The sequence below is a fragment of the Cryptomeria japonica genome, chromosome 11 (genome assembly GCF_030272615.1).
Source record: "Cryptomeria japonica chromosome 11, Sugi_1.0, whole genome shotgun sequence".
Lineage (NCBI taxonomy): Eukaryota > Viridiplantae > Streptophyta > Pinopsida > Cupressales > Cupressaceae > Cryptomeria > Cryptomeria japonica.
The window spans coordinates 672,461,189-672,605,367 of record NC_081415.1 but is presented as its reverse complement, the minus strand read 5'-3'; the positions used below and the strand labels follow the sequence as shown (position 1 = coordinate 672,605,367).

The 144,179-nt window shown below is 36.1% G+C and overlaps 1 protein-coding gene across 1 annotated transcript; it reads right to left on the bottom strand.

The window, feature by feature from the left end:
* Positions 1-30,651: 30,651 nt before the first annotated feature.
* LOC131070676 (monocopper oxidase-like protein SKU5) lies at positions 30,652-140,351 on the bottom strand. The gene is made up of 11 exons (XM_059214799.1): positions 140,049-140,351; positions 109,509-109,580; positions 109,307-109,403; positions 36,426-36,595; positions 35,493-35,602; positions 35,128-35,401; positions 34,704-34,830; positions 32,704-33,055; positions 32,092-32,460; positions 31,015-31,093; positions 30,652-30,900 (listed from the first exon to the last, which is right to left on the bottom strand). The coding sequence occupies exons 1-11, from the start codon at positions 140,349-140,351 to the stop codon at positions 30,652-30,654; spliced, it is 2,202 nt and encodes a 733-aa protein (XP_059070782.1).
* Between the last annotated feature and the right edge of the window lie 3,828 nt (positions 140,352-144,179).

The following is a 144,179-nucleotide window of genomic DNA, read 5'->3' as shown; positions in this document are numbered from 1 at the left end:
AAGGCTATAATGGATATGCCTCCGTCTTCTGATCTAAAACAACTAAGAAGACTTCAAGGCATGCAACAATTTATTAGGAGATTCATAATGCAATTGGTTGACAAATTCCACCCCTTCCAACATTTACTTCACAAAGGGGTAAATTTCATATGAAACAATCAGTGTCAGCAAGCCTTCCAACAATTGAAAGACTATCTGTTATCTCCACCAGTCTTGATGTCTCCCATTGAAGGTAATCATTCATCTTATACATATCAACAACAATAGAATTAGGGGCCATCTTAGCACAACACAATGAAGAAGGAAAATATAGAGCTATACACTACATTAGTTGAACTTTAGTTGATTATGAATTGAAACCAATGAGCATGTGTGCCTTGTTGTTGTCTTTTCTACTCAAAAGCTTAGACATTACATGTTGAGTAACAAAACATTGCTTGTAGCAAATATAGACCCACTAAAGTATCTACTCAACAAAGCAACACTCACAAGACACATTTATAAATAGGTTATGATATTGAGTGAGTTTGATATACAGTATGTGGACCGCAAGGCTATAAAAAGACAATTGATAGTAGATCAACTTCTAGAAGCTTCTATCCAAGACAATCACCCACTATTTGATTTTCTAGATGAGTCCATATTCAATATCACTCCTTCCACTGAATGTCAATTATAGTTTGATGTCTTACACACTAGCCACGAGTCAAGGGAAGTTATTTTGTTCCTGACTCTGCAAGGAGATGCAATTCCTAAATCATACATAATCACTTTTGAATGTCTAAATAATATTGCTGAATATGAAGCCTTAGTCATGGGGCTAATAATTGCAGTGCAGTGGGATATCAAGAATCTTCAGGTGCATGGTGATTCTCAATTGGTCATCCGACAAGCAAATGATGATTATGAAAATAAAGATGAGAAATTGGTCCCTTACAAGAAGTTAGTCGATTTCTACAAGATCGGGTTTGCTACAATCACATTTAGTTAAGTACCATGACTGCAAAACAAACCAACGGATGCTATGGATACTATTGCATCCATTCTTGATATCCCATAAAATGTTGCTAAATGCAAGTTCTTAGTGGAATAATTGCTCATCTCTGCTTTCAAGATTTCACAATCTAAGCTTGTGTCTGAAATTGATGGTCCCAATTCACCTTAATACCAATATATATAATTACTTAAAGTCCCAAACCTTACCTCCCAACCTGTAAAATAACCAATGTTGCTCCTTTGTTCACCAAGCCTCTAGATATGTTATCATCAATGACACTCTCTACTGTTGCTCTTTTGAGAAAACCCTCCTTAGGTGTCTTGATTTGAGAGAAGCACAAATTTCTTTACAAGTGGTTCATGATCTAGTATTTATGGGGGCCACTTCAATGGTCTAAGGCTTGCAAAAAAATTGACAAGAGCAGGATAATAATAGCCTACGATGGAACAAGATGCTCACACTTTTGCAAAGAAGTGTTGGAGATGTCAAGTTCATGGAGACCCACCAATGCAAGAGCTCCGACCTATCATATCTCCTTGGCCTTTTTCTCAATGGGGACTCAACCTCGTAGGTAAGATCCACCCTACCTCCACTAATGGCCATAAGTTCATTATCACTACCACAAAGTATTTCACCAAATGGATTAAAGCCATTCCTATGACCTACATTACTGGAATATAGATTTACAAGTTCATATTGAATTACATTATATGCTGATATGGAACTTCCCTTTGGCCATTGTCACTGATAATGGTCGTCCATTTAAAAACCAATACATTAGGGAACTCTATGAGAAGTTTCATATCCAACACCATTTTTCTACTCCCTATTATCCATAGAGTAATAGTCAAGCTAAGGCGTCAAATAAAACTATCATAAAAATACTCAAAAAGATTGTTAATGAAGTTGGGCGCAACTGGCATGTGCAACTTAATCCTTCTCTATCGACACATTGAACTAACATACACACACCTATAGGCACTACCCCTTATTCCCTACTCTATGGTACTTAATCGATACTTCCTATTGAGATCGAGATCCCCTCGTTGAGAGTCTCTTTGTGACATATCATTTTTGAAAAAGAATATAGAGTATCCAGGCTACATGAGCTAGACACATTGTATGAGTGACACCAGACCATCCTAGTCCATTTACAAGCATATCAAAATCATCTCTGAAGAAACTATAACAAGAAAGTTAAGGGTAGGCACTTTGATAACGAAGACTTGGTTGTCAAGATGAATCGAAAGAATCAACAAGATAGGGAGAAGCCAAGCAAATTTGAGCCCAATTAGCTAGGTCCCTATGTAGTTACTGTAGCCTACAGCTCTAGGGCATATCAACTTGCAACACCAGAGGGAAAATTGTTGTTCGATCTCCTTAATAGTATGCACCTCCACAAGTATTATACTTGATGAAATGTGAAAAACAAAAACAAAAAAAATACCAATTTTTATTTTGAAAATGATCCTAGAAAAAGAACAAAAAAATTGAAAAGGGACCCTAAAAAAATAAATCAAAAGAAATCAATTACCTACTAGTGAAAACCTGACAAACAAGCACTCTGGGTAATTATCGTGGTGAAAACCTGGCAAATAGTTGCGATGAGTAGTAGGTGCCCACTTGAATATCTATCATTACTCTATCCATATTCCATCTGTCTTCATGCTCCATCATCGTCAACCCCTTTTGTCCTTTATGGCCCAAGATTGGTCATGATTTAGTATCTTTCCTTTGCACAACCGATTTGTATATATGTTAGTTTTATCCCTCTTCACCCTTGTGTATAGTTTGACACAAATTAGGGACAATTCTCTTACCATGATCGATAGATGGAGTCCTTCTCACTATGAAATTGGAGCATGCACCATGTACATAGAAAAATGTCCAAAAAAAAGATAAAAAATCCAAATAACGTCTCGAAAAAAGACCCAAAACAGAAAAAAAATGTCCTAAAAAAAGATCCATCCAAATAAAATTATGAAAAAAGACCAAAAACATCTGTATAATGTCTTGAAAACCTTATCCCAAAAATATTCAGAAAATGATCCTAAAGAAATCACAAAAACATCGAATAACCACAAAACCATAAAAATACAAAACTCTGAAAAAAAGAAAAAAAAATCATAATTTTGTAGTCCATCAATAAACTGTCCCTTGCAATAGATAGACATTTAAGAAAACATAGAAAGAAAACTCATAAAACACTGTGCTTATCAAATCACGTGACACCAAACAAACTATTCAATCAAGTTTGCAATCAGGCAAATTAGTTTGTCCTATCAATCAATCAATCAATCAACACTATCCAAACTATCATCTATCTTATACAGGGTGTGGTATACTCGAAACCAGACTATGTCCATCTTAAACATGATACATCATTCCTAAAAATAGACATCATGATCAAACATAAATTATCAAACTCTGACAACAAGATTAGAATGGTTGTCGACTCGCTTGGTCTAGTGAGTCTTATCATTCATTGATTTATCTTTGATCATGTTCCTATGATGCTTGAGTATATCCACAAGTGATTAGTGTGGTCAACATGGTCCATGATCTTTTGTTTTTGTCTTCTATTTGTGGAATGTTTTCATGACAATTTGAAACAAGTATGTTAAGGTGTCTGTGTCGGTATATTCACTTTATGAATATCACACATACCTCAACCCTTAACATACAAATCAACATTTTAGAACAAATTGAAACATTCCTTGTCTACAATATGTCTATTTTTTTGCAATGGGATCCCATTATCATTTTGACCTCATATGTCATGATGCGATGTATCCACTTGCCATATTAAATAAAGCCCTCTTTTGCTAAAGGTGCACTTATGAAAGCAAGGTTTCATGATTACTAACTTTTATCCATCTAATTTTTGTCTCTTACTAACATTTCTTTAGTTAGTCCTTCTAGTCCTCCTGGTTTAGTCCTCTGGTACCCAAAAATAGGCATCTTACATTCACAACATGTTAGTAAACATCAATATCATAATCATTTGTATATCATCTCATCCTACACACATATGTTAGTACCCTCACATAGCATCATAGCATTGCATCATAATCCATACATTACATAGCAACAAATGCATACATCTCAATAATAACATCATGACATCACGAAAGCACCATCATCATCATCATCATGATCATCATCATATAAAAAACACAAATAAGCATTATCATAAAAAAACAAAGCATCTCATATAGTATAAACATAATGAAGTCTCGTATAGAATCTACATCTCATATACATATCATAAACAACATTAGAGTACAAAAATCTAATTCTCTATGTCAAATATAGCTCCCAGGTTTAGTACAACCTCAAAAAGTGTCCAAAAATGAATGTATATCACTCTCAATGAAAGTATCACAATGTGCTCCCTCAATCCTCTTGGCCCTAGTCTTGTCCTAAGGACGAATCTCCTCCTGTCCTCGATCCTGCCTATCTTGATGGCCTCGATGGCCCAATCACTCCTGCACTACTCTATGTCCTCTGAATGTCTCCTACTACATGATCTACTCTGAGCTTGAAATGTTGGATATCATGGTGCTCTCTGCTCTGCTAGCACTTATCCCTCATATAAATCCCTCCAATATCTAATATCATGTCCATATGACATCATCTTATCAAAGGAATCTTACATAGTAAGATCCTATACACTATCAAGGAACTCCCAGACTCTCTCATCTTCCCTCTATGCCTGAGATAATGTTGTATCTTGAGAATATTTCAATGAATCTCTCTCTACCACATACATATCTATCTCTATTACATACATGTCCCTCTCTACTAATAGTGCAGCTCTCTCTACACTCAAACAATCCCTCTCCACTGTCAGTCTCTCCATGCCTGCAATCAAAGATTCTCTCCCAACATCCCAAGTTGTCCTATCCTCTGTCTCTCTAGCAATGATATATTCTCTCTTTGATACCCCACCTCGCCCGTCACAGCCCCATCATCTGGAATATGCTCATCCTTGTTGCCTAGTACCACATCCTACATAGGCTCATCCTATGGAACTTGTATGCCATTAGCTTGATCCATTGGGATCGCATCATGATCCTCCCCCTCAACATCCTCACCTAATTTCACCTCATCACCCTCATCTGACTCCTCCTCATCCTCATCTGTCTCCTCCTCATCCTCCTCTAACTCCTTCGTCTCATCATCCTGTCCTCTTCTATGATCTCTATTAAATAGATTAGAATACTGAGAGGGGTGGGGGTGAATCAGTATTCCCCAAACATAACACTTTGATATTCTGAAACTTAATTTGATCTTAATTAACCTTAGCATGAAATGATATAATAAATTGAAATGAAATAAAAAAACATACACAACCATAACAAAGACCATATTTTTATATGTGGAAAACCCAAATGGGAATTACCATAGAGAGGGTTAACTATCGAGATAATATAACTAGTTATATAGGATTACAAAGGCTCACTTCCTAGAGGGCTCATTGCCCAGATTACAATGACTTATTGTTGGAAGGCTCACTACCAAGAAAAATAAGAATGAATTGATAAGATTGCATCTACATATGCATGGGATCATTTCCAATTAAGCTCAAACATCACATGAACTTCTTGCAATAGATCTGGTTAAGAAACTATGCAGCTCAAAACACTGTCACACTAAATCTATCCTTCTTCTTCATCCACAAATATCAACTCTCTCACTCTCTCACTCTATCACTCATCACTTTCTTTTCACTTATACTTCGCTATATCCAAACATAATATATATATGTGTGTGTGTGTGTGTGTGTGTGTGTGTACTAATAAGAATATACATCAAGTTGACCTCAAAGACACTTTCCCCAAATAAATTCCAACTATTAGATCACACGCTACAAGCACCAAAGAAAAACTATAATAACAACATTCAAGGTTAGCCTAACCCAGAATGACCATATCTTCGAATTTCCACAAGAAAACACTTTTGAAGCATAAAGAACGTGATCCAACTCATCATAGAAACAATTAAAGACATGAATAATGGACCATCAAAGGATTATCAATAGAAATAAAAGACTAGAGGAAACAGAGCTCACATAACTTTCAAACATTGCACAACCAAGAATAACATCTGAAGCATGACTTCTGGAGCACCAAAACATGAATACAACAATCTTAAGTAATGATAACCAACATATCAAAAATGTGTTATCATATCTGTAATGAGACAAAAATGCGGAGCACTGCAATCTTGAAAATTGTCCATTGAATACCACCATACTGCATATACATCCAGAGCCCAAACTTAATTGCCACAACCAACATCAAACCTCATACAACAAGGAACACATATCCACATACATTTCGCAAGCAACAAACATATCTGCAATACATCTGCAACAACTGGAATGTCCATCTTTATACATACATACGTATCTTCCACTATTCTGCATCATATCTGAACCAATCCCGATCACCTAGTTTGACATCAATGACAACTAAGACATATATTTCTCATCGTGGTGTCATCCTCAGAATTGGAATAATCTAATCTATCAAAGGGACTAGATTGTGCATTACAAACCACCTATCATATGCCACTATCATGCCTGCATCGATAACATCCGAACCTACACCCCACTATATAGGCTATAACTGCTCAAACTCTGTAAATACTAAATGAGGTCTAATGATTGGGCCCCACTCTCCAACCTCTCTATTGGACCACACACAGTGTGCCATGCCTGGAGGAACATCCAGTCGCTCACCAAAATATCATCATACCCTCTCTAGTAATTGCACCTCAATAATCCTCTATCTCATATTAGTCTTGCCTATCAAATATCTCTCTTGTTTGCAGGAAGGAAGATGATCAATATCATCCGACCACATGGGGCAATCTCTATATGGTCTCCATGTGAATTCTCTAAGGCAATCTAGCTCATGCCTCTTGTATAACGTATATCCCATAGGCCCTTTCGACAATACTCTGTCATAGCAATATACATAAGGTCATCCTGGTCGTACCTATTTGTCTGGTATAATTTTGCACACTACTATGTGCTCAAATGCCCAAACCTGTAACAATGTCAACCTGCAACTTATAGTCAATGTCCCCTTGTATACCACCTAGTGTAGATGAAAATAAAACTTTCCTAACATGCATGGCCCTCATGCAAACACTATCCCATGTAGAACCATCCACTCTAACACCCATCCCCATCCAATTAGGAACCCATATCTATGCCTATCTGGATCTACCAAGCCCGCTATAATTGTGTTGATAATGGTCACCAAACTCGACTATTGAGCCACCATAATCTCCCATATGATCTCATAATCAACAATGCATAGCTCAAATGTGTCCACCTCAAACATATGACTAAGAGCTTCCCTCTTTGTCTTAGGTTCCTACATAGCTAGATCACCATGGATAAGAATCCTTAGTGTATACGGTGAAAAGTGATGATGCTAAACTATTGTAAAACCATAAAGATCCAACCACAAACAATCTAGGTCCTACAATGAAACATTCACCAATACCAATGGAGATACCTAAGATCATGCAAACCAATAAAATAAAGCAATATTACCATTCACATGTCAAGTAGGGTTTCAATCTCCATTGTCTCATATCTCCATTGATCTTGTTTGATATATTTGCTCTCAAATTTTATGTGCACACAAGATCTCAATAAAGAACGGATTGTGGTTGATATCTTGATCGCAAGAAGGTTTGATTGCATAAGACACACTGATTAGGTAGCTGGAATGATTAGATGCATTGATCAGGGTTGCAAAGGAAGAGGGCATCCTCTTAGATAAAGAACACTATAGGAAATGGAGGGATAAGATTAAGAGGTGTAAAGATAAATGGTCGACTAGGATTAAAGTGTAGGTAGAGGAAATTGGAAAATAATGAGAGGGTAGGTGGTGTAGGAATTAAGAGATGAATGACATGTGTCATGGGTAGAAAAGGCTAAAGAATTAATTAATTAAATAAATATTCATTTAATTAATAGAGGAAGTGGGATCAATTAAATAAATAAAATATTTATTTAATTTAGGAGAAAGATTATTTATATAAATAAAAGTATTTATTTAAATTAGAAAAGGGATAGAAGAGGCTAAATGAATTAATTAAATAAATAAAGATTTATTTAATTAATAGAAGACTCAGGGTCAAATAATTAAATAAATTAAAATATTTATTTATTTAGATAGGACAATTTTAGGTGTCTACACTTAGTGTATGCCAGAAGTCCTCCAATGTGACTGTCGCCTCCCCTGTCGACAAATGAAATGAATTTGTATTTGAATGCCACTTCTTTGCCAACGTGGTTATAAGTCCTCCATTCACCCTAATCTTGGGCATGTATGTGATGTAATACAATCCTAAATGCAAGAGACAATCTCTCTCATGTCCCTTAAGACAATGCCATAGTGACATGCATGTAGGCCGCCTCTCTCGAGTATGTAATGTAGGCAAATCAACCTAAATGATAATGGGGCACACATCATGTTAACCCTAACCATATCAATATTATCTTATTAACCCAACAACTATGTTCATTTCTAAACCCTAATTGCAAAGTCTTAACTCCAAACCCTAACTGTGTACCCTAATTAGGTACTTGAGCATTTATCCTAGGTCAAACCCTAGCCAATCCAAGTCAAACCAATTCAAACCTTAGCCCTAAACCTAGTAAAGCTTGCCTTTTGACCTAGTCAAATACACACCTCAAGCTCCCAGTTGCACAATTCGAGCCATCAATTGCATAGTTCTGGCTTTCAACTACATAGTTTTAGGTCCCAATTACATAGTTCAAGTCTTCAACTGCACAAGACTTTTGCCAACTATGTGAAAATGCAATCAACTGTGCAACTTTGACTCCAAACCCCTCGGAAAGCAATGAAAATGAGGAAATCTACCCTAGAAAAGCATGCTCAAATAAAAAATTGACAAGTAGGCATCAAAGTACATACCTCTGGTCATGCGCCCTTCGGTCGCCTGTAGCTCTACACATGCCCACCATGATGATTTTCCCTCGAGATTCACACCATCCTTGCCAAGTCCTCCTTGCTCTAGAGCTCCAATTCTTCCAATTGAAAGAGTGAAAATGAACTCTTTTCACCCACCCACCCCCTTTTATAACCCACTTAGTTTCCTAAATGGACATGCACACACTTCAATTTGCATTGGTCATGATCTTTTTCATCTTCTCGAGCTTGTATCTTTTTTGTTTTAACTCCGATTTTACTTTCGTTCACAATTTTGGGATCTTGGTGTCATTGTCAACAAATTGACCTTTCTTTTTCAAAATTTTCGATCAATTTCTCAAGGGGGAACCCTTATAACCCATCATTCCCAGTGCATGTTTTAATGTATTTTTCTTGATTTTTCTTTGAAGCAATGCTCTAAATCACATTGTCTCAAAGAGGGGCGAAATGTAGACACTAAAAATTGGTCAACATCTGCATCTCCTATTTTTAACTCATTTGTATATATAATCTTTATTATTCATAGATTCTGTCTTGCTTCCTCTTTCTCATTTTCTATCCCATTGTGTTATCCCTAAGTTTAATTTTTAATAAAATTGGGGTAACTCTGTAAATTTTTGGCCTATTTGTGGCTTTCTAGCTCTATGCACACTTTTCTAGACAACTTCCTCATCTTTGTATGGTCATCACTTGGTTTTTTCCCTTATTTTCGTTCAACTGAGTTTAAGGTTCAAATAGGGTCTATAAACCCGATTTACACAAACTTTGAATTCAAGGTGCTAATCAGGTTTATAGGCCCGATTTGCACCTCTATAAGTTCCTTTTGCTTTTAAGTGCAAATCAGGTTTGTAAACTTGAAATGCACCTTGGCAAGTGCAAATCAAGTTTACAAACCCTATTTACACTTATTTATGACACTTGAATTTTATTTATTACTCTTCTTGTAATTCGAATAGGACTCTTTTTGCCATATTTTTATATGCATCTCATGCATTTTTCATTCTAGTTTGCTTGTTCTATCAGAGATAGCTTTGTGGGCCTGTTCCTCCCTCTTTTTATGCGATTACATTTCTCTCTGGGTAAGTTTTCGCTTTTTATTTTCTATTTTTGCTAGGGTTTTCATGAATACCCTATTTATGTGGCTTTCTCATTGTTTAAGATCTCCCAAATTTGGAGGTGTGCTTGGATTGATAAACCCAAACCACACCATTTTTTGTGGTGTTCGGGCTTATCAACCCAAGCACTCACCTCTTTCTCATCATTTTTCCAGTGGTTTGCATTGACATCAATCAGTGATGCTTGGGTTTGGAGGCCTAAACAACACCACATTTGTGTTGCTGCTTGGGTCTACAAACCTGAGCATCACCATTTTTAATTTATTTTGTGTTTTGCATTATAGCTTGTGGAGTGCAGGTTCATGAACCCAAACTACACCAGCCTTTGGTGGAGTTCAGGTCCATGAACCCACACTCCACCCCATTTACCATTGCTTTAAGTATACAAGTTGTGTGTGTTGAGGCCATAATCACACCATGCATTGTAAGATATTGCTTGGTGCATGGCGGGTTTACAGACCCAACTTGCATGTTGCATCCTTTGTGTATTGCCTTGGTGTATGGCGGGTTTGTAAACCCGCCTTACACAAATAATCTTGCCTTGGTGTATGGTGGGTTTGTAAAACTGCCTTACACTAATAATCTTTCCTTTGTGTATGACGAGTTTATAAACCCACCATACACCAAATTTTGAGATCTTCCCTTTTCAAGTGTATGTTGGGTTTATAAAATTGCCTTACACTTTGATCCACCTATTTTGGTGCATGGTGGACCTATAGGTCTGACCTACACCTGATTTTGATTTGCAATCATTAGGTGTAGTTCAGACCTATAGGTCTGAGCTACACCTAATCTTATCTTTTCCTATAAGTGCAGTTTGGGTCTATGAACCTAAAATACACCTATGAACCACACTTTTCCAAAAGCGTAATTCACACCTATGAACCTGAATTACGCCAATTGCACACACATAAATAGGTTTCCTAGGCCCAATTTAATTTTGAATTACCATGATACAAGAAGGGTTTTTGAAACCCTAGTAACATCAAATGCATCTCATTCAAGAGCCTATTTTGATTCAAAATGAACAACATGTTTGATTTTTGCACTTCTCCACTACTAATGATTTTTCCATGTTACAGTGTTATTACTGGATAAATGACAGAGGCTTCTCCAAGCAAGAAGGCCATGAAGTTCAAGAAGCAAGATCCACATCTGGTCTTCCCACCTTCATCAATTTCATCAAACATAAACCAGATAAGGGACTTTGAGATAGGTCATGTTGACCTAATTGAGTTTCTCAAAAATATTGAGAAGCCTCCTTCATACTACAAGATGGAGTTCATCATCAACAATGGTATCCATTTAGTTTTAGGTTTTCCTATGTCTTCTCAAGATCCAAAATTCATCATGGCATTTGCAAGTCACTTTGATCTTGTTAGTAAGAGTGTGAAGGACACCGGTGTTAAGAAGTTGATCAGACTGGATGAAGATTTCTTTGACACTATCTTCAAATTTCTAAATATTGAAAAATACTCAGATATAACTATGCAATCAACTCAAGCCTACTATGACATGAATTCTGACAAATGTAGGAGAAATATGAATGATAACTAGTTGAAGATCCTAAGGCCTACAATTGCTAGATGGTCGAAGACTTTTCGCAAAAGTGATCTCATTGAAGAGGTGAATGATTTGGTAAATCTTTTGAGTAGGGTAAAAGAGCTTCCTACCTCTACGTATTATGAATGGACGTATTAGTACATTCATGTCATCTGACAAAATAAAGAGAAGATATTCTAAGGTAAGAAAAATAGTGATGAAATATGTGAGAAGCTTACCAAAGTTCCCACCACTCTTAAGTTCTACATGACTTCCTACTTAGTATATGCAACAGTATGAATGAGGCATTTTCTAGGACTGTCCACAACAGGAGACAGGAGGCAAGTTCTTGTATATTAGTATTATTCCTAATTAGTGTTGAAGAACAATTTTGATCATTTTCAGAGAGTGAATGATGCATTCTTTGGATATCATATGTGCATGTTGAATAAGAACTTGTACAATAAAAGAGTATCGAATCATGCTTGGGAAGTAGTGAATGAATATGGGTGCATGTTCTTGCAATTCCCCACTTTTACATATCTCAAGGTAGGATGTTTGAATGGTGAGCCCTTCATGCTCTTGAGATACCCATCAGATAAAATTGTTTTGTTGGAGTTGGATCGTTAGATGGTGGTGGTTCATGAAACACAATTAGGTTCTCACAAAACGGGCCTAAAATTCTCTCTAACTATTGGTAGATATTCTATCAGCTCAATCTTCAAATCCAGGGCTATGGCGGAAGAGATGAGGAGAGTAACTATGAAGTTATTCAAAGCACAAAGAGGCTTTGACTATAGGGGTATGAGAAACAAATTGAAGAAGGCATATGTTCACGTTCATCGCATTGAAGACATCTGGATTGATTGCAGGATTGAACATGATGTTAGAAAACTTGATTACTGTTGACTCACAATAGATCAAATTTGGGAATTCGACCTTGCTAATATCCCAAATGACCTTGAAAAAGATGGTAATATTCTTGACCTTACATATGTTGAAAATAAAGTTTCATCAACCCCCTTGCCTCTCATTCAATGGTCACAAAAGGAGTCAACTTCAATCAGAGATAGATTCAGAGTATTCTTTCAGTTGAAGCCTTTCTCTTATGGATCCAATGATGATACAACTAGACATGTGGGAAGAAGATCAAAGATCAAAACAAATGGGACTCTGCTACTCCTTCAAAAGCTCCAAAGTTGAAATTCACAGTTGGGGCGAACAAAGGAAAAGTCTAAGGAGAATCATCCATTGCAAATGTTCTAAATACAAAAGAGTCCAAAATACAAGATGAACAATTGGATGATGAATATCCTGATCAGGAGCCCATTGGTGTTGATCAACTTTAACCTTTTTCATCCATTCTTTTGCCAATGTAATTCATTCTCTTCTTTCTTCCTCCCCTAATTTTCTTCTAATTTTTTGAGAACTTTCCCCAAAAACTCCTTTTCTGGTCAACTTATCAAGGGGGCATGACCCTTCCTTACTTTGCTACCACAATATCTAATGAAGATATACTTGTAAATAAATTAATGCCCGAAGGCACAAGTGTGACAATTAATAGATTTGATGCACAGGTATTTTTATTTCTTCAATGAGACATACTTTGTCTTTGATCTGATGTTATTTGACAATACCGTGTCAAAGAGGAGCAAAACATAGACATGTAAATTCAACTACTTGAATTTATTATTCATTCAGGTTCACTTTTAGCCTTTATTCTTGTTATTGTAATAATTAATTAAATTATATCTAATTAATTATTTTCTTTTTTATAATTAATTAAATCATATTTAATTAATTATTATAAAGAAAATAATTAATTAGATATAATTTAATTAATTATTACAATAAGAAGAATTATTACAATTATTTTCTTTTTTATAATTAATTAAATCATATTTAATTAATTATTATCTCCCTTCATAATTAATTTTATAATTAATTGTGTGTCTAACTATTCTTCTAAGGTTTGATTCATTTTAATTAATCAAACCCAACCTTAGCCTAAAATCCTAAATTCATCTAATCCTAATTAGTTAATTAATTTCTTAATTAATTAACTAATCCGTTGATTCCTAAACTCATTAACATTTTTCCTAATTTTTAATTCCTCCCAAGCTCCTAATTTTGTATTTGATAAGCTTTCAAAATGACTTGCATGTACATGTCACTTTTCGACCTCCAAGTCATCTTTTGACCAAATATTTTATTTGGTTCTCTCACATGTGTGAGAGTGTTCTTCCCAAAACACTTTCCCTTTTCTTCCATTTTTCTTCTGTCCCATCTTTTAATTCTTCCATTTTTTTTCTTTTGTTTATTCTTGTCATCCTCATGTTCTTCCCAGGATGTGCTCACACATGTGTGAGCACACCTTGCCCTCTTCCTCATGACAAGTGTTCCTCCCAACGCCTCCACCTTGTGACACTTGTCACAAGTCTAAGCCTTCAATCCAACTCAACCCCTTTGATGCAATTTCAACGCTTCATGCCACTTTGCATCCCAGCCCTCCATTCTTCCACCCAAAACTCTATAAATTGGAGCCTTCTCCCTTCACAAATCATCACTTGTTATCATACCATCCTTATGCCAAAATCATCATCCTAGAATCCATATTGTTATATTGTTTGAGAGCAATCCACATATCCCAAATCAAAAGAGATAATCAGGTGGAATAGGGCGCATCCACTTTGCCTCATCAAGAAGGAATAAAGGTATAAACAAATTCTTTTGTATTTGATTTTATGTTTAATGTATTAGTCAGCTTCATAATTTTACTGCTTTTAGGGGTAAGCTATGTTTTTCATCATCATTGTTGTTGTGGAGGTGGGAACACCAACACGGGGTTTCACTTGGGCGAATTTTTATACATCACATCCATTTTTTCCCTCTTTTGTCTCTATAGGTATAGATCCAATGACTATGAGTTGTAGAATTGTGTAGAGTAGACTGAGACAAACAACCTTAGACTTCAAACAGACAAAAACCCCTAGACTATGCCGATTTGTACACCTACTTGATATTTCTTAATTAATTCATCTAGTCCTAAATTCATCTAATCCTAATTCATCTAATCCTAATTAGTTAATTAATTTCTTAATTAATTAACTAATCCATTGATTCCTAAACTCATTAAAAATTTTCCTAATTTTTAATTCCTCCCAAGCTCCTAATTTTGTATTTGATAAGCTTTCATAAATGACTTGCATGTACATGTCACTTTTCGATCTCCAAGTCATCTTTTGACCAAATATTTTATTTGGTTCTCTCACATGTGTGAGAGTGTTCTTCCCAAAACACTTTCCCTTTTCTTCCATTTTTCATCTCTCCCATCTTTTAATTCTTCCACTTTTTTGCTTTTGTTTATTCTTGTCATCCTCATGTTCTTCCCAAGATGTGCTCACACATGTGTGAGCACACCTTGCCCTCTTCCTCATGACAAGTGTTCCTCCCAATGCCTCCACCTTGTGACACTCGTCACAAGTCTAAGCCTTCAATCCAACTCAACCCCTTTGATGCAATTTCAACGCTTCATGCCACTTTGCATCCCAGCCCTCCATTCTTCCACCCAAAACTCTATAAATTGGAGCCTTCTCCCTTCACAAATCATCACTTGTAATCATACCATCCTTATGCCAAAATAGTCATCCTAGAATCCATATTGTTATATTGTTTGAGAGTAATACACATATCCCAAATCAAAAGAGATAATCAGGTGGAATAGGGTGCATCGACTTTGCCTCATCAAGAAGGAATAAAGGTATAAACAAATTCTTTTGTATTTGATTTTATGTTTAATACATTAGTCAGCTTCATAATTTTACTGCTGTAGCGTCGTAAATTGTACGCATTTGCTGCGCATTTTGCATTTTGCATTGCATCTCTCCTTTAGCACTTTAATTAGGTCTAAAGGTCTATTTCATCATCTTCCACATCATAAAGTTGGGCCCTTTCATTAAAGCGTGCCCTTTTCATTTTATTCCTCCAATACATCATTCAATCAAAAACCCTAATTGAGTCCTATTTTGAACTTGGGGGCTTGATTTCGGGGGTCAAAACATCTCTAAATCACTTGTAACTTCGGGATTCTCTCTAAAATCATCATATCCGACGGCCTTGAAAATTTGGTGAAAAGTTGTCAGGACTGTGGCGCTCGGAGTGCACATGGTCCCGGACATTTTTCTCGAAATTTTAGGAGCGCGATCCAATCATAAAATAAAGCTTAACCCCAAGAAATTGGTGGGAGATTCAATCTCTAGGTCGGCCAAAAGTTGAAATTACGACCTAGGTTTTCATATATAAGAGCTCTCTTTCTTCATTTGAAGCGATCCAGATTTTTGATTTCAGGACCTTATATGCAGCGAAAGAGCAGATCTTTGAAGACTTCAACAACATTCAACATCCATCCATCAAGCATTCATCAATTTCATTCATCCATTTAGGGCTTTGAAGACATTGAAGAGCAATAGGAGATTACCGACTGAAGATTGGCTTGTACCTCTCCCTTGGGGTTGGGTATGATTTCATGTTGTTTTCATGTCTTTTGCATAAGCCTCATTATATCATTTGTATTCATGCTTTAGATCACTTTGCATCTTGATTTGGAGCATTTACATTATCATTTACAAGTAATTAGGGTTTACTTTCTAGGTTGCTCTAGTTCGCTTACTTGCATTTTTAGGATCTTGCACACACACAAGGTCTGCACACACATTACTTTTACAATACAACTTGGCTATTCGTGGAGGTGGAAATCACCGAAGCGGGGGTTTGACTAAGGAAAAACCCTATATAGCCGCCCACCATACCTTTTCAGATATAAGTGCAGGTTTCGGGATTCGGATGACGCCGCAAGTTGCAGATCCGACGGAAGCAGGCCGAGACAACACTCCACACCAAGTTTCAGAGCAGGAGATCAGGATAGAGGCATGGGGTGCCCTGGTCCCTGGGACAGAGGCGCTAGGCGCCTTGGTCCTTCTGTCAGACAACAATTTTCAACATTTCCGACAACTTTCCAGGTTGTAAAATAGTAGTTTCCGGAGCAGTTTCAGGGACAAAATCAGGACAGTGGTGCCCGCGCCCTCGTCCTGAACATTTTCACTCAGATTTTGACTTCGGGTACGCATCTGCATTCTTGTTTTGTCCTTGTGTTTACAGCTTTTCATTGTTTAATATCAATTCTGCAATCTTGTTATTAGTTCATACTTGCATTTTGGGGTTAGGACTTGAACTTGCATCATTTTATCTTTCAATTACAACAAAGGAATAGAAATCCTAATAGGTAGCCCGTGGCTCTCTCTTCCACAAAAAGAAGTAGCCAATTGTGTGATACCTCTAGGCTCTTTCGTATTCCATGATGTGTGTCAAAAGGTAGGATTAGGGCATGTTAACCTAGTCTCGCTTTTTCCCCTACAGATTTTGGTGAACCCGACGTGAACCTTGCATTACATTTGTTAGATCTAGATCTAGATTTGGTGCGTTTCATTGAAAAAAAAAGAGAAAAAGAAAAAAAAAATAGGGAAAAGAAATAGTGTGTTCTTTGTTTCTTTGCATTGTGTGTTCAAGTTTTATGCAATTTTTTTATTTCAAAATGTCAGATCTTTATTTACAAGATGTTCATGTTTATGATGATGTATGGAATTATGCTGATTATGAGTTTAGCCAAGATGAATTAGATGAAGCTTTAGATGAGTTTTTGAACCCTAAAGATACCAAACCTTCATTTTACCAAAAACTCATAAACCTTGTTACTATGCCATTTCGGTGTGATGAGAAAGATAAGTTGAATGATTCCTCTCAAGGGTACATTCCTATCAACTCTTCCACTAAATCTGGTAACATGGTTGTTTTCAATAATCCCCTCTATGAAGAGATGTCTCCTTTTGAATCAAAAGATAAACCTTTTAATAGCTATGATCATGCTTTGTTGGATGATGCTCTTGATGACTTTGTGGCTTTATCGAAATCTTTAAGCAAGAACAAGACTTCTAAATTAGTCAACATGATAAACCTGAATGAGCATAATAAGTCTCTCTTTGAAGTTCAAGGTGCTTATCCTTCTCCCACCTTTCAAGTTCCTAAATCACCTCTCCTTACTGTCCAAGGAGGGTATGGTCATGATTCCTTTCTTACTCTGAATAAACCTATCATCACTGTGCAAGGAAGAAAACCTATAAGTCCTTATAGTTATGCCAAGCAATTAACTAGAGAGAGTTATCATGCGGTTGCCCATACTTATCATACTAGGAATAATAGGCAGCCCAATCCTCCTCCTGTTATTTCTGTTTCTCTTCCTAATCCTCAACCAATTCTTCCGCAAGTTTCGCGTATTTCACAAGTTATGGGTAAGGAATATGATCTCATAGAACAACTTAAAATTACCCCTGTTAAGATATCCCTTTGGGATTTGATCCAAACTTCTTCCGCTCATCATGGAATGTTACAAGATGCCTTGAAAGATTTGAATGTTCCTCCACCTAATACATCTAGTAATATAGTGTCTTTGGTTAATTCTGTGATGAATCCTAAAGCTCAAATCGTGTTTACTCAAGATGAATTGCCTACTAGTGAAATTCAACATCAATATGATCCCTTGATGATTGTGGTTATCATAAAAGACACTGCTATAAGACGAACATTGGTAGATAATGGCTCTGGTCTTAATGTGTGTAGCATTAATCTATTGCATAAGATGAATGTGGATACATCCCTTATTGAGCCTGATTCTCGTCCCATTCGAGGCTTTGACAATGTGGCTAAGTCTTCATTAGGTACTATCACCTTACCCATCATAGTGGGACCTGTTATTTTGCCTACTCCTATCCATGTTATGTCGGGAAATCTAACATACAACTTGTTATTAGGGAGACCTTGGATTCATAGTATGCAAGCTGTCCCCTCTACATTGCATAGACAAGTTAAATTCATTTATAACAACAAGACATATACCTTGATAGGCGATACTAATTTTCGAGCTTGTATGCAAACATCTACTTCCAAAGGGAGTTCTTCTAAACCTTCCTCTTCTAGTGATGACTCTTTACCTATGGATGAGTCATCCCCCTCCGATGATCAAAATTCTTTGGATGAGTCTGAAGTTCTTGAAGAAGATTCTCCTCAACTTGAATCTACACATGAAAAGGCTTTTGATCCTGAGAAGGTTCTCGCAGAAGACGATTGGGGATCTCTTGACTTTAATCCCACCTTTGTAGGTGAGTATAGGGTTCCTCCTAGAGAGCTTAAAGTTAAGAGGAAGGAAGAAACTAAAGATCAATCAACCTTACCTGGACCTATGAACAACAATTTTGTGGCCGCATCTCAAATTTCTTCTCCTCACACCTCTAATTCTAAAGGATTTGATTCTTTGTCCTATGAAAAACCACCTTCTCTTTCTGAAATGGCTGATCGTTATGGTCGTGGTTTTCATATTTTAGCTAAGCATGGGTATAATGGAAATGGTTGTGGCACTCACGAACAAGGGATAAAAGTTCCTCTAGGGAATAATCTTTGCGATGAGTCCTTTGGACTTGGTTATAATCCCTACAAGCGCACTAAGGCTTCTAAGAGACCCTGTATTAGTGTAAATGTTATTTCTACATCTCTACCAATGAGACACCTTGAGTATATTGATGGGGATCCTTCGTGTGCCTATGCTTTGGATGTCTTCCCTACCGATGATGCTTTAGCTGAGTTCTTGGGAGCATATGATACTCTTCCTTACGTTATCATCACAATAGGGGATTTCCTTATTGTTTGAACATTGAAGCTTATTTTGGAAAAGAGATTGATAATGATAAGATTGTGGAAGAATTCCCTCAGTTAAAGGATACTCCTCAACAAAGTAATCTTCTCATAAGTGACACCACTGATGTTAAGATGGATCCTTGCAATGAAGAAAAAGTTATTAAAATTGGAAAGTGTTTGGATGAAGAAGAACAAAAACAATATGTGGATTTATTGCATGAATTCCCTGAGATCTTTGCTTGGACATACTCTGACATGCCTGGTATAGATCCTAAGATTGTTACTCATAATATTGTCTTAGTTCCCGATGCTAAGCCCGTGAAACAAAAGATTCGGAAGATGAACCTAAGGTAGCTCTGCTTGTTAAGGCTAAGATTGAAAAACTATTGGAGGCTGGATTTATCCGCCCTATTGATTATTCCCCGTGGATTTCAAATATTGTCGCTGTGGCTAAACCGGATAACAAAATAAGAATGTGTACCGACTTTCGAGATTTAAATAAGGCTTCTTTAAAAGATGATTTCCCTCTCCCAAACATTGACATGATAGTTGATTCTACAATAGGACATGCTTTGTTATCCTTCATGGATGGTTTTTCGGGATACAATCAAATTTTCATTAATCCTCAAGATCAATTAAAAACTTCACCACTCCTTGGGGTACGTTTTGTTGGGTGATGATGCCTTTTGGGCTTAAAAATGCCGGTGCAACTTATCAACGAGCGATGACCCTTATCTTTCATGATTATATGCATAAGATTTTAGAAGATTATGTTGATGATATTTTAGCCAAATCCATTCTTCGCATAGATCATATTAAAATTCTTCATCAAATTTTTGAAAGAATTCGTAAATATCACATGCGCTTGAATCCCTAGAAATGTGTTTTTGGTGTGGATAGTGGAAAACTATTAGGATTCATAGTTTCGCATCATGGGATTGAGGTGGACACTAAGAAAATAGATGCTATTGCCAACATTCCACCTCCTAGAAATGTGTCTCAACTTAAAAGCTTACAAGGAAAGATTCAAGCTATTCGTAGGTTCGTATCTCAACTTGCGGATTGTACCTTTCCTTTTACTCAACTTCTCAAAAAGAATATCACTTTTCAATGGAACGAAGATTGTCAGCAAGCATTCGAAGATTTAAAAGTATATTTGGCTAGTCCTCCTATCCTTCAACCTGCCGAACCTTCTAAACCCTTTCTTCTTTATACAGCTGCTTCCTCTCATGCTCTCGCAGCATTGTTGGCACAACATGATAAAGATGGTAAGAAATGTCCGGTTTATTATATAAGTCATACCTTACTCGATTATGAGACCCGATATTCTGCGATAGAAAGACAATGCTTGGCCTTGGTGTTTGCGACTCAGAAATTGAGACATTATCTTTTAAATTCAGAAGTCCACGTCATGGTAAAGTTTGATCCTTTGAAGCATCTTTTCTCTAAAACCGATTTGTCAGGATGCCTAGCTAAGTGGGTTATGATGTTAACTGAATTTGACCTTAAATTTGTTTCACAAAGAGCAATTAAAGGGCAAGCGTTGATCGATCACTTAGTTGAGGCCCCTTCACCTTTCTCCTTCCCTAACCCTGAGTCTTTTCCCGATGACTTCATTCTTTGTACAGAGAAAGATGAAGCTTGGGAATTATACTTTGATGGCTCTAAGTGTCGTATGGGATTGGGGGCAGGTGTTGTTCTAATTTCTCCTACAAAGAAATCCATTCCTTTATCTTATCATCTCAATTTCCTATGTACTAATAACTTTGCTGAGTATGAGGCCCTTATAGCAGGAATAAAAGCAGCCTTGGCTTTGAATATAAAGCACATACATATTTATGGAGATTCTCAATTGATTATAAGACAAGTAACAGGACTGTATCAAGCAAAACAAGACAAATTATCACAATATAAAGACCTTGCTATCTCTTTGTTACAAGAATTTGATTCTTATACCATGGAACCTGTTCCTCAAAAAGATAATCGACATGCGGATGCAATGGCATGTGTGGCTTCTCTTGTATCTTTAGAGGACCCTGTGGTTGATCTTAAATCTGTTATTCATAACCTTATTTCTCTAGCTATTGTAGATGATTCTAGCTTGGTGACATGTTGTGATTTTATAGACTCAGATGAATGGTATTCGCATATCGTAAGATACTTGACTGATGGTACCTTTCCTGATTCCGCCAATAGGAACACTAGGGCTAGAATTCGCAATATGTCTGCTAGATATATCATTCTTTCTAATGTTCTTTACCGAAGGGGCTATAATGGTCTTCTCCTTCGCTGTCTTAACAAATCAGAAATCCCTATTGCTCTTGAAGAGGCACATTCAGGTGCCTGTGGGGGGCATTTTGGAGGCAAAGCCTTGGTTCAAAGATTGCTTCGTATGGGATACTATTAGCAAACTATGCAGAAGGATTATTTTTCATTTGTTAAGAAATGTCATCAATGCCAACAACACAATAATCTGATTCATGCTCCTACCCAAGAACTTCGTTCTCACATAGCTTCTTGGCCTTTCTCTGCATGGGGGCTGGATCTCATCGGTAAAATCTCTCCTCCTTCATCTCAAGGACACACTTTCATTATAACCGCAACAAATTACTTTACAAAATGGGTAGAAGCTGTTCCCCTTCGCTCTACTACTGCTGAAGTGATTTGTCAATTTCTTCTAGAAAACATTATTTCTCGATTCGGGATACCTTCCACTGTAATCTCAGATAATGGGACATCATTTAAGAACAAGGACGTGAAGAAATTCCTTGAGAAATATCATATCAAACATCAATTTTCTACACCATACTATCCTCAATCAAATGGTCAAGCCGAATCATCCAATAAGATAATTGAACAAATTCTTCGCAAAACAGTGAATAAGCATGGTAAGGATTGGAGTACTCAGCTTATCTATGGTCTTTGGGCCTACCGAACGAGTGTATGAATTGCTACAGGAACTACCCCTTATAATCTTGTTTATGGTGCTGACGCTATTATGCCTTTAGAGTTAGAGATTCCATCACTTAGAGTTTCTCTCAAAGGTATAGTAGATGATGACTCTTATAGAGAACAAAGACTTCAACAACTTGAGATGCTTGATGAACAACGTATAAACACTCTTGAGCATATTCAAGCGTATCACAAAATGTAACAAAGAAGCTATAATGATAAGGTTATTCAACGTTCCTTCTCAGTAGGTGACTTAGTCCTCTATGAGAATCAGCGCAATGTGAATGCCTTACCTGAAGAAAAGGGAAAATTTAGTCCTAATTGGCTTGGACCATATATTGTTATCGAAGATTATGGATCCGATGCTTACAAAATAGCGGATGTAGATGGTATGCCTCTTAAAGAACCTATAAATGCTATGCACTTGCATAGATACTATGCTTGATTCCTCATTCCTTATCTTTCATTTCATCTATCTGCTTTTCAAAATCGGGTAATATGTTAGCATATCTTGGTTAGAGCAAATAGAATTAAATGATATTGTGTTTAATCTATATTGCTTTGTTCTTGACAAGCGTGTTCTTTAATCTATAGTTTGTCTTGAATTCATTTATGCAAATTGTAAAAGATTTACATTTCTATTATGCTAGCATATTATACAATGTCTTTATGTGTTAAGTAGAATCGTATCATGTTGTGTTTAAGTTTAAATTAAATCACATTAGTTATATGATTCTTAGACTTAACGCATATTTCTTCTCTATCATCAATGTAGTACTTGATTAAATATTTCATTTTAATTAAGTCACACATGTATCAATTTAATCATGGAGTATTGAGAAATCAATCACATGGAAATTAAATTCAGAACATACATGTACACCTACCAAATGTATTAACTTTAATCAAAGCAAAATATACATGGTTTTAGGCATTAAAGATAACACATTTGAGACAAAGAGAAGCATGTATATATATATATGTGGATCATGTTTTCATATACAAAGTGGGTCACTATACATCCAAAATGTGACCTATCCTACATCATGAGATCATCTCCTATCCCTAGGGCTAGTGGCTGGAGAGTGACGACTAGATGCTCCCTCCTGATCTGGCTGTGAAGGTGGACCCATAGGTGTATAGCGTGATATAGACCGTGAATGACTCCGAGAGGAACTCCTACGATCCCTATCCATAAGGATTGCGCGATAGGAGGTAGCCTCGGCCTGAGCTGCTACTAGATCACGCTGTGCCCGCTGAAGGTTCTCTGATAGAACTCTCTCTCTCTCCCTCCATATGTCCACTTGTACTCGAAATGGGGAAAACAAGTCCTCATGCTGACCCGCGTTCCCCTGAGGCCTATAAGCAATCTGTGAGGAACTAAGGATCTGTGCCATCATGGAAATATCTGTCACTGCTTGCTGAATCAGGGAACGCCACTCCTGCACATTAGTTGTAGCAGTAGAACATATTTTTGTCTAAGTACCATTCTATATCATCAAAACATTAATCAATCAATATAAAACCTACTATACCTGGATCTCCCTCGCGCCAGTAGGGATCATGATATGGTAGCATCTGTGACTGGGAACTACTAGGCTCCCCGCACTCAAATAATCTGTGCACGATGGGTGTAGGCTGGCCCGTACTAGAAATAGGTCTCCGTATCACCTTGGGTTCCCCCTTTTGGGGAATAAGAGGAGGATCCAAGGCTATGGTATCATCGCCTGAATGGTGGGGAGCTGCATCTGACTCCTCCTCATCATCTCTATCCTCCTCCTCCTCCTCTTCATCCTCATCTACATCCTCATCTGCATCCTCATCCTCGTTCTCCTCATCATCACCTCTATCTGTGTCATCCTCCTCTCCCTCCTCCTCCTCCTCGGCACTAGGCTGATCTCCTATGGGTGGATCAGGATCTCCTGCCTCCTCATGACCCTCTCCCTCTCCTGATCTAGATCCCTGATCCTCATCTCGGTCTCCATGTCTCCATGGACTTGGATGGCCTGTCGGGTAATCTGGTGGAAAGATAGGCCCTGGGTATGACCTCACAAACCATGAGAGATACCTGCGCTGTGCTCCAGGATCTGCAGAGTAATCAGTGAGCACATCCTGATCGGATCCCTCTATATCTGTAATCTCGATATCATCTATCGTAGGTCTCGCTACTGCTCTGGGTCTGGGAAGGACTCGCGAGTGTCGAGTATAGATGGGTACATCGGCTGGAACACACTGCTCTAGCCCAAACTGCTTCCGTACTCGATCAAAGTAGAATGGAACTATGATATGTGGGTATTGTCCTCTCAGTAGGCGGTTCCTTTGTAAGCATGCTAGCTGCCTCTCCATCCCATCCCATCTGTGCATCCGCAGATATGGTCTCCATATTGTCACCTCAGCTATCAATCTATCAAATGTCACTCTCCAATATAATAGATCCCCAAATCTCCACTCGCTGGTAAGTGGATAGGCAAACACCCTAGGTCGCTCGCTAGCCGTACTCATTGGATAGCCGATAGGCCTGGTGCATGTGAAGTGCTCAAATATCCACACCTGTAGAAGTGTGCATGTCATCAAACTACAACACTGTCCAAACGCATACTCCTCGAGGTCGTGATAGAGATGTGCAAGCATACTCTAACCCCAAGCATATACTCTCCCATGTCTCTCCATAGCTCTGATGCACCATGTGAGACCCCCATGCATGTGCGTACCTCACCCATTACGCCAGACAACTAGTGCAATGATGGCAATCATAAGACGTCTCACAAGGGGCACCTCTCCTATAGGATGTAAGAGCCAACTGACCATGATGCGACCTCTCGTCTCACTTGGCATGACTCTCCCTATGCAGTATACCTGCTCCCTCTGATGGTCCTCCGCTGACCGATCAGTCGTGTATGTCACAGTGGCTCCTCTGATAGGTAGGTGAAGTATGCGGTACACATCCTCTAGTGTAACCATCATCTCTCCTACTGGGAGATGGAATGTACATGTGTCAGGATCCCATCGCTCCATAAGTGCCATCAGCATCGCAGGATGGAATCGAATGGCTAGCATGAGGATTGCATACCATAAACCCACGATCGATAATGTATCCCTCTCTGCCTAAGTCAGCTAGGGAATCTGATCTCATAGACTACGAAGAATCTGCCCCGCGGTGTGCTCTCTCATGTATGGAAGACCCTGCAATACAAAAACATAAGTGTAATCAGTACTCAATCATCAAAATCATTTACGCAAATTTTCGAACATCGAATGCTAAACCTTGACATCCCTCGCCAAGTCCTGATTCGGACCATGGCGCCCTTCAGGGACCATGGCACCCTGAGAGGACCATGGCGCCCTACAGGGACCATGGCGCCCCACAGGGACCATGGCACCCTGATAGGACCATGGCACCTTGGGTGGGACCCAGGGTCAGATTCTAGGGCCCGCAATCGATCACAGAAACTCAAAGTCAATAGAAATGCAGAAAGTCAAAGTCAAAGTTCAGTCAACTCACCTCGTCCAGTGGCTCATCGTCGATCACGGCCTGTCGCATGATCTCAATCCTCGTGGGACGCTCTGGTCATCATGAAGGCATGATGATGGCTTTGTGGGCTCCGCTGCAATGAACAATGCTCAGAAATCAACAAAGTGACAAATGCAATTGTCACTTTCAAGGTATATATTTTTATTCCTTTATTTTCAAAACCCTAACTTTCCTCTATCACTCATTTCATCATAACTGGAGTTTGGGAGATGCAATTTTTGAACTGTTTGTTGCATAGGAATCGTATTCTCGTTCCCTTACTCCCGGGATGTTCCAAAATGTGCTCTGATGAAGCCTCTTCAGTGAACATCTCTCATCAATAATCTCTCACACAATTTGTCGTAAGTAAACATGCTATCCTGTTTCACCTCCCTAATAAGCAAGCCGAAATAGGGGTGGCATATAGCTACTCACAAATTTCATCACTTTCCTTAGTAAGCATTAGGTGATTTTGTGATCTAACGTGTGTTTTGTAGGGTGCCGTTCCTAACTGTGTACTGCAGATACCGCTGGGGGCTTCGTCTGACGACTTATGGATATATCCTTTTTCAAATAATGTTTACTTTCCTGTACTTTAGCTTGCATATGCACGTAGTACTCATATGACCGCTAAAGTGGGGGCTAAATGTAGTGTCGTAAATTGTACGCATTTGCTAGGGTGGTACAATTTCACACCTAGTTTAGCACCCGCCTTGGCGCATTTTGCATTTTGCATTGCATCTCTCCTTTAGCACTTTAATTAGGTCTAAGGGTCTATTTCATCATCTTCCACATCATAAAGTTGGGCCCTTTCATTAAAGCGTGCCCTTTTCATTTTATTCCTCCAATACATCATTCAATCAAAAACCCTAATTAAGTCCTATTTTGAACTTGGGGGCTTGATTTCGGGGGTCAAAACATCTCTAAATCACTTGTAACTTTAGGATTCTCTCTAAAATCATCATATCCGACGGCCTTGAAAATTTGGTGAAAAGTTGTCGAGACCATGGCACCCGGAGTGCACATGGTCCCAGACATTTTAATCGAAATTTTAGGAGCGCGATCCAATCATAAAATAAAGCTTAACCCCAAGAAATTGGTGGGAGATTCAATCTCTAGGTCGGCCAAAAGTTGAAATTACGACCTAGGGTATCATATATAAGAGCTCTCTTTCTTCATTTGAAGCGATCCGGATTTTTGATTTCAGGACCTTATATGCAGCGAAAGAGCAGATCTTTGAAGACTTCAACAACATTCAACATCCATCCATCAAGCATTCATCAATTTCATTCATCCATTTAGGGCTTTGAAGACATTGAAGAGCAATAGGAGATTACCGACTGAAGATTGGCTTGTACCTCTCCCTTGGGGTTGGGTATGATTTCATGTTGTTTTCATGTCTTTTGCATAAGCCTCATTATATCATTTGTATTCATGCTTTAGATCACTTTGCATCTTGATTTGGAGCATTTACATTATCATTTACAAGCAATTAATGTTTACTTTCTAGGTTGCTCTAGTTCGCTTACTTGCATTTTTAGGATCTTGCACACACACAAGGTCTGCACACACATTACTTTTACAATACAACTTGGCTATTCGTGGAGGTGGAAATCACCGAAGCGGGGGTTTGACTAAGGCAAAACCCTATATAGCCGCCCACCATACCTTTTCAGATATAAGTGCAGGTTTCGGGATTCGGACGACGCCGCAAGTTGCAGATCCAACGGAAGCAGGCCGAGACAGCACTCCACACCAAGTTTCAGAGTAGGAGATCAGGACAGAGGCATGGGGTGCCCTGGTCCCTGGGACAGAGGCGCTGGGCACCCTGGTCCTTCTGTCAGACAACAATTTTCAACATTTCCGACAGCTTTCCAGGTTGTAAAACAACAGTTTCTAGAGCAGTTTTAGGGACAGAATCAGGACAGTGGCACCTGCGCCCTCGTCCCAAACATTTTCACCTAGATTTTGACTCTGGGTACGCATCTGCATTCTTGTTTTGTCCTTGTGTTTACAGCTTTTCATTGTTTAATCTCAATTCTACAATCTTGTTATTAGTTCATACTTGCATTTTGGGGTTAGGACTTGAACTTGCATCATTTTATCTTTCAATTACAACAAAGGAATAGAAATCCTAATAGGTATCCCGTGGCTCTTTCTTCCACAAAAAGAAGTAGCCAATTGTGTGATACCTCTAGGCTCTTTCGTATTCCATGATGTGTGTCAAAAGGTAGGATTAGGGCATGTTAACCTAGTCTTGCTTTTTCCCCTACACAACTGCTTTTAGGGGTAAGCTATGTTTTTCATCATCATTGTTGTTGTGGAGGTGGGAACACCAACACGGGGTTTCACTTAGGCAAATTTTTATACATCACATCCATTTTTTCCCTCTTTTGTCTCTATAGGTATAGATCCAATGACTAGGACTTGTAGAATTATGTAGAGAAGACTGAGACAAACAACCTTAGACTTCAAACAAACAAAAACCCCTAGACTATGCCGATTTGTACACCTACTTGATATTTTTACGCTAATTTTTGGAGGGACATATCTACAAAGCCTCCTAATCTAGAATCCAAAGATTTCTATTGATGAAGGTCACACCTTCAAACTAAGGTTCCTAACACACTATTCCAACACTTTCAACTCCAAATTTCTACCATAGGTTCTTCTTTGTCTCCTAATTCCATATATGTGCTTTTGTGTTGGTTTCGAGTTCTATATCTTTTTGTTTATGCTGAAATTTATCAATTTCCTATCATTTAACCTAGCTCATTTGCATATACTTCACAATCTTAACTGTATTGCAACAAAGGAACATTTACTCAAGTTCTCAGCTCTCCTATTAGGACTGTAGATGGGCCTATTCATGTTCCAATGATATGTCATGGAGATTTGAGGTTTTAGTTTGCATACTTAGGCTAGTCCATCTCATTTCCTACATAATAGATGCTTCCCCTCAATGTGAACCCCAATTCTTGTGGGTACAGACTAGATTATTTTTTTTAGATTAATTTTTGTCACCCAAAGGTATCCTCACATCTCAACCTAGTGATTTCCACTAGACCTTGTCTTGGTCTTACTTTTATGCCAAGTTTTGGGGCCATAGTGGGGCAAGTTGAGACAATGCTAGTCCCTTGAGGGTTGTAGGCTAGGCCCAAACAAGTCTAATAGTCGACTAAATCAAGATAGAGAGAATTGATCTCAAGATCTACATGTGACGAACCCAAAGTCCTCAACCAACAACACCACCCCTTCAAGTTGTTTATGTTATTATTAAATTTATGTAAAATATAATTTGATGTTTAATATCTTGAATGTTATAAATTGAGTCATATATCCTAATAATTTTAAACTTCATTTTATTATGCTAGTTCAACATTTAAAATGCATTCACTACTTTCCCTAATAAACAATTTATTAATTATAATGATATTGTTATAAACCCAACATTATATTAAAAAAGCAATACATATTACCTTTTCCCTTTATTCATTTCTAGATTTTTTTATCCTTAAAATACATAAACTAAAAATAAATGGTTAATCTATGTTTATGATTATTCTAAACACTATTTTTTTTTCTAATCTTCTTTGTTATCAAATGCATAGAATATACCTATAATATAATTATTTTCATTCTTAAACATGGTAGATGCTACATGTGTACCTTCTTGTAACAAAAATGTAGGTAATACACTGCATGTTTTAAAAATATTGAAATATTATTGCATATTCATTTTATTGTACTTACATTTTATTCATATCCATTTTACATGTGATTAGTTGTGATTATTCAACATGATATTATTGAAACAATGTGATGGACTTAGTATTTACAATTACATTGTTCTTTAACTATGTGTCTAATCCTAACTAAATGCATAAGCTTTTATTAAATTTGTTATGCTTACACTATTATAATACAATATGTTATGATTTCCTATATGGTGTGGTCATGAAATTTATGTTTCTTCATGTTGTGAAAATACATGTTATGCATGGGTTTTGAATGTCTTCATCAATCTGTTTATATATAATGCTTACGTTAAATGCACATGAAATTGTAGCAAGTCAAATATGGAAAGTGAAAAGAAATGGTCATTAAAGTTGATATTAATAGAAAGGTATGAAATTTTATTGTAAGGTACTTGGATGATAAATTATAAAGATTCATGACTATCATCCATTCTAAAACACTTAGATATTGTTACATATATATTCTTAGGTACATTTTCCAAATAATTGTTACGTGCTATACTAGTACAAACCTTGTAAACCTTACTTTATAAGGCTTTACCTTTTTTCTTATCTATACATTTTCAAATAGATTAAATATAAAATAAATTATATAACATTGTGATCTTGAATAATTGCCCACAAGATTGACTAGATTTTTTAATTTTTCTTTCAAAATTTAAAAAAGATAATTTATGACAATCTACAAATACGCTCAAACAAGCATAAAGAGCAAATACTTAGAAATTACTTCTAGAAGCCAAACAACTAAAGACCTCACCACTTAGAATTTCATCTTACATGTACCTTTTGGGATTTGAACTTAGGTTTCTATAATGAGAACCCATTGCTTTAACCACTTGATCTTAAACCCTTGAACATTTAAGAAAGAATATTTCAAAAAGTTTACATTCCAAAAAAAATTTCCATTGATGGGATTTTTATTATTGAGTAAGAAAATTAATTCCTTAGTTTGAAGTACAATAAATACTAATAATAGTGATAAATGGAGAAAAATCTAATTATTTAAAGTAATAACTTGATAATTCATGACCATAATATAATTAATCAATGATCAATCCATCTCTTTAATACTTGGTGAAGGCAGTGGAGATGGATTTGGAGATCCAATAGAAAAATTACCACAATATATTGTATTTGAAGGAATTGGTTTTTCTTTAAGAGGATTGGGATCTGGATCAAATACTCTCATGTAAATCTCTTGTCCCAAATACCAATTCTCAAGTATCTCTGAACGTAGATTCCACATTCCTGGATTATCAACAAATAGATAGACAGCAGTCCACGAATTGTTCCCATATACCTAGTTATGTTTATGCATAGTTGTTAGCACTCATGTTTTGGTACTATTTTTTAATCATTTTTATATAATTAAAACCATATAAATGAATTATTTTCCATTGGTCTTGGTTTTTACCTGTGTTGTGGAGCGAACTACTGGATCATACAAATTGTATGTTGCTCTTGAATCAGCTGACCATGTTCCCAAACCAAGCCTATGCCATCAACATATTCAACATTATTTGACATGGATGAAGATGTTTTAGAAATGTTCAAAGTGTAGTTTTACCGAAATTCATCTTTAAAATAGATAAAAAAGTACTACAAAAGAGATCTCATTACAAACATCTAAGCAATTGAAATAAAATCTAAGTTAAAACACATATTATTGGTTGGTCATAACAAGCTATTAATTTAATACAATACTTCCCCTCTGGTTGGTTTTTAATGAAAATTTGTCTTATAAGACTACCTATTTCACAAATTTGAATTGTCTTGTGACCATTCATATGTATTTTTTTTGGAAAATTATTTTGAAATATATTATTAAAATACATAAACCAATTAAATATATGTGAGTTGTTTAGGTCACTAAATCCTAAACATGCATCTATTTTCCTTCAAATTTAGTGAGAATGAACCACCAAATCTTGACAATGTGTTCACTTACATTACACTCCACATACATGAAGCATTGGTGAGCTTTACACTAGCCAAACATATTCACGAGTTAAGCCACGACAAGTCAAATTTCTAACACATTAAAAAAAAATGGCATTTATAATCTTATATGCCCACAAAAACTCAATTGCCTCCCAAGAGAATGGACATGCAAAACTATTTCAACATAGATAAAAAGATATACAAAATCTAACAATAATTTGATGTAATTGATTGAAAAATATAAATTTAAATGAATGAAGTTTCCACACTCCATGATAGATTTAAATTGAAGATTTTTGGATTTGAGTGTGTGTAATTTTTTTCATCAATGTTTTGGATCATGCTCCATGATCTATCATCAGAATGAAAACTAAAAAATAGAGTATAAAACATTTTTCCTAATTCTCATCCTAAAGATGGATCATAAAACATGATCCGAAAAATTAATGAAAAAAATGTACATACACAATCAATTTAAATATAAATGTGTCTAATATATTGGATGTTTATATAGTTGAAATTACATTGAAAAAGGGAAGTGAGTACATACCCAACAACATAGAATCCATAGCCGTCAAGATGCCATGACTGGACGTCAGGGCCGTCATTCTGCAACACAATTTCCAGCCACGTCTTTTGATTGCCCGAGATAACAGAAGTTTTCATCTCTGCAACGGGGCTGATCGTCGTCAACGGAAAATCATCCACAACATACACCCCCGTTCCGTTGAAGGAATAGTCAGCCAGCTTCAGAGGAATGGCAGGCGTCAAATAAGAGATATTATTGACGGTATACCGACGGGATCCGTCAATATTGGCCACCCCGTGATGGAGTATTAATGTTTCATTAATCGTGACATTTGTCACGTTAAATGTCCCCTGCGGATTTGGACGGGCTGCACCGGTCGTCATGTTCCACCTGAATATATATATATAAAAGTTTTAGATATGGCGGATTTTTTAATCAAGATTCATAATAGAAGACTCAACAACTAAAAGAACTTAAAATTTGTTAACAGGATGTTCTTGGTCTCATAGACTAATTATAAATGTTTGTGATTATTTTTATAATGATTTCCTGAAATTTTTTTATTTAGGTTTGAGACTTTATTTGTTGATAAGTATTGAGTAAGATGAATTGGTTTTGTCGAGAGGGACGGACTTAATAGATTTAGCTTGGTTGATGGAGAAATTATAATTGGAGTCATCAGGTCCAAGGGGTAAGTTTCCGCTTGCAGGAGTCGTTGAGTTGTTATAGTGAAGCACTGCTACACCTGCACTGATTGGCTCCTTTGCAAATCGAGCACTTGCAACTATGTAATAATCACTTATATCTTGATCTGCTGTTACCAATACGGAATATGATTGACCTATGTGGACATCCAGGGAGTCATAGAATGTTTGTGCCACGTAAGAGCCTTCTGTTTCCACAAGTAACAATTGATGACCTTGTATTCTGAAATTTAAAGATGTTGCTATTCCAACATTAGAAATCCTTAATCGATATGTGCTTCCTGGAACATCCACACATTACATATATTAATGCAATGGATAATTAAAATATTGCTCAAAATAATGAAAATTAAATATGATAGAATAAATCCATTTGAAAAAATGATAAAAGTGAATTTATATAACGTGAATCCAATGTTAAAGAAAAAACATAAATAATTGAATTAAAGAAAAAACATAAATAATTGAACTTCATAAGAAGAGACAACATCATGTTCTATAGGAAGGTATTATGAAAATAAAAGATTTCAAGATTATATATAAGTGAGAGAGAGAGATTTAGATAAAAGATTTAAGCATTTGTTATATTATTAAAAAACTCATTAATAAAAAATGAGTCGAGTAATTAAAAGTTCAATTTATAGTATACATTGACAAGAAGAACAAGATGATTTATTTTATTCATTAAGTAATATGGATTTAAGTTGCGATGATTAAAACTTGCAAATTTAACATGATAGATTAGTTTATGTTAGCTCAAGCTTATAAGTCTATATAAATATAAAGGATTTGTATGGGACAAATTATAACTTTATAATTATTATGAGTATATATAAGACATTTAGATATAAGATTAAATGTAACAATTTCAGAATAATGTATAAAAATGATGAAAATGCACTTTTAAAAATAAATTCTTGTTTGATACTAATAGAAATTCCTTCCATCAACTTTATCTATATTAAATTTGATCATGATATTATTGAACACATATTTACAAGCTGAGTTATGGTGATGGATGAAGGCAATATCATCAATGACACTACCAATGACCTCTAAACCATCTAATGCCCCAAGAGTGATGAAATTAATATGTTTATGGGTAAATAGCCTTAAATAGAGATCCTAGAGCACTTATCAATTGTCTTTAAATTCAAGCATCTCTTGTCAATGAGTATGTGACAAAATATTTATTAGGTCATATAATTTTGACATTATTTCTTAGAAAAAAATTGCAAGGAAATGTTAACTTCCAATTTATGGATAGAAGAACAACTTGTAAATGGAGCTCTAGGATGTGTTTGGAGAATAACATACAAATATGATGTATGGATAGAAGCAAGACTTGTAAATGAAGCTCTAAAATATATTCGGAACATAATATACAAATATGACGTATTAGCATATAATCCATTAACACATTTTTATGGTAGATTTTGACATTTACTTAAGAATGTCATTTGGAGATGTGTAGATCCGTGTATTAATTACACCAATAAAGGAGACACACATTCTTGCTTCCCTCAACTTGAGTGTACTAACAATACATAAGACACAAGGTTTGATGAATTCAACACATCTTAAATCACTGATAACAAGATTGTATTGTTTTCTTATAATGAAAATATTTAATTAGATTGTATATGAATATCTTATATGAATTAGACTTCTCAAATTAAAAAAACTTACATTATATCCTCTACAAATATAATTTCGTTATAAATGAAAAGAAAAACTAAAAAATAGAAAAAGGAAAAAATGAATGAAATTAAATAATTTCAACTAAATTAACAAACAACTCTAGAGGTACTATATATTTAAAGAGAATTACTACCTTGTTATTATTACCTTAATAAATAGAGAAACTCTCATAATAAATTATAATAAGTATTTGTATCAATTTAATAAGATGTTTGATCACTGGCTTACCTTTTGTCACTGTAAAACTCTCGAAGTTACTTCCATTCATTCCAAAGAAATATGGAGCTTTTCCATTGATCAAGATCCCATCTGGAGCAGGAAGCTCATTGCCTTCGTCTAAAGCTTCTCTTAGTTCCTGTATTAATAAATGTCATAATTAGCACTTATTTTGCACTTGTTAGTCAATCAATTATAAAGAGGCAATTCCAAAGATAGCAATCAAATTTTTTGCGTCTTTTATTTTTGAATTCAATTGTGTAAGATTTTTTGGTATTAATATTTCAGAATTTTTTCTTACAATTCTCTCATTTTGATGATAGATCATAAAATGTGATCTGAAACGTTAATTCAAAAAAAATCTACACAATTGATTTTAAAAACAAAAGATAAGAGTGATAATAGAATCTCTCTGAATTATAATCCTATATATTACCTTATGGCTCTTGGTATACCAGTCACCAATGAGAACAATGAAGTCATCTGCAGGGCGAGGAAAGGGAACATTTATGACTATACGATTATAAACTTTGATGGCACCAAACCCTCCTGCAGCTTTTTGGAATCTTGTGGAAGGAGAGTAGTAGTAGCTCCCAATTTGGTCCTTGGGCTCAAAGTAAGCATAGGTCCAATTGGTTCCTGGTTGTATGGGACAGTTTGTTCCTGATACTCCATCCTCCCATGAATTCAATCTTTGTTGTATCCCATTCCTACATTGCATACATTTATCTTCTCTTAACTCAAGAAAAATAAAGCAGCAAATTGGTAATCTCCATAGTTACAAATAGAAGTTGTACATACCAAGTTATGAGAAAAGGTTCATCAAGGTTGTTGAAGACGTTCACAAAGACGTTATCATTCGTGGTTGCATTGATGACTGGACCTGGAAACATTCCATTAATAGTAATTATCTGCATCACAACAGATGACAAATATTATCTATCAGTTGTTTACTCTCAATCAAAGAAATTGCAATCTAAGATGTCAATTCTGATATCGAATAGCTAAACTATTTTGTAAACTCGATATTTAATTATCTGCATCACAATGCACAATAAATATAAAAAATTACAAATACCCAACCTTAAGAAGTTTGTTCTGATATCAAATAGCTGAATGATTCTATCAATTTAATATGAAATAAAATGAACAAACAACAAACATGGATTCTGCATCACAGACCACAAATATAAAAATTCAAATATCCATCAGTTGTTGACTCTCAATCAAATAAATTTCAACCTAAGACATGGATTCTGATATTGAATAGCTAAATATTATGTAGACTAATATTTAATTACCTAGATACATATACAAATTCAAATACCCATCAGACTTTGACTCTTAATTGGAAAAATTTCAACCTAAGACGCTTATTCTGATATGGATTAGCTAAACAATTCTATCAATTCAATATAAAATAAATTGAATGATAAATATTAAAATTCAAATAGCCATCAGTCTTTCCCATCAGTTGTTGACTCTCCATCAAAGAAATTTCAACCTAAGACGTCACTCTGATATCAAATAGCTAAACTATTCTGTCTCTGCATTGCAACATACAATACATATAAAAATTCAAATTCCATCAATTAATGATTTTCAATCAAAGAAGTTTCAACCTATGACACTTACTTTAATATTGAATTGCTAAACGACTCTATCAATTCGATATAAAATGAAATGAAACAAGAAACAACTACAGAAGAATGAGAAGAATGAGAAGAACTTTACAGGTTGAGTTTGGCCCAGTGGATTGATTGTTGAGTTATAGCTGACAACCCACTCCAGATTTATTATGGTTGACACAGTCACTTGGAAAACAAGGGCAAAAGAAGTGAGTAAAAGCCTCCATTTGCAGCCATCCATTGGTATTTTCACCTGCAATCTGATCTCCACTCCTTCTGCAAGTGTAACAATTGTTTGGGGGATTTAAAAGAGAAATGCTCGGTCATACCGAGGAGAAAGATTTGGAATTCTCCGCTCAGGCAAAAACAAATTTTATTTAGCCGGCCATCCTTTTATTGGAATTAGCTTGCAGATTGTTCTGAATGCACCAGCTAAGATATGCAAGGAAATGAAATAAAAAATGCATGACTTTAGTATTCTCCTTCAACTCTTCTTATATCTTCTAGATGTCTTTGTCATCTCAGCTATTCAAATCAGACGAAATTTTGAAGAAATATTCCACAAGAATAGTTTCAAACTTTGTTTCCTCGTTGATGGGTACTCTATGTTGTCCATCATTTGCACCATTAAATAAATAAAGTTGACTCTGATATTATCATTTAAAAGGTTTTTTATTTTATTATTCAATTATAATAATAGAAATGACAAAATCTCATCACTTATGTCTTTTTTGTTATCTGATGTTTACAAGTTTTTAGTTCTTGTCATAGGCATAGAACTATTAGCAAGGCTATTCTTTAATTGGTTATTAATAAAAAATAAATTAACAAATCAAAATTAATTTTTTAAAATTTTTTAGGTGATATGAGAGAACTTTCTATTTTTTTAAAGATTGCACAATTGTTTTATGCTTTCTTTCTTTAAAATATTGGTTCAAATGACTAAATTGAATTATTTCCAATTTTAATGGAGAAATTTGATTTTTTCAAAAGAAGAATATTAATGAATTTTTTTCACTTAAATTTAATATTTAAATACTTTTGTTTTTTTAATGACTTTTACATATCATTTTTTTATTAGGTAAGATAGGTTTTTAGATATCATTAATATTTTGAACAATTTATTTTTTAAACTGTTATGTAAAAAATTATTTTTTGGATTATTTTATGTGTTATCAATCAACCAATTAGTTATCAATTAGTTTGCACCAATCAAAAGTGATTATTATTTTTACTTTCAAAATAAACTTGGTTTTTGTAAAGTTGAGATTTATATTTTTAAATTTAAGATATTGTAGAAATCATTTATCTACATTATGATTGGTTCAAAAAAAAATTGGTGTTATAGGAGCAAAATTTTAGGTATGATAGATTTTTTAGGTTTTTTTTTGGATTTCTTTGTATTTAAAAAAAATAAATGCCTATTTTAATTTTTTAATTTTTTTTTATCATTTATAATATTGTAAATAAAATATTAAAAAAAATAGATTTAGAAATTTAAATAAATCTTTTTAATCTCAAAATATAGATAACCAAACCAATTATAAGGATTTGTTTCAGCTTAAACTAAATACAACTATTTCTATTAAAAAAATAAACCTAATTATTATATGTATTATTTATAATTGTATTTTATATATCTTTTTGAAATCATTCTATGCTTTAATACTTTTAAAAAATTATAAATTTTTTAATCTTTTTTTTGGTTGGTAAAATTATATGTATTTTATTGATATTCAAAACAGAGTACATAAGTTGTAGTGTTATATATCCCACATCACAAAGAAACATTGCCAAAATTTGCTCCAAAATGATGTCCATAGTCTGACAAAACATCAACCAAAACATCACTCTTGTATGTCAATATTCTACCATATACATCCATTTATACAATTTAAGATTTTAATACATATAATAGTTGATCAAGTAACTACAAAAACACGCTTTAAACAAAAAATAATGTTTTTCTTTTCATTTCTTCCTTGCTTCTTTCAAAGGCTGATTAACCCACTACTTATTTTTACCTTTTACACCATTTACCAGATGATGCCACCGATATTTCATGTTCAAATAACACATTAACGAGTCCCCTTTGATATTTATATGATGCAAATTATTAATTAAATAATATAATGATTTAATTAATAAAACCTATTAAAATGAGACTTCGAGCTTCCTTTTAAGTCATGATGTTTGTTGGGTCCCCTTGTGGGCCTGGCTAAATTTTTTTCACTTTCAAGCATTTAAGATGCTGAAATCAATTTTGAGCAACTTTTGTATACACTTAGATGAAAAATATTTCAATGCATCATCATTGAAACTCATTTTCAACATTTTGCACTACATTCAAAACAAGCTTTATAGCTTACTAGTCTTTCAGCTCAAATCTTGCTTTTGGTTCTTCTTCTAGCCTTGCCTTCCTCTTTCCTAAGAGAATCAAAAAATCCCAACAAATATATGCTTCTACCTAATGCTCATCCTTGTTTGTCCCCTACACTCAGTGAATAAACAACATCAACTATTGAGGAGTCTCTTCATCTGTGCCCTTGGCCACCTTCACAGGCATAAAACCTGTCCTAGAAATTTCCCCTTCCAACATCGAATGTAGACCATACAGTTAATCATTTTCCACACAACCTGTCAACATCGATTCAACATCTTCTTCTGGTCCAACCCCCACATCGCCACCATTGACATAATGTCTATATTCGTCTTGTACCTATGTTTAGTCATCAAAAAAATTTCTCCCAAAAGGATTTCCATGATCTGTATATAAATATCTTCATCAAATTTGAAAACATTTGTCGTTCTTTTCTTAATGACTTTTCCCATAACTTCTAATTGTTTCCTTGACATAACCAAGCAAAAGGTGGCCTCCATATTGAAATGTAGTTACCACCCATCCTCAATTGTGAGCACCAAGTGTTACCCATGTCACATCAACCCACCACCACACCCTTAATAGCTTTTAAAAATGATGGCGTACTATTCCAACTCAGAGATTGAGCTGAAGACTACAAAAATCTTCCATAATACTTTTTGGCACATCATCAAGAGTCACTGCCCATTTGGACAACCTGCTTGCCATGTCGTTCCCTGATCTCATCACGTGCCCAACTTCAAATTCCTCAAAAGTTTCCAATAAATTCTTTTCAACAATTATATATTTATTCAAATTCTAGGCATTCATTTCACCCCTTTGTATTGCATTAATTGTAATCTAGGAATCTCGTTATTTTTGAGAAGCCCAATTCCCCCCCATTTTCAATGCTTCAATAGCTTCCTGAGCCTCAACTTCATTATTCATTTCCTCCATAATTTTTGAAGCTCCAATTGCTACAATATTAACTAAATATTAAAAAGAAAAAGAAAAAGAAAAAGAATATATATATCAATATATATAGAAAAACAAGAAAATAAAAAAAACCAAACAAAGGGAGGGAGTGAGAGAGAAGGGAGGGGGATAAAGGGCTAAAGGAAAACCTAGGGGATGCAAAGGAGAGGAGACTACAAAAGAGGAAAGAAGAAGGAAGAGTGAAACAAAGAGGGGGCGGGGGAAAAAAGAACCTAAAAAAAGGGGGACAAAAGAGAAGTGAGATTAAGGAGGGGGGAGGCGAGGGTTTCTAAGGGAGGATAAAAGACGATTCCAAGAGAAGTTCAAGTTCCAACCTTCATCATGATTAAGATTAGACGAATGGTTATAGATTTCAATAGATTCCTTGAGTTTTCTTTTGAAGAAGTTATCTTCAATAGAAAGGATTTGGGTCTTGTCTAGGCACATGTGGTGTTTGGTGGAAGAGGAAAGCTCATTCCAAGAGAAGTTCAAGTTCCAACCTTCATCATGATTAAGATTAGACGGATGGTTATAGATTTCAATAGCTTCCTTGAGCTTTCTTTTGAAGAAGTTATCTTCAATAGAAAGGATTTGGGTCTTGTCTAGGCACACGTGGTGCTTGGTGGAAGAGGAAAGCTCAGCAAGGGACGACTTGAGAACATGCTCATGCTTAATGTCTGCATTGTGTTCTTTGATTCTAGTCTTAAAAGAGCGGCCAATTTCACCTATGTATGGGGTACCACATGAGCAAATGAGTCATATTTGCATCATGTTCTTTGATTCTAGTCTTAATACAATGACTTATCTTCAATAGAAAGGATTTGGGTCTTGTCTAAGCACATGTGGTGCTTGGTGGAAGAGGAAAGCTCAACAAGGGACGACTTGAGAACACACTCATGCTTAATGCCTACATTGTGTTCTTTGATTCTAGTCTTAAAAGAGTGGTCGATTTCACCTATGTATGGGGTACCACATAAGAAAATGAGTCATATCTGCATTATGTTCTTTGATTCTAGTCTTAAAAGAGAGGACAATTTCACCTATGTATGGGGTACCACATGAGCAAATGAAGACAATGCTCATGTGGTACCCCATACATAGGTAAAACTAGCCGCTCTTTTAAGACTAGAATTAAAGAAGACAATGCAGATATGACTCATTTGCTCATGTGGTGCCCCATACATAGGTGAAACTGGCTGCCCTTTTAAGACTAGAATCAAAGAACACAATGCAGACATTAAGCATGAGCGTGTTCTCAAGTAGTCCCTTGCCGAGCTTTCCTCTTCCACCAAGCACCACATGTGCCTAGACAAGACCCAAATCCTTTCTATTGAAGATAAGTCACTCTTTTAAGACTAGAATCAAAGAACACAATGAAGATATGACTCATTTTCTCATGTGGTACCCCATACATAGGTGAAACTGACCACTCTTTTAAGACTAGAATCAAAGAACACAATGCAGACATTAAGCATGAGTGTGTGAACTCAAGTCGTCCCTTGCTGAGCTTTCCTCTTCCACCAAGCACCACGTGTGCCTAGACAAGACCTAAATCCTTTCTATTGAAGATAAATTCTTCAAAAGAAAGCTCAAGGAAGCTATTGAAATCTATAACCATCCGTCCAACCTTAATCGTGATGAAGGTTGGAACCTAAACTTCTCTTGGCATCCTCTTTTATCCTCCCTTAGAAACCCTTGCCTCCCCCCTCCTTAATCTTGCTTCTCTTTTGTCCCCCTTTGTTTAGGTTCTTTTTTCCCCCTCCCCCTCTTTGTTTCACTCTTCCTTCTTCTTTCCTCTTTTTTAGTCTCCTCTCTTTGGCATCCCCTAGGTTTTCCTTTATCCCTTTATCCCCCTCCCTTATCTCTCACTCCCTCCCTTCCCTCTCTTTTTTTTTAATTTTCTAAATTTTTTTCGATGCTTCCCTTTCCCCAACCCTATTTATCCCTTCTTGGTTTGCAATTTCACTCATTCTCATCCTATAGTTCTCTCATCTTGATGATGGATCATTGAGTATGATCTGAAACGTTGATGCAAAAAAAATTATACAATTGAAATCTAGAAAACAAAGACAACAATTAAGTAAATTAGTTATATCACAATGGTAAACAAATATGACATAGGTCAAACAATAGTGAATGTTCAATAAATTTAAATAGACAGCTGTAAAATTTCAATATTGATGGAAGAATACTGGGAATAATTGAAACTGACTTGGAAGTAAACTTGGTGTAAAAGTGAAAAAGTAAATTTTCTTGTGGAAATGAAAAGTAAACTTACATGTGCAAAAGTAAATCAAACACCCCAAAATCTAGACTATTAAGCGTAGCTAAACCTCCAGATTTTTTAGAAAAATCAACTCCATTGTCTTCTTTCTTTTCTTTCTTACCACTAACCTTAATAATCTTACATTGGATACATGTAGCCTATTATACAAAAATATTCAACAAAAAATATTCTAATGCTCTTTAATATCACCATAGCCATAACATAACAATTTTACCTTTATGTTGGCTCTTGCATTTTAAAGACCAAAACATGAAGACACTAGCAACTTATGCAAAATTTGTGACATTTATGTTGTAAACTTTGCCCACATCTTTATCGATATGTAACATGTTGCTTGTACATATATCTATAATTATTTGATAGCCTATACTATTATAACAAAATAGTCGCTAGCATTTGGCAAGAACTTCGCTGCATTGCAACCTTGTTTATTTGGGACCTAATTAAATCATTGAAAATTTGTATAGTGACGATTTTTAAAAAAAATTGGTGATAAATATATAAAAAAGTCATGATTTTTTTAAAAACTATAATTTCAACTATAGTTTTATTTTGCAAATTTTACCTATTGTATAGATTTAAAAAAAAAATTCTATCCTAACTCAATTTTTTTTGATTAAATCATAATTTTTTGAAAAAATCCATATCTTTTGGCTTGTTGATTTATTCTTGACAATAATTTTATTGTAATGATTTTTTACTATAATTGATCACCTTTTCTCTATAGATCATTGATTAGTTATAAATGCACTCTATTTTCTTTCTTTTTTCTTTTTTTGAGAAAAGGGGTAAAAATTTATTGAAACAAAAAGAATAGAATAGCTACAAGAAGCACCAACCAACATGTGACCCAAAAGGCCAAAATCTACCCTATCATATCCTCAACAGATTTATCAAAAGTTTGAGCACAATCCAAAGGCAAATCACCCCTTCCCCCAATATTCTAGCCAATTATGTTCTCAGAAGCCCACTTAGCCAAACAATCAGTTGCCTTATTCCACTCCCTGGGAATATAGCAAAAAAAAAATTACTCGAAAGATTCCATCAGACTGAAAATTTGTCTACCTAGCACTACTAGCAGCCAGTCAACATCGTCGAATCTCTGTTTATTTAGCTTGTCCATCACAACCTAAGAGTTAGACTCACAAATAACCCTACGGCAACCAAGAACAATCCTCATTCAAGAGCATAAAGAACAACCAAAGCCTCCATAAGATTATTAGTGTAGTGTCCCTTATAAGTAGAAATAAGAAGATCACATTAAATCCAAGACTATCTTTGCTAATACCACCAATTCCCACATGTCCTAGATTTCCTCTAGAACAACCATTAGTATTAATCTTAATAAATCCTGGGGGTAGAGGAGACTACTTACCAATTTGTTGAGCCTTCTTCTTAGCATGTTGATGTAGAGTAGAAAATTGCATACCCCTTTGAAATTCCACCTACACTTTTTGCAACCACTTTGGTATCCACTTCCCTAACATTTGGGTAGGCTCATTTCAGCCCTTGCATCTGCCTATTCCCTCTCAAGATGCCTTTTCAACAACTATCCTTCAGCTTCAATTTCATGTTAGTTGCGTGTTTCTCTTACCACTTGGACACTAGCGCGCCACATGGACGACCACGCACCGCACATTCATCCTATAACATCTTAATGTTCAATTGTCAGTATGTGCATTTTGACACTTGTCACCTATCTTGGTTGGCGGAAATGACTCAGAATCTTCTAAGCGACTCACTGACCTCTTTTTTCCCCTCCTATTCTCTCATTTTAAATCCATCGATTCTCTTCTTTCAGGCTCTCTCTAGTTCCTCCACACAATATCTCTAGTTCTCTTGGCTCTCATAGCTTTCTCTCCATTCTCTCTCTCTTTTTTGGTTCTTCAAGCAATCTCTCTTGATTCTCTCTCACTTGCTACAACAGTCTCTAGTTTTCCACAACACTCTCAAGCTCTCACAATAATCTTTTGCAACTCTCTTGACTTTCTCAAACCTCTTTGGTAATGTCTTTCTATCATTCTATATATCTCATCTTTGAGCATCTTGGGATTTATCACATCCCCTATTTATTTGATCAATTTATCATTTTAGCTATTTATATTTTGATCTATCTATCTATCTAGGTTGTCCGTGGAGGTGGAAACACCAAAACGAGGGTCTATTAAGGTAGACCTCTAAACACAACCCCCAACATTTTTCCTCTTCTTCATGTGTGCAAGTTTATTAGAAATATTTGAATGCACAAGGGTTTTTCATGTGTTTTATTCATTTCATCCATATTCATTTCTATTATATTCATTATCTTCCATTCACTGTCACGTTTCTAACTTCTGGGTTTTGCAGATTATCTAAATAACATAGAGTCAAGTTTTTCGTATTTCTGAGTCTTTTCTATCCATGGTACATACAAGACTATAGCGTGCTGAGTGGATGTCCGCGTGATGCACTAATGTACTTGACTGAGATGCTTAGACTTAGAATACGGGCTATGTTTACTCGTTCAATTTCTCTAATTATCTTTACCAGTTTTACTATTGGAGATATCTGAATGTATGTTGTGAAATTGACTCTCTAGGGAACATAGTTCTTCCCTTTACAGGGTCGCTTTTACACCATTACATTTTGGTGAACCTAACTTGAACACTTCTTCTGTAATATTTTTAGAGAATTCTTTATCATTTCTTCTTTCATTCAAAATCCTCCTTAAAAAAAAGGACAATTCTAATCTTTCCCTTCCAAAAAAAAATTCGGGGCTATTCCATGCCATCAATTTTTAAATGATACATCAACCTTTGGCGAACTCATTTATGCATTGTTTCTTTAAATTAGTTAACTATTTTCAAAATACATTTGGTATATTCTTTTATTAGTTCTATTTATAATTTTATTCAAAGTACTAATGATGTTCCTTTTCAAGCATGTGATGGTTGCTTGGCTTTGCCTATGTCACTCTATGTCTTTGATCTCTCTTGTAAAAAATCTTTTGTCTCAGAAGATGTTTTGTTGCAAGAGAATGAAATCATTGATACATTTCTTAATTTTAATCTACCCTCTCTTCATTCCTATGCATTCTCTTCAAGAGTCGATGCATTAGTGGATGATGAATCTTGTGTTACATATGATCTCCCACAGGTTGATATCAAGCAAGTTCCTTCAACTAATCCTTCTACAAGTTGTACTGACTTTGTAAATGTTATTGTTGTCTCTACTGCTCCTAGCAGACCTAAGAGACCAATCATTTGTGTGACTATAGCTAGTCCTTCTCCAAAGAAGGTAATTTCTATTTGTGGTGTTTCTTTTAAAAGTGACTCATTGAATCTTTTTACGAGATACAAACAGTCTAAGGCTTCTTCTCATAGAATGGTAACCCAAACTTATAATGCTCGTAGAAATAAGCAAAATGTTGATCAATTAAATACTTCTTTACCAACTTCTCAACTAAATCTTCATCAAGCACTCGAGTCTTCAGTTAATCAACCTAGTGATTATGATCTTATCAAGCAACATCGTGTTACTCCCGCTAAGATCTCACTTTGGGATTTGCTTCATACTACTCCAATTTATCAAGGTATGCTTTGGGAAGCTCTTCAAAAGAACTTATTACCTTCTTCTACTAGGCCTCCGGATGTAAATGCATTTATGAATTATATTCATGCAAATTCACCAAATATTATATTCTATCCACATGAACTCTTGCCTCTCGAAGTTAGAAATCAAACAAATCCATTAATGATAATCATTTATGTTAACAATGTCGATATTAGATGATTCTCATTGATACTGTCTCAAAACTCAATGTTTGTAGTCTAGACCTATTGCCCAAAATCAAAGTGGATTTGAATTCTCTTTTAGTATCTTCTATGTTCATCCGTGGTTTTGATAATACTGGTAAACCACTTTGGGCACTGTTAATTTTCCTATAAAGATTGGACTAGTTGTAGACACCTAAAATTAATATTTAATTAATTTAAGCCTATCAACATAATTAATTAATTAAATTGTGTTATCCTTATTCCTCTCAGAATCAATTAAATCTAATTTAATTAATCTTATCAATATAGTCCAATAATTAATTTATCAAATAAATTAATTATTCCCCTATTCTTCTAAAGTCCTCTCAACAATTATTTCCTCTAAAACCCACTCAGTGAATTAATTCTAATTAATTAACCTAGTCATGTGATTCCTACAAATCACTTTTTCCTAATCCTACTCAATCTAATTAATCCTTCTTGAATATCTCATAATCATGCTTATCATTATTCTCCTATTTTTAATTCCCACTCATGTCACATCAACATTGAGCCTCTCAAAGAAATTCAAATTTCTTTGAATCCCTCAATGCATCCTTATTTTGGAAATTTTAATTCCTCAAGTTTGAAATTCAAATTTCTCCCCCCTTTTCCAAAGGAATTTTATATTCCTGTTTATTTTCCCAAGGCACCCTTGATCCATGCCTTCCATCTAAAATCAATCTCAACCCTTCATAATCAAATCAATCTTGGCCCTCCATTGACCTTTTCCAATCTATAAATTGGAGCCAATCCTCCTCACAAAAGATCCACTTCTCATGCATTGTCATGCTGCCTATTTCTTCTCTCATCCTCTTCTAATCCTCTCTCAAATCTATCAAATTCATAATCCATCACTCAAATCCAATCCTATCAAATCCTTCAATCCACCTTGTTGAGTACAAAGGAGAGCATTCCACATCCAAAATCAAGCAAGGAACATATCAAGTGGAGCATCATCAAGGGGTGCCTTTGCTTCATCAAGCTCAATCTGAAGGAGAAGGTAAAATAGTAAGGTAAAATGGTCTCTTGATGTTTTTAGTATTTTCATGTTTATTTCATTATGTTTTGATCATTTGACCTTCAAATCCATTTTCTCCTCTTCATTTTGGCACGCCCGGTGGGACCCACTTCCCTAAGAACTAATATTTTTTGTGAGTTGTGAGACATAGGTTCCGAAACAACGTGAGAGACTACAAATTGGCATGAGCAACTCAGGTTTAGCGCGATAGAAAACCTACTTCAGCCTGAGCACAGACGCATCAATGCGAGTGATAGCGCACCAACGTGATTGCCCTAACATATTTTAAATTTTTCCCGCTCGCTGTTTAAATTTTTTTTAAAAATTGCTATTTGTTTGTTTGTTTTCCACGTGCGTAGGCATTTTGGCATGAGCGCAAACATTTTGACGCGAATGATTTATATCAGCGTGAATGCTTTCATACAATTCCTGCTCTAATATTTGAATTTAAATTTTGAAAATTTTGCCTGCTTATCTGCCAAGTGTTTGTTTTCAGGGTTCCAGTGTGAGCGCAGGTATTTTAGCGCGAGTGTTTCTGATTAGCGCGACTGACAGGTATAAAAACCCTACTTTGTTCTGTGTTAGTTGTTATTTTCTTTTACTATTTTTTTTTCAGCGCGTACACAGATGTTTCAGCATGACTGACTACACTTCAACGTGTGCACTGTATGTGCAGTACAGTTAGTACTAATTTCCATCTTTTTAGTTTTGTAGTTTAAATCGATCGTCCAAGACTCAAAAAATTAGAAAAACTACTAATCCACCTTTTTGCAAGTTGCCTAGCAGATTAAACCAAACGTTGTGCATTTTTTTTTAAGTTAGGCACCTAGATGTTAATTAAAAGGGAATGAATCATTTTTTTACGTGTTTTAAGAAAAGCAGAAAGGTAAGAGAGTATGCTCTCGTCTAGCTAGACGATCAGAAATCCAGACCCTCCAACCTTTTCTTGTTTGATTGCATGTTTACCTCTAGCAAGCCTGCCCTCCCAACTTTCTCTTTGAGAAGGTAAGAGGGGAATGACCCAAGTGAGTACACCTGAACTTGGGTTTCCCAACTCACTATAATAAATAGGCCATTGACTACGAAAGGGTCAATGGTTGGGGCTATATGAGAGTTCACTCTCACATTGGGTGCTTAGTAGGATCCTAGAGATCTCAATCACGCTTGCGTGACTACTAAGTTCTTGGTGCTTCATTGGGCTTTAGGCCTCAATTGCGCTTGCACAACTATGAAGGGTAGCTCCTGATGGGAAGCCTTACTAAACACCTTGTTCATAGTGGTCAAAAACCTTCTAGTCATTGGTGCAGGAGGTCGGACCTCCAAAGCCGCCCATATATTTACGACCCTTAGTAGAGACACAAAGTTTGCCATGAGGAGTTTTCATGGGAATTGATGCTTGGATACCCTAGAGAAGTGAGTGTTGTGAAGGAGAGCCAGTGGGGTCAAGAATCTAAGTGTCTACTCTGGGTAGGTGTAGCTGGGAAACCAATTGGGATCTAATGACTATTGTCCTTGCCAACCTTAAGAATGTTGTGTATGAGCATGAGTGTCTTTGAGATAATATGCATTTGATCATTGTGTTTTCTTTGTTTGGTACATACTTGCCAAGAGTAGACTAAAAACACATCACTAATCCCAAACACTTTGCAAAAAACACTTGTCAAGACACAAACAATTATCCAAGTCCTTACCCACAAAGTCCAAAATTGCGTCCAAACTTCGTCCGTCCCATGTCTCATAAACCCAAGTGAGAAACTAAGAGTCCATGCTCTTCATCAAGGTTTAGATTTATCCTTTAAAATACCAACTATCATCCAAATTAGGGTGGTCGTGTCCCTTCATATAACTTGCCATTCGAATCGATCCTCTATTGAGTCATGTTCATGCCAAGAACAACCTAGTCATCAAGTTTCTTCTAAGTCATCACTATCATACCTCCTCAATCAATCATCCTCAAATTCCCTAAGGTCTTAACACATCAAATCAATCTCCCACCACTATCAAATCAATTATCAAAATCCAAATCCAATCATCCCTTAATCCAATTTAACCTCACATTAAGGTTGCATACCTTATGAAGTTCTATTTAGACCTCATCATTAATCAATTGGCTCTTGTGCTTGAAGAAGAATCCTCTCCAAGTATCTTTTGCCTAATCATTTTTGAGTCAATCAAGACTCTTAACTCATGTCTTTACTTTGCTTAGGGTCATTAGTCAACCCTTGGTGTAAGAGAGGCTTTTTTTAATCATCATTCCCAGGTCTAAATTCTACCCAACTTGGTCATTACCTTGCTTGTGGTTTCATCCACCACCTAAAATCCTCATCCAAGGACTAAGGTGTCAATCCTAATCAAATCTAGGCTCTAATCCAAGAACCCCCACCAATCAGCAAAATCCCTTGTCATCAAAGACAAAATCCAAAATTCCACAAACATCTTGCTAAGTCCTTTCATCAAAGATTTCCTCCTCCAAGCTTTTCTAAGGTTATTCATGTATGATCACAACTCGATCCCAAAAGAAAAAGATGGCTGAACAACAATATGGCATGTCGGACATTAGTGTCCTATATTAAGATCCCACACAAGATCCTACACAAAGTGGGAAACCTAGCAATTGAGATCAAAGCCAAAATCCTAACATGGTTAACCAAGATGAACTCTCCCTGGAAGTGCAAAATTTTCTAGCAAACTCTTATAACCAAGAGATGATTGAAAAGTTCATCCAACAGAATCCTACTGCACTTCTAAAGACTCTCCTTGAAAATGGAGCTCAACTTCCACCCGAATTTGATAAATCCACCCTCGGCCAACAACCACAAGGAGACCTTGCTCCCACACAAAATGCTGCACCTATTATTCAAACTCAATCAATTGCAGCCCCACCAATCATCCAAACTCAATCAATGCCACCCGCGACACCTCCCACTGTGGTCTCCATTCCACCTTCTTCCTCTTTACCATCTATACCACTATCAAATCTGATCTAATCTATTCTCCAACATGCTTCTATACCACCTCCTTCCATTCAACCACATATTTCTATTCCAAAAACTTCCCTTCCCGTCAACAATGTCACAAATTTTATTTGGGCCGTACTCAATCCCATCACAACAGTTTGCAGACCGCAACCAACTATCACCCAAATCCCCACGACATTGATCATCACATCTCACGTTCCCGCCTCCTCAGCATATTAATACATTGGTGGTGGTGCACACACCTTGACTCATCCAATTCTTGGGGCAAATACAATTCATCATTATCAAAATCCACAACAAGACCTCATTAAGGAAATTCAAGACATGAAAAATATCAATTTATTATGTTTTTTCGCCATATCTTCTTCATTTTCACTCTGTTTTCTTCCAAACTTCACTAGATCCCCCGCCATTTCATTTTTCACATTTTCTTCCTTGGGGACCTTATCCCAAATTCCACTTTTTGAAGCCCGAAATCTCACATTTCTCCAATTTTTAGGGTTTTCCAGAACTCCTAGTTTTATCCAATCACCTCCAAATTTTTCCATATTGTCTATCTCCAACTTTTGCTTCTTTTTCCCTCTTGGACAAATTTTTCCATTCCTTCATCTCTCCTCCAAAATCCCCATTTTATGCTTGCTTATCCCTTAGAAAGTGGCAAAAACCTAGTCAAACCCCATTTACCCATCAAATTTTCCTCCAAATCCACATTTGTTATTAGTAGAAAAGTTTTTATTCTTGTTTTTCTACTCATTCCCCCAAAAATTAAAAAAATATATTTTTGTCATTCTTTTGTCTTTTGTAGGACGCTTATTGAAGACTTCATTTTCAAACTACTAATCCACTTTTTTGCAGGTTGCCCAAAGAAATCTGACCAAACATTGTGTTTTTCTTAATCATTTATTCTAGGCACCTAGATTTTAATTAGGGGTAAAAGAACTCTTGCTTTTTGTGTTTGAGGAAAGTGTAGAGGTAGGAGAGTATGCTCTTGTCTACATAGACAATTTGAAATCCCAACCCTTGAACCTTTTCTTGTTCGATTGCATGCTTATCCTTAGCTGGCGTGCCCTCCCAACTTTCTCTTTGAGAAGGTAAGAGGGGAACGACCCAAGTGAGTACACCCAGACCTGGGGTTCCCAACTCACTATGATAAATAGGCCATTGACTACGAAAGGGTCAATGGTTGGGGCTATATGAGAGTTCACTCTCACATTGGGTGCTTAGTAGGATCCTAGAGATCTTAATCATGCTTGCATGACTACTAAGTTCTTGGTGCTTCATTGGGGTATAGGCCTCAATTGCGCTTGCGCAACTGTGAAGGGTAGCTCCTAAAGGGAAGACTTACTAAACACCTTGTTCATAGTGGCCAAAAACCTTATAGTCATTGGTGCAGGAGGTTGGGCCTCTGAAGCCGCCCATATTTTTACGGCCCTTAGTAGAGATACAAAGTTCGCCATGAGGAGTTTTCATGGGAATTGATGCTTGGTTGCCCCGGAGAAGTGAGTGTCATGGAGGGGAGCCAATGGGGTCAAGCATCTAAGTGTCCACTTTGGGTAAGCATAGCTAGGAAACCAATTGGGATCCATTGACAATTGTTTTTTCTTGCCATAGGATATGTTGTGAAGGAGAATGAGTGTCTTTTAAGTCTAACTTCTTTTGACCATTGTGTTTTCTTTACTTGACATCTCTTGCCAAGTCCATCCCCCACAACCAATCAATCCTCCCTCTTTCCAAATTCTATCTTGCCATCATCAAATCTATCCAAGAAATTCTCCAACCCCCAATCCACTTTCATCCATTAAAATAATCATTCTTCCTCAAATAATATTCATTCTTCCTCTAATCCAATCAAATCTCCAAAATTTCAAACAATCAAATCCATCCATCTTCCTAATCAGGTTATCCAATCCAATCCAATCCAATCCAAATCTAATCAAGTCCTAATCCAAGGACCAATCCAATCCAATCCAAATCCAATCAAGTCCTAATCCAAGGACCAATCCAATCCAATCAAATCAAATCCAATCCAATCAAACCTAATCCAATCCAATTCAATTCAATCCAATCCAATTCAATCAAATCAAATCAAATCAAATCAAATCCAACCCAATCCAATCCATTCAATCCAATCTAATCCAATTCAATCCAATTCAATCCAATCCATTCAATCAATCAACCAATCCAATCAAATCAAGTCCTAATCCAAGGATCAATCCAATCAGGTCCTAATCCAAGTATCAATCCAATCAAATCAATTCCAATCCAAATCAAAATCCAATCAAATTCCAATCAAAATATAATCAAATCTAACCCATCATCATTCCAAGACAAGTCCTAATCCTCATCTTCATTTAACATCATCTTCATAATCTTTCCCCTCCAAAACATATTCATCCAATCCCAATCTAATCCATCACTCTCAACATGACTACCCAAAATTTCAAAGCTTGTTATGAGAAGATGCTCATGGAAATTCATGTACCTGCCTACCAAGTTAATCCCATGATCACCCACTCGCCTATCATACCTTCATCCATCCCATCTCAACACATTACACCCAATCCCAATCTATACCATATCTCTTATCCTTCCTCTACCTCCAACAAGGGAAATCTATCTTATTCCCCATCCATATCTCCATCTTATTCCCCATCCATATCTCCATATTATCCCTCATCCACCTACCCCTCTAATCCAATAAGTATACCTCCATCTCCCCTCCCATCCATATCTCAACCCCCATCCTTTCACAACACATTCATTACCTATACTCCCCATCCAAATCCTTTACTCCATAGTCCTCCAATCATTAATCCTAATTCCCCAATCCATTATTCTAATTCTCCATCCAATCCCAATCCTAATCCTAATCTTCCATCCAAATCTAATCCCAATCCCAATCCCAATCCCAATCCCACATCTAATCCCAATTTTCCATCTAATCCCAATCCTCCAAAATCCATATTGTCCACATCCTCCAAATCCATCATCCATAATCTTATCCAAGACATGCTAGCAAAGGAGACAAAATCCTCACCTCAAAGCAAAGTGGCCAAGTATCCTCAAGACTTCCATCCACCCCAATCACCTCCACCTCAAAACAAATCCCAATCCCCCACACTTCATGATAACCCCATTTCCCCATCTACTCACATCAAAGCTTCCATACCTTCCTCCATCACACAATCCCCACAACTCCAAACATGCCAAAAGCTTGTTCCAAAGCATGCTAGCATAGAATAGTCTCCATCTCACGATGCATCTCCCTCCACTCCATCTAATTATCCCATCCCCTCCACTTCCTCTCATGATCATATGACTCCTCTACCCAACCCTCTCCCTCCATCACATGATCCTACTCCATCTCATGATCCAATCACCCCTCCCACTCCATCTCATGATACCCTCCCTAGTCAAGATCAAAGTATCCCTTCATCTCCATGTCATGATCCCAATCCATCTAAAGATCCTAATCTTCCTTCCACATCTCATCCCCCTCAAAATAGACTTGCATCTTGTTTCCAAAATAATGAGGGTCCTCAAGATAATGCTCAAGATGTTGGTACATCCTCTATTCCTCCTAAATCCAAATTTCCCTCATACAAATCCAAATCCTGTTATCCCTCATCTTCCGCATCCATTTTGGGACCCTATGTTCCAAAGTTAAACCCTTCATTCCTTCCATCCATTTTGGGCCCCTATGTTCTGATTCTCTATCCGCCATCCCTTCCATCCATATTGGGTCCTTACATCCCTCCATCCACCACTCCATCACCTCAAATAATCCCTAAGCAAGATCAACAAAGGCACACATCCTTGGATGTCTCCCAACACTCTCTTTGCACCATCCCATCCATAAAATCCATCAATCCTTCATCCTCATGCACCCATCCCATGGCTATTGGAAGTAATTTGGATGCCCAATCTAAAAAGCATAAAGCTCAAAATCCACAAAAATCAAAGGATCGACATCTCCCCTCAAAACGACATGCTCAAAAGAAAAATGTGATCCGAAAGAAAGAAAAATAAAAAAGGCCACAAAGGCTCCAAAAGAAAAAATCAAAAACTATGTGGATTCCCAAAGAGGCAATGCATCTCAAAGCAAAATCAAAGTTGGCATCTAAACTTGTTAATCCAAAAGCTCCATCCATTCATAAGTCCTCAAATCCTCCACCCAACACTCCTCCATCTTCAAAATCCATTTTGGGTCCTTATGTCCCAAAATCCACCATCCCAACTCCATCAACCCCTTCGTCTATTTTGGGTCCTCATTTCCCAAAATCCACACTCTTTCCCCCATCTAATTCAAAATAATCTCCTCCACTACTCCACCACCCTTCAAGGTGTGTGCCAATGTTGATCTTCCACAAATTCTTCAAAACCCCTTCCATTATCCACCATCCATTTTTCACAATCCCATTCCATTAGTCCAATCCTTTCCAAATCCTTATCTTCCATCCCCTATCCATTTCATCTCCCCAATTATTGTTACCAACACCTATGAGCATACCTCTAGTTCAAAGCAATACTAAGGGATACCATCTATGGAACTAGATGCTTGAGTCCTCCCTTCCTCTTTCACGCATCCACTATCTTCCACATCTACTCATGCTCATCCTTATCCATCCAAACTACTCTAAAATATTAAAAAAAATCAAAAAATCAAGAAAAATACAAAAAAAATAATCAGGAAAAAGTAAAGAAAAATCATTTCATCCAATGGTGAAAACCACTTCTTGTGGCGCCTTGGGTAAGTACCATGATGAAAACTTGGTAAACAAGCATCATGTGTAATCCCCTCATCCCCTTGTACTCTACACTTGGGGGCAAGCTTCATCCACACAATCCTCCCATCTATCTGCATCATATCTAAGTCCATTCTCCTTTCCTATCTTTGATCTTGACTATCCTATCCATATCCTCCATCTCATATCCCTCATCCTATCAAAATAAATTCTGCATTCCTATCTTTCATCTTGATCATATAAGAGGCAAAATAATATATATTCATACATGCTTTGGAAAATTTAAGCCTTAATCCTCTACCATCCATATCCATTACACATTATCTTTCAAAAGTCATACATCTTTATCCACCATTTTTGCATCCTTAATTCCATTACCCCTAGTGTGGGGCATTGCACTCCTTTGTAGCATAGTCCTTGGGTCTCCATCACCCTACCCTCCATCCTTTAGTCCTTCATTTCCTATACATATCCAGTCCACTTTATCCATCTATCCAAACAATATCTTCATCCCTCATCCATCTATCCTCTTACCAATCCTTGGTTCTCCCTTGTCATTGGTTCCATTCAATCAAATCCTATCCACCAATCCACCCCATCCAATCCAATTTCTAATCCAATCCTATCTTATCCAATCATATTCTCCATCTCTCCCAATTCAATCATTAATCTCATTCCCAATCTGATCCTATTCAATCATCCATCCCATTTTTCATCCTATATAATCATTTATCCTTCTTCCAATCTTATCTAATCCATCAAATTGAGCTTTCCCCATCTACTTGAGCTCGCACTGACTTTTGCCCAATCCAAGCACCCATCCATACTTGGCTAATCAAATCCAGGTGAAAATCCTCTCATTTGCAGACCTCGTGCATCCAACTTCTCTTTTGTCATCCATCAATCAATCCATCACCCTGCCCATCGAGATGCATCCTTCCCTAGTCTAATAGTTTATCCAAATCCATATCCTACTCTTGGCAAGAGATATTAGTTGGTCATGTGCATATTGTTTGCATGCTTGAGCTTTTTGCTTTGTTTTCATCTTGTGTCCCAAGACTATACTTGTTCAGGACTACCTTGATCATCCTATATCTTGGTATGTCTTGACTGGTGTATAATGGGGCATAGTTTTCATGGCATGGTGTGTTTGAATGTCTTCCTTGTACGAACCAACAACCCTTCATTAGTGTTTATCAACACTTGCATGATTGTGTGCAAGGCATTCCTATTTGACTGAGTGTCAATCCATGCCTCAGATTTTCATATCATCATGGTTCTTATAATAAATGGTGTAGACTATCCATGGCGATATCAAATCTAGGTTTTCTCTCTATACTTGCTGAACAAGAAATCCAATCCATTTATCATTTATTTGTCTCATTTCATTCACAACACTCTAGCTCAACCTACTTCCCTCTTTCATTATCTTCTGTATGCGGGAAAAGTGGGCTGATAAAACTTAAAATGTGAAAATCTTGCTATATACTAGTCCACACACACACACAGGACTTCTTGGTGCAAGCTATGGAGTAATGTAGTATTACTCAGCTTCCCAAGGAGGGTCCCATGGTTCTCTATCTCACAATGTCCCTCAAACCAATGTTTTTCTCTCAGACCACTAAGCAAAATGGTTTAGGGATGACAAATGCAAGAACGAGGGATGCTTTGATAGATTTTAGTATGAGATGTATTTTAAGCTATGTATGATTCTAGAAATGCAATAAACTAAATGATAAGATGACAAGATTAGTATGAGTACTATCCTAACATGATATATTTAGTTTATGATTGAGCTAAAATGATAAAGAAAGTACTCTAAACATGCATATTTAGACTAAATTCTATTGCAAAGAGAGGCTAAATGATGAGCATAAAATGATATATGAGCTTGAATGGATTTGAGCATAAGTGTGATAATACAAACTTGGAGGATTGTTAAAATGAAGGAATGAGGGCTCTATTTATAGCAAAAATAGGGCAATGGATGGTCAGGATTGAAAGATTCAATCAAGGGTTGAGTTTGAAAGTTGGGAATCCATGTTTGTAATTGGCACCAATGAAATGGTGACAAGTGTCAACATAAGATTGGGTTGAAAAAAGGGGTTGGAGACATTGAATGCCTGAGAAGACCTCATGGTTATCTAGAGGCTAAGGGTCAAGTCTAAGTTAGGATTACCCACTGAATTAGGAGTTAATCCAAGGATAAACCTTTGTGCAAATGATTAAGAGATAATCATGGTCAAAGCATTAAAGGCCTGATGAGACCCTTGGGTTGGGTAGAGGTTGAGTCAAAACAAATGTTTTAACCATGTAGGAGGGTTTGGGTTAACCATTAATGGTTATTGGAGACTTTGTGGATTAAGTGGTTGAAGGTTGGAAGCTTTCAAAGGTTATCAAAGACTTTGAGACATTTTGTGGTTGAAGGTTGAAAGCCTTTAATGGTTATCACAGACTTTGAGGCTTTGAGAAGTGACTTCCCTTTGCTTAGGGATGTGACAAAGTTTAGAGGAGGGGTTAGGTTAATTAGAAGCAATTAGAAGATTCTAGAAGGGATTAGAAAGGTGTTTGGGATTTTGCAAGTGGATGGGGGGATAATAGGATTTAATTGATTTAATTCAATTTGGTTGCAATTTGGAGAAATTAAATAAATTAGATTTATTTAATTTTAGGATAACTTTTTAATTAAATTTGAATTTAATTAAAAGTGGATAGGGGGAATTAATTGAATAAAAATGATTTATTCATTAAATGGGTATAGTGGATTTTATTTAAATAAATTGAGTAATTTACTTAATAAAATAGAGGAATGCGGGTAATTTAATTAAATTGGATTTAATAAAATAGAAAAATGAACATACAATGTTCATTTATGAATATGGTCATTTTTATACGTCTACATCTTCATCACTTATTCTTCTAATTCCTTTTTCGAGAGCACACCCATGTTATTTGAACCCACGTGTCCTCTCAAGGGGGCATACCACTGCTTCCTTGTCATCCTTCCTCCTCGTCCTTCTTCCTCATCTCATGACTGGGACATCATGCTACTAGATCTTATCATTTTCTTCATCTCATGACCGAGGCATCATGCTACTAGTCCTTATCCTTTTCTTCCACTATGTTTTATTTCTTCTTTGATACAACATCACTTCACGATGCTATATCAAAGAGGGGCAAAATGTAGACACCTAAAATAAATATTTAATTAATTTAAGCCTATCAACATAATTAATTAATTAAATTATGTTATCCTTATTCCTCTCAGAATCAATTAATTCTAATTTAATTAATCCTGTCACTATAGTCCAATAATTAATTTATCAAATAAATAAATTATTCCCCTATTCTTCTAAAGTCCTCTCAACAATTATTTCCTCTAAAACCCACTCAGTTAATTAATTCTAATTAATTAACCTAGTCATGTGATTCCTACAAATCACTTTTTCCTAATCCCACTCAATCTAATTAATCCTTCTTGAATGTCTCATAATCATGCTTATCATTATTATCCTATTTTTAATTCCCACTCATGTCACATCAACATTGAGCCTCTCAAAGAAATTCAAATTTCTTTGAATCCCTCAATGCATCCTTATTTTTGAATTTTTAATTCCTTAAGTTTGAAATTCAAATTTCTCCCCCCTTTTTCCAAAGGAATTTTATATTCCTGTTTATTTTCCCAAGGCACCCTTGATCCATGCCTTCCATCTAAAATCAATCTCAACCCTTCATAATCAAATCAATCTTGGCCCTCCATTGGCCTTCTCCAATCTATAAATTGGAGCCAATCCTCACAAAAGATCCACTTCTCATGCATTGTCATGCTGCCTATTTCTTCTCTCATCCTCTTCTAATCCTCTCTCAAATCTATCACTCAAATCCAATCCTTCAATCCACCTTGTTGAGTGCAAAGGAGAGCATTCCACATCCAAAATCAAGCAAGGAGCATATCAAGTGGAGCATCAGCAAGGGGCGCCTTCACTTCATCAAGCTCAATCTAAAGGAGAAGGTAAAATAGCAAGGTAAAATGGTCTCTTGATGTTTTTAGTATTTTCATGTTTATTTCATTATGTTTTTATCATTTGACCTTCAAATCCATTTTCCCGTCTTCACTAGTTACTATTCCAACCCTAATAAATGTTATGTTGGGACCTTTATCATATAATATTCTCTTGGTTAAACCTTGGATTCATACTTTAGGAGTGGTTAGTTCTACCCTTCATGGTTCTATTAAGTTCATTGCTAACAATCAAGTAGTTACAATCAAGGCTGACTTATGTCAAATTATGGTATTTGGTCATGCCTCAGTTACACCTACTTTTAAGAACTATATTACATCTTTATCTTCTAATATGATGACAATTATTCACATGTGGAACCTCTTAAATAGGAAACCCATGAGAAAGTTGTCCCTAAAGAAGATCCTCCTAAAATAGGAAGTTCTAAGTCTATTGCTCCTTCTCAATCAAAAGCATTTTTTGGTGATGATTGGGGTTCCTTAGATATTACAATCTCCTTCATTGGAGAATATAAAGTCAAACCTATCCACCTTAATATTCCAAAAGTATTAGTCACACCCACTACCAAAGATTATTATTTTTCAGGATCATGTGAACACCATTGTCTATATTGTTAAAGGTGATCCTCCTCTGTTGGAGGAGTTGAAATCACGTTATGGTCCAATATTCAATATTTCTTCCAAGTATGGATACAAAGGAAATGGTCTTGGGTGCATAGGTCAAGGAGTTAAGGTTCCTTTGGAACTGAAATTACACTATTTTATTGTGGGTTTAGGTTAAAAAGCTTCTCCTTTATTTTCATCCCCTTCATTCTCTAATGTTCCTATGTCTTCTTCTTCTTGTGAGTAGTCAAACTCTTCTCCCCAAGAGAAATGGTTGCTTCCTACTTCTCATCCTTTATTTGATCAAGATCTTGTTTTGTTAGGGCTTCTTGAATCCCACTTGATTTCTCTTCCTCCTCTTACACATAAGAAGTTTCATAAGGATAATAAGGAAAAACATTCTTTCTGTGCATATCATCAAGTGTTTGGTCATTCCACTAGTGAATGTAAGGGCTTCAGGAATAAGATACACCAATTTTATCAATAAGGTGACATTAATTGATTCACCTTCTTCTTATTTGCACAACAAGTGATATCGAGGTTTACATATATCCTATTATTTTACATATTCTATTCTTATCCTATCTCTTTCTCACCCGCAGTGGTGCATATCTATCTCTCGCTTGCTGTGGTGACTATCTTTTTGTCTCCCAATGTGGTGAGTATCTATATTTTCCCTTTCGTGGCTCTTATCAAAATTGATCTTATCTATAGTGGCCTCCCTCCATAGTGAGGTTGGTCCTCTATAACATCTATTTATGTTTATTAGTAGTGGCTTTCCTTCGTAGAAAGGTTGGTTCTACTTATCTTTTGGTAGTGGCTTTCCTTCATAGCGAGGTTGATCCTATATAGCATCTATTTATCTCTATCAGTAGTGGTTTTCCTTCATAGTAAGGTTGGTTCTACCTATATTTGGGTAGTGGCTTTCCTTCATAGTGAGGTTGATCCTATATAGCATCTATTTATCTCTATCAGTAGCGGCTTTCCTTTGTAGCAAGGTTGGTTCTTTCATGTATTTAATATCCATGTTATTATTTGTATATCTATATGTTTATCATGATCTAACCCCTTCATCTTGAGAATTTTCACTTTCTATCCTTTTCTTGTGCAATTTTTTCTATCTAATGCATTTGTTTTGTAGGTCTTCAGCTTGGGGGCATGCTTCCTTGACTCAAAGATTTGTTTTCTTCCTCTACAATATCCTTTTGGCATCATAATGTTATTTTATATTTAGTAGATTTCCTTTAGTGTGCATATTCATGTTTATTCATAAGCCCACTAAAGTGGGGAAAAAATGTAGAGTAGAAAATTGCATACCCCTTTGCAATTCCACCTACACTTTTTGCAACCACTTTGGCGTCCATTCCCCTATCGTTTGGGTAGGCTCATTTCAGCCCTTGCATCAACCTTTTCCCTCTTAGGATGCTCAAGACACCTTTTCAACTGTTATCCTTCAGCTTCTATTTTGTGTTAGCCATGTGTTTCTCTTGTCACTTGTCATTTTTGGGTGTGATTCTTTTGGGCACTAGCACACTATGTGCATGTCTATACGTCACACATTTGTCTCATGGCATCTTAACATTGAAATATTAGTTCTGCATATTTTGGCACTTGTCACCTATCTTAGTCTGTGGAAATGACTCATAATCTTCTAAGTGGCCCACTGATCTCTTTTTCTTCCCTCCTATTCTCTCATTTTAAATCCATCTTTTCTCTTCTTCCAAACTCTCTCTAGTTTCTCCCTACAATCTATGTATGGATCTCTTGGCTCTCACAACTTTCTCTCCATTCTCTCTCTCTCTCTCTCTCTCTCTCTCTCTCTCTCTCTCTCTCTCTCTCTCTCTCTCTCTCTCTCTCTCTCTCTCTCTCTCTCTCTCTCTCTCTCTCTCTCTTGATTCTTCAAACAATCTCCCTTGATTCTCTCACTTGCTACAACAGTCTCTAGTTTGCTACAACACTCTCAAGCTATCACAATAATCTTTTGCAACTCTCTTGGCTTTCTCAAACCTCTTTGGTAATATCTTTCTATCATTCTATCTATCTCATCCATGAGCATCTTGGAATTTATCACATTCCCTATCTATTTTCTCATTTTATCATTTTAGATATTTATCTTTTAATCTATCTATCTATCTAGGTTGTTCGTGGAGGTGGAAACACCTAAATGAGGATCTAGTAAGGTAGGCATCTAAACACAACCCCCAACATTTTTCCTCTTCTTCATGTGTGCAGGTTTATTAAAAATATTTGTATGCATGAGGGTTTTGGTTGTGTTTTATTCATTCATCCATATTCATTTCTATTTATATTCATTATCTTCCATTCGATGTCACGTTTCTAGCTTCTGCGTTTTGCAGATTATCTAAAGAACACAGAGTTGAGTTTTTATATTTCCAAGTCTTTTATGTTCATGGTCCATATGAGACTACAATGTATTATGCAAACGTTTGCATGCCACGATGGTGTTCTTGTCTGAGATGCTTAGACTTAGACAAAACACTCCCTGTGTCTACTCTTTCAATTTCTCTAATTAGATATCTTCACCAGTTTCACTAGTTGGAGACATCTAAATGTGTGCTGTGAAATTAACTCTCTAGGGAACATAGTTCTTCCCTTTATAGGATCACTTTTGCACCATTATAGCTGACATCTGACTTGTCAACTCCTAGAAAGGGAATCACTACTAGCTACTCCCAAAATATTCAAGTTCTAAAAAAATGGGATATCACCTGAAACCACATCTGCTAAGAGATCACATTTTGCCAGCAAAGTTTCCTGCAACATAATAATAATTCTTTGCCATACTTATTGATCTTGCATCATGCTATCTTGAAACATCTTGTGATTGTTTTTCAACCATAATTTCCAAATAATAAAGGAGGGTCCAATGTCTCAAGCTACTTAGAGGAAGGATGTTTTAGATGGGCATCTACTAAGACTATTCCAGAACTCCATCAGCCATGAACACAAGCATGTTTCCAAGAACCCCACCAAAAATGCCAAATTTCCTTGGAAAAAGCACATTGGAAAAAGAGACGAGTACTTTCTTCATTGTTGTTACATAAAAACCACATAGAACGTCCTTGAAATCCCCTTTTCTGAAGATTTTCCCAAGTTAGACATTTATTTTAAACCACTAGTCATAAGAAGAAATTACATTTGGGCCAAGAGAATCTATTCCAAACTTGCTTCAACCAAGGAACAATCACATTTCCAGGATTCAATTTGTCCAACTCCAAGTATCTTGAGGCTACCAAACATTTTCCTTTTAGGTTTGGGCCCTGAGAAAGGACATCTTGCCCCTTCAGGGAATTACACATTCTTCCTACTAGAATCCTACCTAGCTTGTCCCGAGCCTCAATTGATCCTCTAATAGGCCATTCATGTGGATATTTCCATCTAGCCACTTCCCCTAGTCCCAAACTCTAGGACACTTTAAATTCCTCAACTCTATTCCAGCCAACTTTTATAAATCTATCAAAAATAGGCTGAAGTTGCAATAACTGTGAGAGACTAGGAGGGAAACCATAACAAGAATCATGCCAGAATAGAGCTTCAACTCCTTTATTAAAAATCCATAAAAAACCCTACTTAACAACTTGCACTCCTCTTTTGAGATTATTCCAAATCATATACCTTTTACCTATCATATTGCATCTAGGAACATCCCTACTAGAAAACTCCCCCCAAATATTTCAAATTGAGGATTTTTGCACCACATCCAAAAAAGCTTACTAGCCAAAACACAACCATTCATACTTGTTTTATGTAAGACAAGACCACCATTTTTTAGTGGCCTACAAATAGAATCTCATTTCATTAGACTCCACTTTGAAGAGAGTAGATTACCAATCCAAAGAATCTGCTTAGATAGGGAGTCATATTCCTTTATAATGCTTACCGGGGAAACTTGCACAAAAGGTTTGTATACAAGGAGAGTTTGGACCATATAATTAAAGAGAATCATTCTACCAGTAGTAGAAATCCATCTATAAGTCCAATGACTCACCTTCTTACGAAGCTTATCCAAAATATCCTACTAGAATCTCCTAGGTAAAGGGCGATCTGATAGAGGAATTGCAAGATAACCAAGAGGAAGAACTCCAACTTGGAATCTAAGGATCCTTGCAATCTTGGCTTGAAATATCCTAGGCATATTGAAAAATAAAATTAAGGACTTATCTTCATTAATATGACGTATCGAAGCCACCAAATAGATATCAAGGGATTTTCTAAAGTTAGTGGCCTCAAGAATTCTAGCAACACCCATCAAAGCCGTATCATCCACAAATTGAATTTAAGAAGCAGGAGGTAGACCATTGCCCCAATTCCAACCTTGGATCAAACCTTTCCTTATCAAAGATTTCATGAATCTTCATAACCCTTCCACCATAAGGATGAATAAGTATGGGGAAAGAGGATCACCTTGCCTTAGGCCTTTGGAAGCTCCAAAAATTTTAGTAGGCTCACTATTGATGAGATTAGCAAAAGACAAAGTAGAAATAAAACTCATAAAATAATTAATCCATTCCCTATCAAAACCAAAATCTTTAAGAATTTGGCGAAGAAGCTCCATTTGACTCTATCATAGACCTTGGCCATGTCCAGTTTTATAAACATAGCCTTTTCCTTAGAAGTTTCCATAGAGTGTATAGATTTAGATTCTATGACAACCTCATCAAGAATTTGTCTCCTATCTATAAAAACTTCATGCTATTCAGAGATCAACTTAGGTAACCATAGTGTGAGTCTATCAACAATCAATTTTGTAATTATTTTGTAAACCACATTACACAAATAAATAGGATGAAAGTAACTAAAAGTGTTATCTCTCTCTATTTTAGGAATAAGAGCAAGGAATATGGCATTCATATCTCTCAACAACTACTTGTTTCTATAAGATTCCTACACCACCTCCAGGAGATCTAACTTGATTGTCTCCCAAAATTCTTGATAGAATTCAATAGAAAAACCATCTAGGCTAGGAGCTTTACCTTTTTTCATTCCAAACACCACCCCTTCAACTTCCTCCAAGGAAACAAGTCTACAAAGATTCTCTTTCATTTCAACAGAAATACTATCAGGGATATAATCTATCACTAAACCTTCTTCCATATTGGCAAGCATAGAATCCTCGGTGAATAAGGTCCTAACAAACCTAATAACCTCCTAAGGAATCTCCCTAGTATAGGAGAGGGGGATGCCCTCATGGGAGGTGAGGGATATGATGGCATTATTGTGTCTCCTATCCTTTATTAATTTGTGAAAGAACTTTGTGTTCCTATCACCTTCCTGAAGCCAATCCACTTTATCCTTCTACTTCCAGTAGATCTCCTCACGAAGGTCCCATTATTCCAATTCCCTCATAGCTACAAACTCCTCTCTATACACTCCTATGAGAGGCCTTGATCTCTAATTTGGTGAGTAATGGCATCCACCCGAGATTGTGCCTACAAATTTGTCAAGAAGATGTTGCCAAAGTACAACCTGTTCCATCTTTTAATCTTATACTTGACATATTGAAGTTTCTTGACAAATGAGTACATTGTAGTACCATAAGCTGACTTTCCCTACTACCACCAACACAACATAAGGTCTTGAAGAGAATAATATCAAAGACAAATAAGCTAAAACTTAAAGGACAAGTTTTTTGAGACCCAAAAGTGACTAGCACTGAACTTGATCGGCCAATGGTTAGAACCTTTCCAATCTAAAATCTTAAAGTTATTTGCCCAATTGTCACTCATCTAATAACAAGAGGCAAAAATTATATCCAATCTCTTTGTTATAGCTTCTTCTCCACATCTTTTGTTGTTCCAAGTAAACAAACCATTAGTAGGCCTAACAATCAAAATCCTTAAGAACTCAATATTATCTCTTAGCACTGTCACAAAATGATCAAGTCTAGCATTGCCACCCCTTGTTTCATCCAAACAAGATATTGCATTAAAATCCCCTGCAATAATGTAGGGGTATAGAGGGGAAAGAGATCGAACATATTTGATGTGGGACCAAAGCACTGATTTTCTAGTAAAATCTGTTAGAGAATAAACATTACTAAGAAGGATATTTTCACTAGATTCATAACTCATAGCAACCATAGAAATTGAAGGCCTGCTAGAAATCCACCAAAGAGGCACAATCTTATCAGAGTCCCAAAGACAAGCCTAAAACCCAAAATTTCCCTGAGCCCTAATACACTGACAATGACTCTGAGCCCAAATTTTGGAGACCTTACTTAGCATACCCTCCATAGATAACTTATATTCCTAGTTAAATACCACATCAGGAGGATGAGAACCAATCAACTCTTGAATAACCTTTTGTCTAGGGATTTTATTCAATCCTCTTATATTCCATGATATCAAAATCATTTTTGAGAAGGAGAGAAGTGGGAATCAATGGTCTTTACAAAACCTAACTCAACCGATGTCTCACCAATTAGCTTTACCTTTTCTTGAAAATTTTTTTAATAATAATTTTTGCTATAGTCCTAATGGCAGCTAGAATCCATTACTTTTATTGTCATCCAATGATTCCTTTCCAGATTAATCCCTAGACTAGAAAGACTGAACCATATATTTACTTCTTTACTACCATTTCCTTCTTGAAGATCTGTAGTCACCGAGGGGATATCTATGTCCATTCATGCTTCATGATCTATTTCTTGAGTTCCAACTTGGGGGTATCCTTCTCAACATTTATTTGAATCATTCCTTGAGCATCTAAACCAATAAGCATTCCTTCCAAAGCATTATCAAACTCACCCAAGTCTTCAAGTACATCAAACTTGCTAAACACCTCATCAGTTTATCTATCCTTGAGGGTTCTCTTCTACCCTCTACCCTTACTTTTTGATTTTACTAGAATAAACCCCTCTTTACCTTCCACCATGGGAGTGTTACCTTTATATTGCTTAGGTAATGGGTGGGGATACCCATTATTAGTTGCCCTTGCATGGCTATATTTTAGACACATTCACTGCAAATGACCATATTCATGATAAATTCAACATCAAAAAGGTAAAGTTTAATTATCTAATCATTGAATCCAAGAGTTGGAACCAAGACAAATTTCCATAGAATCAGGTAAATGCTTACTCAGATCAATTTCAACACAATGATGAGCGTAGTAATTACCTTTTTGTCCATGGTTTGACTCGAAGGACCCATTGGCTTGCCAAGTTGTGTTGCAACTAAGTTTAAGATATCATTTCTCCAAAATTCCAGTGGGAACCACATAAGTCTCACCGAAAATGGGACCCTCAAAGGCAACTCTTCAATAGGATTAAATCCAACATGCCATGGCTTTAAAAAGAGACCAAGTTGTTTGCAAAAATATGGCCCACCTTCAAAAGCCTTATTTATGTTTGACATGCAAGAAAAGATTACCAAAAAATAATTATTTGCAACCAACAATACTTCTATTTCCCCTTTCAGGTTCCATGTGTGACAAGCCCATGATTTCAAGAAGGGTAAAGACACCCAGATCCCCATGAATTTATAAATCAAAGCATGATTAGATAGATAATTAATATCATCTTCAACATAATTAGGATTAATCACCAAGATAGGCCTAATCTCACTCCTTACAAGACATCCATTAACCTTTGTAGGCCTAAAGTTTTCATCTTGAGAAGAATTTTCTCCCATACTTATACTATTCAAACCAAAAAAGGTATTCTCATGCATGTATGGAGCCGAGCTCCCCCTTAGAACATCTTTGAAAGGAAGACTATGATTTCCTAAGATACCTCCAGTATTTGCTGTATATGGTGAAAATGGATATCAATAATAACAAAATTGAAAGGCTAAATGAATTCAACCACAAAAACCCTAGCCTAATCAACAACAAAGATCCACCATAACATATGAAGATTACCTAAGACAATGCAAATCAAATGAAATCACAAAGATTACACCATCACATGTCCAATAGGGTTTTGATCTCCATTCTTCCTATCTCCATTGATCTTGCTTGATATATTTGCTCTCAGATTTTATGTGCACAAGAGCTCAACAAAAAACGAAAAGTGGTTGTAAGTAGGATCGTAGTATAGCCAAGTCCTTAAGATGAATCATTAGGGTTTGATAATGAAGGAAGCATCTCCTTATATAGAAGATACTATAAGAAATGGAGGGATAAGATTGAGAGGTGTAAAAGGAGGTCGACTATGATTAGAGGGTAGGTAGAAGAAATAATAAAATAATGAAAGGGGTAGGTAGTGTATGAATTAAGAGATGAATGACATGTGTCATGGGTAGAAAAGGTTAATGAATTAATTAAATAAATAAAGATTTATTTAATTAATAGAAGAAGTGGGATCAATTAAATAAATAAAATATTTATTTAATTTGAGAAAATGATAATTTAAATAAATAAATGTATTTATTTAAATGAGAAATAAGGCTAGAAGAGGATAAATGAATTAATTAAACAAATAAAGATTTATTTAATTAATAGAAGAATTAAGCTTAGATAATTAAATAAACAAAATATTTATTTAATTAGACATGACAATTTTAAGTGTCTACATTTTGCCCCTCTTTGAGACAATGCGGCTTGTTGCATTGTTTCAAAGAAGATAAGATGAATTGATACAACGTTGCCCCAAGATGGGAATGATATGCCCCCTCGAGAGATTGGATGAAAATGTCTGAAAAGATTGCAGACAATCTCTCGATAAGAAAGATGGGATAGAATGGACTGATAGGATAAAGTGACAAAGTCACGAGATAATGAAGACTGACTCGGGAGATGAGGGCTAGGGCGAGGGTAGGCTATAAGATAGACCATGGGAAAAATACATCCTCATTGTCATCCACACATTCATGAGAGCATAGTGCAGAGCGAGAAAAGAGCAGTAGCAGTCAGCAACGATGGCTTTCGTTCACATATTTGACCGCGTTCGCCGATTCCAAAGGCCAGCAGAGGCAGGAGAGCCGGTAAGTACCACAAAACCTCCTCGTACTTCGATGCATTTATGTTTGTCATTAATGCATGGTAGATAGAGCAATAAATGCACTTTAAGTTAGAGTCCAAAAATGTCAAAAAATGCTTAGGTGCGTTTGCGTTGGTGCCAGGCGCGTCTGGGTTTGTGCCAGGCGCATCTATGTTTGGAAACGCGTCTGCGTCGAATGCGGCTGCGTTTGTGTTGTGTAGGAGCGTCTGTGCCAAGAAGGCACGTCTGTGTCACCCAGGCGCATCTGTGTAGAGCATAGGCACGTTTGTGTCTTTCAGGCGTGTCTGTGTCTTCTAGGCGCGTCTATGTTTTTTAGGCGTGTGTATGTCAGGAAAGCGCGTTTATGTCCAAAAATGTGAATTTACGTCTTCTAGGTCAAATCGGTAGTTCTGTGATGAACATACACTATCGATTGGATAAGCTGCTGAGAGGATACACTCAAGCAGGTCCTCTAGAGAAGACTAGGATAGATCAAGGCACTTTGTGATGAACAGTGAGTACCAAGATAGAGTACTTTGTGATGAACAGAGAGTACTAGAATGTGAGCAGCACTTTGTGATGAACAGGGAGTGCAAATTTGAGCAGCACTTTGTGATGAACAGGGAGTGCAAAACATGTAGTACTTTGTGATGAACAGGGAGTGCAAAACATGTAGTACTTTGTGATGAACAGGGAGTGCAAGACGCATAGTACTTTGTGATGAACAGGGAGTACCACTAGGATGGAAGAAACACTTTGTGATGAACAGTGAGTGTCACTAGGATAGAATGCCATATGTATTTAGATAAAAAGTAGCATTTTGTGATAAACAGTGAATGCCACTATGACTAACATGATTGATTTGCTTGACTGCAGGAGTATTTGTCGATGCTAGAGTCACGGGAGAGATTCCCGTCGACACAGAGATTGCGACTTGAGTTGACACTGGAGGACCGAGCAGCGATCGAGGCTATGGGATTGAGACATGTTCTGTATGTGCCTGAGTTTTGGGTGAACATGGGTTTGCTGACTGCACTGGCAGAGAGGTGGCACTCTGAGACATGTACTTTTCATTTGCCGATGGGTGAGATAGGAGGAGCGATCAGTGGGTTCCTATGTCCTGATAGAGCAACACGGGGGTTGGCTGTGGGCTGGGGAGGAGCATTGGAGATACTGGTGACACAACACACCAGATATGCTTGGGGACCGTGTGTGCTAGCACACTTGTACTATGAGCTGCATCAGTTTGTATACCACGGATTAGTGGGATTGGGATGCGGGGTGACATTGTTGCAGGTGTGGGCTTATGAGCATTTTCTAGTGGCGAGACCTATACATTTTAGGGGCAGAGGTCACGGATGTAGTTTCGTGCACTTGTATGATATGATCACGTCGCAGCCACGGATTGGTAGGTTAGAGCACTGGCGGCGAGTGATAGATGATATTGATGTGGTCATTTGGAGGCCATACCTGGGATGCGAGGAGTGGGAGGATGATGCGGTAGAGCTTCCCTACACCTTCCGAAGCAGGTACCTGATTGGGCGGACACCCTATGTACTAGAGAGACAGCTTGTGGATAGGGTTTGCAAGCAGTTTGGTAGGATTCAGCGGATGCCACGGGGCTCAGGCATGTATGTGCGGACAGTCAGGGATTAGGCGCAGTTTGGATCCTTGTTATCATATGATTAGGCTGACACAGCTAGTAGAGATGGTGCCCCTACCCTGGGACATGTGGCCAGAGATCGAGGATGCCGACATGGATTCCAAGTATACAGCCTACTGGGCCAAGCATCCATTCCCACGCCTGACGGATCTAGGAGAGTTATTTGAGGGAGATGGTGGTGGGGATGATGATGATGATGGAGCTGATGGGGGTAGAGGCTGATGGAGGAGGAGGGGGGTAGTTGGAGAGAGGAGGGTTGCACCGCGGAGGGAGGGTGGAGAGGAGAGGCAGGCTCGGGTGGTGAGAGGTCACGGTGGATTGTCGCTACAGATGCCAGCAACACAGGGTCCCAGATAGGTGCAGGTACAGGGACAAAGACAGGGATAGGGATAGGGACAGGTACAGGCACAGGGGCAGGCACCTGTATAGGGGGAGCCTCAGGCAGAGCCATAGGGGGCTGATGCAGAGGAGGATGAGCTGACTGAGCTGAGGGAGATCTGCCAGGGATAGGTAGATGAGATCCAGGACTTAGAGAGGGAGAGGGATAGGCTCAGGAGGTGACTCAAAGATACTGAGCGGGAGTGAGACCAGGCCATTCAACGGTACACAAAGGCTGAGACAACACTGAGGGCTGGGAGACAGGAAACAAAGGACACAGGGGCCGGATATGCCTATGTTCTGTGAGTCGAGGAGGAGATTGCCTACTGGCGGGATCTCTATTATGGTGCAGTGCCAGCTGATCAGCGGGCGAGGAGCTTCCATAGACCATCGTGGACAACGAAAGCTACGGGAGGGAATTGGAGGAGATAGGAATCTAGTGGTGGGGTTATGGATCCTCCACCACCTCCAGATAGGAGGGATGATCCTGGGGTTGGTCCTTCGGGGGCTCAGATTTCATCGAGGCCAGGCGGCTCCAAGGGAGGGAGTTCATCATAGCCTTAGAGGGCTCCCTATGTATCAATGTTGTACCATTTTTGTATGATGATGTAGACACCTTTGGGTGATTGTAGCCATATGATTTTTTGACATCATTGTATCATGACACTTTTTATATATATATATATATGAGATGATTCATCTTTGTGGCAGCTATATGCATGTGTACTTATGTGATGAGATGTTCTTATGTGATGCTTATGATATGGATGCAAATATGTACACAATGAAATGCAATATATTTTTCTTTTATGTTTTATATGTTATGCAAATGCAATTGTGAATGTATGTAATGCAGATGAATATGAAAATGCCAATGTAAATTGTGCTAATATGTGTTATGTGCAGGATGTGATATCTATATGTATGTATGAAATGCTTATATGTGGCAATGCAGGTGTAACTACATGAAATACAAATGTTTTTGGTGTGTCATTAGACTCAGTCATATGATAGCAGGCTACGTGGACTTGAGAAGGACAATGGAAGTCAATCAAGAAAGGGGGATGGAAGACAAAAGATATGAAAGTGAAAGAGCTTCTTGTGCATTATCATCATTAAGCTTTATTATGGCAAGTAGGTTATGACGATCGAGGCATGTGTTCAACACAGAAATTCATTGTACCTATTTGCATGGAGATAAGACAATCACAAACAAGGAATGCCCTAGTTCACACTAGACTCATAGTGTCCTCATATCCTTGGACAAGTCATAACATTACTAAGAGACAATCCACAGACAACAAATACAAATAGGTGACGATACCCCATCCTCGCCTTTCTAGTAAAAGACATCCTGGAGATATAATCTCTAGTCAGAGACATCTCGGAAAAGCTAAAAGACATGTCACCAAAAGATAAAAATCAAAAGAAAACCAAGACTCAACACCAAAATCCACTGTAGTCCTCAAGTTTAGTGTCTCTTGTCACTTGTATAAGTCTTATTTGATTGTGGTCACAATGTTTACTTTCACAAAAAGGATAGATAGCACTGAACCATATGTTGTCTGAGTCTGTTGAAAGATTTGATTTTGTTGAAGCCCATTGTTGCTGCTGTCTCATCTGAAACTGACTGAATCCATGAAACTGATACTTTATTGTGGAGAAGATGAAACTTTATTGCGGATCTGTGATGCAAATGCTGCTTTATTGCCGATTGTGGGTGGATAGACTAAAGGAAGCTAGAAGAAACTGTACTCCTTGAAACATGTGATGTTCTTAGTTCCACACCCATCACTAGACGTGAGATTTGCCTTAGCCACATATAGGATCTGATTTATTATGGATGAAAAGGGAGGTTTATTATGAATGGCTAACCAATCTTAGGTAGATCAATAACAAGCCATGATGGGAATGGGTAAGTTTATTATGGATGAATTGGTTGTGAGTGTGTGCAAAGTGAAAGGATGAAAGTGAATCCTGAAGGAGGGAGGAGCAATGTCTCTACGCATGGTGTTGGTAACCCAATTTTCACCATGGTACTTGCCCAGGGTGCCACCAAAGTGATTTTCACCGTTGGAAAAAATTATTTCTCTTTACTTTTTTTTATTTTTCAATGTTTTTTGTGTCACAAGGCGCTTGTTTGCCAAGTTTTCACCAAGTAACAATTTTTTTTTGTTTATAATTTTTTTGTATTTTTGAATTTTTTGATTTTTTTTGTATTTTTTGAATTAGGATATTCTGAAGAGCTATGTGTAGAACCTGCGAAGGTGCATGCTGTTGATAGGATCCTCCAAAGGTTCACCTTCTGTAGTTGAGAGCTGATATGCCCTAGAGCCATATGCTTCTGTAATGATGTAAGGACCAAGCCAATTTGGTTCAAACTTGCCCTTCTTCTCTCTGTCTTGCTAATTCTTGGGGTTTTCTCTGAGAACCAAGTCACCTACCTCAAATGTACGAGGCTTGACCTTGTGATTGTAGCTGCAACTCATTCATTGTTGGTAAGCCTTGAGATGATTAAAAGCAATTTGTCTCCGTTCATCCAGTAGTTCAAGCTCTTGTAGGTGAGAGACCCTATAGTCTTCATCACAGATGATGTTTTGCAAAGAGACCTGTAAAGAGGGTAGCTCGACCTCAATAGGCAAGATGGCTTCAGTGCCGTAGACAAGTGAATAGGGTGTAGCTCCTGTAGGTGTGCGGACACTTGTGCAATAAGCCCAAAGTGCAGGATTAAGTTGGATATGCCAATTACGGCCAGCGTCATTGACTGTCTTCTTAAGGATTATTTTATTAGACACCTCAGCTTGACCATTACCTTGGGGGTAATATGGCATGGAAAAATGATGGGAGATATGAAAGCGGTCACAGAGTTCATGAACATCCTGATTTTTGAAGGGATGCTTGTTATCAGTGATAATGGAAACAGGAATACCGTATCGGCAAATGACATAGTTAAGGATGAATGTAGCAATCTATTTTCCAGTAACTTGTGTGAGAGGCATGACTTCAATCCATTTTGTGAAATACTCTATGATAGTGATAATGAATTTATGACCATTGAAAGAAGGAGGGTGAATCTTGCTTATGAGATCGAGTCCCCACTGACAAAAGGGCCAAGGAGATGCAATTGGTTGTAGTTCTTGTGCTGGCACATGTATGAGATCTCCATGAATTTGACATTGCTTACATTTCTTGACAAACTGATATGAGTCCTTTTCCATATTGGGCTAGTAATATCTAGTCCTAATGAGTTTCTTGGCTAAGGCAGGACCACTAGCATGTGGACCACATATCCCTTCATGTACTTCACGTAATGCAATCTGAGCTTCGTCACTTTCTAAACATCTAAGAAGAGTGCCATCTAGACTTCGCCGGTATAGGATATCAGCTAAAATGACATATCGAGAGGATTGGTGAATGAAAGTGCGATGTTGGTTGTTTGATAGATCAGGAGGTAGGGTATTATCGCGAAGGTATGTGAAAATGGAACCATATAATTGGGACTCGGGACCGACAACACATATCGTCTCAGTAGGAATGATCTCATATGAAGGAACCAAAAGGTTATCCACCAAGAACTCATAGCGGGTCTCATTTGGAGGTAGGTCGATCAATGAAGCAATTGTAGCCATGGCATCTGCGGCGCGATTTTGGTCTCTTGGTATCTGCTCAAAATCTATCTTTGTGAAGTGTTGTTTCAGGTCATCCACCATTTGTTTGTAAGGCATTAATTTTTCATCTTTTGTTTGGTAATCATCAGTTTCTTGATGGATGACAAGTTGAGAGTCCCCAAAGACACGAAGTTCTTGGATCTTCCACTGAACTGCGATCCATAATCCAATTGCTAATGCCTCATATTCCGCTATATTGTTAATGCAAGGAAATGATAAGCGGTATGATTTTGGTATAGAGTCTCCTTGAGGAGTTATAAAGAGGATGCCAACTCCTACCCCATGCTGTGTGTATGAGCTGTCGAAGTACAATTGCCATGGCTTTGCCTGTGACATTGTTAAAATAGATGCATTTGGAAATTCTGAACTTAGAGGAACATCATCAATCATGGGAGCATCTACTAATTGATCTGTGATGGCTTGTCCTTTTATTTCTTTTCTGTCCACATACTCGATGTCAAATTCACTCAGGATCATTACCCACTTGGCTAGTCGCCCAGTAAGTGTTGCTTTATTGAGAAGGTATTTCAACAGATCAATTCTTGTAACCAACTTAGTCTTATGAGTGAGCATGTAATGTCGTAATTTCTACGAGGCAAATACATGGCAAGACATGCACGCTTGATTGGTGTGTAGTTTAGCTCATATCCCACCAATGTATGACTGATATAATATACTGCCTTTTCCTTGCCCTTAGCAATTTGTTGTGCTAAGAGTGCCCCCAGTGCTGTCAGAGTAGCTGAGATGTATAGTAACAGAGGCTGATCTGGAACTGGTGGCATCAAAACTGGCAGATTCAAAAGATAATCTTTGCGTGTCTGGAAAGGCTGTTGACAATTATCATCCTATTTGAATTTGATGTTTTTATGTAGCAGGTGCTGAAAAGGATTACACTTATCTGCAAGTTGTGCTATGAATCTTCATATAGACTGGAGTCTTCCCTGTAAAGACTGAAGTTGACTGATATTTCTTGGTGGTTGCATCTCCAAGATGGCCTTGACTTTTGCTGGATCAGCTTCGATTCTTCTTTTGGACACAATGAATCCTAGGAGCTTCTCGGAGGTTACTCCAAAGACACATTTCTTGGGGTTTAATCTTACTTTGTATTTTTCCAACCGATCAAAGATGACTAAAAGTATGTCCAAATGTGTATTTCTATCTTTTGATTTACCCAAGAGGTCATCTACATAATCTTCCATGGTTACGTGCATGAGATCATGAAAGATAGTAGTCATGGCTCTTTGATATGTAGCACCTGCATTTTTTAGCCTGAAGGGCATGACATTCCAGTAGAAAGTTCCCCAAGGACAGGTGAATGATGTTTTGTGTTGATCCTCGGGCGCGATCCTTATTTGATTATAACCAGAAAATCCATCCATCAATGACAACATTTCATGACCTGCTGTGAGATCAACAATCAAGTCAATATTTGGTAATGGGAAGTCATCCTTTGGACAAGCTTTGTTGATGTCTCTGAAATCTGTACATATTCTGATGTTGCGATCTGGTTTACTGATAGGCACTAGATTGGAGATCCATTCAGGATAATCAATTGGGTGTATGAATCCGACATCCAATAATTTCTCAAGTTTTGCTTTGACGAGTAATGCCACTTGTGGATGCATTTTTCTTAATTTCTGTTTCACTGGCTTTGCCCCTGGTTTGACTGTCAAATGATGCATTACTAAATCCAGATCTAATCCAGGCATATCAGCATATGACCATGCAAAGTTGATTTGTCATTCTTTGAAGAAACTTATGAATTTTGACCTTTTTGACTCTGTCAATGATTGAGCTAGGAATATGTTGTGTGGAACCTCTTCTGTACCAATGTTTGTTTTGATAGTCTCTTCTACCAACATGGATGACTTTTCCTCATATGATGCTGGGAGAATGTCGAGCCTTCCATATTCGTGTGCCTCAGAGAGGTTTTCGCCCTCAGATACGTCCTTTCTTTTTACTTTTTTGGGGTTAGACAGTGCCACAGTGTGGTTTTCACCATAAGACCCTTGGTTTGTTCTTATTTTCACATTTTCGCGACTGGAAGGTCTGACACCCTCACCAAAATATGCCATGTTGTTGAGTTCTATAGTGTATCCCACTTTATGGTCCCCGGGGGTAAGATCATCTCGTATGCCAAGATAGTCAATAATAGCTTCATCATTTTGGAATGTGTCAAATTGTGTTGGTCCTTCATGATCCCAGTCAATGAGTTGATGGTGAACAAGGGGAAGGCCTTTAATGTCTTTGAAGTTAGTGGGGCTAAGAGTGAAGATGCAGTTATATTCAGGTATGTCAAGGTAATTATCGAGGTCATCGATGGCACTCTCCTCATCGGTCTCGATCATGAGTGAATCCAAATTGTCATCACTAGTAGCGCATTCTAGGACAGGTGTTCTCATCCTATGTGATTTCAACCTAGAACCTTGAGACAAGGATTGTGTGGACTCCTCAGGGGTTGTTTCTTGACCAACTTTGAACTTTTTATAAAATTCCTCTTCTTCTATGGGTTCATCTGGCTCCTTGAAGGTCTCGGTGAGCTCGTAGTCACTGGAGGATTTATCTGAACCCCATTCCCATTTGTTGGAGTCTGTGGAATAGTGATCCTCCTGTTGCATTTTGGTAGCTTTGATCTGTAATGCTTCTTCCGTCCTTTGAGTGTGGACCTTGGAAGTTAGGAAACCAAGTCCTTTCGAGTGTTCCTTTTTGAATTTCAATTCAGGTTGTAAAGGTTCAATGATGCCTTCCTTTCGTAACCCAATAGGGCTTTTTCCATCATATCCGAATTTTTGCAGAATCTTGAAGCCTTTGCCATATTTCTCACATGGTAGACTGATGTGATCTTGTGTGTCATCTTCAATGTCTTTGTAGAGCATTTTGTATAGATCTTCCTCTTCCAGTTCACCCCATCTTTGAAAGGTAGTAGGATCCCATTTGAGTACCATGATGGATACTTGCTTGTTAGGATATGGTCTTCCATATTCTTTTGGGGAACTCATGACTTGTCGTAAGTACATGGTCTGATTTAAAGTGTATTCTCCCATGCTTTTGTCCTAAAATTTGCCTTTAAGCTCACCTTGCTTTGATGTCGAAGGTTTCAATGACTCAGGATCAATGTATGCCGAAGAAGGAATAGCTTCACAATTACTGGGAATGATGGTCTCAGTTTGTGATCTCAGGTTATTGCAATATATGAACGGATTAGGATCACCGTTAACTGTTACCTTGACTCCATTGTGGGGAAACTTAATGCATTGGTGATATGTCGATGGGACTACCCTCATTTCATGAATCGAAGGACGTCCCAACAATATGTTATAAGTGAGATCTAGATCCAGGACTTGACAAACCACATCCTTTGTAACTGGCCCAACTCTGAGAGGCAAGGTGATTGTGCCCTTGGAGGAACGTTCTTCATCATCATATGCCTTGATGGTGATTTGATTTGTAGAATTCACAACTTTATCAGAATATCCCAATTATTTAATTGTGCTCAATGTACAAATGTTTAGACCAGCTCCTCCATCTATCAGGACTCGCTTTATTCGATGTTTGTGTATGAAGGCTTCAACATGTAGTGGTGCATTATGTGGCTAACTTACGGAGGCATCATCGGCTTCTGTGAAGGTAAGGGAATGTGGAATGGAAAGGTATCCCACCATGGCTTGAAACTGGTCCATGTTCAGATCAGTAGGAACGGCGGTGTCTCTCAAGATTTTGTTGAGAATAGCTTTATGAGCAGGGGATATGCGTAAGAGCTCAAGTATGGAGATGAGCGCGGGTGTCTTCCCTAACTGTTCTACAAGGTCATATTCAGGTTTGGTTGATGAGGAAGCGGTGTTTTTAGTTGAAGCACCTGGCAAAGTGATTTTACCTCAACAAGTTGTAACATGACATTCAAAGGTAGGTTCGGAAGAAGATCCAACACCTTTTAGGACAATCTTGGGTCGCTGGGTAGTATTCTCAGGAGTTTTGTCCTTGATGATAATAGTAGAGACATAATTGTCCATCGAGATATGATTGATAGTTGAATCATAGTTGTAGGATGCTCTGGTATAGTTGGTTTGATCATCTGTGGCTTTAGCTTTTCCCTTGTCATGCTTTGGGAATGGTTCCTTAAACATCTCATGTTCTTGATTGGATGAGTGTCCCTCAATCTCAATATCACCTCTATCAATGAGATCTTGCACGATGTTCTTCAGTCGATGAAAATTTCCTATCTTATGACCCTTGCTCTTATGAAACTCACAATACTCATCATCATTCCACCAATTTGGTTTAACCTTTGGTTCATATGGAGGAAAATCTGGAACTGTGATTACCTTGTTCGCCACTAGCTTTTTGAAGACTGACTCAAGTGGTTCTCCCAATGGGGTTTACTTCCTTCATGATCTGGAAGTTGTTTGAGTATTCACTTGATTGTTTGTAGAACTTGATCCCGAAAAGATGAATTTGGGTTGCACTATATTGACATCAACAACACCATCATTGACTGTGTTCTTGTTTTTATTCCAAAATCTTGGCTTGTCTTTTCCTTTAAAGTCATCTTTGTTTTCTTTGACTATCTTAATGACTCCTTGCTCAATTAGGACCTTTTCTGTTGCTAAGCCTTTTTCAATGATGTCCTTGAAGGTAGACAAACAAGCTTTCCTTCAGTCATAGCCAATGTCTTTGTTAACATTTTGGGTGAACATTTCTACCATTTGTTTTTGTGGAATTTCACAAGAGCATCTACTGGCTAGATTCCTCCATCTTTGTAAAAATGATGCAAAAGACTCTCCCTCTTTTTGCTTGGTGTTGCACAAAGTAGTGACTGATATGTTTGTCTCTATATTGTAGGAGAAATGTTGAATAAATGCCTCTGCTAAGTCACCCCATGACTTAATACCAGGTGGGAGTTGGGAGAACCATTCCATAGCTTGATCACCTAGGCTTTGTGGGAATAATCTCATCAAATATGTCTCTTCTGAAGCTACTTCAATGCAGGCTGTGAAAAACTATCTTATGTGTGCCTTAGGATCCCCTTTTCCTCTATACTTATCAAATTTAGGCGTCACAAAGTGTGTAGGAAATGGAGGCATTGGAATGCTCTTATCAAATGGATAAGGACATATGTCTCTCATTGTGTAGGTTGGCTTTGGTGCATTTATGTCCTCCATTTTCTTTTGTAGGTCCTTGATTTGTTGCTCCAAATTTCTCTTAGGTGGAGATCAACTTCTTGAACCATACCCCATGTTTGAGGCACCAATTGGAGGAGGAGCTTGTTGCATATATGGATGATATTGATAATACACATGTTCATATGGAGGAGGTCTATAATGATGCTGCGTATATGGACCACTTGGTATAGATTCATGTTGAGGAACACCATATCTATTTTGTGCATGTATACCATACTCTACAGGCATGTCATGTTCTAATGTGTTGCCCCCAAATTTGACACGGGGTTTCCTTGTGTCCAAATTTTGAGCATGCCTTTGTATATCCACTTGCTTTGGTGGCTGATCCTTAGCTTGGGTATGTGATTGAGCATATCTTTCTGCATAAGACTTCCATAATGGTCTACGAAGGTGAGTATCATATGCCTGACCATGTGTATGTGGGACCTTTGGTTTTTGAAGCAAAGATGATGGTGATTTAGGTACCATATATGGTCCTCTATTTCCTCCACTATTAGGCCTCCTTTGATCCATGTTGGAGTGAGTTTGTTGCAAAGGTCAATTGTCCATTATTTGAGACATGTCAAAATCATGAGGTATCTTGGCTCCACTTTGTGCCATCATTTGTAAGAAGTATTGTCTATCCCTCCTCATTATTTCCTCAATCAGTCGATTGAAGTGGGGGTCCATAATGGATTCTTCCACATCTGCTGAATGTACTGAAAAGTTGTCCATATTGTCATTGTGTGTATCATTATTGTTTGTAGTGTCCATGTTCTCAACATTTGGAATGTTTCTATAGGCATCCATGTTAGGTAATGTGTTATGATCAGTATTGAAAAAGACATCATTGTCGTACTCATAGACACTCATGTTTGCGGATTCTTGAGCCTCTCTAGTCTCTCTCCTAGATTTTTGAAGATGGGTTTCAAATATGAACTAGGTATTGATCGAGATGTGTGAGACTAGATGAAAATGAAAAAAGTACGGAAGACCAAGAGTTGGATGGAATGCAAATGAATCTAAGGTGTACTTGCAATGTCCAAAGTGTAAGACCAAGTATGTATGTAGTAGAGTAGGTGTGACTTCCAAAGAGAGGATAGTTTCTCTTGATGAGTTAAGTTGAGCTTGACTCCAAGTAAAACCAAATGAGACCCAAAGGTAAGAAACCTTGATGAGGGACCACCTAGCAAAGTATTGTTGTATATAGTGTGTTGACAAAGTATGATGAGGACAAGCAAGTGACCTTTTGACTCAAATTTAGACAATTGTGAATGTAAAGTGAGATATGAAGTAATGATGGACTGTGTGAGACCCAAAGACAGGTTGAATGCTAAATGAAACCTGGAGAAATGACCTAGGAAGCTCAAGAATTTTGAAACTAATTGTGTTTGTTTGCTGGATTGTAAATTTTTTGCAATTTTGAACACAGACGTGCTTGTATACTTCACAGATGCGGTTTCCTGACACAGACGTGTCTCTGTTCAACACAGACACGCTTCTGAGTTTTTTTTTGCAAAATGTACTATTGATTCTAGGACATAGATGCGTTTCTACCCTTGACAGATGCGGTTAGATAGCACAGACGCTATTATGACAGACACAGATGCATTTCTGCAAAATTTGTGCAATTTTTTCCAATCAGTGAAGTCATTTTGTTGTGACCAAATTTGACTGTTTGACTATTTTTCGTGACAAGAGGACACAGTGTTGATGAAGACCCAATGTTTGCAAGTGTCTAGAATCCAAAATGACTCCAAAAAGTGTGTTATTTGATGTAAAAATGTTTTGCATACACTTGAAGACACAAAAGACACAATGTTTTGTTGTTTGGTCTTGAATGTTTTGAATGTTTAACATAAGTCAAACACAATTCTTATGGCTGGCCAAGACAATAGTTGGTGATCCCACATAGGGTTTTACCCCCGAGGCTACGCTATTTAGAGTGGATACTTAGATGCTTGACCTCACTGGCTCCACCCTCGGCACTCACTTCTTGGGTCAGCCAAGCATCAATCCCCACGAAACTCCCCGTGGTGAACTTTGTACCTCTACTAAGAACTGTATGTGTGTGGGCCGCTACCAGAGGTCCGACCTCCTACCCCAACAACTAGAAGGATTTGGGCTTCTAAAACAAAAAGGTGCTAGTAAGGGCATCCGCTCGTGTGGCCATACATGCGACACTTTTAGCTCTGTAAATATAGAAAGCTCCCAGCCGGTAGGGGTTACGTCCTACAACTGATCAAATAAATTTGATCAAACGGGTTTATGGGGAGACATAGTGTCGGTATGAACTAATCAACACACGTTATCCATAGTTTTCACCATGAATACATTTATTTATAGTGGTTCGAAAGAGGTGGGTTTTCCTCCCTACCACTTGGGTCATTCTCTTCTCACTAGTAGTCCTAATGACCACATGAGAAGACAGGCCCTCTAAAGATTAAACAAAAAGAGCCTAGTGCTCAAGACACGAAAGACAATGATTCAATTTTAGTGCACCAATTGAAGTGTTTGCTAATATATGAAAACAAGGCACACAATAAAAATCCAAAACCCCTTGCCAAGGACCTGCAACAAAGAGTTGTTAGTAGTTTGGGTTGTTTCAAATAATCACCCCTTCCTACAAGCACACAAGTTAGGTAAATTTTAAACCCAAAAGACTTTGTGAAAATAGGGGCCTTCAACTAAATGATTTGCTTTCAAGACAAGCTGCACCAATTTCATTAGCTAGATCTAAAAATGTTAGCTCAAAATAGACCAAATCTAAAACCCTAAACGCAAAACTCAAAACTGAATCAATAATCCCAAAATTTGAAATTGGTGAACATAGACGCGATTACCATTGACACAGACGCGATTTTCTAATGCAGACGCGGTTCTGTGAGGTGCAGATGCGGTTAGAAAACACAGACGCGACTAGTTAACACAGACGCGTCTTAAAACACCACAGACACGACTTTATAACATAAATGTGATTTTCGAAACTTGTAAAATAAAATATTGCTGATAATATAGACGCGATTTCGGGTGTCGCAAACATGCCAGAAAATCAAAAATGTGATCCGAAGGTACGCGGACGCGAGAATATCAAAATGCTATCGAAAACGTTAGATCTACAACTTTAAAAACACAAAATCTACAACAAGGAGGTTAAATGCAAAAAAAAGGACAAGAGTCCCACCGGGCATGCCAAAATGTATATGGTGAAAATGGATATCAATAATAACAAAATTGAAAGGCTAAATGAATTCAACCACAAAAACCCTAGCCTAATCAACAACAAAGATCCACCATAACATATGAAGATTACCTAAGACAATGCAAATCAAATGAAATCACAAAGATTATACCATCACATGTCCAATAGGGTTTTGATCTCCATTCTTCCTATGTCCATTGATCTTGCTTGATATATTTGCTCTCAGATTTTATGTGCACAAGAGCTCAACAAAGAACGGAAAATGGTTGTAAGTAGGATCGTAGTATAGCCAAGTCCTTAAGATGAATCATTAGGGTTTGATAATGAAGGAAGCATCTCCTTATATAGAAGATACTATAAGAAATGGAGGGATAAGATTGAGAGGTGTAAAAGGAGGTCGGCTATGATTAGAGGGTAGGTAGAAGAAATAATAAAATAATGAAAGGGGTAGGTAGTGTATGAATTAAGAGATGAATGACATGTGTCATGGGTAGAAAAGGTTAATGAATTAATTAAATAAATAAAGATTTATTTAATTAATAGAAGAAGTGGGATCAATTAAATAAATAAGATATTTATTTAATTTGGGAAAATGATAATTTAAATAAATAAATGTATTTATTTAAATGAGAAATAAGGCTAGAAGAGGATAAATGAATTAATTAAATAAATAAAGATTTATTTAATTAATAGAAGAATTAAGCTTAGATAATTAAATAAATAAAATATTTATTTAATTAGACATGACAATTTTGAGTGTCTACATTTACCATGCAAAGAAAGAAACCCAATCTACAAAGTCTGCCTCAAAAACCCTCACCAAGACTATTTGCATGTAGTAGGACCATCACTAGAGATCCAAAAAACAAAGGCCCCTCACCACACCAAGTGCTCCAAACCCCTGCTACCTAATAGCACACTCTACCCACAAAAACAATAGAAAAATGCATAGAAAAAACCCTCGAACCACCCTCCATAGATCAGATCACAAACACTAGCAGAAAAACTTCAAAAAAAATCAAAACCCACCCCCTGCGCACAACAAAAACAACCCACTCCACCACTACACACTAGAACACCCACCACCCAGGCACAACTAGGACCAGACAACGCTAGCGTGCACACAACATAGCAAGTGTATCCATTCAATGTTTTTTTCAATCCCTTCTCTAACAATCAAGTTATATTGTCATAAATGCACTCTTTTTTAAGTCTATACCCAAGAAGAGATATCTAAAGAGACATGAAGAAAAAATAAGAGAGGGAATAGGAAATCTCAAGAAAGCAAGGACAAGTGAATAATTACCTTGTTGCACTAAGTAATAGTACATATTCCTTGCAACATTGGAACATAACCTAATTAAGATCCTCATATTATCTCCGTAACTTCCAACATCTAATTAAACTCTCGAAATTGGTGTAGTAATATTTTTTAATAATAATTATGATGACTATTGCAATACATGCTTAATTAGATGACATTGTTCCGTGGAAGAACAAATCTTACTCAATTACAAATACAATCTACAATATAGATCATTGATATGGGGCCTAGGCTTAGTATCCATGTGGACAACTCTAGAATAGTTTCAATGTATGTGAAATCCTATTAACATAATTAAAGAGTTATGATTAGGCTATCAAGATTCAACTATGTAGTTGAATCTTAATAGCAATATCATAATTCGACTTGTTGTGGTAAATATCTTGTACTTATCAATAATTAAAGAGAACAAAGAAAAAAAGATATATAACTAAACAATGAATGCATTAAATATTCATCTTTGTACTTTGTGCATAGAAATACCCTCAAGAAAGGTATATAACTATTTTTATCTAAAATATATTCCTATCAAGATTGTCTAAACTATTTTAAAATAATATATACATACATAATTTACAAATATTCATGCATTAGAGGTAAAGAGATTTTAGGAAGTTGAACCATCTCCACAATAAGTGGAATCATTTCTTATATTATTCTCCCATCTCTCAAATGATTACGAATTTGATCTAATTACTAATATGTCATTGATGAACCAGTGCATGACTTGGCCTATTGCAAGCCTCAAGGGTGCAAACTTAATTTTCTTATTGACTGTTATCTCTAAAAACTATAGAATAATGCTCAAGGTGACACAAGAGAGTGAAATGGATGTTGTGATCTTTCCAGAAGGTATACAAGGCTAGAGCTATAGTGAAAAAAATATAGATTGGCTTGTAGGTGTATTTTTCTTATAGAAGTGTTTGTCTCTCTACAAATTGCATTAGTTGTTGCTACATGTGTGACATTTATTAAGATAGTGAACATGGTTTTTTATGTTCCCTAGAGTGTTTGGGAGGTAATTTGAAGTATCACATACTTTAAAAGTATCCTCATATTTCCCATAATATATTATGATATATTGGGTGTTATTCTATGTACCTTGTTTGGAAAATCCTCCTAGATTAGTCACCCCTCCTTGTGAATCAATATTACCAATTTAATTGTCTATAAAGTAGGTGTGGAGCCTTGAGTTCTTGTTACTTCTTAGAGAGCCATTTGGTTGTTGTGAGAGATCATCCCTTTTGATAACTATATGCATAGGCTTATATAGCAATTTTAGGTAAACATGGTCTCTAGAATTTGATCAATATTTGCTATGATAGAATATTCTTAAGCTAGAGGCAAGATACAAAATTCTAAGGATACATAACTATTTGACACAACCTTCTTTGAATCTAGTGTAACAAGTGTTGAGCATGATTCACTTATGAAATCTATCTAATATATTGTTGCCTATTATCACAACTATATTGTGAGGGTTTGTAGTGTATACACATGTATATGACTATGCATATATGGATTCCTAAGTATTATTTTATATACCTCCATCGATACAACATCACAAACTATTTCTTCTTAAATAATAAATAAATTATGTGAAATGACATTAGAAATTAACTTTTATACCTTAGGTGTTTAAATAATTGACCCACCCTAGTTTTTTTGACCATAGATGAAGAATTATTGGTAGCTTCAATATCTTTGTGAAGAGATTGTAATCTTCATACTATTTCCATCAATCATGAAGTCTTGTGGTTGACCCTTCACCTACATTTGTTACTATAGAAACTCTACTACAATTTACTTAGGTAAGAGGGTTGTTTCCTATGCATTATTATCTCAAATGTTGGATTCTACATTAATGGATATGTTTGAAGACTTGGTATCTACATCTTTATACCTTTGTGAGTAGTTTCTTATGTGCATAGTGTTGGTTCCCAAAAACTATAGCTCCACAAATATTAGAGTCTAGACTTGAAACCTAACCTCAAGGATGCATTTACACCCAAGTAAACAATTAAGACTCATGATAAAATTGTGAATAAATAATAGTTGCATGTTTTTTTCATGCAAAGGAATGCCAACATGTTCTTATTTTTTAAAGTGGACCAAATTGACAAATAGTGAAATGATTTATAGATGACTTTCATGTTTGATGAGAAACATTGTGATCTACATTAAATTAGTTAGGATTACCTTTCAAAAAAATGATTGCTCACTTTTTATAGTTGAAGTTTAGGTAATATGCATTGCTACTCACAATTTATGCATTCCATAAAACAAAATTGACTTATTCATATCGCAATAAAATTCCCTGTTGAAAACCAACAATATAGAAGTCATTCAATGGGCACCACGGTGAGGTCATATTCTACCAATCATTTATAGATTTTATTCTTGAGAGGGATCCAATTTTTATTGCTAACCATAATTCACAATCTTCAGCCCATGTCAATACTAAAGCTGTCAATGTGCAAGATTAATCCCTTCTCTATAAATGTATTTGATTGTAAAAGCCTTTAGTTTGTTGAGTTAGGGTCAAAATTGATTTTATAATTACATGCTCTTCACAGTGTCTCATAATACAACCAAACCCAAAGATGCTTGGATTGCCCCTTAAAACACTGCCAAAATTCAACTTGTACTTAAAATTATTTAATTTATTACATAATATTATACAAGTAAATTTTAATTTTTAAATAATTATTATTTTATGTTATCGATATTATTTAGTTTTATAGATATTAAAAAACTTTCATAAATAACTTTTAATTTTACTTTAAAAATTACCATTAGTTAGTTAAATAGTCTTTTTTTACTTGAATTTTTAAAAATAATAATTTTAATATATAAAAATTGTCTTAAGAGTAAAATTACTATAAAATTTTTAATATGAATTGAAAATTTAGTAAATAAATATGAACAAGAGGTTAATACAAAAGATATAAATTATGCACCATAAAATAATTTTTTATTAAAAATATTATAAAATGTAACTCATTTGTGTTGATTTTCTATTTACATTGTTCTTCATGGTCTTTCATAATACAACTAGACTAAAAAATGCTTGATTGCCTCTTAAAGCCCTACCAAAATTTAAGTTGCTTATTACTTTAAAATATTTAATTTATTACATAATATAATACAAATAAATTTTAATGTTTAATTGATAATTATTTTATTTTATCTATTTTTTTTATAGATAAATCGCAAGGATTTTTAGCCTGGCTTGCACCAGGAGAGGCCACAAGGGGGACCTCTTCCCCAAACCCAACACTCCTCCTCCTACACCATTTCTCTCCCTCCTCTCCTTATTGTCTCCTTCATCCACCCTATTCTCTCCCAGCTTCTACTCTCATCTTCTTCATCCCATTCTCAACTCTGATTTTTTCTCTTCTCTCTCCCCTTCTCTGATCTTCCTCCTCTTCCTTTCTCTCCTTTTTATTCTTATCCTCTTAATACCTCCTCCTTCCTCCTCCCATCACCTCTTTTCCCCCTCCTCCATCCTCCTCCCATCACCTCTTTTCCTCCTCCTTCCTCCTCCCAACACCTCCTCTTTTTTGCTCCCATCACCTCCTTTTTATCATCACCAACCACCTTCCTTCCTCCTTTCTTCTCCTACCTCTCCATCAGTCTCCTCCTTCCTCCTTCATAGTCTCCTATCTCTAAGACTTCCACCTCTCTACCTACCTCCACCCTGCATCTACCATCATATGTTACCTCGTCCTATCTCCACCTACCACCCTCCCATCTCCTACATTAGCTGCCACCAACATATAATCTCCATAGGGAAATTCTTTGTTTGTAGCCAGGCACCTTCATCCTCCTTGCATGAAGCCTTCATTCCTACCACCTGCCATTGAACTCATTCATGCACAAGCCTTCGTCCATCGTGTAGGCCTTGGTGAGTCTTGAACTTGAGACATCCATGAAATCACAGACTCACAACAACCGTTGTGCTGTGGGGACATCCCGATTTTATCTATATTATTTATTTTTATAGATATTTTAAAAACTTTCATTTATAACTTTTAATTTTAGTTTAAAATTTTACCATTAATTAGTTAAATAATCATTTTTTTAATTTTAAAAATAATAATTTTAATACATAAAAAATTATTTTAAGCATAAATTTACTATAATATTTTTTACTATGAATTTAAAGTTTGATAAATAAATAAAAAAAAAAATTAATACAAATAATATAAATTCTTCATCATACAATAATTTTTCATTAAAAATATCATAAAATATAAAATATATTATCAAATAACTCTAGGAATATTAAATCATAATATTATAAATTAACTAAAATATATTAAATAAAATCATTATATTACATTTAATTAGAATTGTGCCATCTCAAAGTCATTATCTTAACTATCCTTAATTCTTCACAATGTTAAGATATTACATTGCCACATAAATATAATGCTCATTATGTGGAGGTAGCTATGTTGTAAAATTCAAACAAATTAAATCTTAAAATAATTAAACATATTCTTATTAATTATGTTTATAATGTTAATTTAGTTAAAAAATTATATAATTCTAATGACAAATTAATCTATATAATCTTAATTTTAATATGTTTTCAATTATAAAATTATAAGTGTAATTCATTTAATTTTTATGTTTTTTAAATAATCTAAATTTAAATAACTTCTAAATAATTTAAGTTTTTTTTTAATCGGTAATAGTTATATTTTATTAATTAAAAATAAAAGGTACATCTACATCAAAATTTCCAAAAACAAACAACTTCCCCAAACCACCCACAAAAACCATCCAAACCTCCCATCTAAAACCATAGTTTCCCAAAACAGTATACTGATCAAACCCTACCCCACCCCCACATCATCAAGAGCAGAAGTTCCAAATTACATCATGCCAATAAAAAATCTGGCCGAAGTGTTCAAATCATTTAACAAAAAACATATATTTAAGTTTTTCAAATAAAATACTATCTAAACAAAAAGAGGCACCCAAAAGTACCCTGGTCCAGAGAATTCCTCATCTCTCTTTCTTCACAGTTGCTCCAACCAAGGTATGTGAATCTCTAGTTGTTCTTTCTGCACCTTCAGCCACTAGCCCACGTGAATTTGGTCCTTATGTCGCGTCACCAAACCCACCAGCCACACCACCCACTACACCCTGCCTTGCCAATTCCACCGATAGCTTTCTCATAATCGGCCTCCTGCATCTCATCTCATCCATCATTCTCATTTCCTCACCATCCTGCCGAATTACATATTTGATGTCCATTATCTAGACATAGACCATCAACCCTTCCCAGCCTTGCCTCACGTCATCCCTAAAATGGACTCGAGCTTACTCGCAATGGTGAAGGAATTGGATTCAAGATTGCCTCGCCCACAACTCCACATTTTCCTTTGGGATTTTGTCAAAGAGATTGAAACCCCAACCCAACACATCCCATTCCAACAAGGACTCCATATTTAACAGATAATCCTGTGGAATGATCTTCTTCAAAACTTTTCTCACATCCACGCAAGAGTAGCCCAACTCCAGTCCCCAAGCCATGATGAGAGAGTAAATGTCCACTCTGCATCTATATTTGTGGCCAATAACCACCACCTCTTCACCTAGTACCAACTGGATTGCCTTAAAAAACAATGAGTTTTTTGCAAGAAACATCTTCTCGATCTTTTTCAGTGGGATGAGTCCTCGAAAAGCTTGCATTAGCTTGGAGGATTGTAGAGTAAAATTCACTTCCATTCTGGTGCTCGCTGGAAAAATTTGCAGAAAAATTCTAACGAAATTTGTCAAACACAGTTATCTTCACCTACTTACATACTATTCTCATTAAATGCATGAAAATACCAAAATTAGAACTAAAGGTAGCACACTTCACCACCGCCACCATTTCAGAATGCATTCCACAATAAATGTGCATTAACACATGACCTTACTCATATGAAATGCGGACCTATTGACATGAAATTTGAAATTACTGGCATACCAACTTGGCAGGAAACCTTAACTCCATCTCACTATGTCTTCTTTATAATCGTACCACCTCACTTCCCCTAGCGTGAGCTCACACACTTCATTTGGAAGGCCATCAACAATGACATTTCCTCCTCTTTTCACATGAGAGATGCAAAAGTTTTGGAAATATTTAAGCTTTCCACTAATAATGTGTATGTATTTATTCAATTTCCAACATGGTGTATTGCCTTTGATCAAATCATTTACTACAATTTGGGAGTCACCCTCTAGATGTACCTTCATTACCTTCATATTTACTGCTAGATCAGCTGCAAGTAAAGCTGCTTGAGCCTCTACCTCATTATTGGTTCCATCTTGTAGCCTTCTTGCACCTATAAAGAGGATCTTCCCTTCATCATCATAGGTCACACATCCCGCACTTGAAGTCTTGGATTACCTTTTGAGGTCCCATCAAAATTTATTTTCACCCACCCCTTCTTCGGTTTTGACCATTTCACCATCTCCCCATCCAGGGAACCCATGCATGGGTCTAAGTTTAATGAAAGGCCACCTAGCGAGGATGTGGTTGTCAACCAAACTGTATGGGTATTTCACATAATTATGATTAACTGTAACTAAAGAGACTACTTAAAAAATAGCCCGTTCCACCCTTCCACACACTCTATCAATCCCTTCCCATTTATCTTGAAAGATTCTTCTATTTATTTCTTTCCACAATTCCTAGATAACAGTGGAAGGTGAGACCATCCATACACTCAAGAGAATAGATTTGTTCTTCTCTGAAAACCAACTCTTAAGAAGATGACTAATACTATCTGGGAGGGGGATTGACCATCCTAACTTACCCAAAAAAAACCTCCAAACTCCCTAACCTAAATCACAATTTAAAAATAAGCGATCTAATGATTCCTCATGTTCTTTGCACATGACACATTGAAAATGACCATTGAAACCTAAACGCAACATTCTATCTCCTGTGAGAATCCTCAATACCAACTGGGTAAAAACTCCCACCTTTGGGAGACACTTAGAACTCCAACATAGTTTGGAAGGCTAATTTGGTTGGAGATTTGCATTCCCAACAATATTGTAGCTGATTTTAACTGAGTAGGCACCTGATTTTGAACCACATCATTTGATTACATCTTCCTTGATATTAAGAGTCGGGGAGTACTCTTCCAAAATGTTTCTAAAGCACCTCTTTTGCTATGGAGATAATGGCAACTCATCCATGTCTTTCCATTGCCAAACATCAATTCCATTGGAACTCTCTACATATAAATAATCTTTAACTTTTGTGCCCCAAGTACCCTCAGAAGCTTGTTTAATATCATCAATGTTCTCCCTCAAGTATAAAATTGGTCTGCCATCCCAGGAATCTATCCAAAAATTAGCTTTCTCCCCATTCCCTAATGGCTAAGTAATGTGCTCCATGATCAAATTCCTGCAAGACAGTAAAAAATTCCAAATTGTTGATCCTCTAGGGGGTTCACGGATAGTAAAAATCCTCTCATCATCTAACGAGTCTAGATATTTATGTTTCAGAATCCGAACCCATTTGTGTTTTGGCTTTACATACATCTTCCATATAAGTTTCACTCCCATTGCTTCATTTAGAAGGAACCACTCCCTCAACCCAGCCCCTCCTGTCAGATGAGGTTGACACACCTTGTCCCATGCAACCAGGGGAATTTTATCTTGTTCCCCCTTCCGGCTCCAAAAAAATTCCTCATAAACTGGTTGATACTTCTGGAAATATTGTCTAGAATTTTAAAGCACATCATGGAGTAAATGGGCATCGCAAATAATATTGATTTCAATAATAACATCCTACCCACAAAGGTGAGCCATTTGCATTTCCACCCTTCTAACTTACTCACACAACTGTTAAATAATCTCTACCATAACTGTGTCCTATTAGGCCCCCCAAATAAAGGTGTTCCCAAAAATCTCCCTAGGAGGGTGCTAGATTAACACCCAATATCCTAGCAATTTATCTTTGCTTTCTAAAGTCAGTATTAAAAAAGAAAATATCCGATTTCTTCCAATTAACCTGCTGCCTAGATGCCTCAAAAAAAAACATTGAGGGTTCTTTATGTGGGTTGAGCTTCTTTCAGAGAGGATCCCCCAAACAAAAGTGTGTCATCTGCAAACTGTTGATGTGTGATAGCATCCACACCATTGGCTACCTGGACACCCTTCCATCTATCCACATTTTTCATTTTTTGGATTATCTTCCCAAGACTTCCGCCAAAATGATAAAAAGAAAGGGAGAAAGAGGGTCCCCCTGTCTCAAACCATGAGAAGTGTTGTTCTCAAAGTCTGATTTCCCTATTCCCTCTGTAAGAAAATTTAAAGCCTCTGTTGCATGTGGAGAGAAAGGTAAGAGAGTCAAAATCCAGGATAACATATAACAAGGTTTATATGAAACCTTCTACACTTTAAGCTTATCTTAGGCTTAGGTGGGTATACCTCTTGTGAATAATTTCACAATTATAATATAAGATCCATAGTAAACCAGTGTTAGAAACCTGTGAACCTCATCACCTCAACAATACTTAAACTAAAGAGAAAAACATTTGTTCATTTTCAGTCTTGACCCCAAGGAAGATAGAAAAACTCCACAAATGATATCAGTGCCTATTCCAGGCTACAGAGTCACCGAAATTAAACAAGAATTCCAAATCTAAACATTCACATACATCTCATTACTTCAGCTTTATCAACCTAATATATGCCTAACATATATATAAGTCTTTTCTTTATGCTAGACCTAGTCATCAAATTCAAGCAGAAAACTATTGATTTACTAACAGAAAGGTTTCACGTATATTTAATTCCCCTCCTTGAGAGAAAAACCTAAAACACGTCTATAAGATTGCCTTGCAAACCCTATTCAATCAAATAACCCTAGATTATTTAAAAGAAACCAGTAAATCAATGAATGCACGCAAGAAGACAACAAATATTTAGGCTCGAAATGCTTTGATCTGTATATTAATACTCATTTTTGAAAATCGTACATAACTCAAGGTGATTCCTGAAAGAACCAGAAAACCTTAGATATATTTCGGCAAAGTTCCTTTACAAATTCTTGTGATGATTTTTTAATAGTCCTGGTATCCATTTATAATGATATGGATGCAAACAAGCTTCAGACTTTCCTAGGAATAGTTTGTTACAACCATAATTCCCTCTTGAAAGATTTTACAAATCACTTTAATCCCTAACCTCCTGAAGGTTGTTGCAACATCAATTGATTATTCTTGATCCTCCACTTCTTGCACCATATATTTGTCTTTCCATCCTTGAATTACGTCATCATTGGGCCAAGAATAACTAACAATTTTCTCTTTATCTTGTTTAATCTTTTCCAAGTGTTCCTCAATTGCTGAACTTCAGTTTCCAAAAAATTATAGTGTGACTTTATCTTTTCAATTTCCTCAATTGTTCTAATGAATAAAGATGTATCATTAGAATTGATAACATCATTTATCCGTTGAGACAATTTATGTTCTAACTCACCAAGCCATACTTCTTCATCTTTCAACTGACTTGAACTAACAAAACCTCCAGGAAATAATTCAAACTTCTGGTTAGCATATTCCTTCCTATACAGGTTTTCTTTTCTCTCTAGACTAGCTCTTCCTTCTGCTAACCTAGACATACATTTAACCAACTCACACGTGGATTTAATAGTGGCATCAACCTCTGCCTCTTCATATAATAAGCACACAAGTTCCAAGTCTCCTTCCCTTGCCATCCATTTATTTAAAATTGGCTCCAAAGTAGCCTTGTCTTCCTTCAAATCAGTCAACATGCTTAAAACTCTTTTCATATATATATACACAATAGAAGCCCCTATTGTGTCAACAAACTTCAAAATTGTGCCCCTAACATTTTACTCATATTTACTTGCAAATATAGCTTGAGCCTACTTCAATTTTTCCATTTCATCTTTAATAGATTCAGTAGATTGGAAACCAGGATTTACAGGGGACAAGGGAAACTCAATGATTGGACTAGTTGATGCAGGTTTAGCTGGAGAAGAGGCAATCATCAAGGTAGAAGATTCACCTTGATGATGTTGCCCTGCTATTTGATTCTTCAATTTAGCAATCATACTATCGCTCTGAGCTATTTCAGCTTGGGCTTCATTGTAGGCTTTTAGGATTACCTCCAAACTTGACTTGGAGATATGCCTTTTCCTTGGTCTCTTTCTCAGCTACGACCATGTTGAATTTTATGGATTCCAAGATTGTGCTAGTAGCCTCTACTACCCCTATGTCCTTTACTCTCTTCACAATCATGCCTCCGAGATAGTTGGACTCTGAGGTGTCTTTCCTCTTTTTGCTCTCCTCCCTCCTTAGTGACCACATAACTAAGGCAACATGATCATTGCTAGAAGTTATTCCTTCCAAGGGCTTTGTCTCCTTCCTTACGGCCTCCAACACTAATGCATCTGCTATATCCCATTCAGGGAGAATCTGTTGCTATTTACTAAGTTGTCATTAGTTTTATACCCAAAGTCATCCTATATACTCTAGTCGGTTAATACTACCGAAAAAGTCCAGTCAGTAAATACCAAGGCTACTGGTGTCGGTTACAGAAGAGAGACAAGTCACCGAGATGATATACACCGAGCTATGAACCGAGTTAATATGTCTACCGAGCAACAAAGAAGGTATACCAAGTTAATTTGAACCGAGTGGAAACGTGTTACCATATTCAATGAACCTGGACACACATGTGAAACGTGTTACAAGATTCGAGAAGATGAAACCGTTATTACATAGAAAATTGCATTTAAATATTTTGTATGATTTTGAGGAAGAATATCCAATGAAATAATTTCTATGTTTATTCATTCAATAAAACATGTTTGTATGATCAAAGCATGAACATATCACCATCTCAAAGATCTATATAAACAAAATAATTTGAGTATTTGAAAAATGACATGGAAAATCAAGAGATAAGATACAAAGTGATCATATAGTGAAGAAAGAAGATTGACAGAGATATTCAGAGGTTACCGAGAAGGTTTCAGAGAACAGTTTAAGGGATAGAGTATACAGAAGTGGTCACCAAGTTTATTTATCAATTACCAAGGAATGCTATGAGCAAGGTAATTTTATATTGAGCACATAGAGTCTGCTATAATTTCAGATGTGAAGTTGCAGATATTTTGTAAAGATTTTGATTGAATTGTTAAGTTGTGTTAGAAACCTTTAACAGGGTAAAAGACTCTAATAAAGTCTATAAAAACCAGGTACAACATTTTGTAGAAGTGTTTGTAAAATCCTTTAGAAAGGTAGATCTAAAGATCTTTATACTCCTAATAGGGTAAGCTATTATAAATAGCTAAACATGTAGCTCTAACCAAGCAATCTTGATTACTGCAGTAGTGAAGTTGTGGGTGCCACCCCCATCGCAGTTTTTCTCTCTAACCAAGAGTTTCTACATAACCAAAATCTTTGTGTTATGGAGTGAAATTTTGATGGATGTTATTTCTATGATTATGTTTTAGTATTATATATTTATGAGATCAACAATACTTAGTTTGTGTTTATCAGTAAAATTGTTTTTCAAGAAAAGTTTTGAAGTACCGATTCACCCCTCCTCGCTCAGTACATTAGCCTTCCAAGTCAGACCTAACAATTGGTATCAGAGCCATATTCTTGGTAAAGGGACTAACAACCTAACGAGAAAGATCCTATCAATGGAAGGCTATAAACAATCACGCAGGATTGTGAATCTTCAAGAAGAATTGGATCATGCTAATCAAATGATTGCAGATATGCAGAGGCAAATGCAAAGATCACTGCAAGTGAGAAGAAGGTTATATGATGATTTACAGGACTCACAAGAGTTGGTAGAACAAATTGAGACATCATCTAAGAATAGTATATCAGAAGAATATGAAGAAATGATTGCATAATTGAAAGAAAAGAACAAAGCACTTAATGAACAACTAAAAGCAATGAGAAGGGAACATGAGTATTTCAGCACACAGATGACTAAAAATCTTGATCCATTGAGAACAGTTGAAGATAATAAGCGAAGTATAGAAGGAGAAAAACAACAGCTAGAAGCAATGGTGTCTACAAAGAATGATGAAATATCAAGGATGACTGAAGTTCAACATAATTTGTCTGATCAATTGGATTATGCACATCATGAAGCTACTCTAAAGGAAAATGAGATCCAAACATTGAAACTTGAATTATCAAGATTGATCGATGAACTAGAAGCAGAAAAGAAGTCAAAAGAAACACTGAGGAAAATCCATGAATTGTCAAGAATGTTGGATGAGAAACTAAATATGAGAACACCCAACAAAGTTGTAGGACTCGGTTACAAAGGAAACAACTCTATCGAGAAAGGGATCAACACCATCGAGAAAGGAGAATCATCAAAGAAAGCTGGAAACAAAGATAACATGAAGGACAAGAAGCCTATTTACAACTACTGTGGAAAACAAGAACATACTGCCAACGTTTGTCGGATCAGAAAAGGTAAGCAACCAAATGTTACTAGGTTTGATGGTTATTGTTATAATTGCAACAAGTATGGTCACACATCTAAGCAATGTAGGACAAAGTCTATTAACAATTATCAGAAGGCAAAATTCAAGGGGTTTTGCAAAAATTGCAATAGATATGGACACAATACCAAGAAATGTTGGTTTAAGCAGAAAAACTATATGTGGACTCCACACTGAGCAAACAATAGAAGCTACGGAACTCACACAAATCTGAATCGACAATATACTTCAGTACCATGGGATTACAATAGAAGAATATGGTGTGAATGTTGTGGAAGATACAAACATATAAGTGCAAACTGTATGATAAGGTTTGGAATGAAAAACATGAGATCATGGAGAAATCCCGGAATGGCATGTTTTCATTGTCACAAAGTTGGACACTTGGCTAAAGACTGCAAAGATCAACCTAGAGGAGATACTAAGGAGATAAGAAGTAAATTATAGAAATTTTGGAAAAAGAAGGAAAATGTGTCAACTAATGAAGGAAGCACCTTACCTACCGAGTTAGGTACATCTACTTCGAATTAATCAATAAAGTTATGGACGGACTGCATTCTCACAAGGTAAGACCTTAACAATTCCTATATAATCATGTACATAATTCCAAAATCTGCATAGCTAAGATGCAATAGCAAGTTTGAAATATTATCCAGTCTTTTGAATTACCAAAGAAGTCGACAAAAGTTTTAAACTTGTCTAGTCAGTAAAAGCTAATAAGAGAGATAGTTGGTATAGTGGAACCAAGTGCATTTAATGCCTATTTTACCTAACTGCACGAAACCCGATAAGGTCAAAAAGAGGTACTTAAAGTATTTTGTGCGGTCATTTTTCACTTACTAGTTTTCCAAGTGCAGAGCAAAGCGAATCAAAAGGCAATCAAACATTTCCTATAGCAAATTCAAGGTATTTAGCATAATCTAAACCACGTTTTTAGTAGTTAACCGATCAAAGTCAGGTTGTGAATATTTGCTAAGTATTTTGGAAGCATTTTCTGGTTATTTGAAACCCTAAGCTATTTCGTAAGTAGAATTTCAAGTTTGAAATGGCTCCCAAGGTACAAAAACCCATTGTAGTAGAGAGCATTGAGAAGCCTACACTGAAATACACCTTACCTCCCAAAGTGGCATCCAAACCCGATGAGAAAACTGTATTCTCTCTTATTTCGGATAGGGTTCTGTTGATCGAAGATGTTAGATTTTACACCAAGTGTCAAGTTGAAGAGCTAGGTCATATTGAGATTAAGGATATGTATGACAAAATGTGCACCAATGGAAACCTAGATAGCAAGTTTGAGCATATCAAAGTTAAGGGATTGATCGAAGCCCTAACTTATCCTCGACTCTTCAAACCCCAATGGGTCAAATTTGTTTTGAGCCACATGCATGACGATTTTATGTGGTTAGAGGATCAACCTTTCAAGATCACCAAGGAGATTATTCACATGATAATTGGATACCCTATATTTGACCATGCCCAAGCACAGAAGATGATTTCACAGAAGGAATTGATAACATTAATAGGTGTTGAGTGTAACAGCAGAGGTCTTAAGTTGAACAATGTGACTGATGCAGAACTCAATTTTTCTATTAGAGTTATTGGTTATTGTTTCTTCCAGTATGCAAGAGAAAATAGTGTACCATGTGTAACTGTAGATCTAGTTTATAAAATTGTTAAAAAGGGTATGCAAATTGATTTGTGTGAAGTGTTATTGAAGAATCTTTTTGAAAATCTCAATACAATAAGGAAACCGAAGAAGAATAACACTGCAAACACACTAAAGTTTGGGTCACTTTTAGTGTGTATGTTCTTCTATTTTCAGAAATTCTTTCCATTAGTCGGTAACATTGTTTGGGAATTACACCGACCTATCACCCATCAAATAAATGATTTCATCAATCAATTAGGTGATAATTTCAATATGATAATGGATGATTACTTCAACAGATTCCAGGAAAAGATGCATAGCAAGTACATGATTCCACCTCAGCTAGTGGAAAAGTACAAAGATACTATATGTTTTGAAGTGGATACCAACTACTGTTATGTCAATGCAGTAGAAACCAGGACTCAATCATTACTGCCTATGGGTTATGAGATAGATTTTGACATTGCTCAACAACAGATAGAAGCCTTTTTAGCACTTCCAAGGCATGCTATCGAGATCAAATATGGCACCTGATGCTCTGCAAAAAGGGAAGGTTAGTCAATGATAACAAAACACAAACAAGAAGAAAAGCCAAACTGTTAGTGTCAGAAATCACAAACAAAATACTTTCCTACACAAGCATATCAAAAGAGATACCAAAAGCATGACAAAATATCTAACTAAGAAGGTAAATATGATGAGGCATCTCCAAATGCCTCCTAACATGCTCTTGACTTCTTCTCCTTTGTTCCTCTCCTCTCCAAGTTCCAAAATAGTGTAGTTCTCAGTAGCTTTTTGCACTATGGATGCTTATGGAGGTTTGAGATTGAAGTATTTGCTCTGAATGTGAATAAAAAGCTAATACTATGCTATTGATACTAAAATGATTTATTTTATCCAAAATGACAAGATATTAGTTGATTATGCTAAAATGCTCTCTCAAAATGCCTATAGCTTAAATGCATACAAGTTTTTAGGATCTGGATTATGAAGAAATGGGCTCTATTTATAGGAAAAATGGAGCAATGGATGGTTGAGATTGAGTAATCTCAACAAGGGTCGGGATTGAATGGTATTCAATCCATGTGAGGGCTTTCAACCCAATCCTAGGATGACAAGTGTTAATATGAGATAGGTTGAGAGGAGAGGGAATAAGCATTAAATGCTTGACATGACCTGGGAGTCAACTTGGGGGTTAGGGTCAAGGTTGGGTTGAGTGAATAAATTCTTTATTCAAAGAATAAAGCTTTTATCAAATGGATAAACTCTTGTGCAAAGGCAAAAGGGATAAACATGGTCAAAGCAATAAATGCTTGAGGAGACACATGAGTGCAAGTTGAAATAACCATAAATGGTTATGTAAGAGCCATTAATGGTCATGGAATACTTTGAAGGTTAAATTGTTGAACACACAAAGCATTAAATTCTTTCCAAAGACTTTGGAGTCTTTGAGAAGTGACTTAAAGTTTCTTAGGAATGTGACAATAATTAGGGAATGGATTAGGCTAATTAGGAAGGGGATTAGATTTGCAAGTGGGTTTGGTGGGTGAGGGAAAATAGGATTTTATTAAAATAAAAATTCATTTATTTCAATAAATGTGTGCAAGTTGCATTTGTAGGAAAATGCAAGTGGGGGGGATAAATGATTTAAATAAATATTTTATTTAATTTATTTAAAAGATGAAAGAGGATTAAATTGAATAAATAATATTTATTCATTTAATTGATTTGAGATTTTGGTTGAATGAATGAATTAAAATAAATTGAATAATTTATTTAATTAATAGGAGAATATTTGAAGATGAATTAATTAAATATTAATTTAATTAACTGATGGCTAGTGGATTTTTAATCAAATAAATAGCAAATATTCATTTAATTAAACTGGACAGATTTATGTGACTACAACACCTATGAAGAGGTGAAAGAAAAAGTAAAAATGAGCATTGTAGTACCAAAGGCTGCCAGAAAAGCCACTAGAATGATCAAGGATTTAACTGAGAAGTTGGAGAAGGTTCTACCTCCACACCTACTAAGACAACAAGAAGAAAGAATGATCAACTTTCGATCGAGGAAGAATCTAAAGCTCAAGAAGCAACAATTACACTGAGCACAGAGTTGCCAAAGGGAAAAGTTTTGAAAAGAAAGAAATAAGATACAACCAAGGTGTCACCGACCATGCCAGCAAAGCGAATGAACACTAGATCATTTACTATGTCACCCAGTAAGAAGCCGAAGAATGTAGAAACACCTAAGGTTACAAAAACCTATAGAAATAAGACCAGAAGACTAATTTTGGATAAAGAGGAAAGTGACACAGAGTCAGAAGATGTAAATAAATTTCAGGTTGTGAAAAGCACAAAGGAAGATGTACATAGTGTTGATAACTTTTGTGCTAAATTAAAGGAATATGGTGGATTTGGATCATTTAGATATGTAAAATATGATACAAGAATAGATGAAGAGAAGAGGCAAATAGAAGAGATAGTAATTTGTGTACTTCTCAAGTTCCAAGTAGTTCCATTGGAAGTGGTTGGTTTTCTTCCAATAGCATTGTACTCACATATTGATAATAGATGTAAATATGCTATGGACTCAGAGAAGAAAATAAGAGAAAGAGTTTTGGTTCATCTCTTTCCAGATATGTCGGTAGATGAGATAAGAGATCATTTAAAAAACTACCAGACAAATTTTCAAGTAAAACAAAGGGCCTTGAAAATGATGAATGGCCTACTTCTTGAAGTTGAAAAAGAAACTGAAGAAAAATGGAAGAAAATATTCAGGATTCATGCTAAAGAACCAAAAGGTGAAGTAGAGATAGTTGACATCACCAAGCAAGATCCTGCTTCCACTATTCAGTTAGATCAGGATGTAATAGACATTGAAGCATAGGAAGGAGAAATGATAGAAGGAAGCTCCTATGCCAAACTGATATCAAGTGAATCAGTTGTGGAATAGATTAAGTCCTATCCTTTGATCACCCAACAAGTTACAACCAAGAAACTTCAGGACACAGATCAAGGCACAGAGGATCAAAAGGTTAAACCAGATGAATCTACCTCTCAGGCCACTGGCGAACAAACTTCCCAAGTACCATCAAGCACTGAGACAATTGCCACTCAAACTCTGAGCAAGGAAACACCGAAGGATACAATAGAGGCTACATGAACTGACAAAAGTGTTGCCTCTACCGAGCAACATACCGAGGAAGGACAAGCCTCAAAAGCCATTGTACCCATTCAACCAGAGAAGGCATCATCATCAAAGGAGAAGAAAGCAAAAAGACACAGTTTTAAGATAGATCTATCAAAGCCCATGGTGTTACTGAATGTTGACATTACAAAATTGAAAGGGCAAGCACTGATAGAATTCGATGAGATTTGTAAAGCCAAAGCAAAGCAGGAAAGACAGATAGCTATTCAGAAGATGAATCGTGTACTTCAAAAGGTCAAAACATTATTGACAGACATGATACCTAAAGCTACCATCAATAAAGATGTTGTCATCCATGAGCAATTGGATGAACTACTCACTCAATTGGAGGAATCATGAGTAGAAGCATCAGAATACCTTAGGAAATTGAAAGATAAAGAGCTAACTGCCAAGATGATTGAAGAAGTGCAAAAAGCAATTGCTATAGGTAAAATAAAGCTTATCGAATTCATTGGTGAGTTGTCCCCTCAACTCAAGCATATTATTTCTTTATTCCAGAAGTTATGTACATTATCATTCTTCATCAAAGATATTAGGAATAAGACTGAAGTCATTGAAAAAGAGATTACCGATCTCTCAAATAAACTATCTATTGAGCCAAATTCTCTTCAGAATTTTTATACAAGGCTACAAACCCTTATGGCTCAACAGTTAGAACTTTGGAATGAAGAGCATAAAATAAGGATGGATATCATGACTCTTCAAAAATTATTTATTCTCCATTTATCATCAGTTCAAGAGCAGATCGACCGAGCTACCCAATTGTTAACTCAAGTAGAGGGAGGCACTTTAGATGGTTTGATCCACAGGTTAGTTGATATTACAGCTCAGAATACAATAATGGAAAGTGTCAAGGATGCACTTACCAACACTCTTATAGAAGCTCGTACAAAGTATAAATCTATTTTTGATCAGTTGCCCCCACCAAATGGTAACTAGTTTTGATGTTGTCAAAAAGGGGGAGTAGCTGAGTATACAAAATATCTAAGTGTACAGAGTTTATCATATATACCGAGTGTATAGTTGACATTGTCAGGGGGGCATGAAACATCAAGAGCAGGGAACATCAAGAGCATGGAATACAGAGTATGGAACATCAAGTTATGTACAGAATATTAATAAGGGGAGTATGTATTTGAACAATGTATATACTGTCATTTCAATTTATTTTGCAAGTATATAGATTTTTGTGTTATGACTTTGAAAGGAGTTTTGTCAAACATACCAAACTAATGTCAAAAGGGGAGATTGTTTCTATTTACTAAGTTGTCATTAGTTTTATACCCAAAGTCATCCTATATACTCTAGTCGGTTAATACTATCGAAAAGTCCAGTCGGTAAATACCAAGGCTACCGATATCGGTTACAGAAGAGAGACAAGTCACCAAGATGATTTACACCAAGCTATGAACCAAGTTAATATGTCTACCAAGCAACAAAGAAGGTATACTGAGTTAATCTGAACCAAGTGGAAACGTGTTACCAGATTCAATGAACTTGGACACACATGTGAAACGTGTTACAAGATTCAAGAAGATGAAACCGTTATTACATAGGAAATTGCATTTAAAGATTTTGTATGATTTTGAGGAAGAATATCCAATGAAATAATTTCTGTGTTTATTCATTCAATAAAACATGTTTGTATGATCGAAGCATGAACATATCACCATCTCAGAGATCTATATAAATAGAATGATTTGAGTATTTGAAAAATGACATGGAAAATCAAGAGATAAGAAATGAAGTGATCATATAGTGAAGAAAGAAGTTTGACATAGATATTCAAAGGTTACCGAGAAGGTTTCAGAGAATAGTTTAAGGGACAGAGTATACAAAAGTGGTTACCGAGTTTATTTATCAATTACCGAGGAATGCTATGAGAAAGGTAATTTTATATTGAGCACATAGAGTCTGCTATAACATTTCAGATGTGAAGTTGCAGATATTTTGTAAATATTTTGATTGAATTGTTAAGTTGTGTTATAAACCTTTAACAGGGTAAAAGACTCTAATAAAGTCTATAAATTGTAAAGCCTTTAACCAAGTACAACATTTTGTAGAAGTGTTTGTAAAATCCTTTAGCAAGGTAGATCTAAAGATCTTTATACTCCTAATAGGGTAAGCTATCAGAAATAGCTAAACATTTAGCTCTAACCGAGCAATCTTGATTACTGCAGTAGTGAAGTTGTGGGTGCCATCCCCACCGCAGTTTTTCTCTCTAACCAAGAGTTTCTGCGTAACCAAAATCTTTGTGTTATGGAGTGAAATTTTGATGGATGTTATTTCTATGATTATGTTTCAGTATTATATATTTATGAGATCAACAATACTTAGTTTGTGTTTATCAGTAAAATTGTTTTTCAAGAAAAGTTTTGAAGTACTGATTCACCCCTCCCCTCTCAATACATTAGCCTTCCAAGTTAGACCTAACAGAATCAACACCCCTTCTTCTGCAATCATTTTCCTCCCTTGTTCAGGGGTAATATTCCCAAATTCTGTCAACATTTTTTGCTTTATGTCCGCTTCAACTGCAGATGCATCTTTGTGAGGATTCTCATTTTTTCTTTTCTCACATCTTGCCTTGAATTGGCTTATATTTCTCCTCCAAACAAACTGCAAGAAGGATCCTATTTTGATGAAACTATCATTTGCCAGAAATTCCTCACCGGCCTGCTTAATGACGAGGTCCAGTTCTTTTCCTATAATGTCCTATATAGTTAGGTCCATTTGGGCACTTGCTAGTTCTTCAGGCATTCTTTCTTACAACTCCTCATAAGTGAGAGAAATTTCCCCAAGGTTCCAAATTGCAGCAGTTGTTCTGCTACTACATGTTCATCCCCTACATGGATTGGGGATTGAGATGGAGAATATAAAGGCTCATTTATTTGCACCTCTTTTCCCGCCCTTTTCCTTTTAGGAGAGTCTTGGATCTCCACAACATATACTAATGGCCTTTTCCCCTTTGAGGAGGAAGATTCACCTTTTGTTGGCATCAACACATTGTAGGTAGGTCTTTTATGCATCACATAATCACCTGGGGGCACTGCCTTTGCAAATGCAGGCTTAGCTAAGACAAGTTTAGCCTTTTTAGGGTCATTCTTTAATATATCCTCCCTCTTCTCCTTTAAAGTTTGCATTAAATCTTCAAAATAAAGAATAAAAAACTTGACCTTTTCCTCAAAAGGAGTAAAACTAGCCAGGGGGTCATAGCTACTATCAAATTGGTGGATGAAGTCTAGAGCTTTCATAAAAGCTATCCACTTTTCTTTCCTCAATTCTTGTTCATCTAAATTGAACTCATTTATGATCAAATCTTTAGGAAAATGGAACTGGTGTGCCTTACTCTTGCATACAGCTCTCTTTTTAAACATACAATTAAAGAAATCCTCTAGGTCAGCAAATCTTGGCACTGTAGTAGACAACCTGTATGGTCAAAAGAAATCATCAAAATGTGTCCAACCACCCTTGGTAATTACAAACTGATGTGCCACAGTAATAGTTGGGAAAATTGTTCATTTCCCCCTATTTGTCAATTCTGCCTCTTACAAACCTCCAATTTACCTTAGGACCTCAACAATTCCTATCTTCAAAGGGACTTGATATGGGAGAAAATATGGAGTTCCTTTGAAACCAAACACTCTGAACACAGTGGAAACATGGTACAGATATATGTCACCCCAATTATGCACAATCCTAATATCTTCATCAAATTCCTTAGGCCTAAGGAATTCAAGGAGAGCTTTAGGAATCCTAGGGTTCTGTGGGCACAAAAGGATTCTAAGCCTAGATGCAAAACAACTATCAAACTTTAGGTAACTTTCATCTTCTCTATCCCAAGACAAAATTATACTCCACAACTGAACGGGCATCTCCTCGCCATCTTTTTCCTTGATCAGGTCCATTTCATTAGCAAAATATTCAACACCTTTAAATAGAAACATGTGCATGAGGAGAGAGTACCATCCAAAAGGTCTATCCACCTTAGCATTTTTTATCCCTATCAATCCTTCATGAATGGCATCAGTGAGATAAGGTGCAAAATCAAAAGTCACTTCTAGAGATGGATTCAAAATCTATGCTATCATGAGCATATAGTGGGTTGGCATAGCAGTCTCTGCATCTTCCCCCAAAATCTGACATAAGGACCAATACATCCCTTTATCCCTCAAAGTAAATAATTTTAATGAAAACGGTTCTATGGTACTAGGGCCTACAACTGTTAGTCCTCCTATTTTGGCGAAGAATTCCTTTAAGGGGCCATTTCTGAGGTGGTCTCTTTGTGCATCATAGACCTTTGCAAGTGTTTCAAAATTTATGGGATCTAAATAATTGGATACCTCACTAAGTCTAAAAATTTATTTCAATTAGAGACCCGCCATTTACATTCTTTATGGTCTTTGTATTGGGATCATAATTATTGGCAATTTGGGTTAAGAAGTCCACGTCCACGAAAACCCCAGGGACTATGAGCTTCCCAACATCTAGTTCCCATATACTATTCATAGGAGTAGGGGAATTTCTCTAGCTAAAACCCACTTTGAAAAGTCCCAAACCTGATATTCTTATCTGGGGATCCCTCAACTATTTCCCTTTATCATATAGGCCATCAACAATTCTCAGGCGGGAAGCTTTAGGCACCAATTCTTTCATTTTTCCTGGAGCATTAGTGGACCTATTTAATTGCTCTAAAAAGTCATCACAAATGGATCTCTCCTAGTAATTAACCTTCCCCATGAAATCTCTTCTTGGTGCCATCTCAGAATTACAATTATTTCAATTAAATTTTAGACAAATTTCTTGAGAAATCAAACACCCGGTGATACCAATTCAACTGTAACTGTCAAGCAATTTGCAAAAACTTACTTGTTGCTTGAAAAAATCTACTCTGTGCATTGGTTCCTCTGCAAGATTCTTCAAATTGATGCCAAAGTCTCAACTGATGTGAATATTATTACGGCAATTGAGCATTGATAAGAAATAATTAAGCCACATGCTTTGACAATTAATTCATAATTGAATTCAAAAAATGGCTCCAACGGACCACAAAATTTTTCTAAGTGTTTTGCCTTTTCGTTGCTTCGTGAAGAGTAAAATTCACGCACCTTTGCATCGTGAAACAACGCCAACTGTTGGATCATGAAATATGTGCATGTTCTTTACCTTACCCACGTCATCCCTTTCATAAATGGGCCCCACCATCCTTTCATTGTTTCGCAAAGATTAAACTTTGTGCATCTTCACAATGCGAAACAACGCGCATCATCAGATCAACTTCAAGTTGCTCAGCCTTTAGCCTTCACCGTGACCTCTTGTCCTTATGACCATGTGTAGCCACCACCGCTAGTGGTTTTTCGCTATTTCACGAAGAGTAAACATCTTGCACCTTCACCGTGTGAAACAACGCGTGACGTCTGATCAACTTCAAGTTGATTAGTCTTTAGTCCTCAAAGTGGGCCCCCTTCGCAAATCCACTTATTTGCAAACCTCTGGAAAGTATCTTCGTGGTTGTCACTTACTCGCCCAAGAAATCTACCGGTCTCCACATCTGAACCACCATGTGTCTCACTGTACCATGAATTTCACCAACACCGCCACATTTTCAAATGGACCAATCCAAAAATCCAGTTGGAGCCACGTGTCCCATTGACAGATCACTTTATGTCTTTTTCATACATCCAGCTGTATCGTCACCTAATCCACCACATCATAGCCAGTTCTGTTTCACCATTTTGTGAAGGATAAACATCATGTTACTTTTCATTGCGAAACAATGTGTAGCATCTGATCAACTTCAAGTTGATCGATCTTTAAACTCGGGAGCCACTTACCTGTCGGGCCCACCATCCTCTCGCTGCTTCACGAAAGGTAAACATCTTGTACCTTTTCAATGCAAAACAACGCCTACTGTCAGATCATCTTGGAGATGCAAATTCTTTAACCCGCAAGCCAATCTATCTGCCAGGCCCACCGCCCTTTCACTGCTTTGTGAAAGGTAAATAGCACACATCTTCGTAATGAGAAACAACACCAACCGTTATATCAACAATAAGATGCACGACTTTTATCCTTCATCGTGACTGCTTTGCTTGAGCCCACCACTTTTTTGCTACTTCGCGAAGCATAAACTTCACGTATCTTCTCATCGTGAAACAGTGTCTATCGTTGGATCCTCCAGCACTTGCATGAACATTACGAAACCTGGCACATTAATAAAATGAAATAAGACTTAGGAAAAGGGCATTAATCAAAAGAATTTTATATCCCGCCAAGGCAAAGACCTAAAAAGGGACCCCTTCTCTAACGATGGACCGACCCTTCCACTTAAGTGGAAAAAGGTAACGAGAAAATAGAACGCAAGGCTTACAAGATGGAAAAGGTGAATTTGCAAAAACCCTAAACCCTTAGACAAATAACCCTCAAAGGCATAAAGAAATATGAAACCCTTGTAGATTTAGAGAATTGAAAGAATAAAAATGCTAATACTCAAAATACAGACAACAAGAAGCTTGGAAAAAGCCTTGAGGGATTCCATTGACTAACATTGAGAACCATGACCCATTTATGCATGCTTTCACCCAATTTATCCAGTGAGTTGAAAATCCAAACTTTTCAAGGACACAGAACAAGAACTCCCAATCTAACATATCATATGCTTTCTAGATGTCCAATTTAATAAGCATCTACTCCACTTTTTCTTTCCTGATAGATTGAATAGCTTCATGACCTATTATAATTCCTTCCATAATTGAGCTTCCTAGTACAAAACCACTTTGTTCCTCTGAGATTATAAATTTGAGTAAAGGTTTCAATCTATTCATGAGAACTTTGGTAATCACCTTATATATCACTTTACACAAGGCAATGGGCCTAAAATCCCCAAAAGAAGAAGGATTCTCCACTTTAGGAATTAAAGTAAGAAAGATAAAATTTAGTTCTTTCTCCACCTTTAGATTGACTCTCACTTCTTTCACCACCTGCCATACTTCATGGCCCACAACATCCCAGAATTGTTGATAAAAAAGGACAGGAAAACCATTTGGTCCTAGAGCCTTATCACCCACCATCAATAAGATAACTTGTTTCACTTCATCCACTGAAACATGTTTACACAAAATGTGATTATGACTTTTTGAAATTAACTTCAAAATATTGCTCAAAAGAGTTTCCTGATGTAGAGAGTTCAAGGTTATGGCTCTTAGATAGCAACCCAGTGAAGAAATCCACAACTTATTTGTTGATATCCTCTAACTCGTGCTGGACAACATTATCCATGTTCCTGATATTCATCACCTTATTCCAAGATCACTCGATTTTAACTAAGTTATGAAAAAACTTCATGTTCCTATCACCTTCCTTTAGCTAGCCTTCCCTTATTTTTTGCTTCTAGTAAACTTCTTCTCTTGCCAAGAGTTCAGTAGGTCTTGATTTTAGAAACTTGTCCTTATTGAAAGCATTCAAAGTCATGCCATGGTTAAAAATAGACAACTTCAAATCTTTGTGTTCTACTTCAACCATGATTCTATTTAAAAAAATATTTCCAAACTTAACGCTATTCCATTCCTTTAGTTTACCTTTGAGGTATTGCAATTTTTTGAAAAATATAAAAGCCCATTAACCAGTTCTCACAGGGGCCTCATGCCATGTTGAAGAAACAAACTCCTTCAAAGACGGATCACACAACCACATTTTTTTGAACTTAAAAGGACATTGGATCGGAGCACAATCCAGACATATGAGAAGTTCAATGGGAAAATGATCAGAGGCCACCAAGGGTAGAACCCCAAATTCAAACAGAAGGGGTTTAGAAGCCCAATTACCCCCTAGGAAAAATCTGTCCAACTTCTCAACAATGTGTTCCCTACCAGCCCTTCTGATTTGACCATGTGAAAGTCCCTTTGTTGGTCTTAACTTCTTGCAACCCATTATTAGAAATAAAATTTTGGAAACCCAACTAGGATGTAGTAATAACAACTTTACCACCTTTCTTATCTCCAGAGTCCAGGATGGCATGAAAATCCCCCTCCAAGCACAATTAGGTCTTGGGTAAGATTACTTAAAATCATTGAGATTTGTTCCAAGTTTCCAATTGTAGGTTGTCTCTCGTAGGTTCATAAACATTGATCAAGAAAAATCATAATTAATACCAAAATAGTGGACCTTACACACCTGCCATGAATGCTACTTGATAATCTCTTCAACCTTGATGAGAGTAGGGTTCCAAATTATCCCCAACCCACCAGATGAACCCTTTGCACTTGACAAAATTCCTTCCCAAAACCTCTAGTCTCCCAGCCAACCCACAACATCTTCCCAACTAAGTTTAGTTTCTTGCAGACAAACAATATCTTACTTCACCTGATCAAGCCCTCGCTTGATCAGATGATGCTTGTCAAGGGAATTACAGCCCTTGACATTCCACCTAAGGATTTTCATTTTCCTTCAGGAAGGGGGCCTCCCTTCCCTAATAATATTTTAGACTGACCTTTGGCATTTCCTGCCATTGCAATCCGAATTCTATTAGGTTTATAACCTCTAGACTTATTTTCTCTAATAGCCACTTTGTCAGTTTGAGAGTTGGACTACAAAGTAGTTCAACACTCCAAAATGTCCTCTTCATCAAAAGCACCCCAATCTTCCTCCTCATCCTCCCAAAGACTATCATCGCCCTCTTCCCCCATCCTCACCTCTGTACTAGCATCCAGGTTGTCACTCTTCTCTTGAGCATGAAACTCATCACCCTCTAAAGGATGAACCATCTAGGAACCCACAATACTCACATCAATTACATTCATAGAAGCTTCCACCTTATTGACCGATTCCTACACAAGCTGCATAGCATCAAAATGGGATGTTGAAAAAGTCCCTCCAACTTTGTCATCCAGTTTTGGATCCTCTATGAAAAGCCCAACATTCACCAAATCAAGCACCAATAGAGGAAAAACCCCTACCTCCTGAGAATGTGATTGTCTAGCCTCCCTTTGTAACTCAGAAAAAATGTTCCACTCTAGCTTCGAATGGGTCCTCAATTTTGTTACAAACTAAACATTTCGCCAAATGCTCCTCAACTTCAATCTGTTGCACCCAACTCCCCACATTTGTATTGATCTCAATCCATGTCGAAAGATGGAATGGTGTAGGAGCACCAAATCAACAAGCTATTCATGACCCTAAGGATGAAGACTAGGAACATTAGTGTGTTAGTGTGTCTTGTGTTTCATGTATGCAAATAAACCCCACCTTGTAAGCCCATGTCACCAATTAGGCAAATTGAGAAGCCAATTGGGAAAATGTGGTAAAAAGGGGTAATAAATGGTCTATATTTGTGTTTGATAGGTTGTAGACATGTTTCATGTGTTTTTGGTTGATCCATGTGTGAGGATCCCAACCTTAGAGAGTATGACAACTTTTTGTGCAAAATTGCAAAAATGCAACTTTTGAAGTGCAAAAGTGCAACTTTTTGAAAATTGGTTGGGGGAAGCCTTTCAACAGCCCCAACCTACTCAAAATTTGGTGGGAAACTATTGGAGAGTTTTATAAGCCTTGTGGGCATGATTCCCAAGGTTGTTGATGTTGGATTTGGAGTTTGAGAAGAAATAATACACAAAATACTTCAGTTTTCCCAAAAATTCTGAGTTTGCAGGTGTTGCACTTACTTGTACAGATTGATTGGAACCCCACAATCCATGGAGTATATAGAGGGATGTAATATATTTCTTTTTTTTGTGGTATAAGGTCTTAACTATTCCGGAGTAGAGAGAACCCTCCATTTTGCTAACTGTAACTCAGAAATTGAGGATTTGGAAAGGGTTTTGAATAAAATGGCCTTATCTTGCACTCCAGTCCTTTAGAAGACTCTTTCTTGGGAGGGATGAAGGATAAGCCTCTTTAATTTAGTTTTTTTCATTTTTTTTTTCAGGGGAAACTTAGTTGTGTGGAGAAAAGAGCAAGATTAGGTAGGCATCTCTACGTGACTACCTAGGACAAGATTTAGGACAGTCATCATAAGTTGTCATAGGGGTGGATTCCAAGTGTATAATGCTAGAATTAGAAGTTTATAACTATCCCCCACATGCCCATTAAGTTGGTTTATCATTTGGTGTACTGGTAAAGGTAGTTTCTTTGGAAAATAGGGCTAATTGCCCCTATTAGGTCTCTTAGCCTCTAAAGGGAGTAGACCTTGTAATTGCAGATCTAATCAAACAATTTTGGGGATCAGTATAACTTCCAAAAGGGTGTTTGAAATGATAATTTTTTTGTATGGTTGTGTAGAACATTTTTTATTTAAAGCCAAAATACCGGTGTAGAAGGGCTACTAGCTGAACTGGTAGGTTTCCAAAGGAAGTATAAGGAATTGGTGCCCTAAACTAAAACTAGTGTTTTAAAGAGTCCTTAGATGACATGTGCTAGTCAACTTCAAAATCCCAAGGAGTAGGGGTCACCGGTAAAGAATGTTTGAGGTATTGAAGCCTTTTACTCATCTTGAGTAGGCCTAAGCTTAATGAATGTGTGTGTAGTTTCATCCAAGGTGTAGAGTCCTTCCTTGCAGGACCCTTGTGAGTAGTTAAGGGATCACTAGAATAACCTTGTTTATGCTTGTCTTTAGGAGTTTGGGTAGGCCTCTGCATCAAGTGGTATCAGAGCAAAGGATTGTCCTTTGGAAGAGAAGGAAAAGACAAGATGTCAGAAAAAGAAGGATCCCATGAGGCACCTTCAAGAATGCCCAATGTGGAGTTGAATGTTGTGGTGAAGAAGTAGATGGTAGAGAGAAGAGTAGTCAGGTCTGAGAATTAGGCCTTGAGAAATGAGATGGACCGGTTGAAGGATGGAGTGGAGAGGGGAGAGAGAGACTCTAGAGAAGAAGGGGATGAAGAGAAGATCCCTATGCAAAAAGAGCTAGAGGTACCTGCAGAACAGAGACCCCTGATGAGTGTCCTCAAGTCTATGGAAAGAAGAAAAATGGATGTGAAGATGGATCTGCCAGTATTTGTAGGCAAGCTAGAGCCTGACACAGTGATGGAGTGGATAGACTCCTTGGACAATTTTTTTGAAAGTGAAGACATACCAGACCACCAGAGAGTGAAGATGGAAAAATCCAAAATGAAAGGAGCTACACTGACTTGGTGGAATTTCATCCAAGATGAGAGGGTGAAAGAGGGAAAGAGAAGAGTAGCTACATGGAAGAAGATGATGGCTTTGGTGAAAGAATCCTATGTCCCAATAGACTACAATATCCAATTGCATAGAAGGAGACAAAATTTGAAACAAAAGGAGATGGATGTGAGTTCCTATACCAAGGAGTTCATGAAGTTGTGTGCAAGGACTAAGGTGAAAGAGAGTTAAAATGAGAAGGTGGAAAGGTATCTCAATGGGTTGAGATTTACAATCCAAGAATACTTGAATCTCCACACCCCAGAAATAGTCTAAAAGTGCTTTCAATTGGCACTCAGGGTGGAGGAGAAGTTGAAGAGAAGGACAACAAAGAGGAGGAAGAGACCCTTTAAGAGGTAGAGGAAATGGTTTTGGATACTAGGGAGACTCTAACCAAGAAGACAATAGAGGAGAGAGTAGTTACAATCCAAGAGGGAGATTTAGGGGTAGAAGACAACCCTCTAGAGGGAGATCCCAAGGAAGAGGACCTCCTAGGTGCTACAACTATAATCAAGAAGGGCATATGGCCAATAGGTGTCCAGAGAAGGCTTCTAGCTCCATGGGAGAAAGGCGAAGCAATTTGGTGTAGGAATAGGTGTTAATTCTCTTGATAGCTATGGCTATCCTGAAAGAGAAGAGGCTCTGATGATGAGGAGAGAAGTAACCACCATGAAGGTACATGACAAGGAGCCTACACAAAAGAAATCTTTTTTCAAAACCACTTGCAAGGAAGGAGGAAAGGTATGCAAGGTTATGATAGACTCTGGATCCAATGAAAATTTTGTATCACTTGAAATGGTAGAAAAGCTTAAACTTAGAAAGATGCCTCATCCTTATCCCTATAAGGTCTCATGGCTCACCCAAGGTCAGCAAGAAGTTGTGGAAGAGCAGGCTTGGGTGGAGTTTCATATTGGATCTTACAAAGATAGATTGCTATTTGACATAGCCAAAATGGATGCATGCCATCTCTTTTTTGAGAGACCATGGCAATATGACTTGAAAGCTCATCATGATGGGTTGAGAAACACTTACTCAATCACCAAAGATGGTAAGGTGATAGAACTCTTACCTCTGATAGAGGAAGAGGTGGAATCAAAAGGGAAGGATACAAGAGTGTTGATGGTAGAAGGTAAACGGTTCTTGAAGGAGATTGTAGAGAAAGGTGCAGTTTGCTATGCCCTCATGCCTAGCCCCAAAGTGACAAGGAAAGAGCAGTATGTATAAGAGAAAGAAGGAGGACCAAAGAAAACAGACCCAACAGTCAGATAGTTGCTTGATAAGCATCAAGGCATCATCTCAGATGGAATGCCAAGGTCCCTACCACCAGTAAGGGATATTAGTCATTGCATAGATTTGATCCCTGGATCTACATTGCCAAACAAAGCAGCCTACAAGCTCACCCCAAACCAGAATGCAGAAATGGCAAGGCAGATTGAAGAGTTGCTTGAATCAGGACTGATTGGCAAGAGTCTAAGCCCATGTACAGTATCAAAAGTCCTTGCACCCAAGAAAGAAGGCACTTGGAGGATTTATACAAACTCAAGAGCCATCAACAAGATAACCATAAGGTATAGGTTCCCAATCCCTAGAATAGAGGATTTACTTGATTGCTTAGGGAGTGCTATGTATTTTACAAAAATGGATCTAAAAAGTGGATACCATCATATTAGAATAAGGCCAGGGGATGAATGGAAGAAAACTTTTAAAACTAATGAGGGGTTGTATGAATGGAAAGTCATGCCATTTGGGTTGTCCAATGCCCCTAGTACCTTTATGAGGTTAATGAATGAAGTCTTGGTGGAATTCATAGGAAAATTTGTCATAGTATACCTAGATGATATCTTGATCTTTAGCCACTCAAGGGAAGAGCACCTCAAACACATAGATATGGTTCTCAAGAGGTTACATGAAGATCAACTAATGATAAATTTGGATAAGTGTCTATTCATGCAAGAGGAGATCATCTACTTGGGTTTTGTAATCTCACAAGGTGATTTGAAAATGGACCAAGAGAAGGTAAGTGCTATACTGACTTGGTCTACACCTAGAACTATGAATGATGTCCAGAGCTTCCATGGTTTAGAAAATTTTTTATAGGAAGTTCATAAGAGGATTTAGTCATGTTTGTGCACCCATGCTTGACACCATAAAGGGAGGACAAAAGTGCGGGTTCGGTTGGACCAAAGAGGCAGATCATTCATTTGAGACATTGAAGAAGAAGGTTGCAAAACAACTAGTCCTTGTCTTACTAGACTTCAATAAGATATTTCAGGTGGAATGTGATGCAAGCCACATGGCTATTGGAGAAATGCTCAGTCGGGAGGGAAGGCCTATTGCTTTTTTTAGTGAAAAGCTAAATGATGCTATAAAAAGATACTCATCCTATGACTTGGAGATGTATGCTATAGTACAATCTTTGAAGAAGTGGAGGCACTATGTATTGCCTAAGGAGTTTATAGTTTTTACTAATAATTAGGCACTCAGTTTCATAAATAGCCAAGAGAAGCTAAACCACTGGCATATTAAGTGAGTAGAGACACTACAAGCCTTCACATTCACCTTCAAACACAAGAAGGGAGTTAAGAACAAAGTTGTAGATGCTTTAAGCAGGAGGGTCTTAACTATCAACCAAATCAGGATGGAGAGTGTTGGTATTGATTCCTTGAAGAGTATGTATGATGCTGATGAAGACTTTGGAGAGATATACAAGGTATGTGAAACCTTTGGTGACTGGTGTCATATTGAGTTTTCTGAATTTCTGATACAAGAGGGATTGTTGTTCAAAGGAGTGCAATTGTGTATTCCTAAGTGCTCCATGAGGTTGAATATTATCAGGGAGAAGCATTGTGGAGCTATTGCAGGTCATTTTGGCCTTGACAAGACCCTAGACCTTGTGAAGAGATATTATTTTTGGCCTAAATTTTAGGCAGATGTAAGACAGTTTGTGGAGACATGTCTCATATCTCAAAAAACGAAGGGGAAATCTACAAATGCAGGTTTGTATCAGCCCTTACCCATTCATTCTAGGCCATGGGAGAGCATAAGTATGGACTTTGTGTTGGGTCTGCCTAGGACAAGGAGAGGATTTGATAGTATTTTTGTAGTAGTGGACAGGTTTAGTAAAATGGCTCATTTCTTGCCATGTAAGACTTCTTGTGATGTCTCATATGTTGCAGACCTATTCTTCAAAGAGATAGTCTGAATACATGGATTGCCCCTGAATATTATTTCAGACAGAGATTTGAAGTTCATAGGTCACTTTTGGAGGACTCTTTGGAAGAAGATGGGGACTAACCTAGCTTTCTCATCAGCCTACCATCCTTAAACGAATGGGCAAACTAAAGTTGTCAATAGGTCATTGGGAAACCTATTAAGGTGTTTGACAAGGAAACATGGAGAGAAGTGGGATAACATTTTGTCATAGAAAAAATTCTCATACAATGACACCATAAATAGGAGTATTGGTAAATCTCATTTCCAGATTGTTTATGGCATACACCCAAGGGGAGTATTGGAGTTAAGATATTTACCCAAAGAAGAAGCCATTAGTGCATATGGTGAAGCTTTTGCATCAGCCATCAAAGGGGTGCATGACCAAGTCAAGTCTCATATCCAACAATCTACAGTGAAGTATAAGGCTCATGCTTCTAAGAAGAAGAGAGATGTACAGTTTAATGTTGGGGATTTGGTATGGGTACATCTGAAGAAAGAGAGACTCCCAAAAGGTAAATACATCAAACTCATGTAGAGGAAGATTGGACCATGTAAGATGTTGAAAAAGTGTGGAAAAAATGCCTATGAGATCCAAATTTCTCCTGATCTTGGATTATCTCCCATTTTTAATGTGTGTGATCTTACAATTTTCAAAGGTGACGGAAATGAAGAAGAAGAAGAAGAACCAATGCAGGTTGCAGCAGACAATGACATTCAAAGGCATGAATCACCTAAGTTGAGAAAAGTGATAGACACTAGTCACAAAGAAGAAAAGGAACAAGGAGTACATTGAGTACTTGGTGGCTTGGCAAGACAAACCAGATTCTAAGGTAGTTTGGATGACAAGTGAGCAAATATCCAATCATGGTGCAGATTTACAAATTCTGATCTCAAGTGGGCTTGAGATCTCTTCTCCTAGGGAGTATAGTGCAAGAGAACCTCATCAACAAGATATTCATGACCCTAAGGATGAAGACTAGGAACATTAATGTGTTAGTGTGTCTTGTGTTTCATGTATGCAAATAAACCCCACCTTGTAAGCCTATATCACCAATTAGGCAATTTGAGAAGCCAATAGGGACAATGTGGTAAAAAGGGGTTATAGATGGTCTATATTTGTGTTTGATAGGTTTTAGAAATGTTTAATATGTGTTTTATTGATCCATGTGTGAGGATCCCAACCTCAGAGAGTATGCCAACTTTTTGTGCAAAATTGCAAAAATGCAACTTTTATAAAATGCAACTTTTGAAGTGCAAAAGTGCAACTTTTTGAAAATCGGTTGGGGGAAGCCTTTCAATGGCTCCAACCTACTCCAAATTCAGTGGGAAACCATTGGAGATTTTTATAAGCCTTTTGGGAATGATTCCCAAGGTTTCTAATCTTGGAGTTGGAGTTTGGGAATAAATAATACACAAAATACTTTAGTTTTCTCAGAAATTCTGAGATTGTAGGTATTGCACATGCTTGTGTGGATTGATTGGAACCCCACTGTCAATGGAGTAGGTAGAGGGATGGAATATGTTTCTTTTTGTGGTGGTCTAACATCTTAAATATTATGGAGTAGAGAGAACCCTCCATTTTGTTGACTGTAACCCGAAAATTGAGGGTTTGGAGAGGGTTTTGAACAAAAATGGCCTTATCTTGCACTCCGGTCCATTAGAAGAATCTTCCTTGGGAGGGATACAAGATAACCCTCTTTAATTTAGTTTTTTCATGGTTTTTTTCAGGTTAAACTTTTTTGTGTGGAGAAAAGAGCAAGATTAGGTAGGCATCTCTATGGGACTACCTAGGACAAGATTTAGGACAATCATCATAAGTTGTCATAGCGGTGGATTCTAGATGTATAACCTTGGAATTAGAAGTTTATAAATATCCCCAACATTCCCATTAATTTGGTTTGTCATTTGGTGTACCGGTAAAGGTAGTTGCTTTGGAAAATAGGACTAATTGCCCCTATTAGGTCTCTTAGCCTCTAAAGGGAGCAGACCTTGTAATTGCAGATCTAACCAAACCATTTTGGGGCTCAGTATAAATTAAAAAAGGGTGTGTAAAATTCTAATTTTTTTGTATGGGTGTGTGAAATATTTTTGAGTTAAAGCCAAAATACCGGTGTAGAAGGGCTACTAGCCGAAGGGGTAGGTTTCCAAAGGAAGTATAAGGAATTGGTGCCCTGAACCAAAACTAGTATTTGAAAGAGTCCTTAGATGACATGTGTTGGTTAAATTAAAAATACCAAGGAGTAGGAGTCACCGGTAAAGCATGTTTGAGGTATTGAACCCTTTTACTCATCTTGAGTAGGCTTAAGCTTAATGAATGTGTGTGTAGTTTCATCCAAGGTGTAGATTCCTTCCTTGCAGGACCCTTGTGAGTAGTTAAGGGGTCACTAGCCTAACCTTTTTTGGGCTTTTCGTTAGGATTTTAGGTAGGCCTCTACATCATGGAAGTTGGGTTTCCAGCTAACACAAATCTTCACATAAGAACTGAAATCTTTCTTTGAAATGGCTTCATCTGATTTGAGGTAAAACCCTAATTTGTTTCCAATCATCTAAAAGACATCCTCATCCCATTATCCCTTAGGGAGGTTATATAGATGCAGCCAAACCAAAACCTCATCCACAAAAGCTTTAATAGGGTTAATTTGGCTCCTAGTCTCTTATTGAAACCCCTCCGCCTCCCAAGAAAAAAGGCCCATTATGTAGAAACCAATTCTTGTCTTTGTTGTTTTCTATTATGACAAGAAAATAATCATTTGGCATAGTCTTAATCTCCATGCTAAAAGGCCACATTTCCTCACACCACTTCTTAACATGACAAATAGTTGGCTAATCCCCAAAACATTTCAGGAAAAATCCCTTATCTTTGAAAAAAGCCACTGAATCACTCCAACTTTTATAGTCTAGGAAGAACGACAACTTGTGGTTGTCATAAGGTTTGGGTTAAAAATTCTCATATGACACAGATCTTGGAATCTTCTTAGGTCTTCATTCTTTTTCACAAACCCTCTACTAGTCCATCTTGGCACTGACCGTAATGGTATTTCATTCACAAGGGTTAGGGGGGTGGTCCCCTCTACGTCGAGTGAAATCTCTTCTCCATCAGTCCAGATTCCTGACATCGGGCCCAAACCTTGATGATCTATTTTGATCCTCCTAGGCCCACTTAGGTTTCGACTAAGCTCCAAAGCCTAGATTCATGAAGTATTTTGGCCTATCAGTCTCTCTGAAATCCTTGAACTCCCTGGGATGCAGGCCCAATCTCCTTCGCGATGCCATCCTTCTATTACTGCCTAAATAATTTAAGTTTTAACATCAAAATTTATATTTAAAAAAAAATAAAATAATAATGATATGATTTTTATACAAGAAAACTATTTTAATAATATTCTAAAAAATTCATATAATATTGAAAATATAAATTAGTTAAAATCATAAATAAAAATAATATATTTAAAACGCCACACAATAGTATAATATAATATTATTGTTTATGTTTGGCCCTTCCACAAAGCAACACGTCCAACTAGCATATAAAATAGAAAAATATCTCATGATGCCTTTGGTAGGTTCTACAAAATGTTATTAATATCACCATTAAAAAATCCTTGATGGCCCTAACATTACAGTTGACCAAACTAGTAGTAGTCCTCATGTGCTTACCATGAAAAATAAAATCATTCACCAAAATTTGTCATCCTTAAATCACTATAGATTTACCCTTTTTAGGGCAATTGGATGATAAAATGTGACTAGAGGTTGACAATTTACTAGGGGCCTGATAATTTTTCTGCCTAAAAAGCCCACACATAGATCCTATTGACTAATAATAGACTAGGTAATATGAGTGGGTAGCTATTGTGCACATAGGTTTAGCTACACTTTGGAGGGTGTTCCTAAAGATTCACTTAGGAAAATTAAATTTAATTGAAATAACTCATTAATCCTTCTAATAGGCCACACCTATGCATATGAAATCCCTAATGATTTTCCACCAAGATTTTAGTGTGTTGCTTTAGTATGTTGCACTTCTAGTGACAATTATTGAACTAAATTCATCATCTTTTGCATTTGGTGCAATCTTAACATCCGTGGATTCTTTGCATGCAACAACGCCTTGTTGATAAAATTCTTCGCTTCAATGTTTATAAATAGTATTTTTCTAGCCTCTTGTTGATTGTGACTTCCAACTCTAGTGATTGTTAATTAGTGTTAGGTTAGTTGGAGATAATATAGGAAACACCAATTTTCATATTTTACACACATAATCTCCACCCTAAAAAATAACCATGTTGTTCTTCATTTTTGGTTCTTTCATTTGGTGAACATAATTCTCATGTATTTACAATTTTGAGTGTTAAGCTAGAATAGCTCTATCACTATAATTTGTTGTTATACTAGTTCTATCACTATTTGCCTCTTAGTTTATCCTCGTAGTCTAAACCCTAACCCATAGATTGTCATATTTCTCTTCCTTCATTCTATGAATACTTTTTTTAACGCTACCTTTTTGTATCACCTTGTCTTTCCTTTTAATAATGATTTTACTCTATATTATTTATATTTTTATTCCTCTTATGCACCTATTATAATGTCTAATGAAATAAATATTTATGTTAATGAATTATGTTTCAAGAGTTGAGTATGATGTCATATTTTAAATATGATTTTCATGATAATGTGCTTAGTTGATTCATGAGATTATAAATATTTTTATTTGTTGGTATGGAGCTTGATTATCTTCTTGGTCAGTGTCCAAGTGGGAGATTGTTGGTTATGAAGCCTAATCTTGTTGGTCCTCGAGAATATTCCCTGTCAGTGAGGTTGTAGGGTCCGAGGGAAATGTTCCTTAACAAGGATTTGAGGGTAGTGCCCTTGAAAGGCAAATTGTTAAATTCTTTCCCTAGAAGGAAACCCCCTTTTATGAGGTCATTATATTATAATTTTTTATTAGATTATATTATGTAAGGAGACCATGGTGGAGATAAGATGAAATTATAATGGATGTGTTGTAGATTGTATCATTTCATTTTACTAAACAAATAAAAAGGAAGGACTCATTTATTTCTCTATGTATGTAGCCTATATTGGGTGAACCATATATATACATGTCTCTATATTTTATGTTATTTTTATGTTTTACATTTGCATTAGTTGTATTGTATATTTCTTTGTGATTCTACCTAACATTATCATACATTTTTCACCTCTTTCTTCCATTTCTAAACTCACAAGCCTTGTGTTTACTTCATATCATACTCTTGAACCTTTAATACCTACTTAGCATGGGATAGTGTCTATTTCTCTACCTTCTCATATTACACCACCTCCCTCTCTTTCACATCCTTCTCAATATGTATCACTTACAGCTTTCTTAAACTTTTTTGGACATATTACTTTAATAAGATTAAGGATCTAAAGGTATAATTGGAGATCCTCACTTCTCTCCCTTATTTTGATTTGACACCTTCATTGATAGTGTTACCTCTTTCATCTACCTTTCTTACATACACATCTCCTAATGACATTTCCTCATTGCAATTCGATAAATATAATGGTCACATAAGAAATATTTAGAGATTTTATATTTTATCCATGACTATCACTTTTGATAACACTATCCTTGCAAAAAAAAATCTTACCACACTAAAAAAATATGCTTTTCTTGAACACAAGACATCTCCTCTTCTTCCCCTCTTATTAATATCACCTATGAAGCTTACATAGATTATCCTTTATCTCACTAGATGACCCAAATGAAATCAATAATACACCACTTGATAATTATCCTAAACATCTATCATGCCTTCACTTGAATAATAATTTAATCCCTCACACATCCAAAATGTAAACAAAATTGATTAATATTTCTCTCTTGTTTGAACCATTGCAAGTTGAGCCATTTTACCAAACAATATCAACTTTAAATAATAAAATATAGGATCTATTGATTATATCATACTCATTTCTCCTAATAATAAAATTCTTCTATCAACTCTTTATAATGAGATAGATTAGTTTAATGAATTTTGCACAATACTTGTGAGCTATCAGTCTACCATGATCTATACAATAATCTTAATCTTGATCCTCCTAATGATATTTCTCCATTTAATTCTCATCTTGATATGAATAGGGAAGCTATTCTTCCATTCTCCTCTCTTTTCATTTATTACCAAAGCTATTTGTGATGTTCCAAGTACTCTCTATATGGTACACCTTGCATGCCAACAATGATCATTAAATACTATACTTTAATAATTATTGGTTGATCATGCCCCTATCTTTCTTGTTCCTACTTGTCTTGTTTTATTTTTTCTTGTTTCAACTCTCTTTTCTAGCTAACTTTCTCCTTTTTGTAGTACTCTTTGTATTTTATCTTCCTATTATTTCATCTCATTTAAGCATAAAGGATTTAGGCTTAGAGAAATTGATTTCAATATGTGACCCATCATTTATGTACTAAAAATGGTCAAGAATTTCCTATATTTTGTCTTCACATATTATTTTTTCTCAACATTTTCTATTCGCCATCCACTATCTTCTTCATATTGCATGTACATACTTGTGCCTATTTTCCTATCTCACTTATCGATTCTTTTCATAATGTTTTCTTAGCCATAAAAATGTGGAATTTGAAATTTTTACTCCCCCTCATGGTTCAATTAATTTTCCACTTACTCTTATCCTTCTAGTACATTCTTGGTATGATTCTCAAAACAAAATTCATGTGTGGTCTTCTCCACCTACTTTCCCTAATATCCAAAACTTAATAGTGACTCTTAAAGCCTCATAAATAGATCATTCATTCCTCTTCTTTCCTTGATATAGAGTGATCATGATATTCTTATGTCCATAATCTTGCATGGAGAATAAACTAAAGCTATAAGGATGACATCCAAAAGAGAAAAAAGGAATGTCTATTATTGTGTATTGTAGTCTTTGGTGATGAGATTTTATATTGTACTAGTTACATGGGATTAAACCATGGGGTGGAATAAAAAGTGAAAAAGAGAGAAAAAAAATCCATGACCACTTGGTTCTAATATTTAGTGATGATCCCTTGCATATTACTAGTTTCATTGTGTTAGACAATTGAGGTGGCATCAAAATTAAAAATAGTAACAAGATCATGTAATCACAATACATGTACTTAAAATATATGTCAAACTAGTTCAAAGGCTATTCATACATTCAAAAGAAAAATAACTCTACAAGGCTTGCTATCTCTTGCTTATATCCTTCACCCCATATTATCTATCTAGGAAACTCTTTGCTCTAGTATAATTAATTTTATGATTAGCTCCAGATTAGGATGCTTACGTCTTTTTCTTCTAATATCTATTATTTGAGAATAAAAAATTAATTATGGATATTCCCTTTGTTCATCCACTTCCGTATCATCATAATTCTCTCGTATCTCTCTCAAAGTCCAAATTCTATAACGATTAAAACTTTGAACAATTCATGGCAAAGATCACTACACTCCATCCACAATTATATATCCCAACTACATTTATACACCACTTCCACACTTACCACACTCTCTTTCCTTATCTTATCCCACATTACAAGTATACAATAAAAAAAGAATTAAAATTTTCATGCTTGAATAATTACATAAACTTAAGAAGTGTTAGGAAATGTGCCTCAAACTTGCATTCTAATGTTAATTTTTAGACTATAGAACACACAAATACATTATTTAAGATATAGAATTTGTTTTTGACCCAAAAAAATATCAAATTGGGCATTAACCAAAATAATCTAGTTACAAAAGAGTGAAGCTCTTCAAGGCTTTCAATTATTTAAAAAAAAAGAATCAATCAACTCCTTGATCAAAAGTTATAGAATCTGAAATTTAATCCCCCACATCAAACTTGTAAGAGAATTTATAATGCATAAGAGAGATTTAAGAGGAACTTACACTTGTTGAACAACTTATGACACATCATAAGTCATCTTTGAATTAATAAAATGGAGCCAAAATGGAGTATCAAAGTTCATGAGTAGATTATGATTAACTTGTGATAGGTGTAATGGGTGTTATATATTTATCATCTTAGGATTTAGGTGTTGGATTTTGAATATAGATCATGGTGTCAAATTTTAGGTTCTTTTAGCTCATGTTTTTCTAATTACGATTTGGTCTTTTATGTATTATTTATCCTATTTATTAGGTTCTTTAAATGGAGGTTTCATGTTAAGTTTTATAGTTACTATTATGCTACTATAATTTATTTAGATCAGTTGTTCATGATGTTCATATAAGGTTTAGATTCTACAAGCGTATTGTAACCATTGATTCCTAAATAATACACTAAGTTGTTTTAGTGTGAGGTTTTCTCCTAAAATAGTTTCCCCATATAAATATTTGTGTTTTGGTATCTTAATTTTGTGTCTATTTCCTTATAATTGTATGCTCAATATAATTTTTATGCATACCTCTTCCCATAAATTAGTGAAGAAAGAATGCTATGCATCTTTCTTCTTTTTCATTTTGTATAATGTCTTGATCACCTTAAATACCAAGTGTTAGGGGCAATATTTAAAATAATAATAATAATCTTGATGTAATGCCCATACCCTAGTCGGACTTTTAAAACCCGTTTAACCTTGATTGACTTCCTATGTGGCATTTTTGAATGGTAGAGTAACCGATATGCAATGTGTAGTTTAGATAATATAAATAAATTGTGCATACTTATTATTGTGCTTTTGCATCGATTTTCGTGTAAATGCAATTGTTCCCTAACCCTTGAGATAAATCTTGAGCTAACGCCTTCATTGAATATGTATATGTATATGCATGCTTGTATGAGTTCATGGGTGCAGGAGATTGCAGGTACAACACCGCTTAGGGCAAGGTTCACCTCCTTTGGAACTTGCAAGGTTGAGTATGCTCTTTCATCTTTTGAATTCGGAATTAGTGGTCATATAACGCTCGTCTTGCCTTAGCCATGGTTAGGTGAGCATCGTGCGTGGATTCGTGGAGCTTGCCTTTCATTGGGATGCATGTTGAGAGATTTGGAGGACTACCTCGTTTTGCATGCCTTGCACGAGGTAAGTGAGGTTTGTTATCCTAAGTATTAAATTTAAAATTATGATTAAACGTACACATTAGAGATATAGAAATTTAAATAGGTAGCTTCTTTATACGATTAATCAGTAATTAAAGAGACTTGCTTTAAATTATTATTGTAGCAAGTTTAAGGTATTTAACTGAGGTTAGTGTGCTCATTTACGCATTTGTAACTTTTATGCATTTGTAGTCGAGAAATTAGAATAAATTAAACTCTTGCATTGGATTAGTCATTTATTTAAAAATATCGCTTTATTATGTTGTAGCGAGTTAATTTAATAGCTAATTTTAAAATAATGAATTTAATGAGATTATGCGTTTTTGGAAAGGAAAAATTTAAAGACATTTGGGAGATAGCAATAAATTACGCATTTTCACATTTGGAGGGAAAAGGGAAAATTATTATTATTTAAAAGAAATTATTTCTTCTTACTTGTATAGTTGATAAAATATAAAAGTTTGATTTTCAGTAAATTAAATTAGAGTTGAATATGAAATAGAAGCTTTTAAATTTTAAAAGAAAAATGAACAAGGAGGGAATGAATGATTCCCATTTGGATTTTCATTTATTGTATTTTAGAAATAAAACCCTAAATTCGAAATTGAAATTAGGGCAAAATTAGGGCTTTTTCTTTTTAACCTAGTTTTGGAGACATTTTGGGGGTTCTTGGCTTGGGAGTTTTTTTGGGAGAAAAATGGGGAAATTGCAATGGAGCAGCAGATTGGGGGAAAACTCTTCATCAAGATTCATGCCCGGGATTGCACTATGAGGTAGGATTTGAATCTTCCTATCTACTTCTTGTTTAAAAAAAAAAAAAGAGAGCATTTTTACTCATGAATGTGTTTTCTTAGAAGAATAGTTGCAGTTGCTTCTTTAAGCTTGGTTGATTTAGAATGAAGTTTGATGTTGTGTTTCAGCTTGATGAGAAAATATAGTTTTCTCATAATGGAGTTTATTTTTTTGGAAAAATCTGATAAAAGAATGAGGGTTTTTACATTTGTTTTGGTTGTTTGGTTCATGAACTTTTCAAAAAAATTAGTTTCCCCAGTTGGTTATCTGTTATGAGAAATCTGGAAATCTACTTTAGGACTGCAAAAAAAAAGGGGGTTTTATTTGTCTTACATTTTCATTTGGGGTGCATTGTTCATGATATTCAAAAAAAAAAATCCATATAAAAATGCTGGAGAATGCCCTTTCTTTCTGTCTCAGGCTGTGTGTGTGCACTGAGAATTCTTGCTATTTCCTTTATTGTTTTCAGACTGTGTTTAATGTCTGTAATAAAATAAATTTTAGAAAAAGGAAATTTTAAAATTTTTTTTTAAAAAAAACTGGGTTTTATTGCCCCCCACGGCATTGCTACCAGTTGGTAGCGATCTGCTACCAAATGGTAGCAGCGCTACCTTTGGTAGCGCTCTGCTACCATTTGGTAGCAGCGCTACCAAAAGGTAGCGAGGCTGCCAATGATGGGGAAGGGCCCACGTGGATGTCCACGTGGGTACCCTCTCCCCTCCCCTTTTTTTTTTGAAATTTAAAAAAAAACAGTTTATTTTATTGTTTTATGTAAGTATTAATATTTTATTTTATATAATTTGTTTTTTTTTAAAAAAAAAAGGGGTTCAGTTTGATGGATATTTAATTATTAATTATTTATTATATTATATAATATGTTTAAGAAGAAAAAAAAAAGGGATAAAGGTATATTTATGTCACATGTAAAAAGAAGAAGAATTTCAGATTATTTAGTGAATTAAAAATTAGCATAAGGGAATTGAATTCCAGTCTACGTTGATATTAGGTAATCTTAAATTCAGTATCTTATCTTAGTTGACTTCAAACTTAGTAAATAATACATTTGGAGTTCGAGAAGCAATATTTAGTTAATCCTTAGCCTAATACCAGTTTTAATTTCATGTTGATTACTTCATACCCGGGTTAGTACTGCCATTAACATAGAAGAAATAGTGATGGCGGTTTATTAAGAGTTTTAAGTAAAAGTTAATTTAGTTAGTATATCGAAGTATCGACATTATTAGTCAAAGAAATATGATAAAACGAATACCACTACCGGATAATGCCTATGCTGGATTTAATCTTCTTTTATTGAATTTGGTTATGTAATGGTAAGTCTTGACATGATAGTGTTGGTTGCAAGTTGGTCAAGCCCTAATTAGGAAACCGCCAAACAAGAGTATCCAGGATTGTTTGTTTCTTTTTTGTTTGTTATGACTCATTCTGACCCGCTTCTAAAAGGGATCTTTATGTAATTAACGTCCGAGGAGTCTGTTGTATATTGATTTTATTCGCCTAAGTGGCAAGATGTAAAAGACTCATAAATCATGTATTTCTAACAACATAATACCAAAGGGGTCTTGCAGTTGAGCAGACCCGGAGATGTAGCCCATCCGGGGTGAACTCCGAGATCATATCTGTGTTATGCGATGTTTATAGCGTTCTCTGTTTTATGCTTTAAATTATCTTAAATGGTTGTAATCTTGCAAAGTGTAAAGTGTAGATTAAATGAATTCAAATTTAAATGTATAACATTTTTCATATGGATAAACGTAGTTATTTAAGTTCATAAAACATTGTAAATTATGGATATGGCATGGTATTTAAATATTAGAAATTAAAGTGTAAAAAAAAAAAAAAAGGGTAAATTGGTAACGTTAATTTAAATTGTAATAGTGGCAGAAATCTAATTAGAATTACTTTATGGGATCATCTTGATATTAAGTATATAAATGGGATGGATGTAAAAAGGAAACAAAGATAAAATTATGTCACTATTCTTAAATTGAAATCTAAAAGATGAACATAATAGAAATATCTATCCTTTACCCTAGTAAACGAACCTCGCCATGTCAATTATGTTTCATTGCATTGGGTAAATTTGTTAAGTTATTTCACGATTTAATCTTAACAATAAACCTCACCAGAGTAATTCGATAATCGTGTGGACTCAATTAGGTAACTCATGTTGTATATTGGATGAATATACTTAGTAATTCATGTTGTAATTAAAAAACAATAATCCTCACTAAATTAACTTTATAATTGTGCGAACCCAACTAGAAAACCCATATGTTAATCTTATAAAAAGGAATCCCTCATGCTTGCTAAGATTGAACTAGAATGGGAAATGTCATGTTAATTATGTTTCAATATATTAGATATAGTTGTTTGGTCAAATACGTTTAATCTTAACAAATCAACCTTACCGAAATTTAACTTGATAATTGGTGAAACTCATTTAGGCATTTACCTTCTTACCCTTGTAAATGAACATCGCCATGTTAATTGTAATTCACTTTATCAAATGAAATTACTTAGTTGTTTATATTTTAATCTTAACAAATATTCTTTATCAGATTTATTTTATACAAGAGTGAACTCAACTAGTATCTATATTTGTAACCTTAAATAACGAATCCCTTATGAATGCTGAAATGGATCTAAAAAGGGAAGTTTTGGTATAGTTATTTAAACCTTAATCTTAATATATGTACCATCTCATATTAACTTCGTTTATAAGAAGAGATATGCAAAAAGATAATTGCATTCTAATCCTAATAGAAGAACATCACTATGGTCTGATTATTCAAACCTTGAAATGATGAATGTAATCTCGTTAACGATACTTTAAATTGAAGGATGCTCTCAGGGGTTCTAATGCATATCCAACTTAATGAAGTTAGTCCATTTATTGCATTATTAAAAATTCAAATGAGATCTATGGCTACTCATAACTTACCCTTCGTATAAGCACTACAACTCATTAGTTGAATATGCATGAAACCAAATGAGGGGACTTCACTCTATTAATTGTGGTTAATCCTTAAGAAATGAATTCCTCTCATCAACCATGCTTTTAATATTAACAAAAAAAAAAAAGTTAACAAATGTGGGTGAATATCTTAAAATCAAATGATGGCATCCTTGTTTTACTAATCGAAGTATAACCCTAAACGAATGAATCTCGTAAAGCATATTTATAGTATTAAAGGATGATGTCAAGTGTGGATGGTCATTTTAAAACTCTAATGAATGAACCTTGTTATATTTATAGGCGCTTGAGCCCATTTGGAGACCTCCTAATGTAATTATGAATTAAAGTGCAATGAATAAATAACTTCTCAATGGCTCCCTAACCGTCTAAAGTAAATGATCTCTTCCTAAAATTATAAGACGTCAAACCATTGAACACATTTGTAATTAAGATCTATGCATTGTCCTCGTAATTAAGTTATCCAGTTTAATGGATCAAATGACGCAAGTTGAGTTAGGTGTAAAGTTGTGTAATCGCGTTGGGAAACTCCCTAGGATCGTTTTAGCCTTCCGCTGTGTTATCTAGATAGAGATAACTTGAGATCACTTCAATCTATCTTAATATTGTAACCTTTTCATTAACACTCTTAGTTATTATAAAAAAAAAAAAATTTACACTCTATTTGAGTGTTTTTAATTTAAACCCATAGGGGTTTCCTGGCGGGGCATTACACTTGACTTGAGTGAGTTGACATAAGAGGAGATCTTGGTGTAGTGAAATGGAAAGAACATCAAGAATGAAGATGGTGGATCTTACTATCACAAAACTTGATCCATGTAAGCTCAATATGAATGATATCCTTATAAATAAAGATATATGAGCTATTATCAGCAGATCCAAATTAGTCTCAATGTCATATTTTGAATAGGGTCAAATAGATACAAAGGTGAATGGAGTCATTGGGATTTACTTAGAAAATTAAATTTTATTGAATGATATGAACTCACATCACAATCTCAAAAGATAGGAAACTTATGCTAGAATAAATCCCTAGTTAACAAAATTTTAATGAGAAAGTAGTTATACATCTTGAGAACATATGGTTTTGGTTTTGTGGTTACTTATATGAATGTGTCAAATATGGTAACAACTCTAGACTATATTGAAGTTAAGATGGAGGATGAAAATTGTAATGACACTTTTACATTATTTGTTACAATCATGGGATCACTTATTGATAAAAATTAGGAGAATTGATTCAAAGATTCATATGCATGGATAATATTTGTTTTACCTTAATATGAGACACATAAAAAATATTCGAAATATACTAAAGAGGGCCTACTATTTAATGAAATATCAAAGGAGGAACCTAAGAATAATGACAAGAAGAAATAAAATACTAGATCTAAATCCCTTGGAAGATTTAAATATCCTAGAAAGTACAAGTCTAAGTGTTTAATTATAGCAAGACAAATAACTTTAGAACATAATGAAAGGAGGATAAAATTAAGAAAATGAATGAGTTTTATGATGAATTTGATAGAGCTTGATAGAAGGATAATAGACATTCCTTTCTCACAACCTTGGTAATACATAATCCAAACATGTCTGGATGATAGAATCTAGAGCTTCCTTCAATATGGCCTCCCATATAGTGGTTTTCAAATTATGAAGAATATAATCGAGGGAAAGTATGATTTGGTGATGATTGACATCTAAGCATTATAAGCCATGGTTTAATATTAATTAGATTTTTATGTGGATAATTAAAGGAGACCAATGGCAATTTGCATATCATAGGTTTGGCATGAAACATCTTATTAGAATAAAATTAATGTTGTGGCTATGTATGCTATTTGATATACTAGAGGGTGTAAGATGGTATGAGGAGCTATGGTGATTGCTAAGGGTCTTCATATAGAAAATATTTTAGTTGGATGTATAAACTATTTAGTAACATAGTTCTTTTATTTTGAATCTATAAACTTGGGAAGGGCTTGAACCTGTTAAAAGACAACCATAGAGGCAAAAGTGTCAAATTCCACCAAACATGAGACTACAAAAAGTAACACTTACAAAATAGAATAAAAAACCAAAAATAGAAAAGAAATAAGGAAGACCAGCCAATGAGCAAAAGAAATAGCTATGGGTTGCCTAGTAACTTCAAGCCTTTGGTAGCAATCTATTCTTTGTTAAGGAAATTTAGCTTGTCTTCAAAGAATAGCTCATTAGAAACCTTGCTTTTTTCTATTTCAAGGATGGATGGAGAGAGAGTATTGCTATCTACTTTATCCTTACCTTCTTAGAGATCAAATATGAGATGACAACTTGCTAGTGAGTAGTCTTCTCTACCTTATGATTCATTTTTCTTTTTTCCAACTCCTATTGAAACACTTTCAAAGAATCATGGCATTGTTCTTAATAAGCTCATTACAATAGGAAACTATTTGCTACAAATGTTTATAAATATTCCCCTAGTTGGCTTAGATATTACCAATATCAATTTCTAGCTTCCTTTGATATTGAACAAAGCTACCCACTTGCTTAATATTTTTGACATCTTTCTCAAGGCATTCCTAATTGTCAAAATATGTGGCAATCTTTTTCATGGTATCCCAAATATATTCTCCCATCAACTCCTTAGGCCATGCTCTATATTTGGGTAGAAAAAGGATTTCTAGGATATGCATTTTATTTTTGGAAGTATTCATTTGGGAAAGCTTCCACTTTATAATATAATTCTAAAGATTATAAGGCTTACAAATTTCATTAACCTTCACTTGAATGTGGGTGTAGAGGTTACATTGGGTCAAATTTTGAGAATCTAGCATAATTTCTGGTAGAACATTAGCATTAGAAAGAAAATCCTTCGACGAGGGAAGGAGAGGGAAAGAACCTATCAAGAGGATAATTTTGGGAATATTCAAAACTAGGGAAGCTTGGGTGTCAATTTAATCATTCAAAATAGAATAGTGGGTATCTAGGGGTTCTTAAAATGAGATAGTTTTACCTTTTGAAGAGGAGGTTGAATGATCAAACACCACATTTCTTACCCTTCAAAGGAGGATAAGGGGTAAATTGGGATTCTAGGATATTTTTGGAAGAGAAAAAAATATTAGGAATATAGTAGATTTTTCTCTTGGGGGGGGGCCTCATCCAGATGGACAAGTAGAGGATCAATAAAATGTAGGAGAATTAAGTGAATAGGGGTTGGGGAAATATTATATTGTAAATATGATAGATAAGGCTTTGGTGGAGGGGAAAAGTCTTACTAGTAATAAGGACTTTTTTATAGATTCTTCCAAGGATGAATAATCTAAAAGGTAAAGTTCATTTTTCAAATTGTAATTAAAATAATTTAACATAGGGAAGATAGGCACATAACCATTTATAGAAGCCCTCTAGAGTGATTTACCTCATAAGGACGTCAACGATATTATTCAAAACACCCAAAAGGTCTTCTTTGTTCAATCCATTCTAAAGTTTTCTCACTTTCTCCCCATTTTTAAAAATGTATTCATTACCTTTTGATAGTTTCCTTTAGTATTTTTAGGAATTCAAGATCCCTTAAGAAGGAACCCCAAAGATAAGTGATGATCTCAACCGAGACTTGAAAGGAGATACAAAAGACATATATAATACCAAACTATCGAGAGTTGGTGAATTTAGTTGAAAGGAAAAAATTATAACCATTAATGGCTTTGTGATATGAAGCCAAATTGCCCTTTTTAAAAATGCTCAACACAACCTAGTCATTTTTTTATTTCTTCACAATCCTTTGGAAAAAAATTTCCCCCATTGTAGTCAGACCAACAAAGGAGCAAAAAAAGCTAAAACAGTGGAACAAAAAAGTGTTTAAAAATATCTTTACTAAGAAGATGTGATTGGAAAAGGAGTTAGGGGAATTGTATCAAAAAGTTATTGTTGATGGAATGAACACATGAGTTTCAGAAGGAAAAGGACCTTAACAAGGAGTACTTAGAGATGTTAGCAAGAGAGGAAGTATTTTCGAGACAAAAATTTAGAGAAACATGGTCAAAAGAAGAGGATCAGAATACAATTTTTTTTCATAATTCAGTAAAGGAAAGGAGAGCCAGTAACAAAATATTTTCCATTCAGAATGCAAATGATGAATTTCTTATTGACAAGATGGAAATTTGCAAAGAGACTCTTAATTTCTTCTTGGGTTCTTTTAACAATACTTCTCAAAAATCTCAAAGGGAGGATCTTCTAAATGTGATCCATGTCTTGATTTCTGATGAAAAATGAATTTCTCAAAAGAAAGGTGACTTTGGAGGAAGTTAGAGTTGCTCTTTTTTGTTTGGGTGCTGATAAAGCACCTCGGCTTGGCGGTTTTCTAGCCCTCTTCTATCAGAGTATGTGGGATGTGTGTGTGTTAAAAGTGGACCTATATCTGTATCTGAATACACAACACTTCTATTAAGTCATTAGATGCATGGTTAGTAAATCAATAATCAATGAATAATAAAACTATTGCAAAGTGACCTATTGCCTTTTAGTAGATGTGAGTTTTAGTCTCACTCTCATATTTCTTTGTGCAACACCAGTGACTAGATGATGCCTAAATGAAGGATTCAGTATATATGAGCACAAAATTGAGCTAAATGGATGCAAGATTAATGAATATTAGGCTAACATGATTAAGCTATGAATGAATATTAAGCTAGATGATTTAACAAATATGCAATATTCTCAATGCACAAAAATATCAATGGACCTAGAACAAAAACAACATAATAACGATAAATATCCAGGGTTTTTTGAATGAGAGATGAGAGCCTAAATTTATAGAAAATCCAAAGAGAGACTAGCTGTCAAGATCGATTAATGATGAACGACATAGATTCTGCAAGAGGAAGCACAATCCAAATGAATTGATGTGATTGGCTGCTTTCTTCAGCTTTAAATAAAATTGAACTAAATTTAAGATAAAATCAGAAAAAAAACTAATTTATTCCATATTTTTATTCAATTTTGAGATTTAGTTGATTTAATTGCTTTTCTGAGATTTTTCAATTTAATTCCTTTTTTCAAATTTAATTCTTTTTTGCAAATTAATTCCTTTTTAATGATTTAATGCCAAATTGATTTATTAATTAAATATGCTAGGATATTTAATTAAATAAATAGGATAATTGATTAAAATGATTTACTTGGAATGATTAATTAATTAATTAAATATTTATTAATATGTAATGATTTACTTGCCATATGACATTGATGATTGAGAATTAATTAATTAAGTGCTCATGATTGATTTAATTACTTTTGGTTAGGACCTTGGTGATGTAGTCGAGATTAGGGGCCCATGGTTTAGGTGACCATTTTTTAGGGTATTACATTTTCCCCTCTTTTAATTGATGTGAGAGCAACACATTGATTCAAAGAATAGTTGATGTCGAAGAGAAATTAGTTCTGAACTTGATGGATCACAAATTGATGAAGAGCGAGATGTTCAGCTTGATTTGAAGTGATGAAGTTGAACGGGTTGATTAAAGCAATACCGATCCTGAACTTGATTGAACTAGGACTGATGAAGAGCGAGATGCCATTCTTGAACTTGATGGATCAAGAAACAAGTACCAATCTAGAACTTGATTGAACTAGAATTGGTTGAGCAAAGAAATAAAACCAATTCCTAACTTGATTAAACAAGAACTAATTAGCGAAATAGAATGTCCAACTTTATTTAATGTGATGAAATTGAACTCCTATTTCAATTAAGTGTATGATCAATGTCCAAAAGACTCTTTGAACCCTTGATTAGGTTAAACAAATAACCAGCTTGATGAGGTGCAATGAAACTGATTACAGTTAAGAGACCGATTCAAATGAAGACAATATCGGCTTGATTTGGTGCAATGAAACTGATATGCCCCTAGCAATGAGGATTTAGTTGATTTAATTTGATTTGATTGATATTCAATTAATTTTTAATTGAAAATATTTTCTGCTCGACTTTAGATGAAGATTTGAAAATTTTATCAACTTTTTGATGATGTAATCACTGATAATATTTACGTAATAAGTAATGCCCCTTCGAGAGAGAAATCAAAAGATAATGAGATCACAGTGATTTTGGGAAATTTTATTTAATAAAATGATATATCGATGATAATATGAGCAGGAAGATTTATTTGAGAATTAAATTGAGATTAGAATTGATTTGAGTGAAAAATGATGAGAAAGAGTGATTTGAAGATGAAAGTACTAAGTGGTCAACGTTGTGAGATTTTGAATTAAAAAAAGATTTCAGAATTCGATTTCAATCCCAAAAATGGACTCAGGACGGTTGATTTAGCTAAGAGTACAATTTTTGTGTCAATTGGAGCAAGTTTGAAATTTAGGGTTTCACCTATATAAGGGGTTGAAAGGGTCATTTTCAATTCATTTTTACCTCTCAAAGTTCAAAATTTCAAAAACCTTCTCTGAAGAAAAATGGCAATTCTAAGGCATACACATTGATTTGAGCACCAAAGACGTCATAATCATCCTTGAAAATATTTGGCAGTAGTAAGTGATCAATCTTAAGCCTCTTGCATTTTTCATTTTTTTAATTTTTGTTTGAATTTGTTGTTCTTTTTGTTGGTTTTATTCATTTTTAGTCATTTAGCCATATGGTCAACTAGGGTTTGTCGTACGACAATCTGTTAAAACTTCTTTTGTTGTATAAAGTCATTAGATTAGTCATTTTGCATGTTCCCTTCAGTCGTATGAGCATGTTCATAAGAGATATTTTACTCAAACTGCCCCAATTATTGACTCGTATCAACAAGTTTACTCATATTGTCCCCATTCTTTACTCATATGAAAACAATGTTTTATTTTCAAGGCATAAATGTGAATTTTTTATTTCCATGATTGATGATTTGGATTCGTGAGCACTTTTTACACCTTTGTAACACAATTTGTTTTGCATATTGATAATTTTTTATTTAATTTTCCAGGTTAGTTTGCCAGATATACATGTTTGATGCACCTATCTGCCCACCATGAGATTAGTTTGAGAGCTGACAGATGTTCAGAGAGCTCATATTGACACAGATTACTCAATGCCTTAGTTGAAAGGTTTCATCTTGAGCATAATAAATTTCACTCACTGACCGGGGAGATGACTATTACTCCCGAGGATGTGTATAGGATTTGGAGGATACCATTTGCAGGTGGCAGTGTAGACTATGATTCTTCACCTCAGCAGGGGATTACAATATTACAAAGAGTGTTTCAGGATGACACTCAGATAGTTCATTCCATCACTTGGGATGACATGTTGAGCAGGTATGGAGCACAACTTTCAGTTGCTTGTGTGCTTGCTGGCATTATCAAATGTTTTGTCATGTCTAATGGAAGATAACAGGGATTCTTATGCAGCTAGGGGAGAATGTTGGATATGTTATTGACACAGTCGAGGAGATTGGGTTGGGGTTGTTTCTTATTAGCCCATATGTATCATGAGATGCATGAGATTGCCTATCAAGAGGCAAAGAGTATGGTAATTGGGGTCCTTGTTTTATGTATTTGGGCATGGGAGCATATCCTAGTCTACAGGCCAGTTGTTGAGGATTTGAGGCATCCACATCAGCCTATTGTCTACCAATACACAGGTTTTATGATGCAACCCCACTTGGGGAAGACAAATTATTGGAGATGAAAACTTGATGACTTGATCGCAGTTGTATGGAGGCCATATAGGGGATTAGAGGAGTGATATGATTGGAGGTGGGAGAGGAAGGTGGTGTTTATGACTCACCCACTCATTGGTAAATCCCAGACCATTATTGAGCATTTTGTGCTGAGCAGGGTTATGAGGAAGTATGGACGGTCATAGGCCATATAATAGGAGTTCACTTCTTATGCCAGGTTTGGAGATGAGGAGAAGAAGGGATGGAGATTGAGGTTATCTTATGCCTTCATAGTGCAGGAGTTGGTAGCTCTCCAGCCACAACGCTGAGATTACTTGGATGATATAGCTAATGCGAGGGTGACTGTAGAGTATAGGATTATTTCATGAGATGTCCCTTCCCATGTTTAACATATCTTAGAGAGTGGGCACCTCAGATAGATGAGGGTGATGCACCAGTACAAGCATAGAGAGGAGAAACACCTAGGTGGGCGGGGGGTGACCTTGGTGTGAGAAGTAGTAGGACACTAGTCATTGGTCGATAGAGGAGGAGAGGAGAGGGTGTCTCTTTAGGTTCCATTGGAGGATATGGAGGTGGAGCTAGGACTACAGAGCCTTAGGGAGATGTTGGGGTTGAGAGAGAGATGGTTGAGAGAGCTACCCCTCGATAGGTGAGAAAGTGCAAAGATGAGTAGGATGAGGGAGGGGAGGAGGAGATACCCCGGGGATAGATGCCAACAATGATTCATATACTGAGAGGGAAAGTAAGGACCCTCCAGACGTAGCTAGCAGTCGCACACACATAGGTTACACAGTGTGACCATGAGATTCATAGATTAAGATCAGAGCGTGATCAGGAGGCGTAGAGATTGAGAGTAGAGATAGTTGCCTCCTAGCATGAGGTCCTTCACTAGTCTAGTCGGGTAGCCTATTATGTAGCAACTTATAGCACAACAATGTCGACAAATAGACATGCAGTACCCTATTCTCAGTACATGGATCGATCAAAGGGAGAACAAGCACCTAGTGTTAGCAATATGAAGGAATTGATTGTGTGTTGCATTGATGTTTTCTCATTGATATCAACACTAGCTATTATGGTTGTTTACTAACTTCCGGTAGAAGGATTGGATTGGGAAGATTATCAATTGATTGTCACCGATATAATCTGAATGATGGATTACGTTTGTATGAATGGTTCATATGCTTCTGAAGTATGTTTCAATGAATTAGTATTCACTTAATGATCAAATGGTATCTTATGTTCTAGTAAGCTTGCTTTGTCGGTTCGATAAGGGTTTCACCGGTAGAGCTTCATTGAAGATCTTTGATGTAATGCATAAGTGGTGTTGGTGCAACTTCTAGAAGGGATTCAGGATGTTGATGTTGATGGTGATGGTGATTATGTTCATGCCTCAATGAATTGGTGTCATTTCTTTGGAATGTGTGGATCTAATTTAGGTTCAATATTATCTAGGTTATGGATCGGTTTCATGAAACGTGTTGGTGGATCCTTTTGATGCGCTTTCAAGATGTTTTATTGATTGGATGATGTTTGTTTGGCCTTAGGCCAACATGTTTTATGATTTTATTTCAGGATTATGTAATGGATATATTAAATTATCATTTGGGTGGCTGACCTAATTGTTTAGGTCTAGGGCTTGTATAAATATATGTAAGATCTCATTGTAGATCATAGGCAAGGAGCGAATAATGTAATAATCATTTATGCAGAGGATTTGGTCGATCATAGGTGATCAAGTTGGGTTTATGTAAGAGGCTTTAGACCTCTGGTATTGAGCTTAACCAGAACTGTAATCTACAATGTTTGATGCTATCATAGGCAATTCTTCTTTCTAGATTGTTGTTTGAATATTTTGAGGTGGTTAATCTCTTTTTTAGTTAGTGAGACTCCATTGTGATGAGCACTATGCCTTCTTGCATGTGCACACCCCTTATTGTAATATTTATTCATCTGATCAATGGATAGATATTGTGGGTCTCAAATCCCACCATGGTTTTTCCTCTTTGAGGTTTTCCACGTATAAATCTATGGTGTTATGGTGTTCATCTTTGTGGTTGCACTGTTTCTTATTGTTATATGCTTTTATGTTTAGCGGTTTTTGAGTTGTTGTATTAATAAGGTTAAATTTCTCCATTCTAATAGAACACTGATTCACCCCCCCTCTTAGTGTTCTTGGATTCCAACACCTAGATAGTTTGAGGGCTAACAAGAACCACCTCCTCTACCTAGCGATGAGGGAGAGGGCCATAGCTATCTTTTGGTGCACTTTTCCATTTTGTTGTATACACCATTTTTTTGTACTCGACATATATCTTGCTTTGATACTATATATGACATTTTGAGATCATTTATACCTTCTACACATTGATATTTTTTTATGAGATACATATACGACACATGATTCGACCTCATTGTACTTGTGTTGATTGATATGAGATTTTTATGAGATGTCTTTCTATATGTACTTTTCTATATGATGTTCTATATGAATGAAGATGAATATGGATGTTTTTGTTGTTAGAACCAATGACAGTCCCAAAGACACTGAGGGGGGGGGTGAATCAGTGTCTAACCGATTAACAGAATATTTATACTTATTTAAATTTTTGCATCCCAAAATAGTGTATCGGTAATAAGAATTAATGCAACAAATAAGAATAACAGAACATGGAGAACACAACATAACACAAGATATTTAATGAGGAAACCCAGTGTGGGAAAAACCTCGGTGGGATTTGTGACACACAATATTCACTCACTGGCCAATGAATAAATATTAATTACATTAGGGCTTTCACATGTAGGAAGGCCAACAGCCTAGAGCTCACTGCTCAATCACAAAATAGGAGTCACACTGACTACAATTGGATGATTAAATCCAATACAATGCACCACTTAAATCAACATCAACTATGCCAGGTTCAGTACCAGTTTAAGCTCAGTCTATAACCAAAACCTTGTTGTCCTTATACAAAATTCTTCTATCAATTTCGCATCATATCATTCCTCTTTTATCACACATATCACATAGCAAAATGACCTACAAGACTTCATACATATATGAGTCTTTTACAATATACCAAGTCGGCTTACAAAAAGATAATTATATTACAATAAAAAGATATTTCCATGTCATCTTGAGTGCTGATATACTGTTGTCAATGTAATCTGAATGTCGGTGAAAGTGTTTGTCGGTGCCGGTGTATGTAGAAATCTTAATGTTGGTGAATGCCAGTCGGTTGCCTATCAGTTTGTCAATCAGTTTGCCATCAATGACATCACAACCATTCTCATAAGAGTGTAGAATGCCAACAATCTCCCCCTTTGGCATTGATGGCAACACTTATGAGAAAAATAAAAAAGTGTTATCAAAAATTTGATATCCAAAAAGATGTTGTCCCCCTGTGAAAATGATCTCCATTGAAAATCTAAAAGATGCATTTTTCTCCCTTACTACTCCCCCATTGGCATCAATGACAAAGGATATCATAAATGATAAAAAAAAGTACCAAAATGTTACCTCAAAGTTTGTAACCGGTTGGTTACAATCTGAAAAATGTCTGCCAAAACCAAATTTAGACTTTGCATGAAGTTGTTGTTGTTGGTAAGAATTGCCTCAGTCTGTTGGATCATACCGGTGAGATAGTGCATTTGGTGCTTCGGTGATCTTTCTCACTGAATTGCAACCTTAGATAATTCTGCCCTTTGTGTAATAAGACTATTCAATGTTGGACCAAGCTTACATTTTAATTCTCGGGCCCTAGACCTTATCTTTTCTTTTTCTTTTTCAAGTTTCTCCAATTTTTCTTCAAAAACTGTCATTTCCTGCTCAAAAACTGACATAAGACCAGAAGAGCCTATCATATTTTCTCCTATATCATCAATTTCTTTCTGTGCCTTCTCAATCTCCTTGTCAATATCCTCAGTTAGTTGGTGTGGTTTACTTACTTCTCTGTACAACTCCTTATACTCCAAAATTGTAGAATTAAGTACCGGTAATAATGTATTTAGGTGATTGGTACAATTTTTTATTGGGTTTTCAAAGAATGCATTTTTCTCTTTATCAACTCTTTCATTTATTGTATCCTCATTGACCTTTTCTATTGTTATAACATTATCAATAATATATTTAGACAGTGTGTCCAATTTACCTAAAGAATCTTTGACATGGTCTACCAAATAGTTAGGTGCAATCATTTTCAAAATGGCTAGAGTGCTATCAATTGCCTTATATACCAATGCATTACAATTTGTTATCCTTTTAATAGAATCCAACAAAACTTCAGTAATATTGGTCAGTCTAAATTCACCTATAGATGTTCCTGGTGCCATAGATGTTGGACCAATTACCTTTATTATATCCTTCTGATTGCCTTCTGGTGGATCTGTCTGAGTTTGAATTTTTGTTGTAGATGGTTTCTTAGTATGTGTAACTTTCAGTGGAGTGGTCTCAACATGAACTTCTACCTTAGGTTGTTTTCTAGGTGCTGGTGGCTCTATGTGTGTTGGTTGCTCAGTTTCCTGAGTATCAACAGATTTTACCGGTGGCTCGGTTTCATTGCATTCCTTATGAATCTCCTGTACTTTTTTTGCTTGTACCTCTGCAGTCTCAGTATCCATCACTATATTTACATTTTGTGCATCTATATTCATTATAAATAGTATCTCTAATTCAAGATTTGTATCATGCCTTCTGTACTTGTGACCGAAGGATCAGCTTCATGGACCGATGAAGTAGAGGTTAGAGAAGGGGTGTCCTGTACTAGTGGAGGGATGTTATCAGTTATCTTGATAGAAGGTACACCACCTACCTTACCTTTTCGTTTATCCTTATGATATACTTTGAATGTCTTTTCTACTTTCTTCTTATTGATTTCCTCTTGTTTTTCTTTCTCCACAAAGAATATATCCCAATTATCTGCAGTCCCATCAACAATCTCTTTCACTCTTCTTGCCATCAAGCTCACTTTCCAATGCCCACTGACAAAAATAGACTGGTTTGCTTCAGATATCAATTCATCAATTTCTTCTCTTGAATTAACAAGATGTACAGCTAGAAGTTTTTCAATTTTCAGTTTCTTATCCAAATCCATTGCTGCCATCTTTTTAGCTTCCAATCCTCTATAAAGTTCATTTGGTAAATCATCCACAAATTCAATCAGAACCTTCTTATATATGTCCAAGTGTAAAATAATGCTTTCCTCAATACTCTACCTGTCGGAATCATTGAATGTATTATACAATTTATGCACATTAGTCAAATTGCCATCTTCAGTTATTTCATTCAACAAATCATTCAAAGAAGGGGTAACCGATTGTTGTTTCTTCTTTGGTGTTGGCTTCTTGGGTGGTTCCCTTACTGCCTATTGTTTCTTTCTCAAGGTCCTTGTTCTCCTAGGTGAAGGAGAGGGTACCGATGAAGGTTTTCTCTTCTTCCTTTCAACTCTTTTAAATTCTACTGTCTTATCACTGTCAGTTCCAGAAGATGTGTCAACCAGTGAAATATGTGCCTCTGGTTGAAGTCCTTCAAGCTCACTAGCCAATATTCCACTAAGGTTCATGACATTATCTTTGATTTCCTTTACTTTGTTAGAAGCATCTCTAATGTATTTTTCTCTTCTCTTTATTTTCTTCAACAGATTTACATCACTCTCAATGGTCTCAGCACTACAAAAGAATTTTTGTGATGGTTCTCTCGGTGCATCCAATAAAGCTTTGGCATATGTCTACAGAATATTAAGATCTACTTCACATCCCATCTCGGTGACCCAAATAGTCCTAGGGAGTACTGCCTCCATATATTTCTCATCTCTTTTGATAACAAAATAAATTTCTTTGTCATATTTATCTACTATGCTCTGTGGTAACCTTTCTCTAGCTCTCATCTTAGCTTTGAAAGTCTTGAAATACTTAGAAATGTTATTCCCATAGTCTAATCCCATACCGGTGAAAGCTTCCATAATTTTCTTACCTACCGAGATGTCATATGCAAAGTCTTTGTAACCAATACTAAGTATTTCCTTAACAAAGTATAGCATCAAACATACCAACAGATTTCCAAAATGGAATGTACCTTTCTTGTCTCCTTTAATCTTTTTCAAGTTATTAATAAGCTCATCTTTCAACCATTCACAAACATCAATCATTGCATTATTTTTTACCATCTCATAAGCACTATGTATACAAAGACTAGAAACAAAATTTAGCCTATTTGCATGAGTGGCCTTGTATCCTAGCATCATACTTACAAATATCACATTTGCATCCTTAATATCATTTACTCTAAGTGATCTACTGTCAGATGTTGCTCCAGTTAGGCTTGTCACCATTTTGTTGGGAATCTTCTTTATCTTATCAACTCTACTACCGGATGAGGGTAAACCTGTAACTACCCTAATTGCTTCTTTGGTAATTTTGCAAATTGATTCTAGGCATATGAACTCTCCATGAACTCTACTTAACACAAGTCTGATGACCTCCTTAGGGAATATAGGGATGTTCAAAATATCAACAAAACCTAAGGTTCCCACAATCTTGTGATCCGGTTTAATAACTCATTGCTCATCAATTATAACCTCATCACACATTTTCTTCAAATCCTCAGATCCTAGATCATCTATATTGCAATGTATGTAAATCCTAGGGTCTTCAGCAAATGCTACACATTTAGGAATTTTTGAAAATGCCCCAACAGAGTATCTTGTTTAGCAATTTCGGGAATTATCTTAAACATGGGCCTACGTCTTTTAATGTTCTCGATAATGGTAGGGTTTATAATAAACTCGGGAACAGAAGAAGAAGCCATTGAAAAATACATTTTACTATCTAAAAATATTCTGAATATCTGAAGAAATCACTTCACACCTTCACCTTGAATGCCTTCGCTTAGTTTTTGCACTCTCAGATAATTTGAATGTTCGGTGAGTCAAAAATGAGGGAAATCCGATGATTTATAATGACATATCTTTCACCAACCACATTAAGCTTGTCAGTTAAGTTAAAACTTAACACATCTACTGGAAAAGAAGAAATCCATCTTCTCACCATCAACCGAGGGTAATCTACATGATTTTCAACTTGGTGTAGTACCCCCAAAGGGTTACTTCTCAGTTGGATGAAGAATCTCCTACCGGTGGAGAATTACTCTGTTCTACCGGTGCTGAGACAGTTTCATCAACTCTCTGATCTCTATTCCTAATCTATTGTTTTGAAAATTCTTTCTTTACTTCATCTACCTTTTCTTTGCCTTTTAAATTGGATCCTTTATTGTTAGCTGGTGAAGTCTTGCTTCTACAAAATTTTGCAATATGCCCAATCTTGTTAGAAGCATAACAAGTCACATTATTCCTTTGAATCGCCTTTCCATATCCTACACTAGTTTATGTTCTACATTGATTAGATAAGTGCCCAAATCTTCCACAAACATAGCATTTTACATTCATTCTACAATTTTCTGAATTATGACCAATTTTGTTGTATTTGGAACATTGACCGATGGGTGCATTAATATTTTGATTATTTCTAAGTCTACACTGATTTTCTCTATGACCATATTTGTTATAGTTAAAGCATTTCCCATTAAACTTAAAAGCATTAGGTTGTCTTACTGGTTTATAGTGATCATGATTATTTGCAGTATCAAAACTTTCTCCAACTTCAAATCCAAGTCCATTAGTATCTCCATTAAGCCTCTGACTTTTCAACATGTCATCAAGCTCCTCTAAACTTTTCTTGAATTTGTCTTTGTGTTTATTTGCACTAGCCAACTCATTTTCAAGAATTCCCATTTGTCTCATAAGCTCAATTTTATCATGTTGCATGTGAATCAAATTTGTCTTCAGCATATCATTTTCATGACTAAGTCTTAGATTTTCATTTTCAACATCATTAAGTCTCCTAGTCAAGTCTTCTTCATTCTTCTTCCTGTCTTCAATATCTTTACATAACCTCATAGTCATATCTTGCATTTCATTCTTCATATTATTGTTTTCTTGTCTCAACTTGTTTGCAAGTTCTCTAAGAGTTTCTTTTTCATTATCATCTTTCTGCATCTTTTCATGAAGTTCTTTTCTTTTATTTTGTGCTATAGCAAAGTTCTCTTGAAGTCCTTTAATGAATTCATGTGCAGTCCTTAGATCATTTTCAAGTTTGATATTCTTTAATTTCTCTGTATCAAAATCTCCAAGAGCTCCTTCCAACTATTTTCTTAAGTTCTCCATCTGTATCGGTGTCAGAATCTTCCTCAAGCTGTTAGGCTTTTCCAAATAGAGGAGCAGGCTTTGATACCAATTGTTAGAATCAATGATAGTCCCAAAGACACTAGGGGGGGGGGGGTGTGAATCGGTGTCTAATCGGTTAACATAATATTTATACTTATTTAAATCTTTGCATCCCAAAATAGTGTATTGGTAAATAGGAATTAATGAGCAAATAAGTATAACAAAGATAGCATAGAGAACACATTATAACACAAGATATTTA

Excerpts from the sequence above, each read along its gene's own strand:
- LOC131070676 (XM_059214799.1), bottom strand. The coding sequence starts at position 140,351 with ATGAATATAGATGCACAAAATGTAAATATAGTGATGGATACTGAGACT. Across the intron at positions 109,581-140,048 it reads ATCAGAAGGATATAATAAAG|ATGGTTCATCCTTTAGAGGG; the intron begins GTAATTGGTCCA and ends GTGGGTTCCTAG. Across the intron at positions 109,404-109,508 it reads ACCTGGATGCTAGTACAGAG|TCCAACTCTCAAACTGACAA; the intron begins GTGAGGATGGGG and ends ACTACTTTGTAG.